Source organism: Sminthopsis crassicaudata, chromosome 1 (assembly GCF_048593235.1).
Source record: "Sminthopsis crassicaudata isolate SCR6 chromosome 1, ASM4859323v1, whole genome shotgun sequence".
Classification (NCBI taxonomy): Eukaryota; Metazoa; Chordata; class Mammalia; order Dasyuromorphia; family Dasyuridae; genus Sminthopsis; species Sminthopsis crassicaudata.
The window spans coordinates 144,104,833-144,246,757 of NC_133617.1; the positions used below are offsets into that span (position 1 = coordinate 144,104,833).

At 35.6% G+C, this 141,925-nt stretch overlaps 1 protein-coding gene across 5 annotated transcripts; it reads right to left on the reverse strand.

The window, feature by feature from the left end:
* Positions 1-30,934: 30,934 nt before the first annotated feature.
* On the reverse strand, positions 30,935-92,957 carry MTDH (metadherin). Of its 5 annotated transcripts, none has more exons than XM_074268861.1 (13): positions 92,326-92,956; positions 72,369-72,569; positions 57,694-57,778; positions 56,739-56,915; positions 55,080-55,145; positions 53,675-53,917; positions 52,049-52,144; positions 51,505-51,600; positions 44,340-44,461; positions 40,492-40,611; positions 38,010-38,150; positions 34,609-34,765; positions 30,935-33,370 (listed from the first exon to the last, which is right to left on the reverse strand). In XM_074268861.1, exons 1-13 carry the CDS (start codon positions 92,722-92,724, stop codon positions 33,300-33,302), a joined length of 1,974 nt encoding a protein of 657 aa, XP_074124962.1. In that variant the 5' UTR covers positions 92,725-92,956; the 3' UTR covers positions 30,935-33,299. The 5 variants fall into 5 exon arrangements, with proteins under 5 accessions (XP_074124962.1, XP_074124977.1, XP_074124987.1 ...); XM_074268876.1 differs by having other exon boundaries at positions 53,840-53,917; positions 92,326-92,955; XM_074268886.1 differs by lacking the exon at positions 56,739-56,915 and having other exon boundaries at positions 92,326-92,957.
* Positions 92,958-141,925: the final 48,968 nt, after the last annotated feature.

Consider the following 141,925-nt stretch of genomic DNA (forward strand, 5'->3'; position numbering starts at 1 on the left):
CAGAGAAGGAACACTGGGAAGTGAATGTAAATTGTTAGCACTACTGTCTATCTACCCAGGTTACTTATACCTTCGGAATCTAATACTTAACGTGCAATGAGAAAATTGGATTTACACACATATTGTATCTAGGTTATACTGTAACACATGTAAAATGTATGGGATTACCTGTCATCTAGGGGAGGGAATAGAAAGAGGGAGGGGAAAATCTGGAAAAATGAATACAAGGGATAATGTTATAAAAAAATTACTCATGCATATATACTGTCAAAAAAATTATAATTATAAATTTAAAAAAATTAAAATAAAATAAAATAAAATGAAATTTCATCATGATTTTCCTAAGTCTTTCTGCCTCTGTTGTTTTTTTTTTAAAGATCTTCTTTTAAGTTTAACAGCCCCAAAGATGTTGATATTTGGTTAACAAGAAATAGACATACATTCAAACTCTCTTTTCTGAATGTCCAAACTATTTCATAGAATTTTCCTTTGAACTCTGATTGTCTTAGAATATTCTGAAAATTCTGTTGAAGAGGGCCTTGGCAAGCTATATATCATTATAGAATGTTATCACTACTACTTTCAGATCTGAACAATAAAAATCTTGTGTTGCCTGAAACACATCAGCTGCTATGGTTTTGCTGGCAAATACCTTCAAGACTTGGCTTCTCAGACTTGACAGCCATAAAAGTCAGTTCATTTCCAATAAGTCCTTTCATTTTCCTTCTTCTCATGGTGTAGCATTGGGAATTCTTTGTTCCTTATTAATTTCAGATTTTTCAAGAATTGGAGTTATATATTTTCTTTTTAGAACACAGACTATGAAACAGGGAAATGTAGTCAACAGTTTCAGAAAATAAAAACTAATTTCAAAAGATCCCTTGGAAAGTGGAGGATGTCCTGTATTACTCTGGGTCCCTGGTTGCCTTAAATCATACAGTGAGGTTGAAAATCATTCCAGATGGTTTGTAAAGGATTTCATTGCATGAGTGCCATCATTTCTTGCTTCCTGACAGAAGCTTCCAGCTGCTGTTCTTTTTGAAGCAGTCTCTCCCATAGTCCTTTCTTTGCTGCTACAATGGTTATTCCTGAAAACCATCACCAGGTAATTCCTCTGTATCTTTCAATGCAATGTGGACATTTCCATTTCCATTTTGTTAAGGGAATAAAAAAATAACAACTGATCAAGTGTTGGTGATTGCACCCACCACAGAATGAATTAACTGGTTTTGAGGCTGCCTCTTGGCACTTGGTAAGGTTGTCATTCATATATTTAATACTCCTAAAAATATTATTTAATACTCATTTGTATCTAAGATAAATTAGTTAACCTAGGTGCCCACTCCTATATGAAGTCTTTCCTGGATTCCCTAATTAATGCTCTCTCATAAAAAAATTTTTAGACATTTGAAAATAATTTACATTACTTATTTATGTTATACTCCCTTTATAAAATGTATTCTCTTTGAGCATAAAGTTCATTTAGTTTTAGTCTTAATAAGCCAAGGCCCTAGCTCAGAGTTTTACATACAGCAGGCATTGAATAAATAATTGGTTGAAGAGAAATTGGATTGAATAATTAGATCAGGGAAGTAGTTTATCCTGATTTTGGCAAAGTATTTGACAGTCTTTCCTATTATTCCTGTGAACAAAAATAAATGTAGAGAGATATGTTATATACAAAAGTATAGCTAAAAGTGGATTTAGAGTTGATTGATTAAACGGCCAGACCAAAAAAGGTTTTATTAAAGTCTCTCTGTCTAATAGAAAGCAGGTCTCTCTATTGAAGTATCTCATGGATCTATTCTTGGACCAGAGATATTTATCAATTTTGTTTATGCTTTAGAAAAAGACATAGATGACATCCTTATGAAATTAGCAGATGACACAAAACCAGCTCTTCCAGACCTGAAGCCCGTCACTTTTTCCACTATGCCATGCTGCCTCTCATGATAAAGGATGAAATTAAAGTCCTGAGGAAAGATTTGAAAGGATAACAAACCACTATGAACAGAAGCTGGAAAAAATTACTAAAGCAGTAGACAAAAAAAAATGGAATTAAAAAACTAAACTTAAAAATTCAATATTATAACAAAGTTGTGTTTTTTAAAGTCAAAAGACAAAAAAAATTGGCAGAATGAGAAGTATCTGCTTTCAAAAACAACAGACCTGGAAACTATGATGAAGAGAAGTAATTTAAAAATCATTGGTCTCCTTTAAAAGCATGATGAAACAACAACAACAAAAAAATCTGGCTACCATTATTTTAAGTAATCACAGAGGCTCACATGACTAAAAAGATGGAGATACTTTTTCTGATCCTCACAAACTTTCAAACTTTCATAAAATAGTAATTATGCAAAAATTATGCAAAAGAGATAGAACAATTGCAGTTCTCTTCATGAATAAGGACACTAAGAACCCTACAAGGCTAAAAAGACAAACAAATAAAAAACAACAACAAAAAAGAAAAAATCTCAATGAATCAGCAATGAAGAAATCTAATCCTTAATTCTTAGCATGCTCATTCAGCACCTACTCCCCAACTACTATCATATTCTAGCACAAAACAGCCATGTAATTCAGGCTTACTGCAGAATTTGACTCTACTCAACATCATCCCAGTATAGATGAAAACCAAAAAGCAAAATCTTGATTTAGCTGGGTACACAGAAAACAGCATGTTATGCTACAATAGAACTCAATCAGAGAACTGAGGGGGTTTGAAAAGGAAAGTAGGGCAAGATTGCAGGATGTTTGTGGATCTTTCAGACCTGCCTGAAACAAAGGCTGAGCATCCAGCTAAAACAAGTTTTATCCCTTCAGAAGTTATTTGGAGACACAAATTAAGGGTAGCAAAAATTGATTTGTCCAGCATAAAAGAAAATAGCTATGAAATCTAGCCAACCTGAAACTACACCCAAAGGGGAAGGAACCAGAAAGTAAGCAATGGGGGAATATAAGAAAAAGTCTGAAATTAGCAAAGATTTTTAGAAGCAAGAAAACTACTAAGGACTTTGAGCATAAAAAGATAAGCCAACAGAGAAAATAATAATAATAGTAATAAAGAGAATATGGCCTTCAGATAAAATTAATGATTCTAGATATATAGGAATAAATATTGGAAGATAAAGGAAAATGAATCAACTGCTCTGGAGGCAAGGGAGTCTGTGGGTTTCCAAGAGGTCATGAAATCACAGTAGGATGCTTCTGAGTGTTTTAAAATGGAAATAAGAATTGTAAAAGCAGAATGTATGGTCTGCATAGCAGAAATACTTGATAAAATAGGAAAAAATACGTCGGCAAATCTTAGAAAATAAATAAAATAGAGGATAACTGATTGAGAATCTAATACACAGGAGTAAAGGACAATCTGGAAGAAGAGACCCAAAAAGCAATGACTTTTTAAAAAAGTGTAATTTTCATATAAACAAATTCATCTTGAAGACAATATGCAAAACCACAAGGATTAAGGATTAAAGACTATAGATGTCCTAGACAAATGTGACGAATCAAAAATCTGAATGCCACAGTGCACAAAATAATACATGAAAATTTCCCAGAACTTCTGGACACAAAAAACCAGAGTACCAATTGAATCTAAAGATCACTTCAAGAAAAGAAAAAACAAAACTCCATTGTAAACTCTAAGATATATATTGGTCAAATTTAAAGATACTAACAACAAATAACAAATCCTGCCAATAAGATCTTCAAATATAATGGAAAGGAAACTTGACTGACAAAAGATTATTTTGTACTTACCTGGTAGTGCAGGAGGAAATAGAATAATAAATAAAGGATCTCAACATATTACCCAAGATGATATATTCTGCCAATCTGAGTCTAATCATAAATGAAAAAAAAATTCAATTAAGAAGAGGTATTCAAAACATTCCTAGAACAAAAACCACACCTGAGAAAATTTATTTCCTTTTCAAATAAACATTTGAGACAAGGATCACAGTAATCAATAAAAATAACAACAGAGAAATAAAAATGAAAGTTAAAGTAAAAAAAAATTGAATTAAAAAACTTTAAATAAAATCTTGTCAAACAGAGTATACTCTTTCATGACCAAGTTGAATTTATATCAGGGATGCAAGGTTAGTTCAACATCAAGGAAACAACAATATTAATCACATTAAAAACAAAACCATTCGAATACTGTAAGAAATGACCAACAGGATGATTTGAGAAAGGCCTGGAGAGACTTACATGAACTGATGCTGAGTGAAATGAGCAGGACCAGGAGATCATTATGCACTTCAACAACAATACTGTATGATAATATATTCTGATGGGCGTGGCCCTCTCCAACAATGAGATGAACCAAATCAGTTCCAATAGAGCAGTAATGAACTGAACCAGCTACACCCAGCGAAAGAACTCTGGGAGATGACTATGAACCACTGCATAGAATTCCCAGTCCCTCTATTTTTGTCCGCCTTCATTTTGGATTTCCTTCACAGGCTAATTGTATACTACTTCAAAGTCTGATTCTTTTTGCCCAGCAAAACAACTGTTTGGACATGTATACACATATTGTATTTAATTTATACTCTAACATATTTAACATGTATTGGTCAACCTGCCATCTGGGGAGGGGGGAAGGAGGGAAAAATTAAAACAAAAGTTTTGGCAATTGTCAATGTTGTAAAATTACCCATGCATATATCTGGTAAATAAAAACTATTAAAATATTAAACAAAAAAAAACATTTAAAACACATAATCATCTCAAGAGATATAGAAAAAACTATTGACAGAGAATAATATTAATTTATGATAGAAATCATACAAAGTATAGGCACAATACTAAATACTTAAAAATATTAAAAGTATTCTCTGAAACCAAAAGCATATCATATGCAATGGGAATACATTAGAAACTTTTTTGATAGAGGAGTCAACCAAAGATGTTTACTCCTACCACTATTTTTTAAATGATGCTGCAAATGCTATCAATAGCATCAAAACAAGAGGAAGAAATATAATGGCATAAAGATAGGTAAAGAAAGAGATAAACTTATCCTTATTTGCTGATAATATGATCTTTTACTTAGAAAATTTTGGGAAATTAGCAAAGAAACAAATTAAGAAAATCAATTGCTTCAGCAGTGTTGTAGTTTACAAAACAAATCCTCCCAAATCAAGAGAATTTCTATATAATAATAACAAAATCTAAATAGTCATAATGTAATGTAATGTTACAGTCCAAATAACTACAAAATGCATAAAATATTTGGGCATCAATCTATCAAAGTGTGCATGATTAAAAAAAAAATAAATTGTAGATGATAACAACTAAATCGATAGAACAAGGAACATGGATTACCATGTTTCCCCCACAGTAATCTATGTCCTTTGTTCTATTGAATTGGAGTAAATCTGGTGTGGTTACTTACTACTTTCATGATCATGGGCAAGTCATTTATTTTTTCTGGGACTAATTTTCCTCATCTGCAAAATGAAGGTGTTAAATAGGTCCAAGGATCTTAACCTTTTTTGGTCATGGACTCCTTTGGCAGAGGGATAAAGTCTGTGGACCCCTTCTCAGAAGAATTTTGTTTTTCTTTTTATTAATTCATAACTGAAGAAAATGCTAAATTTCAGTTAGAAATTAAAGAAAAACAATGTAATATTTCCCCTAGCCAAGTTCATAGAATTTCTGAAATCTATCCATAGGCCCCATGAAGGTCCACTGACCTGAAGCTAATTGTCCTTGGATTAAATGATCTCCAAGTTCCCTTCTAGTTTTAGATTTCATATTGGTGCTATTATACATTAGCTAGAGAATCTCACATGAATGTTGACCTTTTCCCCCAGTGTATGAAATCAATTGATCTCAGTAATATATCACTTACCTTTTAGTGGGAGAGAGGAAAGGGGAAGCCCTTGTTTTCAATCTTTTGCTTTTGTGTGGTATGGCAAATTCAACATATAAATACTCAGATATCTCAAGTGAAGAATAGAAGTGTTTATTTTAGAATTTTTCAAGAAGTGAACATATTTCCACTGGAATTCCACCAGTGGAGAAAGTTTAATTTCCACAGAGATTGAAGTGAGTTATATAGTTGTGACCTCAAGAATCCATGACATCCCTTATGGATCAATTCTCACTTCCCCACTTAGTGGCACAAATTTGCCAAATTCCAGTCAAGCCAATATGGTCAGTTTTACTGTTTGCAGGTGTGTTTTCCTAAGTTTATGGATTTATGGTGGTCAGTTTCACAAGGTTTACAACTGTTTACTTGAGCCAGTATGAGTACCTTATTTCATTTTCCCAAATTCTCTAGATAAACTGAATCTGTTATAAATTCAATCTACCTTAGTAAAAGAAGATTTGTTTAGAGGTAAGTAGTCCATTAAGCTAGAATAACCAAGGAGACTTAATTTACCTCAGGCTTCCTCCATCAACAGAAAGAGATTAGCCAATTTATAGACCTCTTAGAATATCTCCAGGCCATTAAATAGTTAGATTTTTCTCCAAGTAGTTAAGTAAAGGTCCAGGACTTCACCTCAGAAATTTCTACTAGAAGAGCAAGGCTTCTGTTCTCCTTCCCGGAGCCTTAATGATTAACAGACCTTTGAAGTTGGGTCTAGAATTATCAAGTGACTATTCTAAGTCCTCAGTTTCCCGTTACACTCACTTTTATTTAGAGACATCAAAAACAGGTTAAGTTGTTCTGCTGTAATGTGAGATTCTGTCACAAACCAATGAAAAGATTTCACTTGATTTACTGAGAAAAAATCCACATAAAAAGTTTTAGTCCAAGCCTGAGGAAAGGCTATGATTTACTGAGGGGGGAAAAAGTGTCATTAAATAGATCTTACACTGCAAAGAACGGATTCTAGCATTAGTTTTCAGTATGACTCAAATTTTATAGTGAAATTAAAATTTTTTGCCAGATCAGTGATTTTATCCGCATAGGGAACTACTGGTGAGGTACTTGTCTCTTGAATGCTGATTAGTGTTCTTGCAGTTTATTGACTTAGAGGTTAGGGCAGGAGAGGTGAACTTGTTCAAGGTCAATATGTGACAGAGGTGAGTCCAGTTCTTTCTGACAATATGGTCAGCTTTGAATGCTATTCTATCTTTATTCTTAAGGCAACAATAATCAGATAAAAATATCAAATATATCTCCTCTCCCAGCCCACACTCACATTGGCAGATTAGGTCACCAGACAGTGACTGATTATTACTTCCCTCAAGATATCTCCCATATCCCAAGATATCAAGATATTGCCACAATATCCTTCTAATATGCTTCTCCAACATGGATTATCAATTGACCAGCAGATTTAATTTAATTTTTAAAAAGGGATATTTTCTGAACTAAAAAGGTTGGTACAAAAACATCTCCCCCAAAAGTTTGAAATACACTCTCTCAAAGTACCCACAGGGTTTAGGAAAATATGGACTTGAATTTACAATTCCTGGGGAGGGTGGGGAACACTTTCTACTAGGCCCTAAGAGTCAGAGCCCTTGAATAGTGCAGAAGCTATATTTTTCTCCCCAATGTATCTAGTTTGTCCTTTCTCAAATCCCATCTAGATGCATTGGTGCTAATTCAGTCTAAGATGATATAGTCAATGGGAAAAAAGTGAAAATGTGACACTCTCAGCTATTCCCATCCCCTGCACCCCTAAAACTCAATGTCTTCTGGTTACAGGAAAAGGGTCTGACTTTCTCACTTCTCACAACCAAAACATAAGTCTCTAAATCATTGCTGGAATGCTCTTGCTGAAATCTCCTTCCCTGATATTCAGAAACACAGAGATATGTCTAATTCGTTAATTCAATCCCAATCTATTTTGCAATTTGATTTTATCCAATGACTTGAGATGTGCTATTCCTTCCCAATTTGATTAACTAGGTTGTCTGCAGATAGTTTATTTATTTTATTGATCATGATTTTGCAAAGCAATCAAAGGAGTCTTCTCACATGATAAAGGTGTCAAAGATTAAGGGACACTTCTCTCATACACTTTCCCTCCATCTTAATATTTGCAGTATTCAGCAAATCTATTTGTAAAGTCCATTGTATCGTTCTTTATGCTAAAAGTCTGAAGTCATACTTCACACTTGTATGGGATGGGTGCTAGCTAGACCCCTTTCCAAAATTAACTAATCAGAGAAATCTTCAGGTACAAAGAGAAAGCATTTATTTAATCCCTGCAGGGAGAAGCCCAGACACACCTGGGAGCCATCCCAACTTCCTGCCATATGCTCCTGGAACTTGGTGTTATGCCTCAGTTTCCCTGTATTTGTTCCCTTGAATTATAATATTTCAATTTCCCTGAGTTAGTATTATGGGCCCAAAACCTCCTCCTTTCCTGGCTTCTAGGACCAAGAGAATTGAGCCTCAGGATTCTGGCTGCTCTACATTTTAAAGAATCATAAACTCCAGGTGGCTTATCTCAAAATACCCAGATGACCCCTTGTCTTTATAGTCTCAGACATCATGTCTCAAGCATTTTCACTTATTAAATTTTATGATCCTTCCTTCTTACCCCCAACCTGTCAAAAATTGAAGTTCCCATTCATCCAGTGCTCTGTCTCCCTCCCACCCCACCCCCGCCTTGCCTTTGTTTCCCTGATTGCTGGAGCCCTATAAGAATCTCTGGAATCCCTCACTCATTGCTGGATACTTTGAGACAAGAGTCCGATCCAGCCAACTACTCCAAGCTCTCCATTAATAAAATATTAAAAACTTCTAATCTCTATCTTGTCTCAGTTTCTCCACATTACACTGCCAGCTTCCTCCTTGTCCAGGATTTAAAAGGCAAAAGACCTAAGCCTTTTCACTGGATAGACTAAAAGGACATAACCATCCTTGACCAATGTTGTCTGCTTCCTGTGGGTCATGTCACTTCTTAAGAGTCTGACCTTTAAACACTATGTAACACCCTGCAACCCAAGGTCCAAGACCTGGGAATAGGGATCATGTGACTCAGTCTTAATACTGAGAAAGCTTCATCCAATCAGTCCCATTCATACTTCATATGAGAAATCCAACTAATTTGTGGCTTGTGTGGCAACTATGATCCACTGATACCAAGGGAGGTAAAGTCCTTGCCCTCTCCTCCTCCCTCTGAAAGGTATCTCCAATGTGGGATTAGTTATGTAGCAAGTGCTGTAACCAACTGGAACTTGATCCAATGAGAACTGAGGTACTCATTCTCTCCTTTTCCTACTAAGGGGCCTGTCTATTCTAGATCTACACATAAGAGTTTAATGCTGGCTAAATGTAGCGTGCTCTCCTGGCAGTTACAATTACTAGTCTGTCCTAGACCCACCAGAGTACCTTTGACCACTGTCCTTTGCAGTGTGAGCTCTACCCGGCTCGCCTCCTCTGAGGCCTTCTAAGGTCTCTGGCCACAATCTCTTGAATCCATAGCTTAGTAACCGGTAGCGCACTCAAGAACAACCACGTGTAATCTTAAAAGCCTTTATTATACCTACTCACATAATGCCCTAACTGATGCCCTGACTTGTTGGTTCCCTAGTGAACACCTGGTCAGAAGACCCATGTGTTCACTACCAAAATCCTTACCTCTTTCGGCTACCCATCTTGGCTTGGCCACCCAGGCTAGGAGCCAGGGTGAACAGCACGAGGTTAAAGAGGGCGGTTGCTGCCTGCAGTGGGCTTATATAGGGCCTGTGAGGTCACACACACAGCCAATCAGCGAGAGAGTCACCCATTACGAAGCTATCTCAATATGGCCAGGATCCCGCCCAAGGGCAGTCCTAATATTCACAGAAATTACTTCTGGGCCTCAATCCCGATGCACTGTGTCCGCCCATTTAAAGGGCCCTTACAATTCCCTTTCTCTTGTTTTGCGGGAACCGCACATCTCACCAAGCTAAACTTTTAGCACCAGCTGTAGTTCACTTGGTCCATGAGATGACAGAGTGTTATGCCCAAGGAGGAACAAAGCAGCAGATCAGTAAACAGAAGTATGACAATGAGAACCAGGCTCAACAGTGGCCCAAGTGTTCAACCCATTCATCAAAGTCATACTCGAGATAATAAGCCAAAGAGGTTGGATGCCAATGAGGTAGGATGTCAACACTGAGGTGGGAAGTCAACAAGGTAAAACATCACAATTCTAGTTAACAAATATCAGTGAGGTAGGTTGTCACAATTCTAGTTACATTTATCACAGTTCTAGACCAATTCTAGTTTCTTACAATTTTCTGTTGCACTTTTCACACTCCTAGAACAATTCTAGCTTATCATAATTCTCAATTGCACTTGTCACAATCCTAGAACAATTCTAGTTTATCACAATTCTCAATTGCACTTTTCACAATTCTAGAGCAATTCTAGCTTATCACAATTCTCAATTGCACTTGTCACAATCCTAGAACAATTCTAGTTTATCACAATTCTCAATTGCACTTTTCACAATTCTAGAACAATTCTAGCTTATCACAATTCTCTATTGCACTTTTCACAATCCTAGAGCAATTCTAGCTTATCACAATTCTCTATTGCACTTTTCACAATTCTAGAACAATTCTAGTTTCACAGGTGCACATAAGCAGTCATGTCCAGTAACATTGTCTCAATAACAATGGCAGGTGGGTGTGTTGGTTTTTCACCCACTAATTTAAAAGCATAGTCCTTCAATAGAAAGCATAGGGCAAAGCCTCTTCCCAGGCCACCATATGGCAAGTGGCCACGGGAGAAGCAAGCAGGCCCATTGTCCATTTACAGTCTTTATATTGCGTATCACCCAAAACAGTCCATTTCAGCTGCAACACTGGAACTGTGTCTGCTGTCTCTGGTGTCATGGTCAGGAGGGACATTGCTGCCATCAGCGTCTGAAGGGCTGCAGACATCTGGCTGGTCTCTCTGGACTGTTGTCTGGTCCTTCTCTTGGATCCCCAGGTTACAAATGTCTCTGGTGGGGATGAACTCTGCTGCTGGATCTGCACCTAGGAAGGAATGTCCCCGGGGCCCAACTTGGGCCTTTCCAAATGCCATCCAGGCCTTTCCACATCACAGTGGAAACAAAGTTGTTGTCAAAAAGATTAACAAGTCAGACAAAAGTCAGTCTGTCACTTAGCTGCACTTTCTGTGTATGCCCGAAGTGCATTGCTAAGGTAAAATGCAAAGAATTTAAAAATGTAAAACCAAAATAATTTAAAAGTGTAAAACCGAAATAGATTAAAAATATAAAACCAAAATAACTTTAAAATGTAAAATCAAAATACTTTGAAGATGTAAAATCAAAAGTGTTTAAAAATGTAAAATCAAAATTTAAAATTGTAAGCAATCACATATCCCAAAATTCCCTTCTCTTGTTTAGAAGAGATCTTGGGGATAGTCTGTGCAGTAATGACTTTACTAGAACACTCTGGCTATATCCCTGAATTCTTTTGCCTAAAAATCAAAGTTTGAGTTTCTGATACCGAATTGTACTCCAGGAGTGTGAATCAATAAATCTGATATTTTCCTCCTGGGTCAAAGATCACACACTGTCTATTTATTCTAGTGATTAAAACAGCAATTTTCCAACCCATTCTAGACATAAACACTGTTTTATAAGTACCCGTAGGGGGTTGGGAAATCAAGCTCACCTGTGGAAGTGGAAAATCCACGAGGTAAGAAAAGAGGAGTTTCAACTCTCCAAAGACGATCCTAGCAGTTTTACAAGTATAAAACTCCACTCTCTCTAACTGCAAGGCCTTATCCCTGTAAGGTTTCTTAGAAATTAACTGAACTGTATTTTCAAAACTTTTCTGATTATACTCAATACCCCACAATTCCTTTTTGCCTTGGGGCATAAAGCCTACTCCGGTCCTTTGAAATGAAGACACAGGAGTTTTAAATGGATTAATGGGCAGTGCTGATGGTATTATAGCCCTTCCTTTTCCTCCTCCCCCTTCTCCCTTGGCCCAAGAAGGTGAGGCAGAGGGAAGAAGAATTGGAAAATTCCCCAAAGGCTGATTTAAAATCAAACCTGAGCTTTGCACATAAAAAGAACTAAACTTCTTCTCAATGAAAGAGTAATCAATAAATTCCTTAAAACAACAATGCAGGAGGTAAACCAACAAAATGCTAAGAAGAATTTCTACAACTGAAGTCCATGTGGTTCGTTTATTTCCTTCCTTAGTTTCTGCCACTGGTTTGAACTCTTCCTGTTCTATCTGTAGTAACCTAGCTTTTTCTTCTTTCTCTAGCTCAATCTGTAGTTTAACCTGCAATTCCAGCAACTCCTGCTGTGGCATTTTATACTCTATACTGTCATACATACGCACTAGCTCTAGGTTGCTTCCTCTCCGAGCTATATTTACTGGGTGTGGGGATAGCCTTTGTGGAGCTTGATTACAAGCTTCCTGCTGTTCTTCAGTGGTGATCTTTGTTAAAAGATCTTCCATCTGGCTCTTTAACCTCTTGATATAAGCATTATGTTTAGCCTTGAGTCTGATCCCAGATTTAACTGGGTCCATATTGCTTCTCTGTCTTCCCTCTTAAGTGGCGTTTCTACCGGATCTTTCAGAATCTTAATTCTGAATATTAAATATTTTCAAAACCTGATAATTTCTGATGCGTCCACCACGTTGGGCGCCATTTGTAATGTGCTCTCCTGGCAGTTACAATTACTAATCTGTCCTAGACCCACCAGAGTACCTTTGACCACTGTCCTTTGCAGTGTGAGCTCTACCCGGCTCGCCTCCTCTGAGGCCTTCTAAGGTCTCTGGCCACAATCTCTTGAATCCATAGCTTAGTAACCGGTAGCGCACTCAAGAACAACCACGTGTAATCTTAAAAGCCTTTATTATACCTACTCACATAATGCCCTAACTGATGCCCTGACTTGTTGGTTCCCTAGTGAACACCTGGTCAGAAGACCCATGTGTTCACTACCAAAATCCTTACCTCTTTCGGCTACCCATCTTGGCTTGGCCACCCAGGCTAGGAGCCAGGGTGAACAGCACGAGGTTAAAGAGGGCGGTTGCTGCCTGCAGTGGGCTTATATAGGGCCTGTGAGGTCACACACACAGCCAATCAGCGAGAGAGTCACCCATTACGAAGCTATCTCAATATGGCCAGGATCCCGCCCAAGGGCAGTCCTAATATTCACAGAAATTACTTCTGGGCCTCAATCCCGATGCACTGTGTCCGCCCATTTAAAGGGCCCTTACAGCTAAACTTAAAAGAAGAAATAAAGCCTCCATTCTCATAGGAATCCTGGTCTCTACAGGGTTTCTTAGAACATATGGGGATTTCTACCAGATCTGTATCTGGGATTGACTGGAAGTCATCTTTTCACTTTTAACTAAGAAACCAAATTGTCCTTGGTGAAACTATTCCACAATTCTCTCAGTGCTTAAGCTAATTGGGGTCTGGACAAAATAGCTAGGTATTTTTTCCCATGCTGGCTACCCAAATTTTTTCTCTAGGAAAAAAGGAAGGAAGGGAGAAAAAAAAAAAGAAAGAAAGAAAGGCAAACAGAAAAAAAAAAGAGGAAGAAAATGAAAATTCATTACTATCATAGTGGGCCATTGTCAACCTAGCAATAGTATTATTTTCCAGAATAAAAAAAAAAAAGACCATATTTCTCATATCAGCTTCAATACAACAAAAATAAATATTTAGGCATTCAAATAACCAAAAGTAATCACAGAGAAACCAGTCTTATCAGATTGGATCCCCAGGGAATCTAATTCCCTTAAGATTTATAGAGGCAAGTTCTTGGAATTAGGGGTGATTTCTAGTACCATTGTCATGAGTTTCCATTCACTGTGCTTCCCATTATAGGCAGGCTTCAGTCTTCACTACATAACCTTCTCCACTTGTCCCTACCAGACCCCAAGCATCTTGCCATATCCTTGTAAATATTATACAAGAAGACACAAGACAGGCAACTATCTTGTCTCCCTACTCAGTTCCCTGTACCACCCAGGCCTTTGTGTTCGCCAGAGCCTTTCCCAACATTTCAGAGGCTTTCCCTTGTACCAGATTCATTCTACCTGCCTCTCCCACCCTTTTGTCTTCAGCCTTGAATTCCCACAGAGGACCAATAACTCACCTGTTTTTGCTTGTTGTGTAATAGGTTTCTTCAGGTCTCCTAGGATACACTATTATTAATTGACACCGGCTGAACCTTAAGAGAGAAATTTGAATGGTATATTCACCTGCTTCTCTAAGCAGACTTGTCTCCAATCACTGATACTTTCCCTAGTTTCATTCCTCAATGGCTAACATATTTCCAACCTTGTATACTCTCCCCATCAAAGGATCATGAATTCTGGATTGCCAGTGTCAACACTTATTCCCCAATCTCAATTGTTTGCTCCCATTTCCCTCAATACTACCTTCTCACTGAAACCCCATTAGAGATCTATCTGTCCTTTCCACAATGCTTCTGGAAGGCCTACACCATAATTTTTCAATTAAATTTTATTTTTTTAATCAGCAAAAATCTGATGTCTCTTCTTACATTTTCTTCTAACCTATTGAGAATGAAAACAAACCCCACCAAAATCTGTTATAAATATTCATAGTTAAGCAAAACAAATTTTCATATTGGCCATATCCAAAAGAAATATACATATATGTATATATATTATATTATATTATATCATATAAATTTATGTATACACATATCCTATTCTGTATCTCTATCAGGTAGTATGCAGTGTGCTTAACCACTAGGCCTTTGTAATTGTGGTTCATAATTATGTAGACCAGAGTTTTAAGTCTTTTGAAGTTGTTTGTCTTAGCAATATTATTGTTGTATAAATTGTTCTCCTGACTCTTTTTACTATACTCATTATCAGTTTATGCAAATCTTCCCAGGTTTTTCTGAAATTATTCCCCTTATCATTTTTAATAGCAAAATAATGTCATAATGTTGTGCCACAGTTCCCTTCTAATTGTCCTGCCTCAGTTTCCCTTAAATTGTTCTGCCTCAATCTTCCTGGTTGTAACACCACCCTTCCCCCCTGCAACTGATATAATTTAGGGCTGTAAATGCTTAATCTAGATAAGGAGAAAGATATTCTGTCTCAGACATCATGACCCAGACCTTTCCTACTTATCAGAATGTCCAGTGCCTCCCCCCATTCTGTCATTGTTCTTCTTGATCCCAACTTATCAGACTGTCTGGTCCCTCTCCCAACCCTGTCAGAACCGGACTGATAGTCCATTCCTGCTCTCAGTGCTCTGACTCCACCCCTGCCTCAGACTACCCCGGTGGCTTGGAGTCATGTGGACATATATATACTTCATGGGAAACACACATTAGTGGCTGGATTCTTGGAGATGATAATCTCATTCAGTCCTGGATCCATTTGGTATGCATGTATTACCCCACATACCTCACACGTTTACAAAGTAGTAAGCAGAGATGTCTTCTCCTATTATTTCTTTGGGACCATGCTTATTCTTTGCAATTTTGTTCAATTGTTTCATGGTTGGTATTATTTTTATGTACGTTGTTGTAGTCATTGTATTGTGTATATATTACACAAACATAACTAACATCATTCCTTGATAAATGTCATCAAAATATATGAATAAACAGTTCTCAATAATTATTCAAAATCATTAATAAAAGAAATTAATAAATAGAGCATTTATTAAGCACTTATAGAAATAGAAATATAAAACTAAAAGAACTCCTTCTTTCAAGGAACTCATATTCTAATGAAGTAGATAACCCATTAAGGAAAGTTTCAGCTTCAAGTCAGATGGAAGAGTCTCATGATCATTAAGGGAAATAGCAAAACAGATAGTAATGCTTCCTCTTTAATGAAATTTCCACTGATAAAATCAGATCAGTGCCCAATATGGTATCATTTGACACTACACTGAAAGCATTGCTATTTTAAAAGCTCAGGACCTTGGACTCTCCATAAGGTTCTTAGGGAAGGTGTTTGTCAAGGTGATGGTGGTTTTGACATGTCTGGCACATGCTGCCTATAGCCTTTCTTGTGGGGTGACTTGCTGTCCCAGCTAAGCTGCTTTGCCTTCCCTGTAGGTTGCAGTTGGTTGCCAATTGATAGAAATGACTAGCTTTTTGTCCAAAAGAATTACCTCCTAAAACAATGTCTATGAGAGATGTTGCAAATCACTAATAAGAGAAACAAAAATTAGAACCCTGAGGTTTTACTTCACACTCAGTACAGTGGGAAAGATGACAAAAGATAGTATAGTGTTGAAGAATTTGTAGAAAGACAGACATCAAGAATCAGTTTTAAAAAAATTAAAAAATAGAAGACAATGTAAAATACCTCATTGGAAAAACAACTATTCTGGAAAATAGATTCAAGAGAGATAATCTAAGAATTATTGGACTACCCAAAAATCATGATGAAAAAAAGAGCCTGGAAAACATTTTTTTTAACAAATCATCAAGGAAAACTGCTCTAATGTCGTAGTAAAATAGCCTTTGAAAGAATCCACTGATCACCTCCTGAAAGAAACCCTACAATGAAAACACCAAGGAATATTATAGCTAAATTCTAGAATTATCAGATAAAGGAGAAAATTCTGCAAGGCAGCTAAAAAGAAACATCAAGGAGAGAAAATCAGGATTACAGGAACAAGCAGCTTCTACTTTAAAGGGTCAAAGGACCTGGAAAATGATATTCTAGAGGGCAAAGGAGTTTGGATTGAAGCCAAGAATCTACTACCCAGAAAAACTGAGCATTGTCTTTTAGGGGGAAAAAATGGATATTCAATGAAATAGGGAGTTTTCAATTATTTTTGATGAAAAAACCAGAGCTGAACAGAAAATCTGATCTTCAAATACAGAACTCAAGAGAAGCATAAAAAGGTTAAAAAAGGGAAAGAAAAAACCCAGCTTTTTTAAAGGTTAAAATGTTTACATCTTCTATGGATGATTTGTGTAATTCTTGAGAACTGTATCTTTGTTAGGGATATACTTGAAAGATATAGGAATAATTTGACTTTATTATGATGATTTAAAAAAAATTAACTAAGGATGGAAAAGGGATTGTACTGGAAGAAGAGGAAAGAGGAGGTAAAATGGAGTAAATTCATTACATGAAGAGGCAAAAAAAAAAAAAAAACCTTATTATAGTTGAGAGAAAGAAGGGAAGGGAATGAACATTGCTTGAACCTTAATTTCATTGGATCTGGCTCAAAGAGAAAATATCATATATATTTAATTTGATATAGAAACTTGTCTCAATCTATATGGAAGTAGAAAAGGAAAGGGGAAAGAAAAGGGGGAGACTAGTAGAAGGGAGAACAGAAGGAGAAAGGGAAAGTGATAAGAAAGGGGGGTTGGATGGACTGGAAAAAGGAAGGGCAGATTGAAGGAGGTGGTGGTCAAAAGTAAAACACTGGTGAGGAGGGAAGGGAGCAAAAGAGAGAGAAAAGTATAACTTGGGAAAAATAGGATGATGGGAAATACAGAGTTAGTCATTTAAATTATGAATGAAAATGGGATGAACTCTTCTATAAAATGCAGAATGGATTAAAAGCCAGAATCCTACAATATGTTGTTTACAAGAAACACATTTGAAGCAGAGAGATACATACAAAGTAAAGGTAAAAGGCTAGAGCAGAATTTATTGTGTTTTAGCTGAAGTTAAAAAAAAAAAAAAAAAAGCAGGGATAGTGATCTTAATATCAGATAAAGCAAAAGCAAAAATAGATCTAATTAAGAGATATAAGGAAGGAAACTACTTCTTGCTAAAGGATACTATAAATGATGAAGTAATACCAATAAGCATATATGCACTAAGTGGTATAACATCCAAATTCCTAGAGGAGAAGTTAAGTGAGCTGCAAGAAATAGAAAGCAAAGCTACACTAGTGAGGGATCGGAAGCTTGCTCTATCAGAACTAGATAAATCTAATCACAAAATAAACAAGAAAGAAGTTAAGGAGGTAAATAGAATTTTAGAAAAGTTAGGTATGATAGACCTTTGGATAAAATTAAATGGCGAGAGGAAGGAATATACTTTTCCCTCAGTAGTAGTACATGGAACACACACAAAAATTGAGCATATATTAAGACATAAACACTTCAAAATCAAATGCAGAAAGATAGAAGTAGAGAATGCATATTTTTCAGATCATAATGCAACAAAATTAACTGGAAACTAAATAATCTAAATCTAAAAAATGATTGGGTGAAACAACAAATCATAGAAACAACCAATTATTTCGTCTAAGAAAATGACAATAATGAGACAACATATGGAAATTTATGGGATGCAGCCAAAGCAGTTCTTAGGAGAAATTTTATACCTCTAGATGTTTACTTGAATAAAATAGAGAAAGAGAAAATCAATGAATTGGTCATGCAATTTAAAAAGCTAGGGAAAAAAATTAACCTTCCCAATTAAATACTAAATTTGAAATTCTGAAAATAAAAGGAGAGATGAATAAAACTGAAAGTAAGAAAACTATTGAGCTAATAAACAAAGCTAAAAGTGTTTTTTGTTGTATTTTCTTTTTTTTTTTTTTTTTTTTTTTTGAGGCTGGGGTTAAGTGAGTTGCCCAGGGTCACACAGCTAGGAAGTGTTAAGTGTCTGAGACCAGATTTGAACTCTGGTCCTCCTGAATTCAAGGCTGGTGCTCTATCCACTGCGCCACCTAGCTGCCCCTGAAAGTGGGTTTTATGAAAAATATATATATATATAGATCAACCTTTAGTTAATTTGATTAGAAAAATTAAAGAAAATCTTTTTTAAAATGTATTATCATTATTCTGTAAGAATATTCTCTGGATTTCCCCTGGTTTTACTATTTTAAAATGCAAATCTTAGGACATTTCTCACACCTCATAAAAATATTTGACTTAGATTATTGCTTGGCAATAACGTAAATACCTTGAGTTGATGTGATTCAATGAAGTATTTGTTAAGTAGTTTTAGTTTCTGTTTATGCTCTTGGAAACTGGTTTGTGTCCAGATTGTCTCAACTTGGTAATAAGCCTCTGGAGATGCCATCTATTTCCTTCACTTATTGAAACCCACAATTCAGTATTGGCATAAATGAGCACATAATTAATTCTGGTCATCTTTCCCTCTTCATAATATTCTGAAGGTACTGGTGACACATACCATGCTATTAACTGCTGTCTGTTATATTTTCTGTTGTTCTCCCCTCATTACAAAGAAAGACCTTGACAAAAAAATTCAGATACTTAGCTTCTAATAAGAGCACTCTTTCTATATGCCTCCGTGTTCTTACAAAACACTTAAGCCAAGCATATTGTATGAATAAGGCTGTCAGTCCATTGCTCTCCAATAACCAGCTTACTGGATTCTAGTACTATTTTCATTATTGTCTGCTAAATTGTTCCTTAAAAGCTTTAATTTTTAAAAAATATACTATATTTTTATTTTACCCTCTAAATATTTAGAAAAATTCCTTTTTACAAAAAAATAAGGGGAAAAACAGTCTCTCTTCATAACTAACCAACTCATTAGCTGAGTCAGACAGTACATGTAATGCTTGTTTCATTCCCCACTCTCCCAATCCTTTGCCTCTGCAAAGAATCAAGAGACATGCATTTTCATCTTTGGAGTCAACTTTGCTCATTATAATGACACAGTATTCATGGATTTGTTGTTGTTTCCATCCACATCATTGTAGTCAATGTAATCAAATATTATTTCAATTTGTATGAGTTTATATAGAGTTTTCACATTTCCCTAAATTCCTTTTTTTCATGCCTTATGATGCAGTAATATTCCATTATCTTTAGATATAAATTTTATTAGCCATTCTTCAGTAGATAAAATACCTACTTTGTTTCCCATTCTTGAGTTCTGCTATGAAATTTTGATGCATGAGGAGCTTTCCTTTCTTTCTTTGGGGCATATAAATCTAATAGTGGTATACTGGGGTCAAATGGTATGGACATTTGCATCATCTTATCTCTGACATTTCTTTGTGGTGTATGCCAGTAGCAAAAGTAGATGCAAAAGGCTGTATCCCGTCGCTGGAGAGAACTGGCTACTTTGACCTCAGCTAGTTTTATCTTTTACTTTCTGATACACTGTCTGCAGAGAGGATCTTAGCCAGCATTTTAATATGTATCTTTAAGGGAATGAATGGGAAGTGATCCAAAAATCTGATGAATTAGTTGGCAACCTATATCCGTCAGTCTGCTGGGAAATTCTTCCTAACCTAATTCCTTTCTCCTTCCAGTTAAAGCTCATTTCTTTTGTTTGTCCTTAGCAGAAATGTAAGAACCTTCTCAGAATTTAGGTTTCTAATGAAGAAAATTATACCACGTTGACTACTTAAAAAAAAAATTGTTGTATGGTATCTTATTGCTTGCCGTCTCAATGAGTGGGAAGAGGTCAAGGGAACTTGGCACTCAAAAACAAATAATGAAATTATACACTGTTGTAATGAGATTGGGCTCATGCTGTCAGAACAGGGCTCTAACTGTCCAATCCCTTATCTATGTATAGACCTACATCCATCTACTCATCATCCATCTATCTATCTGCTATTTGAGAATTTCTCAAATGTGTCAATACATTTGATAATATCTTGGGTGACAGAATAGGACAAATCCATTATACCATCACTCTTCTAATTAATTCATTTTTAATACACATTGTTTTGTGAATCATGTTGAGAGAGAAAAATCAGAACAAAAGAGAAAAACAGAAAAAAAAGAAGTGAGCATAGCACTGTTGATCTACATTCACTCTTCACAGTTCTTTTTCTGGATATAGATGGCATTTTCTGTTCAAAATCTATCAGGATTGCTTTGGATCACTGAACCACTGTTGATCATCACACATTGTTATTGTGTACAACATATTTCTGATTCTGCTTCAATTCATGTAGATCTTCCCAGGCCTTTCTAAAATCAGCTTGTTCCTTCCCTTTTTTTTTTTTTTAATAGAACAATAATATTGCATTATTTTGATATACCACAGTTTATTCAGCCATTCCCCAACTGATGGGCATCCAGTTAACTTTTAGCTCTTTGCCACTAATATGAGCTGCTACAAACATTTCTGCACATGTGGATTCTGTTCCCTTTTTTATGATCTCTTTGGGTTACAGACTCAGTAGGTACACTGTTGAATTAAAAGATAGGCATAGTTTTGTAGCCTCTTGAGCATAGTTTCAAAGTGCTCTACAGAATGGTTGGATCATTTCACAACTCCACCAATAATACATCAGTGTCCCAAATTTCCTACTCCATCCAACATTCGTCATTATCTTTTCCTGTCATCTTAGCCAATCCAACAGATGTATAATGGTATCTCAGAGTTGTTTTAATTTGCATTTCTCTACAATATGGAAGGTGGTCCAAAAAGCAATTCTGCTTCCCAAGCTGTCATAGCCACCATTTTAGGAGAGGATAGGATGCAGGTGTCTAGCAGAGGCGAATCTTTCATCTTTCTCCTTACCCCAGTTTTGCTTCTATTACCCTTCCCCATTTCCTCCAAAGAGAAAGAGTCCTTCCAAGAAAAGAAGCTTCAATTCTATACCCATAAGGACCAGGTTGTCATGGGAGAGCCTGACTTGAAAGAATCAGGAGGGATTTTCTCCAACTTCTAGCAAGATAGTATGGAAGGAACTGGTATCAGAAGATCTGGACTCAGAAGCCATTTTGATAGTTGGGACACATTTGACTGGGCAGTTTATTCCTTAGACTTCAACTTCCTCATCTATAAAACGAGGGAGTTAAAACTAGATGATGTATAAGGTACCTTGTAGTACCTACAATGAATTATGCTCCCATCTTGGAGTTTTTGAGGAAAATATCTAAAGCAAAATTTAAATATGATTTATATCTAATGTCCCTAAAAAGCACTAATAATTTCTCCTAGAAAACGTTCTCAGTAGACAAAGTAAACCTCAGATGGATAACTATTGATTTATTTTACCACAAGAAAAAAATGTTGGAAACAAAGACTACCACATCATGTCTCCTATGTTCTGTTTTGCCTCCAGGATAATGTATTAAGTCCTCTGTTTGGCAAGCAGAGCTCTTCACAACATTGCCCCTTTCTAGGCAGAAAAACATAAGATTGTTTCAGCCCTCTCCAAATGAGTCTATTGGTTCCTCCTCTAATTTGACCCTCCCTCTCCCATTTCCATGCCTTTTTTACTGACTGTTCTCCATAGCTGGAATGGTCTTGCTCTTCATTTTTGCTATTTCCTGCTTCCTTCAAAACTCATCTCATTTGCCACCTTCTGTAGGAGACCTTCCCATCCTCCGGCCTCCTCAATCCCTGCCCTCCCATCCAGCCACCCGAGCCTTCCCCTCTGCTCTGTTCTTCTGTATCTGCTATACAATTATGCGTTGTCTGTACCATTAGTATGTAAACTCCTTGAGGTCTGGGGATTTTTATGCTTTTGTTTTCTTTCTATCTTCACTGCCCAACATGTAGCAAATTTAGGTTTAATAAATGCTTGTCAGCGACATAAGTACACATTGAAAATATTTAGAACAAAGCCATTTTTTACTACTTTTATTCTTCATATGTTCACAGATGAGTGGATGTATAGACATAAATGATAGGAGCATACATACATGAATAGCTGGATGGATATCTACATGTATACTTAAAGAGCTGATAGGTGGATGAAAGGTGTGCCCATAATGCATAGATGTAGATATGTACATGGATGAATGGGTATGTACATCTGTATTTACACACACATGATGGGTGATGGATGCATAATGCATGCATACATGGGTAGATGGCATACACAGATGGATGTATAAGAAGATATATGCATATATGGTTACATGAGGAATTGAGCTATACAGGATTGACTGGCCCAGGACCATGTGACTAGTGCCTGAGGCCCGAAGTCTTCCTGATTCCAAGCCCAGGGTCCTATCCACCACTGTACCCACTGCCTCGTGATTGAGCATTTATGATGTGCCAAACACCGGGGGTATAAAAACAAGACATCCCTGACTTTCAAGAAACTTAGGTTCTAACGGAGGAAGGCAAGACAGCTGAAAAGGAAGAGGGAGAAAAGAAGGGGACCCATCCTCAGTTAATTTGGCGGTGGCAGCAAAGCCGAGGCTTCTGAGAGCAGGTACAAATGAACATGCAAGTGCTGTGACTGCTCAGTTGGCTGTGGATGAGAAGGGGGAGTCTTTACCTGTGTTGGAAATTAGGACTCAGCTCAGAGATGTTTTTTGTCTTTTGGTGAGTTTTGCATGTCCCAGTGGTTAGGCTACCTCTGTGATCCAAAAATAGGCATTCCCTTGGGCAGGTACTGTGCCCCAGGCACTATCCCCAGCTAAGTGCTAGGGGTTCAGACAGAAAAATCAAGACAGCCCTTTGTGTATTTGCTTCCAAAAAGGTGCCTCAGATTGTTTGTAAGTGCTATTAATAACTCAACATAGACTTTTCTGCAGAAAGAGAAGTGGGGGTTCTGTGGATTTCCTACATGACTTTAGTCACATAGGAATTCTCCTGGGTGCGCACCCTCGGGACTTTAGGCAGAGTACTTTCCTTGTGTGGGATCTGAATGCCCCCTGGTGAGCAGTGGCGAGGACTGCAGCATTGGGAATATACTTGCACCCAGTCACTTAGAGGGTGGCCTGAGGAGAGCAAAATAGACAGGTGGAACGTGGCTGTTCAGTCAGGTGACTCCATTTGAGGTTTTCTTGCAAAGAGATGTTTGTCATTTCCTTTATCAGGTCATTTTGCTGACTGAGGTAACCGGGTGAAGCGATTTGCCCAAGGTCACACAGCCAACAACTTTCTGACTCCCAGCTTGGGGCCCATCTAGATGCCCAGACAGAATGTATTAAACTGCCTAATTAATGGACTGACACTAAGCTGCACGTGTCAGAAACCTAAGGAACAAGCCGCCCGTATTTGAGCACTGCCTTGGCTATCCATGATCTGATTGAAATGACTACACAACACAGCACGGCTTCAGGCCTGCTGTGGAGGTAGGCCAAGCATTCCCACCGCCTCCGGAAGGCTGCTACTGGCCAACTCTTTGTCACGTGGCTGCCCTATTTGTTTTTAAGCATTCATTTCCTGTTTGAAACTAAATACTTACAACTGAGCAGAGGGCTTGGACGTCACTTGTAATGGCCAAGTGATTAATGGAGACTAGGAATGACAGAGTTTCCAAATCCTCTGCTTTGCCTGCTGGGTCTGCTGCCTCCTCCCTCCCCCAAATTAGCTACCTGTGCAGGCCCCCTTCTTTCCCACCTCTCCCTATTCCTTCCCAGCTTCCCTGTTTTGTTCTTCTCCGTAAGAATGCATCAGGACTGTCTTTTGTATTCCCAGTGCTTGACACCTAAATCTGTTAAGTGGCAGCTGGTTAATGCGCACCGTATTGACTGGTGATACTTCACTATACTACACCTTTGGTTGGCTAATATTAAAATGATGGGCTTGGTTTGGAGTTCAGAGACATGAAAATGTCTCCTGGCACTATCCTCTGTCCTCGTCCTTTTTCAATTATCCAGAAATGAATGTTGAGGTGCCTGTTATATAGCAGATAGAGCTGCCCAAACCTGAATTTCAGTGATGTCAGCTGATTATGGACAAGTTACTAACTTCTCAATGCTGTAGGCAGTTGTCTTGAGGAGATATGGGTCTACATTGCTAGTTTTTCCTCATGTCAGAGTCTCCTGTGCAATGACATTGCAGAGCCAGTCTATTCTTATAAAGGATAAGCTTTCTGGGCTGTGAATAGGCACCTTTTGCCCATTAGGTTTTTCCCCCTAAAGGCTAAAGCCAAACTGGAGTTTTCACACATCTCATCCAGGAGCTTTGCAATTTTCAAGAGTGGCCCTATATCACACATTAAGAGCAACATTGGGAGGATATCATCATCTACATAGAATCCCACCTTCCAGATGGACCCTGCACTGAATTTCCTCCACGATTGAAGAAAATGACCTTAGCATGCATATTTCCCCCTCCTTTGCTCATGATTAATGACTAGAGGGTTAAATCTGTTACAGATTTTCACGAAATCTTGAATAATTTTTGAGGTACTATAGGAAATGCTATTTTGGAAGCATACACAGTTTTTTTCATAACTATCTATCAGCAAAGACAATGGGGCCTGCATACTTAGATTCTGATATCAGATATCTTTCTAGAGAAGTTAGAAATTGTATCAAAGGCAGTTGAATTAGGCCTATTGTACCTACAGGTTTGTGCTGCCTCCAAATTGCAATTACAAGTAAACTGTGAATCAATTCACAATCTGAGGAGAAATAGTCAAATTTTGGAAATAGAGTCCTAATGCTGAAAACTAGAGCGGATAGGTGATGTAGTGTTTAGTGTTAGACCTGGAGCCAGGAAGATTCATCTTAAATTACTAAACCAGTTTAGTTTGCCTCATTCCCTCATCTGTAAAATGAGCTTGAGAAAGAAATGGCAAACCACTCCAGTATCTCTGGCAAGAAACTCTCAAATACAGTCATGAAGAGTTGGACACAACTGAACAAAATACTGAAAATGGAGAACATCAATCATTTCCAAATTGTAATATGTGCAATTTTTATCAATATGTACACCAAGAACTGAGTCATTTATGAAACAAGTCATTTCCCAATTGATAAATGAACAAAGATATGACGAGGCTGTTTTCAGCTGAAGGAATTAAAGCTACCTCTTATTTTATAAAAATGCTCTAAGTCACTATTGACTATTGGAAATAAAAACAATCCTGATAGCACCTCTATCAGATTGGCTAATATGACAAAAGGAAAATTATAAATGTGGGAAAACTGGGACACTAAAGCATTGTTGGTTAGTTATGAACTGATCCAACCTTTCTGGAGAGCAATTTGGAACTATGCCCAAAGGACAATGAAACTGTATACCCTTTAAAATCCAGCAAATACTACTACTAGATCTATATCCAAAAGAGATCATAAAAGAGAAAAGAACCTACATGTAAAAATGATCTTTAGCATCTCTTTTGTGGTGGCAAAGTGGAAATTGAGATACCCATTAATTGGGAAATGGCTGACAAGTTGTGATAGGTGAATGTGATGGAATACTATTGTGCTATAAGAAATGATAAGTAAAAAAACTTGAGGACTTGCATGAACTGACGATAAGTGAAGGGAACAGAACCAGGAACAGCTATGCCATGATCAATTTTGCTAAATTAGCTCTTCTCGATAGTATAATGATGTAAGACAATTCCACAAAGTCTCAAGATGGAAAATGCTTCCATCTTTCAGAGAAAAAAAACTATGGAGACTGAATGTAGATCAAAGTGTACCACTTTCCTTTTTTTCCTAATGGCTTTCCCCTTTTGTTGCTTCTTTAATACAAGGAATGTGTAAATGTTTTAAACATGGCTGCATATATATAACCTGAATCAGATTTCTGTCTTAGAAAGGGAGAAATACTGAAAAACATTTTTATATGTAATTAGAAAAAATAACATATTTACAAATGTAAAAAAAAAAAATCTATACAAGCATTGACAGCATCCTCCACATGAGTAGGACTAAGGCCAGTGCCATTCAAAAATGAACATCATTTTATATCTGACAGGCAAGATTCAAATATATTTCTTGACTATTTTAAAAAATGTAATTCAGCACAGCAAAATGCTTCCTTAAAGACTTTTTTTTGGAGAAAGTGTGAGCTAGATGATAATGCTACCAGTTCTGAACTGGTAGACAGTCATCATTGCTCTAAGTTGCGTTGGAAGGAGATTTCTAGCACAGAGGTTCAAGTATCTCTGTGAAATTGAACATTTTAATAAGAAATAATACAGGGGGCAGCTAGGTGGCGCAGTGGATAAGAGCACCAGCCCTAAAGTAAGGAAAACCTGAGTTAAACCCAGCCTCAGACACTTAATGCGCTCTAGCTATGTGATCCTGGGCAAGTCACTTAACCCCAACTGCCTTAGCCAAAAAAAAAAAAAAAAAAAAAGATGATACAAAATAAAATCCAAAAAAGATCAATTCAGGCTAGAAAACCAAGCTGAATGACTGAAATCAATGAAAAATGTATGAAGTGCTATGTACAAAGCACTAGGCTAAGGGCTCTGGATACCAAAACCAAACTAAACACAGTGGCTACTCATTTTGACTTTATTGTGGCCAACACAATGACACCAGGCTAAGAGTCAGTGGTAAATCACTGGAGGCATTCTTTGTGAGTCAATTTCTTTATAAATGAGAAAAGTGCATTCTAATCCTGAAATTAAATAATCGTAGTCTTAAATTTATTATGTTGTGTTCTATTTTGGGGTTTAATGGGAGGAAAATGAAGCAGTAGAACTAGAAAACTGCAAAGATTTTGGAGGTTTTTAACATTACTATGAAGGCTAGAGATTGATTTGAAGAAGAGGAAATTTAGAAGAATTTGGAGAACCTGATAAGGAGGATTTAAAAAAAGGACTTGGGTGAAGTTTGTCAAGACAAAATGACCAGACATGGTGAGGGATAAGAGAAGGAAATGATAGATGGGTATGGCTTTCAAAGTCAGATGCATGGGATATTCACAACTGTTGACATGATAGCACTGTTGCCATTTCCTCTATTAAAAACAGTAAAGTGGAAAATGCTGGTCTCAAGAGACAGGGAAATGAGCTCAAGCCTAGCCCCTAACCTTTTATATCACTAAGGAAACATTTCAAAGATATAGATCTGCACTGGTAGATGGAGTTTCCTAAAATCGATATAATCTAAAGTCAAGTAACATTTTTTTTTCTCAAAGACTATGGTCTTCACACTTAGGAGGACGAAATAAAAAAAATATCCAACGAGTTGATACTCAAGATAGCTAGCTACATCGTAACAATTAAACAGCTGCCTTTAGTCTTCTAGTCACTAGGAACAAGTGAGCTGCAATTAAAAAAAAAAAAAAAAAAAGGGCAGGTGAATCACTGGTTGGTGATCTTTAAGTTCCAATGGAAGACTACAGAAAAACAAATGACCCAATTTTTTTCTCTTGAAGAAAAGTGAATGAGATTGCAAAGTATAGGCCAACTTAACTTCCATCCCTGGCAAAGATCCCCAACACAAAGGATGGTTAGCAATTATCTACAAAGGGAAGCAATGGCTATGAAAAAACGTTCAGATTAATCTAATTTCCTTTGATAGACTTTATAAACTGAATGATTAGTAGAATGTTGTAGAATTTATCATAGTTTTATCAGTGAATTTGATTCTTTTGTGTAATTTTCATGGATAAAATGGGAAAATATAGGATAGATGACAAATAAATTTGTAAATGTCTGAAAGGTCAAACTGAGAACAATCAGCAGTTTGATTTCAATTGAAGGTCTACAGTTGCCCAGGAGATTTTTATTTTGCTCCATGCAACTTAATTTAAAAAATCTGTATAAAAGCCACTGAGATATACTTATCAATGTTGCAAGTAACATAAAGCTGAGAATAGCTTATTTACTGGATTGCAGTCAGAATCAAAAAAAAAAAAAAAAAATCTCTATAAGTAGAAAACTGATTTAATTTTCTAGTAATATGTCTTACACTTGGATTAAAGAAAAAAGTCAACTTTAAAAGTACATGATGATGGGAGATATAAAGTACTTCATTCCAAGCTTCAAGAATGACAGGACAGGGGCAGCTAGGTGGCGCAGTGGATAGAGCACCAGCCTTGAATTCAGGAGGACCAGAGTTCAAATAGGGTCTCAGACACTTAACTTTCTAGCTGTGTGACCCTGGGCAAGTCACTTAACCCCAGCCTCAGGGAGGGAAAAAACAAACAAACAAACAAACAAAACCAGATAGATAAAAATTTTCCCAATTAGTATGGGAAACAAGGATACAAGAACAAAAAAAATGATTAATTAGTAGGGGGAAAATTGTGATGAATTGTTTTTGGTTAACTCAAATTTAAGCAGAAAACTTTCAGCACCTTAATGATTAAATCATGGCAGTGCTTTTTAGTTACCATTATCAAGATTAAGGACTACCAATCACTGTAGATATTGGCTATGTAAATCTGGACTGATCCACCTTTGAAAATTAAAAGTTCTGAATGTATATGTTAGTTGAAATTAACTTAATTAAAGTTAGACTTTAGGGATCTCTTTTGAGCAATTTTCTAGATGGCTCTAAAATCTGTGTATTTCTTATATCCTTTCTGTTTAACAAAAATGATTACATTAATAATGATTACATAATTGAAAAAGAGAAAACTGAAGAAAATAAGAGAAAGAAGGGAAAACCCCTCTTCCCTATGATAATCTACCTTGAAAGAAGAGGATCATAAAGGAAAACCTTCCTTTTTCTCTAATGATGAAAGGATGCTATGTTGTTCTGAATGAAGCCTGGTGCTTGAGACTTTAAGTGCTTGTTTTTAAACTTATTTTTACCTAGTCTTATTTTCAAAGAGATTTTTAAGTCCCTGAAACTTCTAATTAGGGAAAATACAATGGTTATCATTTATTTACTTAAGCTGACATTCAATGTTTTGAGAGTCAACTACCTAGCTCAGAACAATGGAAAACAGATCATGGCGATAAAACCCAAAAGATAAAACAAGACAGAAAGATAAGAGAATAAAGTCTATAAGAATAAACACTGTTCTTAAAAAGTTAGCATTAAATTCAACTGAATGAAAAGGGCCAATTAACTTATCAAAAAGATAACTGTATTTTTATTATATTTTGAACTAAAATTCAGGTCCATCAGCAGATATATCCACTTTTCCTAATTTATGTTGTTGTTAGAAAAAAAAAAAAGTCTTAAATTCAGATAAAAATAACTATTTACTTAAACATTCCATATTTTTAAAAAATTACCCAATATGTAAATTCACTTAAAACTAAACTTTCTTCCTTTTTATTGACATTTTAGGAAGGGAGAGAAGGAAAAGATATACACCATGTCTAATTCATTCTCCTTAAGAGTCCTGATTAAGAATTAATACTAAGAATATTTACTTAAGGTTAAGTCTCCCTGTGGGGGGCACAAATTAATCTGGTGCATAGGCTAATTTAAATCCTCCTGCATAAAAATTGAGGTTTCATTTTATACTTACCATAGAGGATGAAGTCCATACCCCACTGTTGCTCTCAGCAAAAGCTGACAGACATGAAGGCTTTCCTTAGCTTTCCTAGTTTCTGCCGCTGAAAGCAGAGCTGACAGGTGGCAGAAATTCCCCAGCGCCTGTCTATTACCACTGGGAGCTGGGGCATTTCTGCTGCCCATCACCTGCTACTCTGAACAGCAGCCAACTGGCAGGAATGGGGGCTGAGGAGATCTCTGCTGGTCAGCAGTAGCTGGTGTGAGCAGGAGATAGGGGATTTCTGGCACCTGTCAGCAACCAGTGTACCCACTTTGTAAGTTAATTCCTATTTTGAAGATTTTCTTAACCTTACAAGGTCAACTAATGGTGTGTACTTTACAGTGTTTGACAACATTCAGGTATGCTGCTGTGTGATATGATGAAGTTTCCCAAAGGAGGCATGGGAAGTGTAACCTGTCTCACATAAGTACATTCTACCCTTTATGGAGTGGTGGGGCCTTATAAAAAAGTGCCAGCAACTCAAAGAATGTTTTAAATATGTTACATACATCAGACCTGAAGTTTGATCATTAACTGGTTGATCACAAATTTATGGTCTCAGCTATTTTCTTTCTTGACTAACATATTTTAAAGAAAGCATTAGCCTGTGTGGATAATGCAAGCATATGATTAACTTTAGTACTGCCAGATGAATCTTCTTAAATACCGTCACTTTCATCCACTCAATTTCTATTCAAGAACTGTTCTATTGCCTGTAAGATGTTGTACTTAAAATACTTTTAATTTTAATGCTGAAAGGATCCCAAATTAAAAAATGTCCAGGAAAGGAAGCACATACTTATAACTTCCATTCTCATCAATAAAAGCAAAGAAATATATCTGGTAGAAGATGCAATAAATATTACCCAGACCCTGTTAAAAATCATAATATCAAGAATATTTCTGGGTGAAAAGAATTGAGAAAGGTTTTGTTTTGTTTTTAAAAAAAAAAAAAAAAAGAAAAGGGAAAAAGGAGGATGTTTTATTGATAACAAGCAAAACATCTTACATGACAGCATTCTTTAAGTCTCTTTGAAAAGCAGTTCTATGTAGACACTAAATTTACACAAAAACTTCAAAACCATGAAACCATAATGAAACCAAATGGAAATATTGAGTAAAAAAATTTAGATTTTTATCAAAACATTTCACGCTGTATTAACATATTTTTAATTAAGAAAATAAACAATGGACTTAAATATTGCTCTGTAGTATCTACATACAAACACAGATCTAATTAGACTATTAAATAAAATCCATCAGATGAGTGCCTAAAAGAATGACATATTATTACCAGAAATGATACGTTAACATTTCAATAACTGACAATAAGATATTCTTCTAAATGAAGACCTTTTGGCACATTTCTTAATCACACAGATTCTTTTTCTTTCCCCTTCTTCCTCCTGAGGAAGAACTATAAGAAGTTCTGGTAGATAAACCAGGGTCCTTGAGTCTCTGAGGAAATATTAAATTCAAAATTAGCCCCCCCCCCAAAAAAAAAATTAAAAAAAAAAAATCCAGCATCATATTAGCTATTATTTACTCTCATAAAGCAAAATAAAACAAAACAAAGCTATCATTTGCTCAATTTATTTAAACAAATCAACTTAGAAGTGTCACTGAATTAAACAAAACTTTGAACATGTAAACATACTGCCATGTTCCTGAAACAGATGTTAACACCTGTATAAAAGTAAGCAATCACTATTAGGAAAGCAGTTCATTGATAAAGGCCAATCTTCAGCAAAACTAAAGTAATTTTTGTTTCTCTACCCTTTTTAGCATTCTTAAGTTAATACTACCAAACTGCAGTCAAGTAAAATAAGACAATATTGGGTGGTTGGGTCAGTACCATTGGTTACAGCTGTTACAAACAATTTCTCTGAGCACGTAAAAACAACAAAAGCCAATTGCATCAAATAATTCATGGCTTCTTTTTTTTTTCTTGATCACAATTCAATTCACTAAGGGATGTTAATTATGGTCCTTGTCAAACACATTTGGTAAAGGCTATTTACAGTGTACATGGCTGAGCATGCACTATTTATAGATACAAAGATACCTGCCCTTTCATTACAATATAATTACACAGTGCCTGAAAATGAAACATTTCACACATCATTTAACTCAATACAGTTTCAAGTGGGAAATGTTCCTTATTTAACTACAACTGCAATACTTACATGAAAATTCTTATAAAAACACTAATCCCCCCCCTCAAGAAATTTAGATGCATATTCTACACACTACAGGTTAAGGCAGTAAAAAAATGTATTCCTGATAACTGGAGTTCTTGACAATGTCAATTAAAGCTGTCTGATTTTAGTCTTCCATTCTCCACCAAAACTTTGATGTCTTGTATAACTAGTGTGTGAATGATTTAAATTTTAAAGTCAAAAGACATTTTGGCAAAAAGAGAAAGAGCAAAAGAGAGAGTGAGAGAAAGAAAGAAAGGAAAGTTGAAGCTGGTAAAAATAATTGCTTGGGAAAGGGAAAAGGTGAATTAAGAGTTTGACTAAAAGAGTTCACATCATTAAAAATGAGCAATTAAACATGAGCATGAACTTTTAAAAGGAAACAACAGAAACAAGACCATATACACATAGTTGAGTTTTTGTAATATAATTAAAAATATACTGCACTTTGAAGAATTCAAGTAATATAAGACTATCAAAAATAACTTCATGAACCATACTCAAGTGTCAATTGCATTTCTGATCTTTTAATTGAAAGCATTTTTTTAACTGTCAACTAAACCATAAAGGTTCAGCTAAATAAATGACAATAAATGATTTTATACTTGCACTTGTGTCTCCTTAATACACACACTGCTACCAAAAATATGCAAAACGTGGAAGATAATGCAATTAATCAAAGCACTTTGATTTACATGTGAAGCAAATTCAAATGGCAGACAATCTGAATCAAAGATGCAAGAAATACCCACTATTTTATAGCCAACCCTTTCTCTAAACACTCCTCTAGGTTCTCAGCTGCAGATGAGACAGAACACAATCTGTTGTAAACAGGGCACTGTTGTAAAACCAGGAGATCTATATTCTTAAATTAACACAGTTCATAAAATTGAAAAAGAGACTCCTAAGCATCTTCCAGCAATGTTGCATGTTCTGCTGAACTCTTAATTTTGCAAATTAACTTTCCTTTGATTCCATTTTAATGATGGTTGCATTCACAGCAGTTTTGTCTTTAAAAATCAGTTGAAATTTATATAAAATTCTGTACATGTTCACAAATTATTGCATAAACAGCATAATCTTCAAGACAGTGTCTGCACAACACATGTCCAATTCAGGATAAAACATTCACGTTTCTCGTCTAGCTTTTTTCTTCTTTTTTACTTGTTTGGGAGATTCCCAGCTAGCTTCAGACTTGGCTAAAAGAATAGCAAAACATAAAAGAAAAAGCTTAGATAAGGTACTCTCCATATGTTACAAGTTACAACAATGAAAAAAAAATTACAATAAAATCATCTTTTTAAAAAATTTTCTTTTGTGACAATTTTACTTTACTACTATATGTTTTTGCTATTAAAAAGATTTTTGTAGTAGCTTTTTTAAAAGAAAAAGTATAGTAACTAATTCCAGCCCAGGAGAAATAAGCAGTGTTAATTCTGATACTGAAACCATTTTGAAGAATTCATTATTTGCTGAACTAAGAACATTGTGCATACCTACCTGTTCATGAACATGCAAAAAAATTATGAACAAATGTTCATCTCTATAAATCTTACTTTAATAGTCTTACCCTGACCTCTGTTCTAACCTAGAATTGCCCCAAATAATCATCTACCTTTTGGGACTACTGGGCATTCACTCAAGAATTCTTAATACTGGGTTCTTACTAATAAGTTGAACAGAACATTAAACTGAGATGCAATTTTTAAAAACAGTGATAAAGCAATATTTATTCACACAATGAAATATGAAAAAAATTACTAATATTTATTATAATAATTTCATTTCTGCAAGTGTAACTCTTACAAATATTTATCTGACATATAAAAAGGGAAATGATTATACATATAAAATTTATGTAGATGATCATTACATATACAATGCAATCTTGATAGGAGTGACGCAGCTTTCACTCCTCTCTATGGGAATAAGTTCATTCACTGTATGGTATTTCACAAAGACACAATGGAAGCTGGTATGCAATTAGAATAGTCATATATTGGCACATGTTACATATATGGAAATTTGGTATTCTTGGGAATTAAAAGAGGCATCTGGATTCTATTACAAGGAAGAGAAGACTTCTGGTCAGATTTAGTTAAGACTTGAAGGTTGGCTCTGAGTTCCAATTCTTATGTCTAAAAGACCAAAATGTGATGTGACTTATTGAATCAAATGGCACCAGGGTTCCCAATAAGGATCTCATAAACTTGGTCAATTCTTGTCTACTAAAATACGAACAATGTATAAGCCAGTGTTGATATGTTTTGAATCTGATTGACAATTTAACCCTTCCTACTTAGTTCCCAAAACAGCAAATACTTGTAAAAGTTACTGAAGTCCTGGCAGTACAAAGGAGCTGCATAAATTACACCTCCAAAGGCTCATTACTGTTCCCCTGCCCCCCCCCCCTTGCTTCATTAAGATTGTTACTTACTCTGGGAAAGAGGCACACTATTCTGTTTAAGATTAGGCTTGGAAACAGCTGTCTCTTGTAGCGTCTGGGGCACTTGGGAAGGGATCTTGTCAGATTCATTTTGTGATAAAATTACAGATGGCTCGGTAGAAACAGCAAGTGGAAGAGTTTTAACAGGCTATTTGGAAATAAAGTTTAAAAAAAAAAAAGATCTCTTATGTAATACAATATTAAACACTCAATTTTGTTCAGATGACTTTCTTAGAAATGCATACTGGCAACTGATCTTAAACAAAGGTGCAGTAATTATAGAAACACAAAGCAAACGTCTTGTCCTTTAAGTGACATAAACAAAAATTATTTCTTATTCAAAGGTCCAATTGGCTGAATTGGCTTTAAGGAAGGTGTTTATGACATTCAAATATAACTGGTTTAAACAAGAACAGAAATTTCCCTTTATTTTCATAATTTTTAACTTCGTTAATTTACTACTGGGCTTATATCCAAAGAGATCTTAAAGAAGGGAAAGGGATCCACATGTACAAAAATGTTTGTGGCAGCCATTTTTTGTAGTGGCAAGAAACTGGAAACTGTGTGGATGCTCATCAATGTGGTATATGAATGTTATGGAATATTATTGTTCTGTAAGAAATGACCAACAGGATGATTCTAGAGAGGTCTGGAAAGACTTACATGAACTGATGCTGAGTGAAATAAACAGAACCAGAAGAGCATTATACATGGCAACAACAAGATACATGTGGCTCTCTTCAACAATGAGATGATTTAAACTAGTTCCAATTGTTCAGTAAAGAAAATAATCCACTACACCCAGAGAGCAAACTATGGGAAATGAGTGTGGATCACAACCTAGCATTTCCATTCTTTATGTTAATGTTTGCTTGCATTTTTGTTTTTCTTCTCAGGTTTTTTCTTTCTTTCCAGATCTGATTTTTCTTATGCAGCAAAATAATTGTATAAATGTTTACATATATTGGATTTAACATATTTAACATGTATTGGACTACCTGCCATCTATGGGAGAGGGTTGGGGGAAAGAGGGGAAAAGTTGGAACAGAAGGTTTTGCAAAGGTCAATGATGAAAAATTACCCATGCATATGTTTTGTAAATAAAAAGCTATAATAATAAAATAAAATTAAAAAAAATTATATAGGATTTGATTTTTTTTTGTCCTCTCCCACTGGCACACTGTTGCATAGGTACAAACTGGCAAATAATTCACAGCTCCATTAACATACCTGGTTTTGATAATAGTTACTTCCAGATTAACTCTCCCTCCCTTATTTTAACAAATTCATCAAAAAGTTCATCAAAATCTCCTTTCTGTGTTTGGGTCAGAGCCCCTCTTAAGTGAAAGGAGTAAGATGTATTTCAGTGTCTTGTTCCTAAAGAACTAGATCGGTTATTGTAGTTAAAGAGTTCAACTTAATTTCAGTGGAGTTTTTTATATTACTTTTTAATAATAATTTTGTTTATAATATTATGTATAATGTCTCTTGGTTTTATTTCATTCTACATGTGTTCACAAAAACCTTCCTATTTCCCTACCTTCTTCCAATTCATCATTTAAGTATACTCAATCCCCAAACAATGGGAGAATATTATTTCCTGGACTTTACAATCACAGTAAGTACTGATACTACAAGCACATTCTCTCTTTAACTCCTTCCATTCTTTTCCAGTTTTTTACTTCTAATCATGTCTTTTGGATGGAAGGGGAGAAGAAGATATCTGGTCTGTGATAGCAGTTCTTGTAATTTACTGACTGAGAAAACCCACCTATAAAGACAGACTGTTTTGCCTCTAGCTCTTTAGCAAGCTTACAATCATATGCAAAACTCAATTAGGGAAAATCCTGACCATTGACTACGTGTACAGTCTGGCATTGTGCCCAACAGGCACAGCAAAGAGATTATGAGCTCTACCATCTTCCCTTCATACATGGGGACTTGATAAGCAAGAAAGGAAGTTGATTTGCTTGGTTGCTCTGTGGAGATGTCAACCAGGGGTGAAGTTAGAGGAATAGAATTATCTGTTACCCTTTTCTGCTAACATTTGACAGGATTCTAAAGAAATGAAAAGCATAAACATAGGCATAAGAGGAGGAAAAATACCATTCCTATTTGCTTATAGTATGGTGTTTGTAGAGAAAACAGGAAATCCCATGTGTCAGTCAAATAGCAAGATAGAAAATAAACTCATGAAACATTTTTATACATCAATAATAGAGTCAAAGAAAAAAAATTAAAATTTAATTTAAGTTAACTCAAGTGATATTAAGTAAAAAATTAAAATAACAAAATAATTACAAAACACACAAAATATTTGGGAATCAATCTACTGAAGACTTGTATGAAAACATTCCATAATGAAATAAGGAATTTATAATATAATATATAATTAGTTTTAAATCAGTCTTTACTCTGAAAGGAGCACTGTCCCTCTAAGGTTCTTGTAAAGGGCTGAAACTCTTGAGTTAATGCACTGAGGTCAGACAATCAAGTACTTAAGGCTAATTATCGATTGGACAATACTCTATAAGAATATGCTTGGAAAATGGCCCTTCCCACTCTCCTGTGCTGGCTCAATCGTTTGGTATATGCAAAGAATTGTAGGAGGGACCAGGGGGTGGAATAAGACTAGCCAGAGTCACTTCTTGGCGGCACACTAAGATCCTACACATCCATTCTCTTCACTTCTACCGCTAAAGACCAAGGACTTTTGCTAATCCTGACTCTGGCTGATTCTAAGGTATCCAGGGTGCTAACACGGGTCATCACAGGTTCTCCCTCAGTTTTGCAAATAGAATAACATTTTAAATCATCATTTTAAAAAAGGAGGGAGGGAAGGAGAGAAGGAGGGAAGGAGGGAAGGAGGAAAGGAGGGAAGGAGGAAGGAAAGGAAGAAAGGAAGGGAGGGAGGGAGGAAAGGAAGAAAGGAAGGGAGGGAGGGAGGAAGGAAGGAAGGAAGGAAAAGAAAAAAAAAAAAAAAAAGATTTATCCAACAAAATTTAAATAAAAAACATTATTGGGTGCTGATAGAAACCAAAGGTCTAACTAACAAAGACAGGATGTATGTAAAGAACCACATATGGCCCAAGTACTATTGAAATGCCTATTTTGCTCCTACTTTCTCACAAAACCATTAGCTAATTATCAGTATCTTCCATTAAATTTATATCTCTAAATGCTAATTTAAAATGTGATGCTTCCCTCAAAAATAAATAAATAAAAATAAATTGCTACCCAGATAATACGTGATATGTGTATTGGCCATGCTAACCAAACATTTGCATTCTTACAGAGATTAGGGATATGACTGTCTCTGAGCCACCACAGCTCATTTCTTACTTCAGCTGTTGAATGTGCAAGGCTCTGGTTCATAAATAACAAAAAATTACCTGGCTACTTTTGATGAGTACTTCAGGTGGATCACTAGTGCTCATGGTCTTCAAAGAAAGAGCTTTTTTCTGTTTTGTATGGATTTTAGATGTGTCCATTGGGAAATCGTCTCTAAACTCTTTCTCCAATTCTTCTGTATCCTATAGAGGAAAAATATCCAAATGGCTTAAATGGAATGTTGATAGTATTAACAAAATTATTAAGATTATTAATAATAAAATAATTGGTCTCTATATATCACTTTAAGGTTTACAAAGTGCTATACACATTTAATTCTGACAACCAACATGGGGGATGGATATTATTATTACACTGCTTTACAGATAAAGAAACTGAGGCAGAGATAAATGATTTGCCTAGGAAGCTTTTGATTATGAGTTTGAACTTAGATCATTCTAATCCCAAGCCCAGTGTATGTAACCAGTGTGCCACCAGGCTGCCTGGAGTCTACCATTGACAGGTTAGCAGATAATTGTTGCTTTAGGGAAGAGTTAATCTAAGTTTATACATAATAACTTCTTCTTACACCATTTTAGTTGTTCTAGACAATTAAGATTGTTAGAGGTATGACCTAAAAAAAGTGCTTCCCCAAATTATTTAATGGAAATAAAACTGAAATATCAAGTTTTTTATATTTGACATTTCATTCAGTCCAAGGCCCTAATTAATTATACTATCCTAAGTACTAATCATTGCTTTCCTATTACTGGAAAATTATATTTTGTGACTACTTTGAAGTCTCATAAAATTTTCATTGTAATCACCCTATACTAAATTGCTCCAACACATAGTACTTGAAGTAGTAGATGGATGAGAAGAGGGGAAGACATGAGAAGAGAGAATTAAGGAGAAATTATTTTGCTGACATAGGTAATCATGAATATCCTGATCTTTCTTATTCCAAAGTAAGTTCCTTAGTTACTACCCCATGCTGCTTTTCCAGTGCATGCATATATTTAAGTACTTGTTTGTCAAAAACAATATATTTACAAACAATAACAGATGGTTGGCTCTGATACTGGCAATAAATTATAATGTGCTTACAAATACTTAAGTATAGATATGAACAAAAAAACACCACAGCAAGAAAACAAAACCCAAAGAAGGTATTATAGTTTGCCATTTTGCTTTTCCAAATTCTTTTACTTCTAAGCTACTTACTTCTACTAACTAAAAGAAATAGTTATAATGTTATATAGAAATGAGTACCATACCAACTATGTTTTGAGGAATTAATTTTTTTTTTAAAATAGAAGAAATAACTATTGAGGTCAGTGGTAGCTATAAAGCAAAAAGACTAAAAGGAGAGGACTATTTTATTTTTGCTCTGTGAATTCGTGTTATCCAAAATAGAATCTGGATCAGAAAGCAATGCCCAACACCTTAGGATATGTGATTACCTTGTAAAGTCTGAGATGCCAACTTAAAACCACTTGCTTTTTGAATCCTTAGTTCAGTACATTAATTTTACATTCTCTAGCAAGTCAGATGTCAACTAATAAGAACTTTAATAAAACAAATAAAGCAAATGCTTAAATATTATCAACACTTTTCAATATGTGACTTGCACAAGGTCATCCAGATCTTCCTTAACTGATGGTCAAGCCTCTATCCTGCCCAGCTATGTTAACCACCTCTGAGGTATTGATGTGGGTTAAGATTTCTTTCTGATTCCCAACTCCCATGAATTCCTATGGGAGATACCTGAGCTTTTCCAGCCCCCATTCTAATGATCTGTTCAGGTTTCCCAATCCCCACCCCAGGCACAAATAGTTCCTTATCTAAAAATGCATTGAATTCTATTCAAATTCTAACCCTGGCTGAAACCCAACCAGGAGCCAACCTGGGACTCCACCCATGATCCTCTTCAAGATTACCAAATGCCCCCCATTATAAAAGGGGGAAACTGGAGTCCATTCTTTGCAGAAGTCCCCAAACATGCCATCCTTACGCTGGCCATGTCAAGGGTTTCTGCCCACCGGTGCCAGCCCTGGCCCTGATGTCTTTCTACCTTTCAACCTTACTTGCAAAACCCACAATAAACCTCTTTTATCAATCTAGGTTTTCTGGTCTGTAAATTCCTTTACAGAGGACTCTTGCACTGCTACTAAACCTCATTTAACTCTGTATCCTTGTGCTGAATCCAAAGGGGGTTGCAGGGGAGCTCTATTTTACTTCCTGTACCCCGAACCTGCCACTAGACCTCAATTAAACCTAATTTCATTTAGATACTCCTTATCTAATTCTCATCACTATCACTTCATGTTATAAATGCATGTGAAGCAGGTGCTAGGTTTAGAGCTTGCTCAGACAATCAAAGACACCAAAGTCTCCAGAGTCTCACCAGTTGTCTTTCCTGATTCTGTCCTAGCATTGGACAGCGATGACTCTGGAAGAGAGAGTGAGGCCTAGGACTTGGTACAACTCCGCCTCACTCAAATCCAATTTACACAAGAATTAAAAGACATCATTATGCTATACCTGTGCAGGAGTGTTAATCTCTTCACCTTGCTTCTTCTTTTTCTTTTTCTTCTTTTTAGATTTACCAGATGCAGAACTTTGAAGAGGCACATCTTCCTTTTCTTTATCATCATCTGAAAACTAATGTTGAAAATATAAAAAATTAAAGAGAGCCAATAAGATTAAATATAATATTTAATTCAAAAGAAAAACCAACAAGAGATAATTAAAAAAATATAACAAGGGATAAATTATATACTAAAGATGAATCCACTTCAGTTATCTCCATGGTTTAGGACAGGAGTCTACTTGGGACCCTTTTTCACCCAAGAACTTTTATATAACCGTGTCTTGAATCTGAGTTGGGTTCTTTCTGGCAGTGTCCATACATGCACAGTTCAAAGTGTGTATGTTGAATGTTCAGAACCAAGGGTTCAGTGAAGTTGTGTGATGCAATTGGCCAAGTGCTGCTAGAAACACCTTGGATTTATTACATATTTGATTCGGAATTTATTTTTGGTTATTCAACAGTCAGAAAGTGAATAGGAGAAAACCCAATATGGGGAAAAAAAAAAAAAAAGACTGAAATTACTAAGCATCTCAGGAAGAAGAAAAAAAATCCTTGAATATAAGCAGATAAATCAACAGGGAAAAACATTAAGAAGAGGACATATTGCCTCTGGATCTAGAAACAAATACTGCCAAACAAAGGAAAATTTGATGAGACAGACAAGCTTGTGGAGTACAAAGAAAGCGTGGAACCACAACACACTATTCCTGAATGAAACAAAAGAGAAATGAGAATACATTGAAGTCCCCAAATTTATATTTTTGCTGTCTATATGCTAAGATTTCTGAAAATTACTCAATAAGGACAAAAAAAAAAGAATGATGTGCACTGCATCTTAAGTATTACACATCTTTAAAAAACCACAACACAATAAAAATAAAACTCAGTAATGTGCTTTTAAAAAAAGTTTAAAAATTAAATCGAAACTAATAATAATCCTAAAGAACTGATGGGTCCAAAAAAAAAATAATAATAATAATAAAGTAACAATTGATAATTTTTGGGGGAAAAAAAGTAACAATTATATATGCCAAAAACTTTGGTATCATGGAACTGTTCCCTTCATCCCCATCTTTGGTAGTCTGGTAAAAAAAATCCATTGCTTTTCAGAATAACATTTTAAAATATTTGATATAAAAAATACAGGGGTCCAAGATAAAGATTATATACAAAATTATCAAAGTGAAAATAAGTTCACATATAACAATTTTAAGAATTGCTTTAAACAATTTCATCATCAACAATAATAAAAACCAGGTTGATAAAATGGACATGTAAATTAAAACAAAACAAAATCTTAGAAACTCACCCAAATAGAAATTCTGAAAATCAAGAGATTAATCACAAATTTTAATAGCAAATACTTCCAGCCTAATATTCTCAACCATCATCCAGGGAAGCAACCCCTGTGGTGTGCCTGGACAAAAACAAATACAAATTCCAGACATGGAGGAATAGCCAGTGAAAATGCCTGAAGTCAGAAAATGGAATACTGCCATCATCTCTAAAAAATATGTAAGATAAGGCAAAGGAGAGATAGATGTATGACAGGAGTATAGGTAATAGTACACTCTCAATGAAGATGTGCTGAGAAGTGGCATAAAAGATATCATCTATGTTTATCATCATGTCTAACCAGAAATGCTTATAGAGCAGGCATACAGCAAGAGCAAAGGATAATATACGGACCACCTGGGTGTAACATTTAGACCCATGAAATGTTAAAAGACCTAATAGAAAGTCTATAGTGATCAGGGAAATACACGAGATACACAAGACACAATAGTCAGTGACTATAGTAATCCATTACTTCAAGTTCTGGCAGAACTAGGCACTGGCCAACATCCCACACCCCATACCAAGATAGAGTGAAAATGCGTTTATGATTTAGACATAAAGAATGATACAATAAGCAAATTAGGAAAGCAAGAGACAGTTAACCTATCAGGTTTTTGGAAAAGAGAGGAATTTAAGAGCAAACAAGAAATTCCTACATTTGAAAATTGTCTGTTCACATCCAAATTAAAGTTTTTGAGCAAAAAAAATCAATACTGCCAAGATTAGAAGGAAAATATAAAGCTGTAAGTATTATTTACAGCCAATGTTTCCTATAAAAGCCTCATTCCTCAAATATACAGTGAACTGACAAAATATTTCCCAAACGATATGAACAATTTTCCGTTTTCTCCCAGAGATTACAACTTAAGCTGTATACTTAAACATGGTACAGAATTCAGAAAAATAATTGAATAAAGACCAGCATTCTAATTAAGCTTTTCAAAAAATAAAATTATGTCAAAGAAATATTTTCTTATATAGCAATCTTTTGGGGTGTTTAGGTCATAAAGATCATACAGGTCTACTCAATTGGAATCATAAATTCAATGGTTCCTCCAATATTATTTGGTTAAAGCAACTGAGTTGGATAGATCTAGCAAACAAACAGATTTTAATCCTGTTTGCAAAAATATACATCATAAAGGTACTAAAGTCACACTTAAAGAATTTACATTCTTTACAAGAGAGAGATTTATAAAACAATTTTTCAGATGAAATGAAAGCCATCTACAGTCATATAAAAAGTACTCCAAATCACTACAGATTAGAAAAATGCAAATTAAAACAATTCCAAGGTACCACCTTACATCTATCAGATTAGTTAACATGACAGGAAAAGATAGATAAATGTTGAAGGAAACTAATACATTGTTGGTAGACTAGTGAACTGATTCAGCCATTCTAGAGAGCAGTTGGAACCCTGTCCAAAGGGCTGTAAGATGTGTATACCCTTTGATCCAGCCATGTCTCTACTGGGCCTGTATCCCAAAGAGATCATAAAGCAGGGAAAAGGACTTACATGTGCAAAAATGTTTGTAGCAGCCCTTTTTATAGTGACTAGACACTGGAAGCTGAGTGGATAACAATCAATCTGGGAAGTGACTGAACATGAATGTACATAAACGTAACAGAATATTATTGTTGTTTAAGAAATGATGAGCAAGCTGATTTTAGAAAAGTATGGACTTACATGAACTAATGCCAAGTGAAGTGATCAGAACAAGGAGAACATTTTACACAGTAAGCAAGATTGTTTGATGATCAACTATAATAGATTTGGCTCTTCTCAATAATAGTGATTCATAATTCCAAAACACTTGGATTTGAAACTACTATTCTTGTCCAAAGAGAATTACAGATAATGAATATAGATCAAAGAATATTTTCACTTTTTATTGCTGTTGTTTTTTTCTTTCTCACGGTTTCCCCCCTTTGTTCTGATTTTTCTTTCACAACATGTTTAAGACAACTATACGTGGATATGTAACCTACGTCAGACTGCTTGCTGTCTTGGGAAAGTAAAAGTGGAAAAAAAAAATACTACTAAGTTAGGGGGGAAAGTCTATAGAGTGTTGGATAAATATTCTGGTATATATAAACAAGAATTAGATAGAATGACCAAGTGTGGATAGTCTACAAATCTAGCATTGAGAGGAACACAAACTCATCAATGAATCACGGAATGGCAGAGCAATCTTCTGGTCCATTTCCTGTATTTATTTAAAAATTGACACCTAACTCAAGTTGGCACATTAAAGTAAAGTCTTCTACTATGGCATCTATCCCTATTTTCCCCAAAATTAAGGATAGAAAAGACTGAAAATGTGGATTGATGCAACAATATCCTACTAGATTGTTAAACTGTAAACAACATTCTAATAAGCCATTTTTCTTGGTAAATATTAAGTTTAACTAGTTAAAGGAACAAAAAAAAAAAAAAATAAACTTTTGTTTTACTTACTTTGTCATCATGAACTAACTCTTGGGATTTCAGAAATGAAGCCTTCTCTTCATCTACCCAGTTCCCCCACTCTTCAGCTGGAGCATTCCAATCAGAACTGGGATCAGCAGAAGAAAGTCCATCTATAAATTGAAAGCACCATATAAATGTCTATTCTTACTCTTATAAAAGTAAAAGCAAAAAAGTAAAAGTTTTTTACTGTGCGTCAGATCCTTCAGTTACAATGATTGTTTAGCAATAACTTTATGAGGTAAAAATCTCCTATCCCTCTGCTCCCACACATCCCTTATACTTTTGTAAAACAACAGAAGGAATTAGTTAAATATTATTTCACTGGGACATAGGACTCTCAGTGAGAAAACTACCATTACTAAAGCAGAGGACCAACTATTTTGTAATTTAAGATCTTAGGAAGTTTCTTGAAATGTTTGTGGCAGCCCTCTTTGTAGTGGCCAGAAACTGGAAATTAAGTGGATGTCCATCAATTGGAGAATGGCTGAATAAATTGTGGTATATGAATGTTATGGAATATCACTGTTCTGTAAGAAATGGCCTGCAGGATGATTTCAGAGAGGCCTGGAGAGACTTACATGAACTGATGCTGAGTGAAATGAGCAGGACCAGGAGATCATTGTATACTTCAACAACAATACTATATGATGATCAATTCTGATGGATGTGGCCCTCTTCAACAATGAGATGAACCAAATCAGTTTCAATAGAGCAGTAATGAACATCCAGCGAAAGAACTTTGGGAGATGACTATGAATTATTACATAGAATTCCTAATCCCTCTATTTTGGTCCGCCTGAATTTCTGATTTCCTTCACAGGCTAATTGTACACTATTTCAAAGCCCAATTCGTTTTCTACAGCAAAATAACTGTATGGACAAGTATACATATATTGTATTTAACTTATACTTTAACACATTTAACAAGTATTGGTCAACCTGCTATTAGGGGGGAAGGGGTCGGGGAAAGAGGGGAAAAATTGGAACAAAAGGTTTTGCAATTGTCAATGCTGAAAAATTACCCATGCATATATCTTGTAAATAAAAAGCTATTAAAAAAAGAAGAAGAAGAAGAAGAAAGTTTCTTGAGACATTGAAAGCCTAAGTAGCCAGGGGCAGCAAAGCCCAGGTGTGTGTCAGAGATGAGACTTGGTTCCTGGTTCCAACGTCAATTCTAATTCTATACCATGGTACCTTTCTAAACAGCCTGGTAAGCCTTTTTTCCTTCTTCTCACAGAATCCACTGAACTGGTTTTCTAAGCATATAACTTTAAACAAACTATTCCACTATTTTGTGCTTATTCTTATTATTTAGTTTTCCCTGTATTTCCTGAATTTGCACCTTTCTGTTATCACAGGTTCTAGGGCTTAGTGATTTCTTGCATTAATTATTCCAACCAACTCTTTTTTTTTTTTTTTTGGGGGGGGGAAGGAAAATGAGGGGAGGGAGTTAGGGGCCTTTTTCTTCTTTTTCTAAATCAGTTTTACATGGAATCCTTAAAAGCACTGTCATTTCAACTACTTCAACTTTCTTCTAAAAGTTCTCCTGTGAAGTAAACATATCTTCTTTCCTGTCTATTCTATCTAGCCTTTTCTAATACCTCACCCACTCAAAGTTATTAAAATTCTATACTCATGGTGCCATTACTAGTTAACCTGAAAAAAAAAATCACAAATAAGCAACTTTCTTTAAGCAATACTCCAAGACAAACAATTAATTAAGTACTATTTGCTAACGGAAAACACAAAAAGGGTAAAAACAATTCCTGCCTTCAAAAAATTTAACACTATAATATGGGAAACAGCAAGAATATAAGTTGGTAAACCAATAATCATATATGAACAAGATAGAAAAGAAGCTCCTAGAAATACAACTAGTGGTACTAGTAAAGAAGGTAACTTTCAAGCTGAATTAAAATATAAAAACAAACAAATGACAACCACAAAATTACCTCCTCCAATAGTAGGAAGAAGCCCCATGTTTTTGTTTTTGGGTTGGGTTTTTTTTTTTTTTTTTTGATTGATAAAAAAAGGTTTATTGTAGGGGTTTGGAAGCAAGGTTAAGTCTGGTTAGTAAAAGGTATTAAATAGAGAAAAGAATACACCAAAAGTGGCAGACAGAGAGTCTATGATACAAAGCATGGTGCTTGCATGTTTCAACCCTCTGCCAAAGCCCCATGGTTTTTTTAAGGTCAAATGTCTTTGTGAAGGATGGTTTGGAGTTGGGAAAGACTTGGAAGTAAACATAATTCCTTGCTTATAAATGAATGGTTCTGGAAACCCCATTCAGGATATTTACCGTTTTCTATATTCTACCTACTTATCAGATTTTATGAAAATTTAAAGAAAGTTTATAAATAGCAATTTGAGAATGTTTTGAACAATTATCATTTAGTTTCAAGATGGCACTGACTTCTCAATCCCCAAATCAGACTTCGGGTATATCTTGATTCCCATTAGTAATATATCATTTTTAGTCTAAGGCAACTCTTTTAAAAACAGAAAATTTCTTTTGAAAAATCCTCACTATGGGTCATATAATCCAATGACTTCTATTTTACAGATGGAGAAACCCAAGCCTTAGAGAATTTAAGCGACTTTGTATAATATAAGCCTGTAGCTAGTAAATAAAGGTGAGCAACCTAACTAAATCCAGTGCTCTTCTCTAATATTACAGTTGAAACAAAATAAGAAATCAGGTGAGCACTATCTCTACAATTAAATACAATCTACATAGTTGTGAAGTTACTTCTTTTCAAATGTCAACAGGAAAGCATATTTATAGTTACCTTTGTAGTACTAAAATAACAGGTTTCTATAATGTTAACAAGAACAAATGATGACTAGGAATAAGTAAATGAGGGAAAAGGAAAGTTTGAGGTGAAAAGGCACCAATAGCTTACTTGGAAGACCTTAAAATAAGTTCTCATGATTATTCTATAAGAAACTAAAAAGCTTTGGGCTCTATATCTATACATGAAATACAGATGATGACAATAACTCTGCTTCTTAGCTTTCTCTCTTATATCCTTCCCTATTCCCCATAGATCCAAAAAGAGGAACCTCAGAAATCAGGAATTAAAAAACCTGGGAAAACCCTGAAGCCCAGGACTGAAAATTTTCAATGACTGGCCTTCATAAGGGTACAGTAAAAATATAGTTATCTTTAGAGAGTAAAATCACTGGGTAATGCTCATCCTATGTATTAGGAGATTGCCTGAGTCCTTGTCCCACTTCAACCCTCAATCACTGCCCAGGCAAAGTTACAAGTTTAGTCTTAAGAAAATGAGATCTGAGCCTGAGAGTACAGCTACTAGGACTGTCTTGTTCTGTTTTAAAGAAGCTTAGAGCCTAAGAATCTCCTATTGGAGTTGGTCAGTCAGTTCAACTCATTTGGATTTTTCTTGATAATGATACTGGAGTGGTTTTTTTCCTCTAGGTCAATTTTTCTTTTTAATTGACGCAATTGGGGTTAAGTGACTTGCCTAGGGTTACACAGCTAAGTGTCTGAGGCCAGATTTGAACTCAGGTCCTCCTGACTCGAGGGCTTGTACTCTATCCACTACACCACCTAGCTGCCCCCCTCTAGGTAATTTTACAATGAGAGTTAAGTGACTTGCACATGGTCACACAGCTTAGTGTCTGGGACAGATTTGAATTTGAATTTAGAAGATGAGTCTTCTTGATTCCAAGTCCACTGCTCTATCCACTTTATCACCTAGCTGAACTCTTACTGGAGACTAGGGAATTAATAAGACAGCTCACTACACAAAAATCAAAAGGTTCTCTCCCTGCCTCTATTTGTGTTGTTTGATGGTCCCTTCTAGGGTAGCTATTTTCTTTTTCTTTTGACTTTTACACTAAAGAAAAGGCTAGGCAAAGACATAAGTGAGGCTCAAAGTAGCAGATTAGTGTTCAGTTGTAGACTATAGAGTTAGTAGAACAGAATCTGGGGGGAACAGAACCAATGCGAAGCTTAATGACCTCTTTTGCAGAATAAATTAAGCAGCTTTACACCTTAAGTATAATCTGCCCTTCTAATCTTATTTCTTAGCCATTTACATCCTTGTGGAAGTGTGCTCTTGCACTACTGTGTCTTGGCCACATGAGTTTCCTCATTGGTACCTGCATTTGTAGGAAAATTTCCCCAATTTTAAGGATGAAATGCTTTATTGTGACTTTTCTTATCATGCTACTTCATTAAAAGACTTTGTTTCTTCTGGTAGGCCAATAAAGAGAAATACATCACTGGAGGTTCAATAGCTAGGGGTTTTGTGGATGCAATCTCAGGGCACCTTGAACTTTGGGGTAGCTGTGTCTAGGAGACCTGTGATTTGGGAGATGCCTGCAAGGGATACATACACAAATAATACACAGAATACATTTCCAATGGACATTTATGAATTCCAAATTTCTGATAGTTTCTATTATACAAAAAAAAAAAAAAAAAAATCCTTTTACACGTATTTTAACATGTATAACATAAACTGGATTGCTTGACACCTAGGGGAGGGGATGGAGGAAGAAGGGAAAAACTGAAACACAAAGCTATGTGCATGTTTTGAAAATAAAAAGATTTAATAAAAAAGAAAAGAAAAAATTACTTATTCATCTAAAAGTTCAATACCTTTTAGATCTAGATCTAAAAATGGAAGGGATACTCCCTCATCCTCTACAAGTCAAGTATGCTACAATGTCTTTGAAAAACATTTTATTTTCAAAAGCCCTATTCAACCCAATTTTATTTTATTCATTTAAAATAAAAAAACACCAAGTATAACTGCCTTCCTAAAATATTTTTGTAGACCATAACTTAGGCATAATATTAAAATTCCATACCATAAAAGTTAAAAGTAATATTCTTAAAAAAGGTTCTTTCCTCAGTTTCTTCTTACATGAATTTTAAAAGGACATTCAATGTGACTAAATTACTGCAAAAATACTGCAGAAAAATATCGCAAACATTGTTGGTTAATGTGACTATAGAACATAATTGTGCATAATTTTATACTACAAAATTACACTGAAAAATGGACACGAGACTTAACATGGAATTCAATATTCAATTATCTACTTGCCTCTACTGGAGCCATAGAAGCCAGTCTGTAGGACAAACCAGTTAGTGAAAACCACAACCTTGAGAGATTGCAGCACGATTCTCACAAAACTCTCTTTCTTTGTTGTACCATAAGGCAAGGAATGCTAACATGAAAAGTCTAGAAATTCTGGAAAAGGAATTCTATGTAACTTGATCTTTTGCTTAAGGCAAACATCTTAGCTTTAGGGACTAGGCATCTGGCCATGGATTACAAAGGAAAAGAGAAATTTTTTTATTCTTAACAAGTATGTCCATATTCAAAGGTTATGAGAGCTTTTTACTCATAAGGTTGCATTTTGGTAACTATAAGGAGTAGGAGATCAATTCATTCTTGGGAACTGGAATGATTTTTAAAAGTTTCAAATAAAGTACACAAAATTAAATGAAGAAAAACTTATTGAGCTCTTCTCAGGCAAAGAGAGTTAAAAATGGCATGGCCTTAGAATCAGTAAGAACATGAATATCTCAAGGTTTTAAAACTAGGACTTCATAGATCTGAAGAATCATGGATTCTATTATGGACTTTATCTAGACAGTCGAAATAATGTGATAGGTTAAATAAAACCTATTGAGAAGACTGAGTAAGGACCTAGTCCACTACCTAGACAGTCTTCCAGCTTGTCTTAGCTCAGCTAAAGCTCATCATCAACAAGATGGCCATCAAGTGACATAAGTTTTGGCTATAGCAAATATGTTTATTATTAAAAGCTAGAAATGGGGGCAGCTAGGTGGCGCAGTGGATAGAGCACCAACTCTGAATTCAGGAGGACCCGAGTTCAAATCTGGTCTCAGACACTTAATACTTCCTAGCTGTGTGACCCTGGGCAAGTCACTTAACCCCAGCCTCAGGAAAAAAAAAAAAAAGCTAGAAATGTTGAGATCTGTACCTAATATGGAAAGAATCTACAATGATGAAACCATTGAGTTGGTGAAGTAGAAGGATAAAGAAGATTGCTTCACCCAGTATGCTTACCTTTATAACTATATATTATTTAGTTCTGTGAATTAACCTTGTAAAAAGTGCACTTGTGGGTACAGTACATATTAAAAGACCCAAAAAGAAGAACAAGTAGGAGTTGGAAGCAGTGATAATTATTTTGAGCTTGTGTGGTCAAAGGACACAAATAATCAACATCTGGAATATGGCAGATTCTGAACCTAAGGACTTTCCAAATAACAGATGGGCTATATCTGAAGTTAGAGTTCTAGATGCTATTATTTCTGTTAATGTGGCCACAGGGTTTGTTTCTGCTGTGTCACACTGTTGAGTCACCTGACTGATTCACTTATCATTCTCCCAAATAAACTATGACCCTCACATATCTGCTATATAGCAGGCAGAGGCCAAAAATTCAAAGGGAACATAAGATGTATAAATGAGATAGAGAATAACTGCTAATATGAAGAAAAAAGTAGCAAAAGTTCTTCATGTTTTTTGGGTCTCTTCTAACATTCTTGATTTTTAATGTGACCTGGTTCTCCACATTGAAAAATCCATTTCACACCTAGCTTTGACAAATTATAAGAGTTTGTTCAAGTTACTTAAGCATCTGCAAGATTGATTTCTCAACTTCAAAAGAGTGTAGCTATAGGATTGTTTGTAAGAAAAATACTTTGTAAAACAAAATGCTACATAAAATTGAATTGTTATTCAATTAATTGTTGTTATTAATAATTTCCTTCATTGGGTGCAAAAACTTGCTGACTCCAGAGTCTAAAAATTCAATGCCACTCCATGTTTTGTGTCCTTAATCTTCTGTGTGCTATACTAAGATTTAATTGTAGAACTATAAGGCAAGCATTTTGCCCTTGAATTCCCAGAGCAGCTTCAGAATAGAAACAGCAATTTTGTGTTTAAATATGATTTCAAGTATGGAGATAGTTTAAGTATGATATTACATTAATCAGTTTCAAGTAGGGCATTTGACAAAGTCTTTTAAACTAAAGTTGAAAAGAAGGTGTAAAATTAGAGGCAAAAACACAAAATAGTAGTTAAAGTTATTTAAAAGCAAGTTGCTGAGAAAAAGCTTTGTTGTAATTTTTAAAAGGACATACTTAACCCAGACCATTCATCATCGATATGGGGCTGATTACGGCTTACATCCCACTGAAAATCAGAAGCAGTAGACTGAGAAACCTCAGTGGTAGACCCTTAAGTAAAAAAATGAACGCAAAAAAATTAAAAAACAATTTTATAATGAAGTTTCTTCACAATAATTTCTTCCTTTCTTTTTATGGGGGGTGGGGAAGGGAGGTGGGCTTTCTACTTAATTGGTATGATTTCTTTCAAAGAAAAAGAAAGGTTTAATTCCTGGTGGCAGTGGGGGATGAGTTAGGAGAAAAGCTTATCAGATGGAAGCATCTGCATTGGTTGCTAAGTACACCTAGGAAGCGTCTCTCTTATAAGGGAAAAGAAAGGGGCCAGATCTTACTGTTCTGAAATGTTAGTATCACCTTCAGAGTGACTTCATGTTGATTTGTATTTGAAAATTTTGCTTCCAAAATTCCCAAGAAATTTAAAAAACAATTTAAAATGAAATATATTTATAAAAAAGATAGTTTAATTTTGTTTCAAACAGTTTAAATTTATTTTACATACCAGAAACCGCAGTGGTGAGTGCCAGAGATGGAAAAGGAGCAGAATTCTGCTCAGCCGAATTATTTACCCTTCTGTCCACGTTACCAGACCAAGAAGCTGTCAAAACAAAGGTTACTTAGAACTTTTCAATTCATAATGACAATATTACCAGGAAAGCTTTGAAATGACAATATTTTTAAAAGACACTTTTTCAAGCCATAAACATATACTCCAACATTCTGAGAAAAACCTAATGACTGAGGAACATTTTAAAATTAAAATCCACCATGTTCTGAATTTCTCCTCTTTCCCCATCTTAGCACAGCACCTGGCACAGTAGGCACTTAATAAATACTGACTGATTATTGATAATCCCATGCCACTTTGAAGAATAAGAAACTGGCATTCTTCTGTGAAGAATGAAGAAAATGAAAAAGTGGGATGTCAAGAATACCTATGTGGGTATTTTAAGAACATTCAGGTTCCCTAATACTAGATAAAAATTAAAAGAAATTCTAATAGAACATTATTTTAATTAAAAAACAAAAACAAAAACACTAAAGGCTATTTATTCTGTGTCAAGTCCCCACCTCTCTACCATATTGGTAAATGAATGAGATCTTTGATACTATGGGCTTCTTTTGGACCCTGTCCTTGTCCCTTTCCTTTCTTTTATCCTCAATCTCAAATGCCATACTATAGGTCATCATGCTAGAAAAGCTCAAAGATTAGAAGACTAGCTCTTCCACAGACCAATTTAAATAGCTCTAAGGAGTTTCATAACCAAATAATTTTCTACTAAGAATATTAATCTGAGTTCTAGAGGGAGCATCCAGACAGCTGAAATAATGAATCCTATGAGTACTGGATTTAACAAATAGCTTTAAACCCCTTACTTTTGCTTTTAATTTGGTGTGTACCTTTTTTTTTTTTTTTTTTTTTTTTTAGGAGGGTAAGGGTGCAAGGCAATTGGGGCTAAGTGACTTGCCCAGAATCACATAGCTAGTAAGTGTTAAATGTCTAAGGTAGGATTTGAGCTCAGATCCTCCTGGCTGCAGGGTCAGTACTCTATCCATCTAGATACTCTTTTTAGAAAGAATAAAAAGTAAATAAACTTCTAAGTGAATCTGAAAATGTTCCATAGGTCTGTCGAATGAAGATTTTTTTGTTGCTATTGTTGGAACTCAGAAAAAAAGCTTCTCACTACTTTATCTTTAAAAAATAAAGAATGTACCAACCCTGAAGTCAGGAAGACTTCAATCTGAAGTTCAAATCTGGACTCAAACACTTAACACCTCCTAGCTGTGTGAACCTGGGCAAGTCACTTTACCTCAAATGCCTCAGGAAAAAAATTAATGGCAAAATGGTGCTTTGATGAAATTATTAAATACTGACACTTAGATATTAATTCTACTTTCCTTATACATTACATATATTAATTTCTATATTATATACACTGACTTTCTATTATAAGCTATTACACTATAGGAATTTTCTGAAAATCTTCACACACAATTCCTTAGGTGAGACTTTACTGTTATATAGTATTATTTTACTTCCTGAGGATTTTTCAAAGGCTGGAAAATCCGAAATTTTCCAGTTATACAAAGTTAGTAAATTGAATTAACATGATTTAGTAGCTCTTACCAATGCCAGGGAATAATGAACGTTCACCCCAGGTCCTTCCCACCAGGGACACACCCCAGTCTTTTCCATTTGCACTAGTATCTCCAGTATCCTGACCCCAAATAGATGGCTCAATCTTCCTCTTTCCAGCTGAAGCAGATGACACAGATGTCCATTTCTCCTCACCTGCACTGATCTGTGAAGGGATTTTTATGGACTTTTCATTCCAGCTGCCTCCATTTACAGTAGGGTTTTCATTCAATCCTGAAGAAATAGAGCAATGGGTAAAAATTATGGAGAAATAAATTTAAGGCAACATTACCTAACAATTACATCTATCCCAAAGTGGAAGATGAAGAGGATTCTTTAAGAACAAGTTAAACCACAGAGCATCTGAGGTCCCTTTGGTTTTCAGATTCTGTGCATTCTCATATGGAATTGGAGATACCCTGTCAAACTAATGTAATCTGATTCTTCATTAGTATTACGACATTAAAGGAAGTATTACATACCATTTATACCGATACATTTAGATATGATAAATCTGGATGACAACGTGAGAGTCCTTACAATCAATTAATCAACAAACCTATAAGCATTTATTAATTGACAACTATGCTGGCAGAAAAGTAACAGAGTAGACAAAGTGCTGGACTTGGAGTTCAAAAGACCCAAGTTCCTCCTGCCTTACATAAGTACTAGTTGTATGACTTTGGGCAAGTCATTTAACCTCCTTCAGCTTTAGTTTGCTCATCTATGAGATGGATTGATAGCATCAACCTCACTAGAACTGTTGTGCAAACCAAATGAGATAAGAGATATAAAGTACAAATTTTAAAGCTACTATTGTTGCTGTTGTTTTGCTTATGCCAGGTGCTAGGGATATACATACAAAACCTGCCTAAGAAAATTACAATCTAAAGGAGTACTGAACTTCTCTCCTTTGCTAATATATTCATGCTTATGAATGTCAGATGATGATAGATATGAAGATGACACCTGAAAATGCTGTCTCATTAAGTTTTATATAGTGTAATAAATTCAATCTTTTTAGAGATAGAATAATATAACATGTAGAGCATCAGATTTGGAGGTCAAGAAGATCTAAGTTCAAAATCCTGCTGCTGATATTTAGATATTTAAATATATGATGACTGGCAAGGCCCTTTAATTTCTTTAGGCTTTATTTTCCTCCTCTGTAACAGCTGTAGTAGCTGTCTCACAAGGCTGAAATGAGAATGTATGCAAAGAATACTGCAAACCTGAAAGCACAAATGTCAGTTGTACAAAACTAAAAATATGTGCCTACTTATAAAGTTAAAGAGTACTTGTATTATTTACTTTTTCATCAATATTGTGGGATGGAAAGTATCAACCCAAAATGCTTTTGGGACTCATTAAAATGCTTGATTGCCTAACTCCTTACCCTGAAGGGTGAGATCTCCTTTTCCAGATTTAAAGTTGCTACCTTGAACATTGAGAAGAGAATCACCTGGTTGAAACAGAAATAAATTTCACATAACATTAAGAAGGGAACTATATAGGTCAAATTCACTTAGAAACAACATGATTTCAATTCTACTGAACAGCTGTGATTATTTAGATTTGGTATCAGAACGGGAAGGAAGGTGTACACCAAAAATTTTCATGTCTACTTTTAGGAAATGGAGCTTTTTAAATTATTACACCATCAATTAACAAATAATCAATAAAAGGTTTAATAAGTCCTTAAATGCCTAAACAGAATATGTTTTGAAAGTAAATTCTTAACAGTTTAACTCAAGATTTGTGAAATTTATAAGCAAAATTTTATAAAATTAGAAACTTATGCCTGATTTCTTTCTTTTTGACGCTTCTCTCCTTTTTCTATTATTCATGATACCAGAGTTAATCCTTGTTAAATAGGATGATGACAGAAGTAAATCACTGAAAAGTACTAATGGGATTCAGAGTTTAGAGACCTGGCTCTTTCACTAATTTAGCTATGTGATCTTAAAGAGTGTAAAAGCTCTTAGTATTAGTTTTTTTATCTGTAAAATGAATTATATAATCTCTAAAGTCTAAGATCTCCAAGTTTAAAAATTTGGTTATATTTTGGGCTATGCCAGATATCTTTTCAACAATCCCAGCAGAAGCAACACTGTGACTTTGGAAAAGACTATACTATACTACATTTAAGAAGAGAGAGACAATTTGGAGTCCCTAAAAATTTGCTCTTTGATGCCTAAGAACATAGTAGTCACAATGTATTCTCTAAAACAGCATTTACAGGATTGTTACCAAAGAGGCTGGCAAAAAGGGCATGCATATGACAGTGAAAAAGAGATACAAACTAAAAATTACTAGGGAGTGAAACTGGAAAAATTCAACAAAAATGAGTCACTGCTGCATGATGCTGATAAATCCCATCAGGCATTCAGGCAGCAGAGGAAAGAAGCAAGTAAAGACGATGAGCCCAAGGAAAAGACAACTCAAAGACTAAAGCAAACTCAACATGATCACGCTAAACCTCCTAGGATGAAAGTGATGGTAATGGGTAAAGCTCCAGGACAACTGGACAATCTGAGCATTAAAATGCTCAGGGGCACAGAACTAGTCCAAATGACTGTTCAAGGCTCCTTTGAGCACTATCACTTTAATATCTGCAAAATACTCAAATGTCTATGTTGTAAACACTCTTTTACAGAGGATTCAAGGACTTCAGGACCTATTCTTCCCCAAAAATGCTTGCTTCAGAATGTTCAAGGAAGACACTAAAGACGCAAGCTGTTGACAAAAGCTCCAATGTAGTAAATATCTACATCATGATGACAAATGAGGATGACAGAAAGTATACTTTATTTTTAGGGGCAAAGGAAATACAGATGAGGGAAGCAGGCTGTTTCTTTTTCTCCTCTTAGGCTATGAGTTTTTGGTTAAGGCTATCCAGTTTTTGCTTTGCTGGGCCTTAATTTTGAAGGTATTGCATATAACAAGCAATGCTGCTAGTATTGGCTAAATCATGGGTTCTGAACTCATGATACTATGTTGTAGCTCAGAATACGAGTTCGTCTTTGATGTGTCCCTCTTATGCTCCACTAAGTACCTTTATTCTTCCTGGAACCAACGGGAAACGAAGTTGTAATAAGCTGCTCAGTGGTTACTGTATAGGCACTTTCTATCCCCGAGACAGCTGGATCCAAGGGACCAGTATCAGGCTGCACCTTGTCACGCTTACGCTGCTGCCGTTTCTCTCTGTTACTGACTTTAGTTTCCCAGGCTCCTGACATAGCCCCAGGGAGAAAAAAAAAGGTATTTAGTAAGGACAAACCAAAAGGGTGGCGTTGAAAAAAAAAAACAACAACAACAAAACAAACAAACAAACAAACAAAAAAAAAACCAGAAACAAAACAAATGGAACAGGGCATCATGACAAATTTAGATCTTAGAATAAAAATCAGAACAAAGCTGGTTACATGAAAGAGTCTGATCTACCATTTTCTCTGGCAATGAAGTACCAACGGTGATACCAACTATCCCTGTGCTTTCCTCCAGATACCCTGTCAAACTTATCACCAATGTCTCATAGAAGCTGAGGGATAAGGGAACATATTTTGTGCCTTTACCTTCTTGGGGACAATACCTAACAGTGTCATGTAAAAACATATTGGAGCATTTTTTTTTAGATGACAACAAAATGGGCTCCTAAATAAGGACACTCATTGTCCTCTAATGAACTGGAAGATATTTAGGGAAAAACAATGACCTTTAAGAAGCAAAGACTAAGTAGGTAAATCTAGTTATTTAATGTATTCAGTTAAACCTTTGAAATTTAAAGAACATCCCCCTGCCCGCCCCAAGAAATATGACAGATTTTTTTCACTGAGAAATCATTGCAAGATTTCATGGTTTCATAAATTCAAATTACAAAAATATGTATTAGTAAAGTCACAGATTTGTATGAGATACAAAGTTATGAAAAGAGGAGTTAAGATGATACATCATTAAACAAATACAACTCAGAAATAGAGATGACTGCATTCCCTTCCCTGCTCAGGTACCTTCATCAACTTCCTTTCCATCATGGCGTGAACTGTTCTGCACTGCTTTAACCTCTGACTTTGATTTCTTCTTATTTTTCTTTAACTGAAAGGAAAATAAAGTGTTAACTTATTCCTAGGTAACTGAAATTGGATAGAGATATAATCTCTAGGCATATTAAAACTACTTCACCAGGATTTTATGGCTGTAAAAAGTTAGAAATCTATGACACTGATATATCTATATCTATATGTATAATTAGGTATAGACTTTTTTTTAACAAATGTGACTACATCAATCATTATGTCATATCGCAACATCAACAAGAAGATGTTTACTTATCTCTTTTTTAGTTCACATAAGGTAAATGTAATACAGTGTATATCAGGAAATTATAAACTGCTGGAGTAGGGGGACAGTTTGTTGGTTTCAGTTTCCACTTGTTTCCTTTCTTATAATTATATTTGAACTTTAAAATACTGTTTATGAAATGTGACATCTTAAAAATTGATTTGGCTTTCTTAGCATTCCTAACTTGGACCAACTCTAAGCAATAGACTGCTTGCTCCTGAGGTAGATTCAAAAAACTGAGTTGCTGTTAACCTGCTAATGTTTATTAGAATGGTAGCTGTGATTTCACTGGTGTGAAATCTTCCACCAATGCAATACCTCAACATTCTTTGGATTAGGAATTCCCCTATCATAGATAAGAAGGCAATACGTAGACCAGTAATTTTGTTTAATTTTCAGGAAAAGGATTCCTTTTTTTCTACTTTCTAATCCAAAATGTGCTGCAAAAAGATGCCTTTCTCTTGTAATGAAAAGTACTGGGCCTGGAGTCAAGACTAAGTACAAGTCTACCTTCAAACACTTAAAATTTGCCTCTGGACAAATCACTTAACCTTTCTATGCCTCAGTTTCCTCAATTATAAAAAGGGGATAATAAATATTAGCACTCACTTCCCAAGGTTCTTGTTGAGGATCAGGTAATTAACAATGCCTGGCACATGAATGCTTAATACCTTTTTATTTCCCCTTCCCCTCTCCAAATTGGAATCCTCCAAGCGTCTATCCCATCACTCATTTCCATTCTATTGAACCCTAACAGCTCTTACCCTAATGTACAAATCAGTCTTTAATACTTTCCCATTTACTACCACTTCAAGGTTTAAGATCTTTATCCAAACTTGCTTGTTAGCTTTCAATTATCCTATAGTTCCTCCCTCCATGTTCTTACCACTTGATGCTACTGTATTACAAAGAATTATAAAATTCTAAAATTATAGGAACTCAGTCTTAGACCCTATCATTGGAATTTGATTTCTCAGAAAAGCCAGCAACAAAAATGACCACATACTAATTATAAAAAATAAAGACCACAAAATATCAGCAGATAAACATATTGCACAAAATACAAATTTTTAAAAACTCTCCAAAAACATTTACTATATTAAAATGAGGCATGAAGGCATAGTGGAAAGAAAAATAATCTAAGATCAGGAAGACCGGGATTCAGGTTTTAGCCTTACTATATATTACATGTGCAACTCTGACCAAATCTCCTCAGTGTCTAGGTAACTTTCTACAATTATAAATTGCAAAAAAAAAGTGTCAACTTCCACTGGTAAAGGAAGTTTCTAAAGTTCTGGTATCTATCAAGGACTCAGGTGATCAAGTTCTTAGTTGAGAAATGGAAATATCATTGATCAAAATAACATCCTATCTATAATAGTATTACAATCTATATAATATAATATAATATGCTATATGTACTTTTAATACCCAAGTATTTGTCTTCTCATAAGAATGGCAGCTAAGTGATTCATTGGATAGAGTATGGCTCTGGAGTCAGAAGGATCTGAGGTCAAATCTGGCCTCAGACCACTTAACTCTGTGATTCTGGGTTAAGTCACTTAACTCTGATTGCCTCAGTTTCCTCATCTGTAAAATGAGCTGGAGAAGGAAAATGGTAAATCACTGCATTATCTTTGCCAAGAAAACTCCCAAAAAAGGTCAAAGAAAGTCAGAAAAGACAGAAAAATGACTTCAAAATTAAAACATGAATGGCAAACTATAGTACATTTGTATAATTCATTATAAGCAATAAACATTTACCATAAATGTCTCTATGTTCCAAGTTTCTTATAAATAAAAACAATCCACCATCATACCATGCTATTACTATCCTACAACCCAATAACAAATTGGCATCTATTGCACTCCCCCCCCCCCCAAATCAACCCACTTTCATGGCTAACCAGATTCTCATATACACAGAAGATACAAGAAATTGTGCAGGGGATACACTACAACCTGAATTCTACACTGGTAAGTACCTCTCAACTTAAAAACTTACTAAATCTCACCGGTACTAAAAAAACACCCAATCTCCTCTTTTTGAAGCATTTTGTTGGGGACGCAGTCTAAATGTATTATTTCCCCACACAATTTCAGCACAGTAAAGTGGAGACATTTTAAAATTGCTTTTTGCATTGATCCAACTGCCTGAAAAGTTGCTTCTTTGTAACTTCAGCCAGTGAACTTTGAAAAACTGGGACTTAAACATGATGACTTCTTAAACATTCAAGTCCAAAGAATCAGTAATAATTTTAAACTTCAACATCAGAAGCCTTTCCTGGTTCTCTAGCAGGCCGGCAATAAACTTTGGTGTAATAACTCAGTCAATAAACCAGAGTGGATCACTCTTGTGTTTTCTGAAATTAAGGCAGTCGGGTCCAAGATCTAGTCTCACCATAGATTAGCCACATGTTGTTTACTGTTAATTATCTCACTCTTCCCTGTTCTGTTATTTGCAAAACGGAATGCTATCTGCTTTTTAGCATTGTTCATGAAGAAAAACACTTGTCAAGTGTCATACAAGTATGTGCTATTATATTTTATCAAATGAATAAATGCTAAGCTTTGCAGTAAATATATGTAGTGAGACTGCACAAGCTTAGAATTGTGAATATGAAATGAGCATTGAGAACAATAAATAACTGTCATACATGGTTGGTAATTTCTTTATAGAATACATAATTCATTGCAAAAATTCTGTTTCCCAAACATGCTAGGGAACCAAATTTAGATACTTAAAATTATATTCCTTTACTTAATAAGTGTGTCTAAGATTTTACTTCTAAAGCTAGAAGCAAGTTGACCTCATTTCCCCTCAGAATAGAAAGCATCCAGACATAAGTAGTTTGTTATAATGATATATTTAATATTTCCTCTTTCTTCTCTTATTCAGGAGCTAAGGCTAACAAAAAGTTTGTATCACAATAAGTGACATCACTGAATAGAGTGGCAGGAGGTACAAGCTGACAGTATAAATAGAAGCTCTCTGCCTTTACAAAAGGCCCTTTTCATTCTAAATGACTGTAGTTCAAATCAGAGAAGGTCTTGGCAGATCTTACCTTTGAAGCTAGCAGAAAGATTTAGTAAGCATACTAAGTCTGTCAACTAAGGACTCTCAATATGGAAGGAAAAAAGATTCTTTAGATCTCTTTTCTAACTCTGGCACTGCCTAATTCATGCATAAAATACCAGTTACCTCAAGACTATGCAACTACCAAATGATTAAAATAATTTTATGCAAAATGTGTGTATATGGGGAGGGGGGGGGTTTACCAGAGTAAGGAATTCAATTACTTATTAGTGGTAAAGCTTCTTCAACTATTTGTAAGAAAAATACTACAAATCACTAAAAAAATTAACTAGAGCAGAATTTAGCTTTGCAATTAGCAACTCACTATCAGGAGAAGTATAAATATATGCCAATGAAGGTCTCAATAAGGATCCAAATGCCATACTAGTATTGCCCCCCCATACCCACAAAAACAAACAAAAAAATGTTGACAGGCTGAATTCTTCAGTATGTGGCCTCACTGACAGATAAAGATCACATTAATATCAGGAATGCAAGTTAAAGGGTGTCTGAAAGGATACTGTTTTGTATCAAGAATGACTACTGTGACTCCAAGTAAGTTTAGGGAGTTTTCCCTTTATAAAGTTTGCCTCTCTGTTAATTAATTGTCCAAATATTACTAATGGCTGACATCTGGTCATTTGAAAATTTCTACCAATATCTCCACAAGGAAAATACCAAATAAATTAACCATCTGTAGTCAGAATCAGGTTTTGAGCAGAACTGATTTAAGATTCAATCTCTGGGAATATAGTTCCTTTAAAAGACTATATTTTTATATATTAACCTGAATTAACATATGTAACTTGAATTTTATTTCAAACATATCAAAAAATGAAATGAAAAAATGTTATTTCAAATTGGCTAGAACCTGGTAGTCACCTGTCAATCAATGAATAGTTGACACTTTATACATCAAAAACCATTCTGGGTCCAAGGTAAGATGTCACAATGGAGCCTGACTACAGAATACTGCTTTCTCTTATCTAGTGAGGTTCTTTAAAAAGTACCATCTTATATACCATATACTACATGAAAGATAAATCAGTAATAAAAGAAAATCTTGCATAAACAAACAAAAAAAAAGACAATAAAGAAATCAGATACAAAAGTACAAGTAAAAAAGACAAAATTATCCCTATTTATTGATGACATGATGGATAGCAAAGAAAACAAAACAAAGGAAAGAAACTAATGGAAATAATGAAGAACTTCAATAAAGTAGCAGGACACAATATAAATCCTTACATAAAATCAACAGATTTCTATACATTTCAGTAACAAAATCCAGAAGCAAATAATAAAAATAAGTCCAATTTAAACCTTACAGATTTACATAAACAGAATTACAAAGAACTACACCAAGGGGTTACTTAATATATCTACATAATATGTAACAAAACTGATTTGGAGGATTAAAAGGTCTAGAAGTTCAAGTAAAGTAAGTAAGGCCAAGAATTTAATGGAGGAGGGGCAGCTGGATAGAGCACCAACCCTGAAATCAGGAAGACCTGAGTTCAAATCTATCCTCATTCACTCATTACTTTCTAGCTGTGTGACCTTGGGCAAGTCATTAACCCCAACTGCGGTGGGGGGGGGGGGGGGGGGAGAGAGAATTTAAAGGAGGAAAAAAAAAAGGAAAACACAAAACAGATTAGGTAAGAAAGAATGAGCATTATATTTAAAGCTTAACATTCCATAAAAATAGGGATGTGAATTGAGGGAAAACTCGCTATTTGATAAGGAAGATGAGAAAACTGCACAGTTGTTTTGAGGAAAAATGAATCTACAACCTGAATGCTTGTCACATCATTAAAAAATATATATATACAAGAGAAACGGTAGTGTTCACAATTATGGTTATAGGGAAAGTTTTTAACCAAACAAGGAATAGAAGCAATCACAAAAGATAAAAAAAAATTTGTAACGTGCTCTCTTGGCAGTTACAATTACTAGTCTGTCCTAGACCCACCAGAGTACCTTTGACCACTGTCCTTTGCAGTGTGAACTCTACCCGGCTCGCCTCCTCTGAGGCCTTCAAAGGTCTCTGGCCACAATCTCTTGAATCTATAGCTTAATAACCGGTAGCGCACTCAAGAACAGAAACGTGTAATCTTAAAAGCCTTTATTATACCTACTCACATAATGCTCTGACTGATGCTCTGACTTGTTGGTTCCCGAGTGAACACCTGGTCAGAAGACCCACGTGTTCACTACCAAAATCCTTACCTCTTTTGGCTATCCATCTCGGCTTGGCCACCCAGACTAGGAAGCCAGGGTGAAGAGCGCCAGGTTAAAGAGAGCGACTGCTGCCTGCAGTGGGCTTATAAAGGGCCTGTGAGGTCACACACACAGCCAATCAGCGAGAGAGTCACCCATTACGAAGCTATCTCAAAATGGACAGGATCCCACCTGCATACATGCATACATGAAACTGAAAGGCCTTTGTACATCAATGCAGAAGAAGGAAGAGGAATGTAGGTCAAATATCCAAAATAAAGGTCTGACATGCAACATATATAAGAAATGAATGTAAGACTAAGACTAATTTACTAATGTGGTAACTACAACCTAATAATGAAAGATTACTCCAAGTTACTAATAATAAAATATGAAAATCCAAGTCAAATAACTCTTGAGGTTTTTCTTCACATCCAGCAAAGTGGCAAAGGTGACAGTCAATGTTTGGGTGGGGAAAAATGAGCACAATAATGCATTATTGGAGATGTGAATTAGTAACATCATTCTATAATATAAAACAATCTCAATATACTTTTAGAGAAGTGACTAAAATATCCCTACTCCTTAGATTCCATTGATAGTTATATTACCAAAGAATATCAAAGATAGAAAGGTTCCACATACATCAAAACATTCATGGCCATATTTGATATAACACCCACAGTGGTACTTTTTTGTAAAGCAAAGAATTGGAAACTTCTTTGGAAACTATCCAAAGATTGAGGAATGGCTAAACAAATTGTGGTATAGGAACCTAAGAAAGCTCTAAGAAATATTCAATTATGAAGAACTCAGAGAAACAATGGTGTACATATATATATGAACTGGATAGCAAAGAAAACAAAACAAAGAAAAGAAATTAATGGAAACAATGAAGAACTTCACAGTGAAATGACATGCTCATTGAACATTATGTAAACAGAAAGACCAATAAAATTAAAGTGAACTCTATGTAATTATAATAATCAACTTGGCCACAAAAAAAGGCCAAGAAAATGTACCCTTCCTCCCACTATCTATAGAAGTTAAGGGTCTACAGATATGAAATATGGTATTTAGCAATCAATCAATAACCATTTGCTAAATACTTATTATTCGGGGAAAGAGGAGAGGGGGGCAAAAGGGAGGGCAGCTGTGATAGCCCCTGTGGACACAAATACAATGAATGAAGCAATTTTTAATTGTAAAGTCAGACATGTTCTCTTAGCCATTAGTTTACTGGGTTGCTCCCCTCCCCCATTTATGAGGCACTGTACCTAGACAAATGGAATGTAAATCCTGTTTCAAGTCACTTACCTGCTATATTACCTTGGGCAAGCCAAATTACCTCTCAGTCTCATCTATAACAACACCTATTTCACAAGGTTGTTATACAGATAAAATGAAATAAAATGTAAATGATGTATTAACCTTTGCTATGAGATGGTTTGCCAAGAAGGCACATTCAATAATGAATGTGATTTATAGATAAAAAAATGTTTTAGTAAAAATAAAATTGTAAGGAAAAGTGTCAAGAATATTAATGTCCAGAGTAAGTTGAAGCTGGCATTAAACTGGTTGAAAAATGTTATTTTTTTCCTTTGGGCTATAATTAGATATCGATTACTAATAATCAATAAGGATTCAGAGCTAAGCTAAGCTACCAAACTCATTGGAGGATGGGGTGTTATGGGCCAGAGCTCTGAAACAAGGATTTTTACAAGATGTTGTCAGTGGAATTGATGAGACAAGGGTTATCTAGTTTAGCATGGTGCTTAATAGTTCTCTAAGTTCAGTATGATTGATCTATACTCAGTGTAGAGCATATAAACTGAGACAAATTTAGACAAAGGAGGTAAGGACAGATTCATTCCATTGTCCACCTTTGTAGTGGCAGGAGGCTGAAGCACAAGCACTGGGACGAAGAGAGATTCATTCCATCTTCAGTTAGGCTCCTGGTGACTCTCTTGGGGGAAATGCAAGACAATTCATCCATGCCATCTCACACCCTGTGGTGGCAGGCTCTCCTTCTTAGCTTCTCCAGTGAAACCAGGACTCGGGAAGGACTTTAAGAAAGCTAACTGGTCCCAAGGAAAGGAGGCAAGACTTTGAAAGAGATAATAAAGGATTCGGATTTTAACACCTGCCTATTTTTGTAGTGATTAATCTTCTGAAACAGGTTGCTCCAAAGACCTCCAGAAAACCAAACAAAGAACATTACAATGGGGGGGAGGGTGAAAAGGGGGAGGAGGATTAAGATAAGTAGAGTAGATGAGGGAAATGTGGTAATTATTGTATAATTAGCATTTAGCAAAAAAGTTGACCTGTCATCCTATACTTAAGAAAAAATGGAAAGACATGGTAAAATCAAAGACAGCAAAGTGAGTTGGAATATTCCAAGCTCTCCAAATTTCCCACATTAAGACAGAACATTATAGATTACCAACAACGTCCAGCAACAAGATACACAAAGAGAAAAATCCATTTAAAATAACTATAGATAATATAAAATATAAAACATGAGAGTCTACCTGCCAAGGAAATGTCAGAAACTACATGAACACAATTACAAAACACATTCACCACACAAATAAAGTCAAATCTAATCAACTGGAAAAATATCAAATGCTCATGGGTAAGCTGAGCTAATATAATAAAATGACAATATTCCCTAAATTAATCTACTTATTTAGTACCATACCCAATCAAACTCTTCAAGAAATTACTTCACAGAGCTAGAAAAAATGATAACAAAATTCATCTGGAAGAACAAAAGGTCAAGAATTTCAAGAGAATTAATGAAAAAAAGAAAAAAGCAAATGAAGTGTGCCAGATCTAAAACTATATAATAAAGCAACAATCATTAAAACCATTTGGTACTGGCTTAAGAAAAGAGTAATTGATCAGTGGAATAGGTTCACAGGACAAAATAGTCAATGGCTATAGTAATCTAGTGTTTGACAAACCCAAAGACTACAGCTTTTGGGATAAAAACTCACTCTTTGACAAAAATTGCTGGGAAAATTGGAAACTAGTATAGCAGAAATTAGGCAATGACTTACACCTAACACACTATACCAAGATAAGGTGAAGATGGTTTCATGATTTAGACATAAAGAGTGATATTATAAGCAAATTAGAAGAAAAAAGCATAGTTTACCTCTCAGGTCTGTGGAAATGGAGTTTGTGACCAAAAAAGAACAAGTATATTACTTAATGCAAAATATGTAATTTCAATTATATTAAGTTAAAAAGTTTTTTTAACAACCAAAGCCAATGCAGACAAGATTAGAAGGGAAACAACAAATTGGGGGGAAAATTTTTACATTCAAGAATCTTGATAAAGGCCTCATTTCTAAAATATATAAAGAACTGACTCAAATGTATAAGAATTCAAGCCATTTTCTAATTAATAAATGGTCAAAGGATATGAATAGACAATTTTCAGACAAAGAAATTAAAGCCATTTCTAGTCATATGAAAAAATGCTCTAAATCACTATTGATCAGAAAAATGCAAATTAAAACAACTCTGGAGTACCACTACACGCCTCTCAAGATAATTTAAGATGACAGGAAAAGATAATGATAAATGTTGGAGATGATGTGGGAAAACTAGGGGACTAATACATTGTTGAAGTTGTGAACTGATCCAACCATTCTAGAGAACAATCTGGAACTGTGCCTAAAGGGCTACCAAACTGTGCATATCCTTTGACCCATCAATGTCTCTACTGGACTTATATCCCAAAGAGAGCTTAAAGGATGGAAAGGGACCCACATGTGCAAAAATGTAATAGCCCTTTATTGTGGTAAGAAAATGGAAACGAGTGGATGCCCATCAGTTAGAGAATGGCTGAATCAGTTATAGCATATGAATGTTATGTAAGAAATGATCAGCAGGATAACTTCAGAAAAGCCTGGAAAGACTTACATGAACTGATGCTAAGTGCAATAAGCAGAACCAGGAGATCATTATATACGGCAACAACAACATTATATGATGATCAACTCTGATGGTCATGGCTCTTTTCCACAATGAGATGATTGAGGCTAGTTCCAATGATCTTGTTGTGTGGAGTAAGTGTGGAGTAAGATTTGGTGAAGAACTTACAAGAATGTTAAATTCCTTTTCTGTATTCTATCTTCTCTAGGTCTCTGTGACCTGCATAAGTATGTTGAGTATTAGCCAAAATTTACTTAAGATTTTAGATATATGTATTTAACCCAGAATGATGACATTTATCGCTGTTCAAGTTATCAATGTTTAGACAACTAGTTGCCTGATGTATGGTTCCTCCCATAACCAGGGAATCTGCTGTTTTGGGCACGAATAACATCCAATTAAGGAGGGTTAGTGGGGATCACCTATCCCTTAATCCTTTGTAATTAAAACCTATAAAAACTGTATATCTTCTCCTAGTTCTTTAGCCCTTCTACCGTGAGCTTTCTGTCTTTCCCTCCTCATGGTGGAATTGCTCATTCTCATGAGAATTTATTAAACAACTTTTCTGCTTTATTTTGAGAGGTCTCTGAGTAGTCATTTTGGGATAGGATTTTACTATCTCTCACATTGTGATGAAGAGAATCATCTGCATCCAGAGACTGAACTGTGGGAACTGAATGTGGACAACAGTATTTTCACGATCTCTTTTTATTTGCTTACATTTTGTTCTTTCTCATTTTTTTTTTTCTTTTTGATCTGACTTTTCTTGTGCAGCATATTTGTTGAAAAGAAGTCCATGTTTAACACATATTGGATCACTTGCAGGCAGTTGGATGGGGGAGACAAATCTGCCTCAGGAGCTTTTACTTCACCAACTTTCACCTCAGGAAAAGGGTGTAGATTAGGGGAAGATTTAAAGCACCTTCCTTATCAGAGGACTCAGTCCCAGAAGGAAATAGTACATGCACATGTGGGGTAGAACAGCAGAAGGGAATAGACATATACTACAAAGCAGTAAAGGATGACAGTTAAAAGATGCCTCACAAATGTTAAAGATTTAAATTTGGGAGATAAAAATTCATTATTTGATAAAAACTAGTGGGGAAAGTTTGAAAGCAGTTTGGCAGAAATAAGGCATAGAGCAATATCATAAACCATGTAACAAGATATGGCTCAAAATGAATACATGGCCTAAATTCAAAAGGAGGTATCACAAGAAAATTAGAAGAACATGGAACATATTACCCATCAGATTGATGAATAGGAAAACAATTTGAGAATAAGCAAAAGCACTGTGTGTGTAAAATGGATAGTCTTGATTATATTAAACTGAAAAACTTTTATACAAATAAAACCAACACAGCCAAGATTAGAAGGAAAGGAAAAATTTGGGGAAAAAATTCAATTTCAAAGACTCTTTTAAAAGTTTCTCAAATATATAAAGATCTTTGTCAGATTTATAAGAACCCGAGTCATTCTCCAACTGATAGATGGTCAAAAGTTATGAACTCAGCTTTTTGATGAAGAAATCAAAACTCCTTTGACACATCATCTTACACCTAAAATTGGTTAAAATGATAGAGGCCTTTCAATTAGGGAATGACTAAACAAGTTATAGTATAATATTATGATGGAATACTATTTATTGTGCTATAGAAAATGATGATAGAAAAACATGGAAAGACTTGGACTTATGAAAGAAGAGGCTATCTACTTCCAGAGAAAGAGCCATAATTCAAAGTATATACATATATTTATGTTTAATTGTAGCTTTCTCTAGGATAGTGTAGAAAAGGAAAGGAGGGAGAACAAAAAAGCTTGGGTGGCTTTGAAAACTCTGTGTAGTATTTATTACATAGTTTTTAAAGTTTTTTTAAGTAATCAAATACAAATTTATGGTTTTATGTTGAATTCTTTATGATATTTTGTATATACAGAAATATTTAAAATGAATAATAAAAAAACCAGAAAGACAAAATTCAAATAACCATTAATAGACTGATGTCAAAATAACCTCTTAATATCTTGTCTAAAACCCAACATCTCTCCCTTCAAATAATCCTACTGCTTTTCACCCCTCAGAACACAGCATTTATGTCAGTCCTCTGCTTAGATTAGCATTCCAAGTTTAATCTACTTTTCTAGCTGTATCTTGTATCTCCTCCAAACCTTTTATACTCCAGTCACATTGGAATACATCTGTCTCCAGAGATCTCCTGCCTCAATACTTCTGACCAATTTCCTATAGCAAGAATAATTATAATAGCATTATGTAACATTAGCATTTTAAAGTTTTTAAAGCATCTTATTCTCACAGCAACCTGATAGTTGCTATTGTCAGCCTTATTTTACAGAAGATGAAACTGAGGCAGATAAGAAGTTAAATGACTTATTCAGAAATCAGAATAACCCTAAGGTTTTATCTCACTCTGCAAGTTGACAAAGATGACCAAAATATAGCACCAAAATTAGAGAAGTTGTGGAATGTTAGCACATTAATGATGTTGACCTTTCCTTTTTGAAGAGGAACGATGTCATCATGATGCAATAGGGGATGACTCGCCCACAAATTCTATTTAAGTGAGGTAAAATCCCCACAATGCAGTCTGCCTCAATCACATGCAGCCTCACTGAGGCTACTAGTAGATTGGTGATAGCCTGGTAGCAAAAGATGACATCTGAGCAAATCTTTAGCACTCCACAGCACCTCTTTCAGTCAGCTTCATGCCATTGGTTCAATTGTCCTCACCTACTTGTTCTGCTGGGAGGAAGTCTTCATATGCTTAGAGTAGACATCCCTCTAACTCACTGACAGGTCTTCAAACTGATTTACCCATTTGCCAAGAGTTTTACCAGAGTGTGGCCACTGTGCATGCTAGTTTCTTGAAGTCAGAGGTGAAAGAGCCAGATCATAAATGGACATTAAAAGCAGATGAGCAGCGCTGTTCTGTACATTTTGATTATAGATGGAACTGTGAAGTGATATGACTATTTTGGAAAGCAATTTGGAATTATGCAAATAAAATTACTATAATGTCCATATCCTTTGAAACTCAAATTACAATACTAGGTTATGCCCTGAGAACAGTCCCCACATACTCCAAATTATTTATAGTGGCACTTTTTTGTGACACATAAGAACAGGAAGCAAAATAGATGCCCATCAACTGAGAAATGGATAAACAAATTGTGATACAAGAATATAATGGATTATAACTGCTTTAAGAAATGTTTTGTGTGGCGAATATAGAAGCAAGAAAGACCTATATAAACTAATGCAGAGTGAAGTAAGCAGAACCAATAAAACAATAAGCACAATAACCATAATAAAGTAAATGAAAAGAACACACCAAAAATTAAAATGTAACAAAATTATAAAGATCAGGTTGGATATGAGTGAAATGAGAAAACATTTCTGTGAGAGGATACTTATGCATTGCATGTTCAGATAGTTTCAATGTACTGATTCTTTTTTACTTAAAAAAAAAAAATACTATTTGTCATATGTGATGGCACTCTGGGAGAGATAGGAGAGGGATGCTTAGGATAACTATGGTTATGTAAAAAATAGAAAATAAAAATAAAAACTTATTTTAAAAAATGACTTGCCCACAGTCACATTACTACTAAGTGTCTGAGGCTATATTTGAACTCAGGTCTTCCTGACTCCAGAGCCAATGAGTTTCCAAAACACTATATACTTGCACTAAAGCAAAAATCTAAGCAGTACAATGTTGTCAGGTCAATCACCAATATTTGTGAAGAGTACATGAAAAGAATCTATGAAAGGCAAATGAAATACTTCAAAGTATCACTGCAGGGAGACAAGTTGACTTAGGTATAGTTCCTTTGGATTCTCTTTTTACATCTTGCAAAGTTCCTCACACATAACAGATGTTCATTAATATTTTTAACAGATTAGAAACTGGAAAAACTTATCAATCAAGTAAATGGAGCTACTTGAACTCTACCAGACAGTTTGGTATTGACAAAGCATTGAGGATTTTTGCCTACAGCAGTTCCACACTTTCCATTTAATGGCTCCAAAAGCTACAATTCATATCATATACAGAATTCTTTCTATGAAGTATATAATGTAAAGTTTATATCAAATAACTCCAGTAACAACTGTGTGGGTATCAAAAGCCATGTTTCTCAATAATCCTATAGTGAAAATGAAGGGGTTGGATTAGATCTCTTAAGATACCTTTAGTAACTATGAAAACAAACTATTCAAATGTTAACCTTAATAGATTTGTCCTCTTTTACTGTGACCTGATTCCAAATACCAAGCATAATTAACAAGACTTTTACAATTACAAAGTCCAAAGTAATAATACCAATGCCACACTTTTAAAAAGTAGAGGCAAAGATGTAGAACCAAAATAGTTTTGTTCCATGTGAATCAGAATGTCTCAGGATATAAAGCATAAATCAAGAGGCAGAATGACCAAAGTAATTATAAGTAGTTGCAAGTGTCATTAACTAATAATACTCATGTCAAATGTGTGCCCAGAACACAGGTGACTTGTGGGACAATGTGGCCCCTTCATTAAAAAAAAAAAAAAAAAAATTTAGGTTTACCATGATATAGCAAATATCAGAGTGTATTAAATAAGTGCTTTGGTTGGTATCTTACACTGTAGAGAAATCCAAGAAACAGTGATGAGAAATTGAAGATGTGGCAATTGCTTTCAACACATTTATTGTGCTGAAAAGAAATGAAGAAAAATAATTAAAAGCTGACTATTTACAAATTGTTCTAGCTACAAATCTGAGAGTTAATTTTGGAATACCACAAGGGAAATAAATTGTTTACTAAAAGTAAACCTTGTCAAACAAATTATGCCTTAATTACAATAAAATTCAATGAATCATGGATCATAAAATTAACATTCTAAAGGACCTTAGAGATTATCTAGTCCAGACCCCTAATTTAAAAAATGACAAAACTAAAGAAGGTTTTATTAATTCTAAAATGCAGGTACCTGGGATGCTCACATTTTGTACTGGACAATAGGGATACCATCCCTCCCAAAAAAATATGTTCATTTATGAAGGCATAAGCTATTAACTAAATGGAGAGGAAATTCTTCAACTAACCTTTTCATTTTTCTTTTCTCCATCTAGCAGCTGCTGCTGTTGTGGCTGCTGCTGCTGCTGCTGCTGTTGCTGCTGCTGCTGCTGTTGTTGTTGTTGCTGGTGCTGTTGCTGGTGCTGCTGCTGGTGCTGCTTTACAATTTCTCTTCGAGGAGCTGTAATCACTTCTTCCTCTGGCACCTCAAGTACAGTTCGTCCATTCGGCTGCACATAGGTTGGAAAAATGTTTATGGTTATAAAATGGTCAGGATAAATCATATTAAGACAAATACATCAAGTAATCCATATTATAACAAAATGTCACAAGGTTTTATGTATCAAACTTATTTAAGAACAAGTGCCCACCAAATTTTATTTGTAACAGTATAAATATTCAAACAAATTATTGTAGGACTAAAAAACAACAACAATAACAACAACAACAAACCCTCCAGCATTTTAGATTTAGAACTGGAAGAAAGATGTGGCTCTTCTCAACAATTAGATGATTCAAACTGAAGCGGGTTGTGGTCCCTTTAAGAAATTAGTCCTTTCAGATTGATTTATTCCTTTCTGATTAAGATTATTCCCAGCCCCTCCTAGCTGATGCATTATCAATTCAAGAAGCTAGGACCTTTGGTTCACAAATCCTGGTCAAAAGCACCCCTTTGAATTCCAATAGGAGAAGTGGGCTTGTCCCAGCCTCCATTCTAATGATCTGCTCAGGTTTCCCAACCATCAAGAAGCTAACTTGGGACTCTACTCATGGGCCCCTTTAGCTAAATCTCTCATTATAAAAGACTAAAATCCTCTGAATTTGACCGCCCCCCAGAGGGTCAAAACATGCCAGCCATATCATGCTTGGCACTCCAAGGACTCTCTGCCAACCTCTCTTTACCTAACACCTTTTAGTAACTAGACTTAAACCTTACTTCCAACTGCCATAATAAACCTCTTATCAATCTAGATTTTTGAGCCTGTAAATTCCTTTACAGGGGACTCTTGTGCCTCCACTAGACCTCATTTAACTCCCTATCCTGAGGTGTTGCAGAGGAGCTCCATTTGATTCCCTGAACCCCCGAACCTGCCACTAGACCTCAATTTCATTTAGGTACCCCAAATCTAAATTTCATTATTTTGTTCCCTCTATACCTCATCAAAACCAGTTCCATTGATCTTGTGATGAAGAGAGCCGTCAACATTCTGAGAGAGGGCTGGGGGAATTAAGTATGTTTCACAACATAGCATTTTAACTTTTTGTTGTTTGCATTTTTTTTCTTTCTCATTTTTTCCTGTTAGATTTGATTTTTCTTGGTACCAAGATAATTGTATGTGTGTGTGTGTGTGTGTGTGTGTGTGTGTGTGTGTGTGTGTGTGTGTGTGTGTGTATATATATATATATATATGCATATATTGGATTTAACATATATTTCTATCATGTTTAACATATATTGGATTACTTGCCATCTAGGGGAAAGGATAGGGAAAAGGGGTAACAACAAAGAAAAAAGGAAAAAAAAAAAAAAGGATCACCTAAGATAAAATGCATAATTTCAATTATGTAAGATATAAAGGTTTTATACAATCAAACTCAATAAAGTTAAGAATAAAAAGGAAAACAGTAAACTAGGAGGAAAAATCTATGCAAAAAATTTCTGTCATAAAGATCTCATTTCTAAGATATATAAAGAACCAATTAAAATTTATCAGAAAAAGCCATTCCACAGTTGATAAATGGTTTAAGAAATCAGTCTTATCTAAAGTCATACGAAAAAATGTTTCAAATCACTGGGACTTAAGAGAACTACGAATTAGAGAAATACAAATTAAAGCAATTTTAATATTTTGCTTTTTACCTCTCAAATTGACAAAAAAGAAAAATGATAGATATTGGAGTTGTGGGAAAGTAGATATTATTACACATGGCTGGCAGAACTATGAATGGATACAATTATTTTGAAAGACAATTTGGTAATATAATCAAAGTTACTATACAATGCTTAGCATATCCAGTTATACCTCTGTAAGGTCTATGCCACAAGCTGATTAAAAAACAAAAGTAGGTGTCTATCTACCCAGGTTACTTATACCTTTGGAATCCAACACTTAACGTGCAACAAGAAAATTGGATTTACACACATATATTATATCTAGGTTATACTATAACACATGTAAAATGTATGAGATTGCCTGTCATCTAGGGGAGAGAGCAGAGGGAGGGAGGGGAAACTCTGGAAAAATGAATACAAGGGATAATGTTATAAAAAAAAAAAAACTCATGCATTATATATATACTGTTTAAATATATATATAATTATAAAATTAATTAAAAAACCAAACCAAAGCAAAACAAAAAAACAAAAATAGGAAAAGGTTCTAAACTGTAAAGGTTCTAAAACTAGAAACACTATTAGTTGAGGACTTGTTGATTAAGTTATGCTAAAAGATGTGATAGAATACTATTAGACTCTAAGAAATGAGGAAACTGATGAACTCAAAGAGATATGGAAATTTCACTTTATGTGAACTGCTGTAAAGTAACCAAAAGCAGATTAACAATTTATACAGTAAAATTAGTATTATAAAAACAATCTTGAGATCTTAAGAATTCTGAAAGTAGGGGCAGCTAGGTGGCTCAGTGGTTAGAGCACCAACCTTGAATTCAGGAGTTCAAATCTGATCTCAGACACCTAGTTGTGTGACCCTGGGCAAGTCACTTAAACCCAGACTCAGGGGGAAAAAAAAGAATTCTGAAAGTTGTATATACTAAAATCAATGCAATGATCATCCAAGATTTCAAAAGAACAATGATGATAAATATTATGCAACTCTAAATAGGAATTTAGGAAGCAGAATGAGATGTGTGCACTTGTAGACAACAATGAGGGAATTAGTTTTGTTTGACTATGCATATTTGTTATAAGGAATTTATATTTCATTTTATTCTCATGAGATAGGGAGAAAAAATAGATTTCTATTAACCCCCGCAAAAAAATTTAAAATATAGAGGGACAATTGACTAGTAAAAAAATTTTGAGAGATACTACAGTTGTGGAATTTTGTATTCACTATTATTGATTTTGCTTGATTGTTTTATATTGTTTCACGAAATTTCTGGAAAAATTGAGAGTAATTTGTAAAAATTTATAATGTAAAAAAAAAAAAAAAAAAAATCAATAAAACTTTTAAAAATCCACCTAAGCTATTCAGTTGTTTCATTGATGTTTGCCTCTTCATGATCTTTCTCTCTCTTTCTCTTCTTTTTTTTTTTTTTTTGCAGAGACACTGGAGTGATTTGCCATTTTTTTTCTCCCTGTTTTACAAATGAGGAAAGTGAAGCAAATAGGGTTAAGTGTTTTGCCCAAGGCAAACCTATTAAGTGTCTAAGGTCAAATTTGTATTCAGGAAAATCCCAATCTTCAGGAAGATTTCAGACCTAGCATTCTATTTATGCTGCCTTCTGCCACCTCACTGCACTACTGCTACTACTGCCAGCTAGCAGAATCAATCAACAATAAGTACTATGTTTCTGACACTATGCTAAGGAGTTAGAATAGACTAGAAAGAGACAAAAATCAAAGTCTCTACTCTCAAAGAGCTAAATTTTTTAAAAGCTTTTTTAATTTATGAAATAAAACAAGCATTTCCTTAATATATAATAACAAAAAACAATGCTTATACATGAAACCACAAATTTATTATGTAACTTGCTATTCCTTTTAAATATGTAATAAAATTCCCATAAATTTTTGTGTTTTCTCCTCCCCCTCTGTCCTAGAGATGGTTGCAATTGTAAAACAGCTTGAAAAGTTCAGATTATCTTCCAGATTCATTTAATATTCCATAATGCTATTACACAAATTCCTTCCAAACCCCCTAACATCTAGACTTCTGAAAAATTCTTTAATACAATTTGATGAGATCAAACTGATAACCACTTAGAGTATATGCAAAAAAAAAAAAAAAAAGTCACTACTAGCAAGGAATTTAATTTATGCTATCATTCATGGATAATATCACTTCTGTCTATACCTCACTGAATTATGCACTTATTTATTTTAATGCAAGATTTATCTATAATAAAGATAACAGGTTATGAGAACAAAACTGTTGGTGAACACCTTAAAAATATGTAAATTTATGTATTAATTCAATATATTTCTCAAGGACTTTGGGGATATATATATGTCGCTGAATACACACCACCCCCTCCATAGAGATTGCAGTCTCTACTTCTGGCTATTTCTTTGTAACATTTTTTGATCAATAGAGCCTGGGTACACTTTTCAGAAGTACAAGGACAGCTCAGTATTTCCTTCCTCTTTGAACATCAATCTGGTATTCATATATAGAATGACTAAAGGAGGAAAACAGAGACTATAGATCAAGTCCCTCTACACCTTAGCAGACATACCATTTTAGAAATAATTTTTGGCCACATTAGCCTCAGAATTTCATTTGGCTAGTCCTCATAACAGTGTTAGTCTGCCAGAGAGCTGGTACTGAAAGTCTTTTCAGACAGGTGATACCTGCCAGAGATAGCACTCTATTACCTGTGAGATGCTCAGGTCAAGAAATTCATCATTGTCTATAGCCGACTGTAATGAGTCTTTCTAAATCATATGCTAAATTAGACCTCTAACAACAGACATACAACCTATATCACTACACTGGCTCTATCCTTCAAGACTTGCTAGCTTGCTAAAACCTGCCAGATCTTGTACCAAAGCTTTTGAGAATAGATCTCCCTGCCATGAGTTGACATCAGAGGAGAACTTTAGTGGAGTAACTTTAATTATTTATATTGAAAAAATATTCATCTCGCACATTTCATCAAACATCAGATGATGTTTTGATTGGTTTTCTTGAACTGCTTTTAAAACTTTTTTTCAGGGGGATCACTCCCTGTCTAGTGAAGGAAGAAGCGATGTTCAGAAATGAATGAAACAGTGAAATTAAAAAAACTTCGTATTTAAGGCCAAAGGATTTAGACCTGGAAGTAACCTTGGATATCATCTAGTCCAGGAGTTCTTAAACCTTGGTGTTAATAGTTATTTTTGGTAGTCTGACGAAGATTATGGACCCCTTCCTAAAATAAAGTTTTTAAATGCATAAAAAAAAAATCACACAGGATTAAAAAGAAAATCAAATATAATAAGTTATCAAAATATTTTAAAAGTTTACTGACACACAATTTGTGAGTTACACCTAAATCTGACATCTGACTCAAACACAATTACTCTCCTTTTTTCCAAGTTTTAGTCCAATGTAACAAATCTATAAGGAAGTTTCTTCTGCTTCATGCTAAAATAGCCATTTAAAACCCACATGATTCAAAAATTTCCTTAAAAGTACAACCACTTAAAATAAATGCCTTTCATTTTTATAAATTACTAGACTTCTAGAGCACGATAGTGTTTGTCATTCCCTTTCTCCAAAGTTTGTCTACTGAATTTTCTTCTAACACTGCTTTCTTGTACCTCCTGATCTGAGGATTTTTCATCCAAATGAAGTCTCCGGTAATTGTGTACTGCAATGCTCCCTTCTGTTCAATCAATACATTTTCTCACTTGACCTCTCAGCCCCCATGGATTTTTTTCATCTCCATATAGATGATTCCTATTTCTACATATGGCCCTAATATCTCCAGGATTCTAATCTCATATCACCAACTGACTACTGGACATTTTAAACCAGGCTTTGGTTTGTTTTTCTTTTATCTTGTAGTCATCTAAAGTAAATATCCAAAAGAAAACTTAATATTTTCCAACCCCTCAAAATCATCCATTTTTCCATTCCCTCAGTTTCAGAGGTATCCCTCTTACTTAATCCCACACACATAAGTAGACATTTTTTTTTTCATTTCTATGTCTACAACAGCTCCAACCTACCCACCCAAAATACCTTATTTCAGTCCTTCATAACTTTTCCCTTGTAATACTGAAATAGCTTCCTAATAAGTCTGTCTCAAATCTTGACTCCCTACATGTCATTCTCCACATGGACTCAAGTAATAGCATGCTGTTATGCCACCGTCTCCTTGTACTATCCTACCTCAGTTTCCCTGTATTAGTTTCCCTAAATTGTTCTGTCTGGGTTTCCCTGGGTTGTTCTGCCTCAGTTTCCTTAACTGTTCTGCCTCAATCCCCTTAGTTGCAAAATCCCACTCTGGTTCATTAAGAATGAGGGCCACTCAGCCCTTTTCATAGTGGCTAGAAGCTGAATGGATGGATGTCCATCAATTGGAGAATGGTTGGGTAAATTATGGTATATGAATGTTATGGAATATTATTGTTCTGTAAGAAATGACCAACAGGAGGCTTGGAGAGACTTACATCAACTGATGCTGAGTGAAACGAGCAAAACTAGGGGATCATTATACATTTCAACAATGATTATATATGAGGATGTATTCTGATGGAAGTGGATATCTTCAACATAGAGAAGAGCTAATCCAATTCCAATTGATCAATGATAGACAGAATCAGCTACATCCAGAAAAGGAACACTGGGAAATGAGTGTAAACTGTGAGCATTTTTTTTTTGTTGTTGTTTTTGTTTTGTTTCTCTTCCCAGATTATTTTTACCTTGTGAATACAATCCTTCCTTTGCAACAACAACAACAAAATTTGGTTCTGCACATATATATTGTACTTAAGATATACTATAAGGTATATAATATGTATGGCAATGCCCGCCATCCAGGGGAGGGGGTGGAAGGAAGGAGGGGAAAAACTCGGAACAGAAGGGAGTACAAGGGATAATGTTGTAAGTAAGTAAGTAAGTAAGTAAGTAAGTAAATAAATAAATAAATAAATAAATAAATAATTTGAGTTACCTATGCATATGTACTGCTAAAGAAAATTATATAATTATAAAAATTAATTTTTAAAAATGCTTAAAAAAAAAAAAGAATGAGGGCCACTTACTCTAAGGTTATAAACTGTTAATGTAAGACTCTAGCTGAGGGGGAGTTTAGACTTTCTGACTCCTAACTCCTTTTGTCCTCAAGAATTTGGCACTACCTCTTCTAAATATTCCAAAAGATAAAACTATCTCGGATACCACATTGATATCTATACTTCTATTTATTCAGATATTCTGACTCTGGCTCCCAAATTTATGGCCCAGAAACTTCCTGCTCTTTTCTTTCTTTGTTTCAAAGTCCTATAAAAAAGCCTGAGATTCTCACATTTGCCACTGAATACTTTGAGAGGAGAGTTCTGTCCAGCCAATCATACTCTCCAACTAATAAAATATTAAAAACTCTTTAATCTCTATCTTGCCTCAGCTTCTCTGGCATTACAATGCAAGAATTAAGAGTCCTGAAAACCCTGATTTGAATCTTGTGTTGGACATTTGCTAATTGTGCGACTGTGGCATGTGATGGAATCTCTCATCTCGAGTGTCCTCATTTGCAAAATGAGTATAACATCATTTACCTTATAAGGTTCTATGAGAATTGAATGAAATAATGCACAAGGAGCCCTGCAAAAAAAATAGCACTTTGTGTAGCTATTAACTTAGAAAGGATTCTAGCTTACAATGTTTAAATTGCAGGGCTCTTCCAAGTCCTCACTACACTGACTGGGTTTTTTCCTACTCTATGATTTAGGGAGGCTCAATTTAGCTCAGTTTAAAGATCACCGCCAGATACTAGAGAATAAACTAAAGAACTACTAGAAACAATTAACAACTTTAGTAAAGTTTCAGGATACAAAATAAATCCACATAAATCATCAGCATTTCTATGTTACCAAATTAGGAGAACAAAGGATAGTCTAACTTTCAGATTTGTGGAAAAGGAAAGAATTTGTGGCCAAAAAAGAACTCAAGTACATTACTAAATTTAGGATTATATTAAGTTAAAAAGTGTGTACAAACAAAGCCAATGCAGGCAAGATTCTGATAAAGGCCTCATTTCTAAACTAGAGAACTGATTCAAAATTTATAAAAATACAAGCCATTCTCCAATTGACAAATGGTCAAAGGATATGAACAGACAATTTTCAGACAAATTAAAGCTATTTCTAGTCATATGAAAAAATGCTCCAAATCACTGTTGATCAAAGAATGCAAATTAAGACAACTCTGAGGTACTACTACACACTCTCAAAATAATTTAAGGTGATAGGGAAAAGATAATGATGAATGTTGGAGGGGATGTGGGAAAACTGGGGCACTACTAATACATTGTTGGTGGAGTTGTGAAATGATCCAGTTATTCTGGAGAACAATCTGGAACTATGACCAAAGGGCTATCAAACTGTGTAAAACCTTTGACCCAGCAATCTCTCTCCTAGACTTATATCCCCAAGAGATCTTAAAGGAGGGAAAGGGACCCACATGAGCCTCATGTAACAACAGTGAGGTGATTCAGGCGAGTTCCAATGATCTTAGAATGAAGAAAGTTATTTGCACCCAGAGAGAGGACTGTGGGAACTGAGTGAGAATCACAAGGTAGTATTTTTGCCTTTTTTGTTATTCTTTGCTTGTTTTCTTTCTTTTTTAATTTGATTTTTCTTATGCAGCATAATTGTAGAAATATATATACAATAAGTGTACATATTTAATGTATATTAGATTACTTGCTGTCTAAGGGAAAGAGAAAAAATTTGGAACACAAGGTTTTGCAAGGATGAATGTTGAAAACTATATATGATACAAACATAACTAACACAAACAAGATTAGAAAGGAAGTAACAAATTGGGAAAATATTTTTACAGTTAAAAGGTTCTGATAAAGGCCTCATTTCCAAAATATATAGAGAACTGACTCTAATTTATAAGAAATCAAACCATTCTCCAATTGATAAATGGTCAAAGGATATGAACAGACAATTTTCAGATGATGAAATTGAAACTATATCTACTTATATGAGTGTTCCAAATCACTACTGATCAGAGAAATGCAAATTAAGACAACACTGAGATACCACTACATACTAGTCAGATTGGCTAAGATGATAGGAAAAGATAATGATGAATGCTGGAGGGGATGTGGGAAAACTGGGACACTGATGTATTGTGGGTGGAGTTGTGAAAGAATCCAGCCATTCTGGAGAGCAATCTGGAATTATGCCCCAAAAGTTATCAAACTGTGCATACCCTTTGATCCAGCAGTGCTACTATTGGGCTTATATCCCAAAGAAATATTAAAGATGGGAAAGGAACCTGTATGTGCCAAAATGTTTGTGGCAGCCCTTTTTGTAGTGGCTAGAAACTGGAAAATGAATGGATGCCCATCAATTGGAGAATGGTTAGGTAAATTATGGTATATGAATGTTATGGAATATTATTGTTCTATAAGAAATGACCAGCAGGATGAATACAGAGAGGCTTGGAGAAACTCACATCAACTAATGCTGAGTGAAATAAGCAGAACTAGGAGATCATTATACACTTCAACAATACTATATGAGGATGTATTCTGATGGAAGTGGATATCTTCAACATCGAGAAGATTTAATCCAATTCCAATTGATCAATTATGGACAGAATCAGCTACATCCAGAGAAGGAATACTGGGAAATGAGTGTAAACTGTTTTCATTTTTTGCTTTTCTTCCCAGGTTATTTTTACCTTCCGAATCCAATTCTTCCTTTGCAACAACAACAACAAAATTTGGTTCTGCACATATATATTGTATCTAGGATATACTATAACATATTTAATATGTATGGGAATGCTTGCCATCTAGGGGTGGAGGGAAGGAGAGGAAAATCCAGAACAGAAGGGAGTACAAGGGATAATATTGTAAAAAATTGCCTATGCATATGTACTGTCAAAAATGTTATAATTGTAAAATTAATTTTAAAAATATATACTTTTCACAAATGTATTCCAAATGGTTACAACATATTCATGGGAATAAAGACAAAGGAAACAATCATTTGAAAGTTTCAGTCCTCCATTCCTCTCATCTGATAGTAGCTGCAATTAGCTAGAAGACTGGGCAAAAACCTTAGCTAATAAACAAATGGTGTAAAGAATGCCATTATTGTTTTATGAATACTGTTTTATGTAACTGAGAACTATAAGCTTTGGTTCTACTTATTCAAATGCTGTGCTTGAATAAAATTACATTATAGTTGGGCAATCTAAGTCACAGCACCAATAGCATTCATCCTAAGAATCTAGCAATATAGATTACATACAATATTAGGTATGCATAGAATTTAACAGTTGATGTCTAGAGTAATTTAGGGTCCCATTTGCAGTTAAATTGCAAACAAGAAATTGAAAAATCTTGACTTCAAATTATGTTAAAATTTATCAAATACAGAAATCAGAAAGTCTAATTTTTCTAGCAAAACAATTTAAACACTATCATCTATCTACCAGAGTGACCAGCAGGCTGTACAGTGGAAAGAGTGTTGGATTTACAAGGAGTTTTGAGTTTAAATCCTATTGGCATGACCTTAGTACCCATATGGACCAGTTTCCTCACATTTAAAAAAGAGATCTTGGTGGGGCTCTTCTAGCTTCTAAATTTATCATTCTTTTCCTGTAATAACATGTTAAGTTTCTATTACTTGGAGCTATGGCTTAGAGATGGGCAAGAAACTCAATGTGCATTCTTGCATGACTAAGGATAGTCACTTTCCCACTTTTCAAGGGGCAAAAAGATAAATAAACCAGATCTAAGATAACATAATGCTATATATATACTTATACCAATTTTTAGTGTTAGCACATCTCTTAGATTCAACATTACAACATTCGGTCATTAACTGGTTTCTGATAATGTAATCTAAGACCTTGAACTAGATTTTACATTTCCTAGGACTTCTAAAGCATAATTCCTGTCCTTGTGAAGCTTATCATTTAAATGATAGGTTAAAAAAAAAAATTATGATACATGGGAAATGAGTGTAAACTGTTATTTTTACCTTCTGAATCCAATTTTTCCTGTGCAACAAGAAATTTGGTTCTACACACATATACTGTATCTAGAATATATTGTAATATATTTAACATGTATAAGACTGCCTGCCATCTGGGGGAGGGGGTTGGGGGAGGAAGGGAAAAAATCTGAACAGAAGTTAGTGCAAGGGATGTTATAAAAAATTACCCATGCATATGTACTGTCAAAAAAAAAAAGTTATAATTATAAAATAAAATAAAAATTAAATTAAAGAAAAAAAAATTATGATACAAAGAAGTATGTGATGAATGTCAAAAGTGAGAAAAGTGCTATGAAAGACCAAAAAAGTTATATAAATAGGAGGGGGATAAGCATAGTCCTGAACAAGGCATTGGTTTAAAATGTCATGAGTATCTGTTTAATTTATTTTTTTTGCCCAATAGAATTATTTTTCAAAATACATCTAATAGTTTTCCACATTCTTTTTTCTTTTTTTTTTTTGGCTAAGGCAATTGGGGTTTATTTGCCCAGGGTCATACAGCGAGGAAGTGTCCACGTTTGAACTCAGGTCCTCCTGACTTCAGGGCTGGTGGTCTTATCCACTATACCACCTAGCTGCTCCACGTTCATTTTTATAACTTTGTGTTATAAATTTTTCTCCCTCCCTCCTTTATCTCCCTCTAACTCAAGATAGCAAGCCATCTGATATAGATTACCAAGTATCAAAGTACAATTCTTTTAAACACATTTCCATTTTTGTCATGTTGTGCAAGAAAAATCAGACCCAAAGGGGGAAAAAAAAAACTATGAGAAAGTAAAACAAGCAAAAAAAAAGGTAGGTAAAAATATTATGCTTTGATTCACCTTCAGTCTCCACCTTCTGGATGCTACTGACATTTTCCAACCCAAATCTATTGAAATTGCCTTGAATCTACGTCATTGTTAAGAAGAGCCAAGCCCATCACAGTTGACCATCACACATTCTTATTGTTACCATGTACAACATTGCCCCTGTTTTCACTCTGCTTCAATTAATGTTAAGTCTTTTCCAGGCTTTTCTGAAATCAGCCTGCTCATTTCTTATAGAACAATAATATTCTATTACCTTCATATACCATTCTCAAATTGATGGGCATTCACTCAATTTTCAGTTCTTTATCATAAAACACAAGAGAGGTACTACAAACAATTTTTTGCATATATGGGACCTTTTCTTTTTTTAATTATCTGTTTGGGATATAAACTCAGTTGTGAGACTGCTAGGTCACAGGATATGCAGTTTTATAGCCCTTTGGGCATAGTTTCAAATTGTTCTCTAGGATTAATGGATCATTTCACAATTTTTATCAACAGTACATTAGTGTTCCAGTTTTCCCATTCTCTTCAACATTCATCATTATCTTTTACCTTAGCTAATCTGAGAGGTAAGATGGTACCTAAAAGTTGTCTTAATTTGCACCTCTAATCAATAGACTATTAAATTCTAATCAAAAGCTATGTTCACAGAACAATTTCTTTAGTCAACATAACTTGTGCTTTTACTCCCCAAACAATTCTACATATTATAATTTCTGAAGCAGTAACTGACAGCATTAACATTACAATCCAAATGTTACCTATAAATTTCTCACATCACCCAGTATTCTTTCCTTTTTTTTTTTTTCTGGCTGAGGCAATTGGAGTTAAGTGACTTGTCCAGGATCACACACTGCGGAAGTGTTAAATGTCTGAGACTAGCTTTGAACTCAGGTCCTCCTGACTTCAGGGCTGGTGCTCTATCCACTGCATCACTTAACTAAAGTACAATGGATAACTATGTAAAAGTTAAGATATATATATATATAAAGCACCTAGAAAAAACATTAGAAAAGTTACTTAAAATTTTATTTAATCTTAAATTCTTACTTATATACCAATAGTACCTTTGGTGCTTACCACTTTCTACGAGAGAACTAGCTTACATCACTTATTCAAGACTTGAAACTAGAAGAAGCCTTAGATCAAATCAAATTCCTTCATTGTATATATTAGGAAATTGAAGCTCAGAAAAATTCAATGGAACTTGAATTTCGTTTGGGGTTGTGAACTAGCTTGTTTGACCCTTTTAGAGCAGAGAGGATAATCTCTTTCATGTATAGCAGATAAGGAATACTTGGTGAACTGAATTCATAGGAGTTGGGAATCAAGGTGATCACTACTCATTAGTTCTTTATTGACACCTGATATGTGGTTGATGCATAGTATGGAAAAAGCACTGTCCTAGAAGAGACTTGCATCTGAATAATGACTATTGGCAGCACTTAATTTTTCTGCTCTCAATTACTTTCTATATTTAAAAAAAGAAGTTAATCATATTTAATATGAATGGGAATGCTTGCCATCTAGAGGAGGGGGTGGAGGGAAGGAGAGGAAAATTCGGAACAGAAGGGAGTACAAGGGATAAATGCATATGTACTGTCAAAAAATGTTATAATTATAAAATTAATAAAAAAAATTTTAAATTAAAAAAAAATAATAAAAATAAAAAAGAAGCTAATAAAAGTATCAACTTATGCCCAAATGATATGAATAGTTGATTCCTATTCAAATAGATAGCTTATACCAGCATTGCTTTTTTGAAATTAATTTTGATGTATCTTGCTTTATCATTAGCCATTTCTGAAATATTCTCCCTCTTACTTTCAACTCTATCCTACAAAAAAGAAAAAGAGCTAGAGCTAAGAAAAAACACTCATCATGGTGCCCTCAACTTTGATTGTATACAGTTTACATATTGTGATCCTCCAAGTCCCTTGGCCTTCTGCTGAAAGAGGGTGCTTCAATTTCTGTACTCCAGGATGATCACTCTGGTTCAATTTTCCTTTTAGTTTCAATTTACATTGAAACCAATTAGGTGACTTCTTGGTCACAGAGATGGCTGGGCTTGCAAATCAGTAAGACCCAGGTTCAAATTTAGCTGTAGATACTTCCAGCCCTGTAACTATAGGCAAATCACCTAATCACTGTTAACAAATAATATATTTGTAAAGCACTTAATGAGCACAATGCCTGGCATTCAATAAATACTTGTTTCCTCTCTGATTGGCTATATTTTCATTTGTAGTGTATAAGATATGTTTATAGTTTTTCTGGTTTTGCTGATTTCATTCTTCATGAGCTGCTAAAACTTTTCCCATCTTTTAGAGAGCCAATTTTCAAGTTGTAGAATTCTTATGAATATTCCATGTCCTAGATGATTGCAAAGGTACTAAGATGCAGGCCCACAATTAAGGACAAAAAAATACATGGACTATACAAGCTAGCACCATACTATGTGTGGAATCCTAAGTTATAGCAAATAGAAATTTTGAATACTCAAAGTTCGCTTACCTTGGCAGTATACATTCCAGGATTGTACACACTGCCAGAGCTAGTTCAATGTTTGAGAAGCTCCAAAATAGGGGAGGAAAGAGTAATATTTGACTACCAAACTGAAGGCCTACAGAACCATTGTGCTAACCTCATTTTTGTATGCCTATGAAACCTGGACAGTTTATCAGCATCATGATAGAAAACAAGGCTTCTATATGAGTATTCTAAGGAAAATTCTGAAGATCACCTGGCAAGATAAGATACCAGACACTGAGGACCTTTCTTAAATTAAGCTGCCAAGCATTTAAACTCTACTACACTCTGATGGTCTGGCTGCACTGTTTGAATGCCAAATGTAGCCTGTCTAAAAAAACTATTTTACAGAGACTTACAAGACAAGTGCTCACGTTGTAATTAGGAAAAAAAAAAAAAAAAAAAGATACAAGTACATTCTCTCAAAGTCTCTTTTAAAACTTTGGAATTGCTTGCATGACACGGGACACACTGGCACAGGACTGCCAAGCATGACATGCTTCAGAGAAGGTGCTGTGCTCTATGGGCAAAACAGAATTGAGTTAGATAAAAAGAAACACGAAATGCACAAGTTTAGAAAATGTACTCCAAATGTTCACATGGCCTAATTGTGCCCAACTTGTGGTAGAGCATTCTGAGCTCATGTTGGTCTGATCAGCCACACTGTAACTTGACTAACATAATGATGTCATTTTGGTCCTTTTGAGAAAGAACAACCACCTTATCTCATTTGATCCACAGAACACAATCCTGTAAGGTATAAAGTAAGCAATCTTCTGCTTTGCTAACTCCCATTTTACATAATGGGAAATTGATGCTGAAAAAGGTTAAATGACTTGCCACAGAACAAATTTCTCTCTGAGGCAGAATATTAAACTCAGGTCTTCTTATCTCAAAGTTTAATACTCTATCCACTAAGCCACATGTCCTCCTAAAAATTGATAAATGCCAAATAATATTCACATTTACATAGCACTTCTGAGGTTTACAAAGTAGTTTCCTCCCCCAAACTCTAAAAGTACACTGTATGAGTACCACCCATTCTAGAGCTGAGAAACTAAGCTCAGGCAGTTAAGTGACTTGCTATGCACAAAGATATGAATTGATAATGGTCTGACCCCAAGTCCAGGGATTTTCCAACAACCAGGTCTCTCTCTCCTGGAAAACATTTTTAAGACATCAACTGCTCTCAAGAAATATCCTAATGGTTCGATAAGAGGTTTTAGAAGATGTACTTACAAATCTATTGTCATACTAAGATGAGTGAAACCATTACAACATTCTCTTCTAAATGAGATGAGGAAGAAGTTATCAAATACAACCAAAGGCACTACAGGCTGATGGAAAGTTTTTGGCAAAGGGCCTAGTGTAACTTCTTGCAAATGGATAATAGTAAGAAAATGCTTTTATGTTAAGAAATTTTAAGTTTGTTATTTCATATGAAATTCAAAATATTTATATACAAAAGTCCAAAGTATTTGGATCGTGGTGTGCAAAAAACGAACAAAAATGAAAAACCATCTTGGTAAATAAAGTTAAAACAAGAATTTATTTAGTAATTATTATATTCCTAACAAAGTAAATATGCCAAGTAAGTTAGGAAGAACAGGATTAAAATTCCATTTATGAAACATTAATGACCCTAACAAAAGACAATCAAATTTCTAGTAGCAAAACAGATTCCTAGAGACTACATCGGTAGAGAAGTTTCATTTCTTGGGAGTCCTCTATGCAAATTACTCAGGACCTCCATTTTGAAAAAGACTCTATCCTTCCTCATACCAGCTACACTTCACTCGATGGCCTTTGTCATCATCCTTCAGCTGCCTTCTTTTCCCACTAGTTTGTTCTTCCTAAAGCCTCCATTTTGAGGACAATGCTTCACTTGGATGTCCCTCACCAAGCTCCTAAATAATCCTCCACACATTTCAACTGTTTTGTTATCTTCCTTCATAAGAATGTAAGCTCCTAGAAGGTAGAAGCTGTCTTTCTTTTTTAATTATGTTTGTAATTCAAGTATTTTAGTAGTTATCTGGCACATAAGAAAGAAGTCCTTAATAAATGCTTCTTGATTTTACTACTAGACATCACAAGTCTAGATCAACAAAAAAAAGTATATGTACATGACATATTGTCTCCTAACTGCATACATACACAGATGTATCTATTTCCCCTCCTAGCACTAAAGATGAGAGTAAAGGGAGAGACAGCATATAGTGATAGAGACCCATTAGATACTTGTCATCTTTGAGAAGATATATATATATCTATATGTAGATATAGATATATAGATATAGATATATATATCTATAGATATATATATATATCTCAAATACATGACACAATTCTACACTAAACTATTCTAAAGATGGTATGAGCAACTCAACATATCCAGAACAGAACTCAATTTTTTTTTTCCTTTAGATCCACCCATTTTCCCTATTTCTGTAAAGGGTACTATCATCAAGGTAAGATGATATATTGCTGAGGATGCCTGAGGATATATTACTGATCGATCGATAGGACAGATTCTCCCACACCCCAAAATCAATCACCAAACTTGTCACACATCTCCAGAAGACTTCCCACATTGTCCTTTCTCTCCACTTTCATCACACCTGCTCATTTACTCCTTTCTCCAGATAATAGTTTATTAGGTAGTCTTACTTCTAATTTATCTATAGTGGCCAAAGTAATATTCTCAATCTGCCTTATGTTGCTAAATAAACTCCAATGGTTCCTATTTGCTTCTAAGATGAAATATAAACTCTTGTTTCTTACGTAAAGGAATTTGCAACCTGGATTCAGTGGACCTACTATTCATATCATAAATTACTCTCCTTCATGCAATCTTTGTTCTTAGTAAACTGACTTACTTGTCCTTTATATGCAACATTCTGTCCTTTCCCCTGTGCTCCACATTTGCCTGGAATGAATTTCCTTTGTACCTCTGTGAATTCCTAGTTTCCCTCGAAGTATGAGATCTTTTTAGATATTTTTCTAACACTAAGGCTTCCCTCCAAAACTACCCTGTATTTATTTTGTATGTCTACACTTATATTCATTGAAGATAAAGCATCTTGAAGGTAGGGTTGTTTATTTCTTGTCTTTCTAGCAATGTCCATCACATATTAGGCACTCTTCAATGGCTGTCTCCTCCCCCATACCTGTCTACTGCTTCTACAACCAAAGTTATTGAAGATCACCCAAAATGTCCTCCTCACCAAATTTGTCTGGCATTGTTAAATGACAACATCAGAAATGAATATTGTTTTATAAGGGGGGGAAAACATTAAAGATAAAGATGTATTATTTTCTGCTTGGCAGCTGAAGCCCAAGAACCATGAGGCCTCTCCATCTGCCTTCCAGAAGAAACCTATAGGAGCTATTTCTCCAACAGAAAGTAAGTTCCTTGAGAGCAGACTGTCTAGAACTCAACATATTACTTTTTGTACATAAGAAGCACTAAATAAATACTTTTTCATTAATATATTCATCAGTCTGGAAGAATTCATCTCATTTGAATGATGAGGTTTTGTGTTTTTGTTTTTTTTTTCCCCATGAGGCAATTGGGGTTAAGTGACTTGCCTAGGGTCACACAGCCAGGAAGTGTTAAGTGTCTGAGGCCGAATTTGAACTCAGATCCCCCTGACTTCAGGGTTAATGCTCTATCCACTGTGCCACCTAGCTGCCCCTGCTACACAATCTGAAATTGCAATATCTTTACTGACTTGATAAAAATCCAAGCGTAGAATATTTCAAACTATGAATTCTTGTAGGTTTTCCTCTACTTAAAAAATGTTGGTGTGATGACACCAAGTTGGGGACCTTTATTCCAAATTCAAACACAGCTTGGCATTTGGGGAAATTACCAATTTATACCACTTTATTATAAACCAATAATCAAATCTGAACATATTATTGTAAGAATTTTCAATTTTTTCATTTTCTAGCAGCATGCCCAGATAATGTACATAAATTTGAAAAGTTGTAGCTGATCTGATGTGCTAATACATAAATGAAAATGAGACGTTATAGACAATTAAAAAAAAAAATACTTTGGCCAAGTAATTTAAGCCAGTTTCCTTATTTGTAAAATGAAGGGATTGAACACTCACTCTTAAGTTTCCTTGTACTTTATCTACATATATGAATACTACACTCATTCATCAAACAGCCAAGGTCAATCCATGGGAATGACTAACTGAGGTGACAGCTAGATGGCGTAATAGATGGAGGGCCAGTTCTGAAGTCTCATTTCAAATAAGGTTCCAGACACAAGTTGTGAGACCCTGGGCAAGTCATTCAATCCCGATTGCTTCAGTTTCCTCACCTGTAAAATGAGCTAACATAGGAAAAGGCAAACCACTTCAGGATCTGGGCTCAACGGGGTCAGTGTGAACGACAAGAAACCATTGAGGAAAAACCACATTATTCCTCCTTGCTTTATTCTCTATCATAAACTCTTTGAAAGCAGGGATCTCTGCTATACATGAACACACATCTCATTAATGATAACATCAAAATTTTATTTTCATTCATCTTTAGCAACTTTTAAAAAACCAAGCTCCAGGTGAAAAATTCTTTACATGTTTCAATAATAACAAAAAAATAGAATTCACTAGTGGCCAACTTAGTACTTTTCCCCTAACACTTTGTATCTCTATCACAACACTCATATTCTAAATACGACAGGTACTTTTCTACTTAAAAGTCTATCTACAGCATTATTAGGTTCATATTGATAGGCAGAGAATACATCCCATTATTGTTATATTATTATATATATAATTATGTGTATATATAAAATATATAATTATATTAATATATTCTGAAGGACAAAATTTTATCTTTCCCTCGCCCTTGTATGTAATCTCTAACCAACTGGCTGCAAGTCCACAACTAGGGAAGCAATCTTTTTAAATACATAGGAGAATGTGGAAGTACACAACTATTGCCACATAAAAACATAATAAAAGAGTTTATGTTCATGGTCGGCCCGGGGAGTGCCCGCATCTTCCAGTGTTTTGCTCTGTCATTCCACTTTTACTTGAGTCCATGAAACACAACTTCCCAAAGTTGGGGGACACACAGTTTAGAACAAGGCATGAGGGATCGCTATCCTGACCTCCGATGGGCCCATTTGGGCCAAGGTGTTGGGCCTAAGTCCCCGTCCTCTCTGCGGTGGGCACAGCTCTATGCCCAGTGCCAGAGTACTCATCCTGGGAGAGCATCCATTTCCCTTCCAACATGGAAGGCTGGCGGGGTGGGCACGGCTAGCTAGCTCAGACGCTTAGCGTGTCCTCCACGTGTCTTCCTCCTCAGGAGGCACCTTCTAAATATACACACTGAAACTGCACCTCTCCTGGCTTCTGCTCGCCCAAGCCAGAATTCGTCTTCACACAACTTCCTCCTACTACCATGACGTCCCATTCCAGTGTCAGTGCCTGCACATGTCAGCTAGGCCTAGGAAGAGGCTCAGGGGTCACAGGGGCCCATAAAACCGGCAGTGGCCTGCCTCGGCGGCTCTCTTTGTCCACTCCCCGCCACTGGCCTCACCGGTCCGAGTGTCAGCTCCACCTCTGGCCCAAGTTCACGTCCACGTCCAATTCCACCCCACGATATCCCCGTTTGGGAAAGTCTGCGCTTCCTCTCCCGGGCCCCGGCGCACAGGATCTGCTAGGGTCGGGGTCCCCAGCTCCCACCCTTGCTCATTGCCCCGGGTCTCACCTTGGGCTTCTCGGCCAGTCTCTTCCGGTTCTTCTTCCTCGAATCCTCGCTCTTGAGGCTCTTCAGAAGGGTTCCGTCCTCCGGGGCCGGGGCCGGGGCCGGGGCCGAGGCCGTCGCCTCCTCCCGCCGGCGGGGCGGGCTCCTCCGCCTCTGGCGGGCCCCGGCGCACGCCGCGGCCCATCCCAATCCAAGCAGGAGCAGCAGCAGCAGCCCGAGCGCGGCCGTACCCAGCAGGATCACCCAAGCCGGATAGCTGTACGGCTCCAGTCCCAGGTCAAGGCCCAGCTCGGTGCGCAGCAGGTAGAGGCCGGCCGACAGCAGCTCCCGCAGCGGGGCCGACCCCTCCTCGGCCTGCTGGGCCAGCGCGTCCAGCCAGCTCCGCGCCGCTTCCGCGGCCATCTTCCCTTGGGGGTCCGGGGCCCGGCGCGAGGAGCCGCCGGGGAGCGAGGACGCACGAGGTGGCCGAGGGGCCGAGGGCAGCGAGGGCAACAGAGAGGGAGCAAGAGGCGGCTGGCGGGCGCTCCGCTCAGGCCGACCTCATCGCGGCCACAGCCGCCGGGGGGAACAGGACTGCTCCCGGGTCCCCCAGGCAGCCTCACTCACTCGCCGCCAAGAGGAGGAGGAGGAGGAGGAGGAGGAGGAGGAGGAGAAGGAGGAGGAGGAGGGAGAAGAGGAGGAGGGAGAAGAGGAGGAGAAGGAGGAGGAGCAGAGGGGAGAGCAGGCAGCCTCTCCAGGGGCCACCGCTAAGCGGCGTGTCGGCGCCGGCGCCAGGGACCAGGCCTCCTCCCGCGGCTAAACAATGGCGGCTCGAGAGAGCGGCGGGGTGCGCCGCGTAGGGCTAGGGGCGGGGCGAGGCCGGCGGAGTGGGGAGGGGAAAGGGAAAGGCGGGTCGAGACGGACTGGGTGGAGTCACGTGGGACTGGGTGGAGGGCGGAGCTAAGCGTCTGCGCGCGAGTCCAAGTTCCGGTTGCTGAATGGCCTTGCCTTTTGCTTTGATCCTCTAGGCTTGGGGGGATTGGGGAGTGCGCAGGTGAAAGGGGATTTTTTGGGAGAGGGACAGATTTCGCCAAATTGGGGGCCGCAGTGCAGCATGGGGCGGCCCTGCTTTTGTTGGATCCTGGGAAAGGTGTTAGTGAGAGACTGGGAAAGCACCGAGGGAAGCCCCAAACCCGGGTAGCGGTGGAGGGGGCGGGGCCTAAATCCAGTTTGGAGGTGTTCTTATTAAAAATGACTTTTAATTCTCTTCCGGCCCCCAAACTACACCATCAACCCCTTCCTCCCCAGCCCAGCCCTAGGTCGGAGACTCACGTTTTACAAACTCGAAAATTGGGCAAAAACTCATTTTAAGTCGAATTTATTTTAAAGTTATTTCTCTGCTGTCATTACTTAGGGCTATCCTGAAATCGGACTGTTTGTTCTTCTGCAACTTCATTCAATTCCTGAAATCCAGAAATGCGAAGAAGACACGTGATTTCACTGATTACCAAGAAAAAAGGCTTCAACGTCCCGACCTTCGACGGTCCTTTATGAATAAATTAGTCTGTCCCCCTCCCCCTACTTTGTTCTATAGATCAAGAAATTGCAGAATATAGATAGAAGATCTGTTCAAGGTCACAAAGAATTGTCTTCGTAAAAATAATGCAGTCACTTACTAAAAAAATTCTTAACTAAAGGTCACAACCTTTGACCCAAGGTTTCTTTTTTTTTTTTACGAGAAAGTTGGACAAGAAAGCCTCTGAGCACTCTTACAGTTTGATCTATGATCCGATAATACAGAACCAACATAGAGAGGCAATTGAAGAATCAGCAAGATCTAGGTTAAAATTCTGCCCCTGACTATTAGCTACTTTTCCCCTAATGATCCAGGCAACTTGGGAAACTTGACCTGTCAAACGGTAAACATTAAGTGCCTACTAAGTGCTAGGCTTTGTGCTCAGTGCGGTGGATATAATTTTTTCCTTAAAAGTGCCTTTCTCTCTAGAAGCTTACTATCTAAGGAAAGAAGATAACACACAAAAAGGAAATGGGTCTGGGAAGTGGCAGTTTGCAGTTCTCCAAATCAATGAAAATACAGATCCTCCCCCCAAAAAAAACCAAAACCCTTCTATAAAATGAGTTTCAAATGATTTTCATGTATGAGTATAATTTGAGAGGTAATTTTGAGATAGAAATTAATTACTCCATCACTATTTACTATAAAATATATGAAACATTTTCATCATTCTCATCAGCATGAGAGCTAGCATGAATTCAATGAATGAAATCAATAATCACTAGGTGCAAAGCCATGTATTAGAGAGGGGATGTACTCTTATGAGGGAACCCATTCTAATAGAGATAATGCCTATGGAAGGCTTTAACTGCAAGTCGGATAGAAAAGTCTGGTCCTTAGGGCACAGTTTCTTTAATGTTATGATTTTAATGTCACTATTCCCAGAACGCTTGGATTCAGGGTCCTGGACTGTGCCTGCCAAAGTCTGGTTAGACTTAATATTTAACCCGCATGGTATATGCGAAGTGGATTAAGTGCAGGATCATTTTAGGCTTGAATAATGGGAATGATATTAATAAACATTGAGTAGCAAGTGTTTAGGGATATATTGACCTACTTTACAGAAATGTTCTGATGGATGTTTGTGATTAAATAAATGGAAGGGAGTAGGACGAAATGATAAATAATAAAAACAGTTTTGCTAGGCTTATAATTAAGGACAACAAATTTCAAGGAAAAAAAAAAGATTAGATATTATTGAAGATTGCTTCTCCAATTCTAATTTCTCTAATTCTAAAATATTGTCAGTTCTATAAACTTTACCTTTGTACTCTGGAAATATAGGGCATTTTGGCACTAGAGCTAGCATTTCTACTTGCAGTCTTTACCCTTTGGGTCCATCTAGTCTGAAAATAATGTTCCAAATGCACCAATCATAGGTTCTTATATCTGAGTCTAACCTCCTCATTTTACGGTTAAAGGTTAAATCACTTGTCCATGGCCAATAGGTAATAAGTGGCAAAAACAAGATTTGAACTCAGATTCTTTTCCTCAAGGGGAAGAGGTTAGGTGTTAGTGTCCCCATTTTACAGTTGAGGAAACAAAGAGAGGTGATTAAGACTTGAACTAGGGTAGCATTTATATGCCTGAAAAGGAAACTGAGTAAGATTGTGGAAATAGAAATAAGATTTTGCAACTAATGTTTGTATGTGGCATAAATGAAGAATTTAGGACAACCCTGAGGTTGCAAACATGGGAGACTGGAGCTATAGTTATAGTTTGGAAGGAATACCGAGAGAGCAGTTTCAATTGAAAGATAAATTCAAAAGCTACGTTGAAGGGATGGTGGGTATTAAAGTGAGATCCTATCCGGGATTCTCTAACTACAGCCCGCAGCCAGATGCAGCCGCTGAGGACGTTTATGCGACCCACCAGTTATGGCAAATGGACTGAGGGGTGGAGACAGAGTGTGAGGTTTTGTTTTTACTCTAGTCCGGCCTCCCACAGTCTGAGGGACAGTGAACTGGCCCCCTATTTAAAAAGTTTGAGGACCACTGTCTAGATTGAACTCCACAATATCTCCATTATTAAAACTAAAGGTCCAACTGAATATCCTGTCTTTTCCTTGAAGCCTGCCCTTATCCCTCAGGTTTAATAGTAACTTTCGTTTACATAGCTTTTTAAGGATATAAAAATACTTTCCTCACAATAGCCTCATGAGGTAGGTAGTTGAATGAGTAATTAAGCCCATGGTCATACTTCTAAGAAGAGATGGTTTGATGATGAACTGGAAAGATTTGGTATTCTTCAGGAATTGAATTTAATTCAAAAAACTGCTGCTATTTTCTGTGTGATGGGAAACCAGGTAAAAACCCAAATCTTCTGTCTCCACATTCAGCATTGTTTCTGCTATACTGTGCTACCACTTAAAATGATCCTTCTCTGACTGATGTGAGACTGAATAAGATATTGAATGTGAAGCCATTTGCAAACTTTAAAGGCCCATATGTCAATACTCATCTACTTTATTAAAAATAACTTTTTAAACACCTCCCTCCACTTCTTTGCAGAGATAGGAGGTCCACAGATGTGGAACATTTCATATATTTTCTTGTTTTTTCAATGAGTCTAGTTTCATATTTTTAATATTAAATGGATAAATGATGAATATTGATAGTATTAAGGGGATAATTGACTGGAAAAGTAACAAATTCTGTTAACTACACCTGACTGTATTATCATCCAACCCATCTCTCTTGTTTACAGGGATAGTCCAAAAAAAATTTGTTAAATGCCTTGCTGAAATCCAGATATATAAGCAGGCATTCCTGTGATTTCCCAAGAAATGGAGTTAATCTGGCATGCCTTGTTTTTAAAGAACCTAGTTCACTGTGTTTAAATTTCTTTCTTTTCTAAGCATTCACAAATAAGCATTTCTAGAATTTAACCAGAAATTGAAACCAAAGCTTATCATAAAAATATGAAGACTTTACCTTATTCCATTTTTAGACTATCAAGGCCATATTTGTCTGACTCATCCTGTGGTACCTCTTCTGTTTGCTACAATTCTGGTAGAAGATTCAGCATTTGCTGTTTGCTTCATTACTTTCATATGAAATCATTCTTATTTCATAGACTACTTACTATCATAGATTAACATTGAGATCATTGGTTTTCAATATTTTCTGTGGAAAGATTCTCTGATGAACTTTACAAAGCTATCATTGAAACTACCAGTCTAGGTAGTTCTGGAGGTGACCTGCATCCTATTCTCTTACCACCCTGCTCCATTGTCAGCACAGCAAGCAGCCCAAGCCCGCTGGAGATGGCAGAGATAGGGAGAAGACTTCAGCCTGAGCTCAGTGATAACTTGGCACCAGTAGAATGTTCTCAGTAGGGAGGGGAGGGTAATAGTTAATGTTTTCCTTTGGCTGCTGTTATTGGGCTTTAGAAACAGAGTTGCTGCTATTTGAGTCTGTGATTCTGGAACATACTTACTAGACTTCAGAGGAATAGCAAGCCATGTGCTGGATGTTATTTGAGGGGCACATGGAAGCACTGCAAGCCTCAGAATATCTCTTGCACTATTCTCATAATACCTATGCCCTTGTCAAGAATATGAACTATTGCAGCTGAAAAAAAAAAAAGGAAATGCTTTGAGGCTTTTAGACACAGATGCCCCACAGTAACGAAAGCTAGCTACGTTTGGCAGTTAACTGCCATGTCATTCCAGGCATCTGAGCTGCTGGTACTGAGTAGAGCCCAGCCAGAGGGCTCCTGGAGCACATTCTCATTAGCACACCTGTCAGCTTGGGCCTATAAATACCAGCATCAGGAGCTTCTCTGGTGCTGTTCCTTTTTTTCCAGTCTTGCTGAGGGAGGTTCTTACAAAAGTCAGAATTCCATGTCCCCCAGACAACTCCCTACATGAAGTGTCTGGGATCTCTCCTCCAAGTGACAGTCGTTATGATACATTGGAAATAATACTGGCTGTTGCCAAAGGACCTGAGTTTAAAAAAAAAAAAAAAAAAAAAAAAAAAAAAAAAAAAAAAGGACCTGATACTTGCCACTTGTGTGACTGGGCCAATTGCTTAACTTCCTGGAAGTTGACCTTGTTTCTTCAGTTAAAAAAATGAGTGGGTTGGACAAGATGTCCTCTGACATCCCCATCAGCTCAAGATCTATGTGCCTATCAGAAGGTTTGAATTAGAATGTTACTATCTACTATGATTTTGGAAAGTGTCAACTGAGTACCCTGGACCTATCTCTTCATTTGAAAATAAGTGAGGTAGACTAGTATCTGAAGGGTTGTCATTAGGAAACTTCTTGGACACCGAGGCTAAACAAGAAGCAATAGATAGAATTTACAAGAAGACAATTTTATGTTTTGATGTCAGAAAAAAACTTTCAGATAATTGGAGCTATTCCTAAGGTAGATGGGTTACCTTGAGAAATGGTGCCTTCTTCTATCTTGGAGATTCGTGAGCAAAGGCAGGTTAAAAATTTGTTGGATATGTTATACCGAAGATTCCTTTTGTGTATAGGTTGGACTAGAGGAACAATGAGGGAGAATTTTCAATTCTTAACTCCTGTAATCATGTGACTAAATTAAACTTAACATTTCTTCCAGTCCTGAATCTATAATCCTACAGACACATGTTTTTCTGTCAATTTGAGGGACTTTCTCTGGATCGGTCCATTCAGAATTGGTATAGAGAAAAGGTGAACTTTGTCAAAGATAACATCCACTGATATAGATCTTGAGATGTCAGAAGCAGGATTTGTACCCAGGTCTTCCTGTTTGTGACCCCAGAAATTTATCTGCCCTACCATGGTTGCCTCCAGAGGAAAAGACCTAGAGAAGGCAAAAGAGTCAAAGGCAGATGTGGGGGATACCCACTTCAAACAACAGAAGGAAGGAAATAATTATTTAAGTGCCTAAGAAGATGAAGATCCTGGAAAAGAGAAACAAAAAAGGTAAGCTGAAAAGATAGGCAGAGAACCAGGATAATGTGATCTCTGGGTGAAACTAAGAGAAAAGATCCAGGAAGAAGCGATGAAGTGGCAAATGCTTAAAAGAGGTCCCAGAGGATGAGACCTAAAAGGGGACCATTGAGTTTGTTGATTACCAGTTCTCTGAAAGAATAGTTTTAGTAGGATGGTGGTAGGGAGAATCCAGAGCAGAAAGGTTTGGGGAGACTCAGGAGAGGACATAGAAACAATAAATGAGAACTTTTCCCAAGAAGCTTCACTCAAAAGGAGAAGAGAGATGGAATGGTAGCTGATGGGACAGAAAAGGAAAATTGAGGAAATCTGAACATATCTGTAGAAATATGCTAAAGAATCAAGAGAGAAGGAGTGAGTGGAGAGGAAGAGGGAAAGGGAGAGATTTCTAAGAAAAAGGAAATGGAATCAAGAGCATAGGTACAAGGATTATCTTGGAACTCTAGCTTTTTAGAATTGGGGGATATAATTTCAGAAATGAATAGAGAATAGATTTTCAACTTTTCCTGTAAATAATAAAACAAAGCAGTAATAAGATTTTATAGAAGAATTTGGAGATCTTGTTGAGGTCATACCCCATAAATTCTGTAGTGTGAAAAAATTTAACATGAAAACAATGCTCCTTATAACAGTTTTAGAAGTCAATTAATATATTAAATCTTTTCCTTTCTAAAGATTCTGCTGTATGCATGAGGGGATTTTACCTTAAATGTGTTATGTAATGGCACATATTATGATTTTTAAATTTAGTTCTTATTTGTAATAATAGTAGAAATGGATAATGGCAGACCTTTAATGAACCAGATACTGGAGACCTACATTTATAAAGTCAAGCTCATTTTTAATGATGCTACTTTATCTCACCAAAAAAAAAAAAAAAGATACTTTAAAGCTTGGGCAAAGGTTTCATTGCCTATTTATCTTTACATAACCTTTCTATGGACTTAATCATAATTCCTACTAAAAGTTTCTATATTAATATGCTTTTATAGAACTATGAGGCAATTAAAAAAAAAAGGAGGGGGAGGGTCTTGATTTCACAAAGATTTTTCTACTAATTAGCTATGTAACCTGGGGCAAGTCATTTAATTTCCTGAGGATTATTTCCTATTATATATCCTAAATTATATGTTTCTGTTTCATAAGACACAATGGTCAAAAATTACAGACTGTCTACAAGCATTAGACTGTACAAGATTGTAGTTAGTATTAATAGGCAAGGCTTGTTCAAATCATATATTATGTGAGGAGCTGATTCACATCTATATCTACATTCTCACCATAAGGCAGAGCCCAGAGCTGAGAGGTAAGATTTGAGATGCCCTAGTTTACTATCACAAAAATATTCATCTGGGAGGAGAAAGACTTCAGAGTTTCTGGTCAAAACAGAAAACAACTGTTGTTTACACTCATTTTAAGCATCATAAGCTAAACAACAAGCAACATTAGTCTGGGGACTATTATTGGCCATTCAATGAAAACCAGAGTGATTTCAGTTTCAAGGCTTAGTTTAGTATTAACGACAAGGGGAACCCCAAAACTCTTTCTCTCTCTCTCTCTCTCTCTGATTTTGGGGGTGAGCCATGAGGTAAAGCACTTGAAAAGCTCCTTGAAGGAGAGATTCTCCTTGAACTCTGCCTCTGAGAAAGACCCACCTCTGGGAATCAAGATAAAGTGGTTTCATTCTGTTATCTAGGTGGGACCTGTTGAGTACCACTCCTACTTAGCCAGAGCTGGAGATTCCATTTGAGTGCCCAGCGACACTCATTCAGTTTCAAGATTTTCTATTCTAATTCCAGCTCAAACTGCTTCCAGCTCCCATCAAGAGCAACCCCCCAGCTTCTAGCCAAGGTTTCAATTATTAAAAGAGCCAATTTAGGGCTCAGTCTTTGCAGAGAACCTAATATGCCATGCCAAGGAACCTTTCTCTCCCTTTGGCATAAGCTGCAACCCTTTGCCCATTGAAATGATATTCTCCTTCAGTGTTACTCCCTCTTTATCTCTCTCTATTTCCCTAAAAAGACCTTATTCACTTTCTCTGCTAAGATAGGATTTTTCTGCTAAAAACTTTCTCTCTCTCTGTTGGGACTTTGCCACCAAGGAATTCAATCTTTCTAGTAAAGGCTGACTTCCCAATGCCAATAATAATAAACTTCTTTTGCCAATCTAGCTTTTTGGATTCGTAAATTCCTTTACAAAGAACTTCTGCACCACCAGAAAGAGGTTCCCACAACTCCCTTCCCTGTGCTTCGGCATCAACTCTCATCAACTACTAAACTTCATCAGTAGCTCCATTTGAATACCAACGGTCTTTTTTAAAAGCTTGTTTTTTCAAAATTGCATTTTAAGAAATCATAAAAACTCTTTAGGACAAAAAATAAATTGTCTCAGCTTTTTAAAAATAAAAATAATAAGTTAATTAAGATTTTTAAAAATCTATTTCCTAAACCCCAAATAGTTTATAAAATATAAACACTCTAAAATTATATTCCAATGTGGAGACGAAACACATGTGTCAAGGGAGGAAGAGGAAAAGGAGATTCGGTCCCCAGAGTACAGTTACTATTACTCATAGATAATATGATAAAGACATTATTATCAAAATGGAATGGTTAATCACTTTACAAATAACCTTGACTTTTACCAGCTCCTTTATTGGTGACTGCCAGACTTACCTGGGAATTAGAACTGATATGAATTCTAAGCAAATATCATTGTCAACCTTATCCCACACAAAGAGAGGCCACTTTCTTGGGAACTGTTTTATTTTGATTAGATTTAATGTACATGTGAGTTTGTTCTTAACTAGGACCCTTTCTACCTTTTCTCTAACTCTCTTACTTCCCCTTTCCCTTTTCTCCTCTGATTTTTAAATGTCTCCCTTCACTCATAACTGTTGTGTCCTGCTTTCTAGAGCCCCCATATTGGGGTGACAAAACATACCATGCTCTCTAGAGTGTCCACCATCAGGGTGATTAAGATATACCTTCCTAATGGAGAAGTGATGAAGCAGGACTCCCGAGGATGGTGGGGAAATGAAGTCTGTTTATTTCAAGGGCTTTCCCCTTTTTATAATGCAACAACACTGAGCATGTGGGACCACATAAACAACTTGCTATTATATGTAGTTTGCCACTCTTTCACCTGGTATCACTCTGCCTCAATCTCGACACTGGTTTGTCACCACCCCCTGACTTCTCAGAAATGCCGAGAGCCCTTAGGGGAGATGAGGAGCCGAATCAGATGTCAGCAGGTTCCCTCTGGGCTGAAGGGTCTTATACTTCACCCAGAGTTCCCCCACTGTGACCCTCTACACATAGGCAGAAGCTAAATCAACTTGATCAGCCCATTGTGCCCTTTTCTACAAAAACAAAAGGACTCCTTGTGGTTTTGATTATGCCTTTTGTGAGTTTTTCACATTCTAAACTGCTCTCCCAGAATCTGTTGCTTCATCAGAACCAGCCCAGCAAGAGATAATACTGAATATTCCTTAACCTGGACATATCAGAAGTCCTTTGCAGTACTGGTATATTGAACCCAGAACTCTCTCTTCTATGCCAGATAGCCAACTCAAACCGATTCATGTCAACTCCCGTTCTGAAATACAACCCAGCCCAGAGATGAACTGATAAGATAACTATGTTGAACTCAATTCTGTGCTCCTATGTATACATGTCTGCCTATTTAGGAGGAATAAATTCACAGACATAATTGTTTTGTCTTTCTTAGACTAAACTGGGAGGAAACAAAAGCATTGACATTAAAAAATATTCTCCTAAAAATCTTTACCACAGTCCTTACCACAAATACACAAAACATCCATGAAAGGAGTAAGCTTAAACTTAGGCCATAAAAGTAGTAAGACATGTAAAAAATGTGTGACCAAAGTTTAATTTATAACACTCATTCTGGAAATCCTTCTTTCTTTGTAGATACCATATATAGAACCTTTGTTATTATTTTTGTGGTTGTTTATCCTTCATTCTCAAAAAGGCCAAAGATATCACTAGGCTGATGTCTGGACTTGGAGTTATGTGAGGCAAAGCTACACAATGTGGTCAATCTCACTCTGCCCTCCAGATTTATCAGAGTCCAATGGAAAGACAAAAAGAAAAGACAAATGGTGATGGCCCAAGATACCAGACCAATATTTCATACCTTGTACAAAGATAAAGTCAAGATGGGTACATGATTTAGATATAAAGAACAATACCACAAACAAGTTGGGGGAATCTTGGGGAAAAATTATGTGTTGGATCTTTGGTTAAGGGAAGATTCTATGATAAAATAAGAGATTGAGAGTATCATAGGAAGTAAAAAGCATAATTTGGGTTATATGAAATTAAAAAGCATACAAATAAAAGCAATATTGCCAATATTTAAAGGAAAACAAAAATAGCACAAAAAAATTACCATAGATCTCTCTATTAAAGGCTTTGTTTCTCAAATTTATAGATACTTGAGCCAAATTTGGAAAAAAAATAAGAACCATTTCCCACTGATAAATGATCAAAGGATATGAACTGGCAGTTTTCAGAAGAAATCAAAGCTATCAATAGTCATATGGAAAAATGTTCTAAATCACTAATAATTTAAAAATTCAAATTTATGTAACTCTGAAGTAAACTTTATACCTATCAGATTCGTTAACATAACAGAAGAAGAAAATTACAAATGCTAGTGGGCATGTAGAAAAATAAATATATTAATGCATAGTAGATAGAGTTGTGAACTTATCTAATTATTCTAGAGAACAATTTGGAATTATGTCCCAAGAGTTATAAAACTATATACTCTTTAATCTAACATTATCACTACTAGGTTTGTATCCCAAAGAGATCAAAGGAAAAGGACCTATATGTACAAAATTATTTATAGTAGTTCTTTTACTGGTGGCAAAAAAATGGCAATTCAGGGGATGCACATTAAGGAATTTCAGCTGTTCAAATTGTGGTATATGGATATGATGGAATACTATTGAGCTATAAGAAATCCTGAGCAGCCTGATTTCAGAAAAGCCTGGAAAGGAACTTATGCTGAGTGAAGTGGGCAGAACCAAGAAAATATTGATCACAGTAACAAAATTATGTGATGATCAATTGTGATGGACTTGACTCTTCTCAACAATACAGTGATTTAAGGCAATTCCAATAGCCTTGGGGATGGAAAATGCCAATCACTAGAGAACTATGGAGGCTAAATGGATTGAAGCTTAGTATTTTCACCTTTTTGTTTATTTTTTTCTTCTTTTGGTCTGATTTTTCTTGCACAACATGACAAATAAGGAAATATATTTTAAAAGATTGCACATATTTAATCTATATCAAATTGCTTGCTGTATTAAGAAGGGATATAAGAAAGGGAGAAAATTTTAGAACACAAAGTCTTACAAAAATGAATATTGAAAATTATCTTTATATGAATTTGGAAAAATAAAATCCTATTTAAAAAATAATGTGCCAACAACTAACCCATATACCTATCTTTTATCTCTATTGGATCTTCATAACACTAATTCACATATTAATTAAAGGGATCCTGGATTAAAATTGAAAAGGCAACAAGTATATTTATTTCCAATAGCAAAACACATCTGTATAATCACATAATTTACTGAGAGATAGTGAGCATAGTATGCTACTATCATTTGTTATATTGCAAAAATAATGAGATTTGAGAGGGCAGACTTAAAAGATTTTTCATCTACAATGTATTTCCCATATAAATATATATATATATATATATATATATATATATATATAAGATTTCATGACTCATGTGGTCATGGATATGTTTCAATCCCAATTTGTAGCATCTTTTTTTTTTTTTTTTTCTCCTGAGGCTGGGATTAAGTGACTTGCCCAGGGCCACACAGCTAGGAAGTAGTAAGTGTCTGAGACCAGACTTAAACTGGGGTCCTCCTGACTTCAAGGCTGGTGCTCTATCCACTGCGCCACCTAACTGCCCCCAATTTGTAGCATCTAATGATGTTATAAATTACAAAACAGTATTAGAAGAATCACAATTGTAAATGACTCAAAGAGTAATGGAAAAGCCCCACGCTAGGCAAGAGTAAAGAACATAGATGGAAAACTAGTGTTGCACTGGTATGTTCACAATATTAAAAGAGCTAGCAAAAGGCCTCCAATGTATTTGGTGGGCCCTCTGTGCTGATTTTATAGAAATAGAAGAACAAAACAAGGATCATGTGGATTGAAAAGGTGTGAATGTGTTAACATCTGCCCTATTCCATGGTGATCATGTCACAGATCGCGTCAAGGTTTGAAGCATTTAACTGGTAATGCTATATTGTGTTGTAGCATGGTAATCTACAATTTCAGGATAATCAAAATGGAAATGGAAAAAACAAATGGTGAGTAAAAATACTGTTGCACATGACTCGTGCAAAAAGTGGTATCAAAAATATCATCAGAGACATTTAGATCCAGAAAGGGAAGTGGACTGAACATACAGGAAAAAAGGCCTGACAGATGGACAGCCAAAATGCTGCATTACCTTCTATGAAAGGTAAAACAATGCAAAACTAGACCGAGACCTCTAGTACAGTGGGTGGATTATCACTTGAGAATTTACTGAAAGACATAGTGGAAAATGTATATAATGAGAAGGTGTAGAAAGGTCATGGTCTGCACTGTTAGTAGGAGTATTTATATAGATATAATTAGTTTCAAAATTTGATTCACAAACATTCCTTTGAAAAAAGTTGTACATAGATGTAGTTATTCTTGCTCAGTCATGTCTAACTCTTCATGACCCTGAAGACCATACTATCTATAGGGTTTTCTTGGCAAAGATAGTGGAGTGATTTGCTAATTCCTTCTCTAGTTCATAGATGTAATAATAATGTTAAAAGCAACTAGTGGGTAGAGCTCCATCCTAGTATTAGGGCAGCCTGAGCTCAAATCTAACCTCAGACACTAACTGTATTACCTTTTGGCAAATGACATCCCTATTTGCCTCTAAAATGAACTGGAGAAAGACATGACAAACTATTTCATTATCTCTGTCAGGAAAATCCTAAATAAGATCACAAAGAGTGACATGACTGAAACTGAACAAGAATGTTAGGGGGTAAAGCTTAACTTGGAGAATGGATCCTCTCAGATTAAACTACCATGCATATAAAGCACTCTAGGTTTTTCACCACCCAAAATCATCTTATGAGTCCCTACCAGTGAGTTTGCTTTAATGAATCAGCCAGAGGACAAAATTAATTCAAAGCAATTACTTTTAATGAAATAATGTAGTAAGAATAGGTTTAATAATAGCTAATAAATAATCTTAAGGGTTTACAAAGCACTTTACCTGTCTTGACTCATTCAGTCTTCAAAACATCTCTGAGAAGTAGTTGATATTATCCCCCATTTTACAGATGAGGAAACTGAGGCACAAAGATGTTATATAACCTACCCTGATACAAAGCTAATAAATATCAGAAACAGGATTTGAACTCTTCTCTACCTGATTCCAAGCCTTGAGCTCTATGTTCTGTGCCACCCAGGACTAATGATTGATTTCACTAGTAGCACGAACTCCCCAGATGAGGAAACTTCCTTTAACCATTTTAGTAACCTCCTCTGTAACTTAAGCTCTTTGAAAACTCTGAAACATTGAGAGGTTAAGTAATTTACCCAAGTCACACAGATAATATTTATCAGACAGAGGAATTCAACCCATCTCTTCTGACTTCAGGGCCAGCTGTACCACTATACCACACTATCATTTTTAGTAAGAAAGCATTTTCCCCATAAAGTTAGGGCACACTTTCCCACAAATAAATATGCCATAAGTGAGCAAAGGGGGCACATGCAGAGAATGTTCATGGAGAGGCACACACATAGGAGGAAATATGAATGACCTAGCACCTGTGCAGGAGGACAATTCACACCTCAGATGCTATAGGGCCAATGATGTCTTCATTGATGTCATTTTGCCATTCCCACTCTGGTGCCATATTTGCTGCTGGCCTAGGCCTAGTCTATAGTCTCCATCAGCCCTGAGGTCAGTGTTGGTCACTGCTAGACTGGTGGTTGTCCATCTTCTCTCTGATCGCCTCTTGTGACTTTGACTGGAATTCTTGGCGAAAATACTCTCCTTTTCTCCTTTCAGAAGGGGTGCCCCCAAACTCTTATATTTTAAAGCAAAGCAGCTTTCTAGAGCTCCTTTAGGAAAAAAACAGTAACACTTATCAACTCAACCATTTGACTATAGTTGTCTTTTTTTCCTTAAGAAATGATTAATTTCTCAGAGCCTTGGCTAGAAGAGGCTTTTTATCTCTTCAGAGTGACTATTTTTTTTTTTCTAAATATGAAATTCTTTAGAATACTTCCTCCTAAAAAGTGCCACCAGCCTCCAATCTATCTCCTGGAATGGAATTTCCTACTTACCAGGATTTGTTTTCCATTGAAGATGTCTCTGTAGCTTACATGGGCATTCTTCCCTGTTTAACAGTCTTTCCAGTTAGATTATCAGTAAATATTTATTAAGTGCCTTTTATGTGCCAGGCACTGTAATCAGCATTGGGAGACAAAAAGAGGTCTGGGGTCTCCCTTTTTCTAAATCCCCAAATCTTTTCTACTTCCCCCTCCCCAGAAGATAAGGGAAGGAGAAGAAAAGAGGAAAGACAGGGAGTGGAGAGATTAAAATAAACTCTGGTAAGACCAAAGTCTTTATCTTCCCCAATCCAAGCCACATAATCTTTTTTGATCTCTCTCTCTCTCTCTCTCTCTCTCTCTCTCTCTCTCTCTCTCTCTCTCTCTCTCTCTCTCTCTCTCTCTCTCTCTCTCACACACACACACACACACACACACACACACACACACACACACACACGTCAGCCGAAAAAAAAAACTAAACTTTTTATGCATATATATCTAAACACCCCTTTCCTGAATTCCAGATCCTTTACTTGGATGAGTTACAGCCTAGAGTTTGGTACATGAAGGTGAGGGATTTGTGGGGAAAGAAATAAAATACATAGATACTGTAATTATATCTCTAACTTGAGTAAAATGTGGAGTAATTTCTAGCTAACCTGAGGAACAAAGTGATTCCAAGTTCTCTGAGCATTTAACCAGCAAATACTTATTAAGCATATTATTATTGTGTACCAGGCACTGTGCAAAACCCTGCGGATATAAAAACAAGCAAGCCTTCAAGTCAAGAGTATTCAGTTCTCCATAGTTCCCTAGATTCCTCTTTGGTTTATTAGAGAAAGTTACTGATCATAATTTTTTAATTATTTGCTAGCCATAATTAATAAATTGAATATTAATTTTCCATAAATTATGTCTCTCAGATTTTTCATTAGTCACAATGCTATGGCTGATAGGCACATCTAAGCACCATAGACATCCCTAGAAAATAGAGCTTACAAACTTGTTTATTAGAGGCACATTCCAGGGAACCTGCTCCTGCCTACAGTGCCATACTCTATTTAAAGGCCTAGGGGCTGGAGCTTTTGCTACCAGTCAGCTGTTTCTTGTTGCCTGCCATCCTCTAAAAGGAGTAAGGTCTTGTAGACTTGTAGACTGAGCCAAGAGAAACAGCTGACAGGCTGTAAGGGATCTCCTGGTAGCTCTGGCAGCAGAAGTGATTTCCAAAAGCAGTTCTAGCAGCATGGGCATCTTTGGTAATAATGCCGATGGATTAAAAAGGGGAACAGTTGATTGACAGTGAAAGGATTATTACTACAGCAGAAACTTATAGATGAAAGAATCAGGCACTGCAAAAGGAATAATCACAGAAACACTCTAGGTTTCATAAACTTTATTTTTAGATTACAAACTTAAAATTCACAGCAAATGCCAATAATTGAATTTAAGATAAGCCACCCACAAAGACACTGAACTAAATTTAACTACATACATTTTGAATAAGCAAAAAACTAATAAAATATAGTAACACTTGATGCATATATTTTAAGAAAATCAAACAAAAATATGCATATATTTACATATATGTACCTAATTGCATAATAAAGACTATATATATATACTTGTAGCCTTGTTGATACTGTTTCTATAGCACATTTTGCATTGTCCCTTTTTCTACTTACCTATGACTGTAGTTCTTGACTACTCATCTGAATTATTTCAATTGATTCCTAATTGATCTGACCTACCTTTACATTTTCCCGATAGCTGCCAAAGTGATTTTACCAAAGCAGAAATCTGTTTTACTTCCCTACTTAATAAACTCCAGTGACTCCTTATTACTTCCCTACTTAATAAACTCCAGTGACTCCTTATTACTTTGTATTAAAATTGACATAACATTAAATTTACAACCTTTCTCTAATTTACCTTCCCTGTGTAGTATTTTTCCTAATAAACTTCTTTCATTTTTATTTTAGATATTTTTGTCATTTGAAACCCTTTTATCTTTGTAAAAATTAATCTCAATGCTTTTCTCTCCAGTGCTTCTATTTATTTAATATTTTCTTTCTCTTCTTGAAATATATCATTCCATTTCCTTTCAATTTAAAAATAATTCTTTAAACATTTAGATAAATTATTTAGTTAGATCTCCTAATAGTAAGTAGTATAAGGAATCTATCATTTTCACCATATCACTAGCCATATTTCCCAGAAGTTTTTTTACATAATGATTTCTAACCCTAGTGTTTTTTAGACATTGGTTTGTGAAGCAGCAACCACTTATAAACATTGGATTCTTTGGGAGATTTCTTTATTCTTTTTCACTGATCTCTTTCCCTAATTTTTTTTCATATTGGGAAGTTTTAAAAATCTAGTGAGACACGAATCTTTTTATTTGTTTCTTTATGAGAATTTCATTATGTGACCAGCAGGATGAATTCAGAAAGGCTTGGAGAGACTTGCATGAACTGATGCTGAGTGAAATGAACACAACCAGAAGATCATTATACACTTCAACAATGATACTGTATGAGGATGTATTCTGATGGAAGTGGATATCTTCAATATAAAGAAGATCCAACTCACTTCCAGCTGATCAATGATGGACAGAAACAACTACACCCAGAGAAGGAACACTGGGAAGTGAATGTAAAATATTAGCACTACTGTCTATCTACCCAGGTTACTTATACCTTCGGAATCCAATACTTAATGTGCAACAAGAAAATTGGATTTACACACATATATTATATCTAGGTTATACTGTAACATGTGTAAAATGTATGAGATTGCTGTCATCTAGGGAAGGGAGTAGAGGGAGGGAGGGGAAAATCTGGAAAAATGAATACAAGGGACAATGTTATAAAAAAATTACTCATGCATATATACTGTCAAAAAATTTATAATTATAAAATTAATAAAACACACACACACAAAGAGAATTTCATTATGACTATCTAACTCTATGTGGTATTAGAATTGCATTGGTATTTCACTCAACAGTCATTATAGGTCTTTATCAAAAGGAAAAACTTTCTTCTATGGCAACAAACAACCCCCATAATTCTGTGAAAATGTATATCTCAAAGAGTTTTTCTTAAGGGCAAAAATCTATATTAGTATTTGCCTTTATTATTAGCTAATAATAATGATGATGGTTACTGATATAGTGCTTTAAGGTTTTCAAAGCACTTTAAAAATATTTCATTTGATATCATAATCTTATGTTATTAAATGTTATAATGATTACACTTCTGAACCCACCAATCTACTGAATTTAAAGTCAGTGGTGATTTCATCAGCCAAACTAAGATCTGTTGAAGGCCTTAGCTAAAAAAGGCCAAAACTGGGGCAGTTAGGTGGCATAGTGGATAGAGCTTCACAATCATATACAACTACTTATTCAGCCATTTTTTTTTTTGAGGTGGGGGAGACAATGAGGTTAAATGACTTGCTTAGGGTCACAGTAAATATTGTATCTAAGGTCAAATTTGAACTCACGCCCTCCTGACTCTAGAGCTAATGCTCTAGCTACTGCATTATCTAGCTGTCTTTCAATGTAGATATTCCCTTTTTGAATCAATTCCAGTGAAAGTTAGGTTCATGTGTTTTCCTCTCTACTTTCCCCATTTCCCTTTCCACTGTAAATTCTCAGGCCTCTTTTATGTCAGATAATTTATTCTACTCTACCTCTCCCTTTCTCCCATTCTTCCAGTGTATTTTTCTTTCTCATCCTTTAATTTTTTTTTCTAGGTAACCATACTATCACATTCAACTCTATAGCTATATTTTTTGTCCATGTATACTCCTAATTGCTCTAATAGTGAGAAAGCTTTTAGGTGTTATAAACACATTTTTTCCATGTAGGAATATGAACAGTTTACCTTTTTTCTTTCCTTTTCACCTTTTTATACTTCTTTTGCATCTTATATTGAAAGTCAGATTTTCTATTCAGCTTTGGTCTTTTCATCAGGAATTCTTGAAAGTGTTCTATTTCATTGAATATCCATTTCTCCCCTTGAAAGATTGTGCTGAATGCACTTCTCTCTTACCTTGATACAACAGAGCTTTCCTTCCAGCCTTCTAAGTTATCTTGGTCTGGGAAATTGTTTCACTTATTTTTTTGAAAGTTCTGTTGCTCTTGAATTTGTTTGGAGTCATTATTTAAAGGTATATGGAGGGTTTGGGGAGAGAGCTCAGGTGAATCCCTACTTTGACTCTGCTTTCCCCTCCTATATTTTAATTAATTTTCCCCAGCTACATGTAAAACAAATTTTCTACATGTTTTTTGTTTTTAAAATTTTGACTTCCAGATTCTTTCCCTTCCTCTCTATACCTAATCCTTCATTAATAAGACATATGTGAAGTTATTTCAAAACATTCCCATAAAAGTCATCTTGAGAAAGAAAACAGATTTCCTCTTTCCCCCCCAAAAAAAATGCCTTCAAGAAAAATGAAGTAAAAAAAAAAAGAGTGTGCTTTAATTTGTATTCAGACACAGACAGTTTTTCTTCTAAATATGAGTAACATTTTTCATCATAAGTCCTTTAGAGTAGTTGTGAATCATTGTGTTGCTGAGTATAGCAAAGTCATTCAAAACTGATTATCCCACAAACATGGCTATTACTTTGCACACAGTAGATTTCACTTTGCTTGAGATCATGGAGGACTTTCCAGGGCTTTCTGAGAGCATCCTGCTCATTATTTCCAGTAGAATAATAATAACCCATCATAATCACATACCACAATTTATTCAGCCATTCCTCAATTGATGAGCATTCCCTTAATTTCCAATTCTTTACCCTGAAAAGAGAGCTGCCATAAATAGATAGATAGATAGATAGATAGATAGATAGATAGATAGATAGATAGTCTTTTTCCTTAATTCAAAAAACAAAACAAAACAAAACAAAACTCTTTTGAGATTCATGTCTAGTAGTGGCATTATTAGGTCAAAGAATATGTATGATTTTGTAGCTCTTTGGGCATAATTCATTTCTTTTGATTATTTATCAATTGGGAATGGCTTTTTAAAAAAATAAATTTGGTTAGTTATCTATACTTTTGAGAAATGAGGCCTTCATTTGAAAAATTTACTTCAAAATTCTTTCCCCAAGTACTACTATTAACTGTATTTCCCCATTTATTCTATTTTCTCTCTTCTTTTGTCCTAATCTTCCTCAAAAACATTTTGCTACTGACCATTTCCTCCCCCAATATGTCTTTTCTTCTCCCTTCCCATATTCCTTTCCATTTTCTACTTTCTTGCAAAGATTTCTATACCCATATTGAGCATGTATGTTATTTCCTGTTTGAGGAAATTCTGATGAGAATAAGGTTCAATCACACCCCTTTCCCCTCCCCCTCTTCCTCTCTATTATAAAAGCTTTTCCTTGCCTGTTTTATGGTAGATAATTTGTGTCATTCCATCTCTCCCTTTCCCATTCTCCAAGTACATTTTTCTCTTACCCTTCAATTTTGTTTTTTTTTTTTGTAGATATTATCCCTTCATATTCAACTTACACTATATTCTCTGTCTATATATACTCCTTCTAACTGCCCTAATAATAAGAAAGTTCTTATAAGTTACAAGTATCCTCCTCTTTAAGAATATAAACAGATAAACCTTTTTAAGTCCCTTATGATATCCTTTCCTAATTACCTCTCTGTGCTTCTCCTGATCCTGTATTGAAAATCAAATTTTCAATTCAACTCTGATCTTTTCATCAGCAATGTTTGAAAGTTTTCTATTTTATTGAATTTCCACATTTTCCCCTAAAATATTTTACTCAGTTTTTCTGGGTATGTGATTCCATTATGCCCATGATGTCTGGTCCTAAGTCTTTTGTAAATTTTTAAAAGTACAAATGATTTGCAAACATCAATCTCTTGCCTTAAAAAAGCATATTTATTTTTTTTGATTAGATAATGCTAAGTTGACTGTCCATGCTTCTTTATTTTGCCTATGTCATAGTTTAATGTCTCCAATTGTTCTTAATATCCCTAAAGTAATTGTGATTTCTTTATTTCTTTTATATTCAAGTAATTTCTCTTGATAATTCATTTTTCTGATTATAGTCTGTAAGATTCTTTGTCAATGTTGGGCTGGAAATGAACAATAATATATTTAGGAAAGTTGAATCTTAAGATTTTTCTCATCAATCTTATGAATCTTAAAAAAAAAATTGTGTACTTCCATTCCCTCTAATAAATTTCTGAAATAAGATGTTTAGCTGTTTTTTTCCTTGTCATTTTCAGTATGTCTATATCCCTGAAGTTTCCATATTATAATTTCTTCTCCAGATTTTTTACTTATAGAGGTCTTATGTATTTGCATGGTTTCCAGTTCTTATAATATATTTCCTCTTCTTCAACTATGCTGTCTGCTGTTTTGTTTTTAGCTCCAATAAATCTGGGTTTGGTGACTTCTACTGATATTTTTGAGTTCTATTTTATCCATATTGTATGTCTTATCTGTGCTTCAGTTTCAATGAGTTGGAATTTGTTATTTACTACCCCAAACTCCTTCTTCCTCCTGGTTTCCTTTTCTGTATACAGATATTTTCTCTAGTACAATCAGTTCTGCTATAATACTTGTTTCAAAAAAAAAAAAAATGAATTTGTTAAGTGAAAAAAAAGTGAATTTGATATGTAGATAACATTTTGAACATAACTTGAATTTCAAGTTTGTTTCTTCCCTGAAAAACATTGAAAAAAACACAGAAGATTTTATTACTTCACAATGATATAAACTATAGTCCTTCCAATGCCTATTCCATAAACAAAGCAGATATTTTTCAAAGCAAAATATTGTATTTATTATATATTTGGTGCAGTAGGAGCTGTGGTCTGAGGGCTATTCCATTCCTCTCCTATTTCCATGATTTTTCCATGTTTTCAACCATGTTTCAGCTCTTTGAAGTTCTATTCTTTAGCACAGCCTGTGGGAACCAGAGTCCAGGACAAGTGTTATGGATTTCTTACTATTTAATATTATAAAACTGCACTACTGTCTTTAGTAGAATTTTACATTTGTTTATGTGTCACTTATAAAATGTTTGAGCATTATGTCTATAAGCCAATTTTTTCCCTCCAATCCTTATGGGTTTTGTTGTTTGTTTTTTGCAGAATGATGTGTTTTTTGAGAGTGTATGTCATTATAGAAGACATAGTATATACATAGTATATATGTAGTGTAATGCCTCAGTTTCCCTGCCTCAGTTTCCCTGAATTGTTTTGTCTCAATTTCCCTGGTGGCAAGCCCCCCTCCCCCTTCCTTGCATTGGGACTTCCTTGCATTGGGACTGATTGCATAGGGGCCTCTGGCTACTCTCACATTCCAGTGAGCTATAAAACTCCAGGTGGCTTATCTCAAATACTTGAGTATCTCCTGGTCTCCTGCTTTGGACCTCCAACCTGTCAGAATTAAAAAGTTATAGTTGGGACAGCTAGGTGGTGCAGTGGATAGAGCACCAGTCCTGAAGTCAGGAGGACCTGAGTTCAAATGTGGCCTCAGACACTTAACACTTCCTAGCTGTGTGACCCTGTGTCACATATCAGGCAAGTTACCTGATCCCAGTTGCCTCAGCAAAAAATAAAAATAAAAAGTTATGGTCCTTTCCTGGAATTTCCACTCACCCAGTGCTCTGCCTCCCATTGCCTTTGTTTCACTTATAGCTGGCGCCCTATAAAATCTCTGAAATTACTTGCTGATTGCTGGGTGCACTGAGACAAGAGTCCCATCCAACTAGCTAGTATGAAGCCATACTAGCTAGTTGGATGGGACTCTTGTCTCAGTGCAAATTCTCCACTATTAAGATATTAAAAGCCCTAATCCCTGTCTTGGCTCAGTTTCTCCAGCATTACAGTAACAGTCATTCTAAAACAAAAACAAAAAAAAATATTTTGTGCTAAAACTGCAGAAAAGAAAGTAGAACAGAATTTTAGCTCATTTTCTCTGTTCAATTTCAATTAATATTCTCTTTTATCCACATGTCCCTACATCAAATAGAGCAAACAGTACCCACTCAAGAAGATCTAGCAGTATAAGTAAAAAAGGAATAGGAAGAAAAATATACATCTGAAGTTTTCCCCCCACTTTTTTTTTGTTTAATAGAGATTATAAAACTTCATTCTGAGGGGCAGCTAGGTGGCACAGTGGATAGAACACCAGCCTTGAATTCAGGAGGACTGGAGTTCAAATTTAGTCTCAGACACTTAACACTTCCTAGCTGTGTGACCCTGGGCAAGTCACTTAATCCCAGCCTCAGGAAAAACAAAACAAAACAAAACAAAACTTCATTCTGTCTTCTCTAGCCTCCAGACATTTGAAGTTTTAGAGCCTTCTCTAAGCCACTAAGGAACATAAAAGGACTTTTGTTACAAGGCTAATTATTCAAACAGGACTAAATCAGGCTTCTTTTCAGACTAGTTTATTTTCAGACTACTTTATCTAATTGATGATTTTGGGGTCTCTATCCTCTTCAAAAAATGTCTTATTTGCTGATGCCTGAAATTCCTTTAACAAGACTGATAGATTGATTGCCTTATATGGCAGAAAAGGAAATTGATAAATATTGGAGATGTGGGAAAATCGAGATATTAATGCATTGTTGGTGGAGTTGTGAATTATCCAACCATTCTGGAGAGACCATATTACTTAATGTGTATCCCAGAGAGTTTTTTTTTTTTGTTTGTTTGTTTTTTTAAGAGGGGGAGAAAAACCTACATGTACAAAAATATTTAGAGCAACTCTTTTTGTGGTGACAAAGAAATTAAGGGGATGCTTATCAACTGGGGGATGATTAAACAAGTTGTGACATATGAATATGATGGAATACTATTGTGCTATAAGAAATGACAAGTAGGCAGATATCAGAAAAATCTGGGAAAACTTAATGAACTGTTTCAAAAGTGAAGAACTAGAACACTATACACGATGACAGCAGTATTATAGGATGATCAACTATGAAAGAGTTAGCTATTTTCAGCAATACACAAGACAATTCCAAAGGATTCATGAAGAAAAATGCTATTCACATGCAGAGAAAGCACTAATGGTATCTGAATACAAATTGAAGCATTTAATAGTATTTTCACTTTCTTTTTATTTTTTATTTTTCTTATGGTCTGTCTCATCTTTTACAACATGACTAATAAGGAACTAGTTTTTACATGATTGCACAAATATAACCTATATCAAATTACTTATCATCTTAAGGAGAGAGTAAGAACATTTTGAACTTAAAAGAAAAATGAATATTTAAAATTGCCTTTACATATAATTGGGAAAATATTATTTAAAAATAAGATTGATAGATTTTCATTCTCTAGTTATAATTAAAAAGTTGATTCAGAAGTCTTGAGGTTAAAGACTTGGATTCAACTATTAATTCTTCCACTTACTACTTGTGTGACCTTTGACAGGTAATTTTATCTTTATGGGTTTTAGCTTCTTATCTAGACAATTCTAGAATTACACTATATGATCTTTATTAGACTATATAATCTCCTAGTTCTAAATGTTATGAGCTTAAGTGTGGCACCTGGGATATCCTCATAAGTCAGCATTTAAATATTACCACATCTTCAAAATACATTATGTGAACCAGGATTCATAAGCCCTCCTTGATATGTTTCTTTTATTTATCTAGCCATATGATATATTAGTTTAAAAAAAAAAAAAGCTATTTATTTAAATAGTATAGTAAAAGAAGGGACAAGAAAATTCCATTCCTATACACAATAGAGTATAATCTTCCACAAATCAATAAATCAACAGTGGTAGAGGAATGCATACAAGGAAAATGTTTGGCCACTATAATTCTTCTAGAATTACAGAAAAACAAATGTGAAATATCAAGATAAATTAATCAGGATCAGAATGCTTCTAAAATGTCTCTCTTTTAGAACCATCAAAGACCTCTGGTGATATTTTTGTCACAAGCTGGAATCTTCTGCCCCTTTCCCCCTCCTACTGCTCTGCCCCATCTGCAATCTAATATTTTCTTTTCTCCTGGAATCCCCTTTGAGATATGGTTCTCTTTTCTTAGGAAATTTTCAGCTCTTTTAGCACAGAGCCTTAAGAGCTATCTCCATCTTTAGTTACTTAGCCCCAAAGGCAAGTTAGCCTGCCAATAGGTTGGTCCAGATTTAACCTCTCTGCTGATCTCCAGTTGCACAACTGATTGTTAGACAAGCAGAGCTAGATGTCTTGTAAACATCTTATATTCAACATGCTTAAAACTGAACTCATTACATGTTCCCCAAAATTCACTCATCTTCCTAAAGTTCCTATTACTTTTAAGGGTTATTATGACCCTCCCTGTAGCACAGCTGAGTAGTCCTCCTCAACTTTTTACTCTCTCTCTCTCATTCCATATATAATCTGTTGTCAAATCTTGATTCTACCTTCACATGTCTCATATACATGCTCACCACCTGAACTAGTATAATAGTTTTCTGGTTGGTATCTCTGTCTCAAGTCCCACTTAACCTCAGTGCATCCTGTAGCCAGGTTTTGTGATGAATGAAATAAAATAGCTGATGAAACAAATGTTCAAGCTTCTAAGCAAATTGATTTATCAAGCAACACATGCTAATTACCGAACCAATTGGGAATAAGAAATGCCCCTCAGGTTCAGAGCAAATTTATGTTTTGAATGTAATTGCTCTGCTGACACTAAGATTCTCTGTCCAAACTCTTATTTGAAATATGGTAAGAGAATCCTTCTATCTCTAATTATCTTCCTGATTACTAGCCTCAGTAATCATCCCAGGGGCAAGAGAGAAAGGGGTTAGGATAGAGCAGGTAAATTTAATGAATTTTGCCTTACTTCTTTGATCTCCCTTCCTCCCTCAGAAGGAATTTATGATCTTTGTCTAACTTTAACCCAGGAGCTAGGAAGCAAATCAAGGTATTCTCTACTTAGGTAACCAGAACTAAAATTCACTCATAATGAAGTATTGTCATTCTTTCAGATTACAAGTGTAAGTGAATGTCTGGTTTAGTACTCTGAAGTTTGCCAAATTCACATTTCAAATTATATTTAGCCTTGTTCATTTTTGATTATATATGGAACCATTTTCGTAGTCCCAGGGTTCTACCTCAATACCCTCCTACCCTCTCCTCTCCTACCCCAACCCTCATGTTGTCCCTGAGTGAAACTCAAGACAAATCTCATATAAATGGGACTGTTGACTGAGAAGAAATCATGATACTAAATGAGTTCTCTTCTGCTTTGGGGAATAGAATGGGTTGCAGTTGAGATCCACAAAACACGTCTCAACAAGTCAAGATCAGGAATCAAAAAGAAAGATATTGGAACTGAAAAGGTCAAAGGCCATACATAGTTGGTATCTGGAGCAAAATCAAAAATTATAAAAAAGTTTGGGGTTAGAGTGCTAATGAGATAAAAGAGTTCAAGCTGCAGTAGTTTGGAAAGGAACTGAATGCTAAGTTAGATAATCATCTATTAAGTCCTAAAATAAATCAAAACCATGAGTTGAAGAATAAAGCATCTTTAACTGAAATGACAAGGTAGTAAGTCAGCTACCCTGAGGGGGTAGCTAATGGATTTCCTAACCAAAGGAATCCATGAAAAAGTTTTTATAGTTTTAGAAGGAAAGCGAGAGAAGATAGGTGAGGTAGCAAGGCCTGGTCATGAGATCCCAGGGGCCCTTGGAAATCCAGGCAAGGAAAGTAATTCCTTTCTGGTTGTTTTGCTATTCATGCCATAAATCTTAAGGAAAGGGGCTAGGACATCAGAGGTCTAGATCCAGTTTGAACCAGGTCCTCTAGAAAGTAAGATTTAGGATAGACGGAATGTCTTAAGAGTAGGAATGGAAAAGCATTACTTAAACACTGACTTTGCAATGAACTTTTAAAGGTATGGCATATTATTGTTTCTTTTGTGCTTGATATTGATCCTACTGTTTTATATTTTGTATTAATTATTTCTGTCATATTAACAATTTTGTCACATTTGAATTTACTATATACTCAATTAAACTATAGTTATCTTTTACATCTCAGCTCATTATCCTAAATCCCACTTACATTGGTATGCTGATCCTCCCCCTCTGAGGGGGACTTCTTTTCTCATTAAGATTCTATCTGAGGAGTTGGGGATTCCAATATCATTGCTCATGAGAATCCTCATCTAATGACTCTTCTCAATACCTATTAACCAGTTGATATCTCTCTAATATTAATCAACCAGCTGATATTAAATAATTTTTAAAAGAAACTAAAAGAGAAATTAACTATGAAAACATAGCAAGAACAAAATGCAAATTCCCCCCTCCCCCCCAGGAAGCTTACTCTTTTTCCATGAAGAGAGGGGTCTAAAGCTTAAAGTAGTTGATAAAAACTTTTTTTTTTTTTTAATTTTTCCCCATATCATAGCTTGTATCTTATGATCCTTGAAGCCTTTTTCTCTCCCTTCATGAAGTACCAACCAATTTTATTTCTGAGTATGGCCTAGCAAATGTTTGAACTACTTCCTTGTTTGTAGAACAACTTATCTCAATTTTTGTGTCAATTTATCACTGGGTTGAATCAAACAGGTTGCTCCTCAGGACTATCTCTACATTGGATTCAGTTTTTGTAGCTACCTCTGACTCCAGTTACTAAACCTTTAAGACCCTTGTGACCTTTCAGTGATCATAAGGTTGTATACTTGTTCATTTTATCTTATCTCAATATACTTATTCACCTAAAAACAGAGTAGGATAAATATGAAGAACAAAAGAAACAAAAGTATAGAAACATGACATCCCAGTGGAGAGATAAGCTGTGGCCTTTTCCATCTCTGAAGCCCACTATAAAACTTTTCATTATTCTAAAGAACTGGGCCCTCAGTTACTGTAGGCTCTGAACTGATTCACTAAAGCTCCCCAGAGGCAGTAGGAAGAGAAAATTTGACTGGCTATGTCAGTCGCCTATTAGAGCTGCCTTACATTTCTTCTTTTGGCCCTTGATGACCAAATTAGGAATGTTGTGCTCAAGAGGCATCTTCTAAGTAATCAGAACTGTTGATAAGTGGAATACATTGTTTTAAGAGATAAAGGGTTCTCTAGCCTGTTAAGTTCTTTGGGATTTCTATTCTTTCTTTATGATAGTTCTAAGGAAGAGAGGATTTATTTTTGTGAAAAATTAAAATTGATTAATATTTCTCTATGGAATTATAGTGAAAATCATGTAGTAAGCAGCAAAAGAGAAAAAAATGAGGCTGATGGATTATAGGAATCCTATAAAATGTTAGTCAAATCCTATAAAAAACCAGTCAAGCAAATAAGTTTTATAAAGGCATTTATAATCTAGGATTGATTCTATTTTATGACTTCATGACTATTTGATAATCTATTGTATGTATATGTATATACTTATATATACATACAACACACACACACACACACACACAATAATTTTGGTTTTGGATATGTCCAAAAAATTATTGATGTTCTTTTCCTCCTTTTGTATTTTATAAAAAATGAGGTAGAAACTTTTTGACATTTTTTTCCTTACATGGAATAAAAGAACAGATATATAGCATAAAGACACAATGAATTAACTAAGTACTTCATTTGTTTCTTTTGGCAGTTATTTAAAAACTCAAGACTCAATATTGCTTGAATTTTGCTTCTGGTGGTTTTAAATAATATTAAAAATGGAATTTAGCTTTTTAAATAGTCTTTAATTATAGGAGGTAATGTAAATTACTGTGTTACCTTGCTTTGGGTCATCTGTGAATGGGTTGAAGTCCAACCTCTGGCGCTCACTGGCTATATGACCTTCAGCAATTCAGTTTCTCTCCCAGATCCCTCTCTAAGAATAGAAGTTCACTGATTTTATTGGTCAAAAAAGTTTTCTTATTGGGAGATCTCTATAGCAAAGAAATAATAGATTTAATTAGAAAAGGGGGGGGGGAAGCTACCCTATGCCTCCATCCAAGAACATTGATCAAAATGTTGAACAAAAACATCTTCAAGATGCTCATATATAGACCTCCCATGAGGTTAACAATGATCCATTTCTTTATAGAGACCACAAACTCAAAAAAAAAAAAAAAAAAAAAAAAAGTTTCCTTTGGAAAACAAGACTCATGGACCTAAAGATTCAGCTAGTCTTGAGTCTATATAACCATACTGTTATTTAGCCCACATCTTGTCCACAAAGAATATCATGAAAGACTTCAAATATCTTACTAAATCCAGTTACAGTTTGACTATAACATATTTTTGAAGTGCCCTAACAAAAACAGAAAGTATTTGACAGAAAATGTCTGGTCTTTCATGCTTGCTGCTTTACTGGCTAGATTTTTTCCAAGAACCATGCCTTAAACTCAAATTACTCTGTCACTGATTGGCCCCACAAAAGGCACCAGGCCAAACCCCAATTGATCGGTTTTATTTTTTGTTGTTTTTTTTTTTTAGGGGCCCTGATTGACTTAGAGAAAATGTAAATAGAACTTGTTTCTTCTGTTTAAGCCTGAAACCTTGAGGGTCTTCACCTCCTAGATTAGATTTTTTTTTTTTGGGGGGGGGGGAGACTACATAAAAAGAGGCCATTCTTTGTCTCAATTCTTATCTAGGCTTATTCACAGGTGGGCATTGCCTCAGTCAAACTAAGGCCTGCATTTTTTTTAATGATAATTTTAAAATGTAATGTAACATAGATTATTACTTTTTCATTTGTTTTGCTAAATATCTATCAATTACATTTTAAAAAGCTTTTTATTTACAAAACATAGGCATGGGTAATTTTTCAACATTGACCCTTGCAAAACCTTTTGTTCCAAATTTTTCCCTCCTTTTCCCCACCCCCGCCCCAGCTGGCAGGTTAAACTAAGACCAGTTAAAAGACCTTAGCTAAGGTCTCCCACTGCATCTAGGGCCATTTTCAGTTGTCAAGATCTCTATCTTGCCATTGGACCCAGATAGCACTTCGGGACAAAATGAGTCAGGTGACTTTGAACAGACCTCCCTCACTTAAATACAACTCACTTGCATTTCATGATATCACTTTGATGATATCAAGGTCCTCTTAAAATGAAAAACAAGCAACCTCTTTTCTAAATACTAATAAAGCATCTCTTTAAAATGTTCTAGAAATTTTCTAATAAAGCCCATTTTGCTTTCTCATGATTTGAAAAACCTGCTTTCATCCCTTCTCTGAAAATTTGGACAATATTTTCTCATCTCCAGGCCTGCAGCACCATCCCTATTCTAAATGATTTTTCGAAGATCACCGATGGAAATTGAACAATCATATCTTTCAGTGTTCCAGAACCCTAGAATTCCTCCTAGACCATGTGACTTGAGCTTATTAAGAAAATCTAGGCATTCTCTTACCAGTTTCTCACTGGTTATCACTTTCAGTTTCATATGAAACATTTTTGCACTCAACTTTTCAGCATAAAGAACACACGATTATATACAAATTATATAGAGAGAATAAATTGGAGATGGGAGAAGATTTTAGCAATAAGAGGGACTGGTAAAAACTTCTTGAATTTAGCTGAACTTGAAGGAAGTTGGGGGAGGAGAGGAGAAAGAACATTCTAGCCATAGAGGATATCCAGTGATAAATCTCAGAATAAGATATGGATCTTATGAGAGAAACAACAGAGGTCAGTATAACTGGATCTCATGGATATGTGGATGGGGAATAGAACAGAAAAGAAAGGAAAGGTAGGAAGGGATTATGTTAAGAAAGTTTTTAGAAGCCAAACTGGATTTTATATTTGAACCTGGAGGCAATAGCAAGCCACTGGAATTTATTGAAAAGAGGAGTGACCTGGTCAGATTAGATTTTTAATATCCTTGTGATAAGTGAGGGGATTATGGAGATTAAGATAATAAGTGGCTAATTGTGGTAATTGAACAGAGTCCATTTTGTGACTCAAGTCTATACCTAGTTCAATTCCCTTTCTATTCAATTATGGATCTAGTTCAATTTCTGTCTTTTGAGAAAACATTATTCACTTGTGGGAATTGGGAAAAGACCTTATTGTATTTTTTGAACCTAGCCCTACGTAGTTGGAAAGCTGGACCATCTGTACTTGCTGCTTAGAGACCCTTAGGGTCTTACCAGAAACCCAGTCAGATCCAAAGATTGATGCAAGTTTTTCTCACAGTTATACATCTCAAGCAACACATCTATCTTACCTGAAAAGTGGCTCTAAACTGATCAATCAGTTGTTTTCAAATTCCTTTGATTGTGCACAGCCACTTGAGGAGAGTACGATTCACGATGCCTCTTTTTCTAAATTCAGGGAAATTATATCTCTTCACTTCCCCCTCCCAACTTGGAAATTCCCTAATCTTTCCTTCAATTAGAAATCAGGTTTCCTAATATTGTATACTGGTAAATTTTTTCCTCTTAATTAATTGCTCTTATTTGATTAATTCCTCTTAATGTATAAAAATCTGTCTCTCCTTGTATTTGGAGAACAGTGCCAAAGTGAGAAAAGCTACTGGTCCCAATTTGTTAGGCAATTAGTCTGTGTTACTTCATAAATCAATTTGTTTGGAAACTTGAACATTTGTTTCATCAGCCTTTTCATTTTTCACCCACTACAATAGCTGGTTGGATGATGAAGGATGGGCTGGGGTTAAGAAAGACTTGAGGCAGGGAGACCAACCAAAAGCTATTACAATAGTTCAAATGTAAGGTGGTGGTGGCCTGCACTGTGGCAAATATGTATATGAGAAATGTTGTGAAAGTAGAATCAAGATTTGTCAACAAATTGTTTATGGACTGAGAGAGGGACTAAAAAATTGAGGACGACTCAGTTGAGGGCCTGTGTGATAGGGAGGGTGATAATCACACTTAAAAATAATAGAAACATGAAGAAAATGGGTGAGTTTTGGGGAACAGATGAGTTCAGTTTTATATATGTTGAATATAAGATGTTTACAAGACATTTAGTTCTGTTTGTTTAACAATCAGATGTGCAATTGGAAGTCAGCAGAGAGGTTAAATCCGAACCAATAAATCTGAGAATCATCTGCATGGAGATGATAATTTAATCCATGAAAGCTGATGAGATCACCAAACAAAATAATATAGAAGGAGAAGAAAAAAGGGCTCAGCAGAGAGCTTTCATGAATACCTATAATTAGTGGGCGAGGCATGGATGAACATCCCCATTAAGGCAGGAGAACAGGAAGGAGAATTGTTCACTTGGTTGTTAAATCCAATGGATTTTTCTCAGACTTCATTTATCTATACTTCTCTATAGCATTTAACACCACTGACTGTTCTATCTTTTGGGATACTCTTTCTTCCCTGTCTTTTTATGATATTATTTCTTCTTTGTTCTCCTATTTTCTGACTACTTTCTCAGTCTCTTTAGTAGATAATCATTCATATGTCACTCCATATGTATGAGAGTATTCCTCTTGAGTATTCCTTTTCTTTCCTCTTTCCTCTCTGCTCTATTGATGATCTCATCAGTGTCCATAGATTCAGCACCTCCATTTGTTGTTCAGCCTTCATTCTTGAAGGGGACAGTGACATTGGCTTGTGAGTGAATTAAATTTAACTGAAGCAGAGTTGAATAATCTTCAGTCACTCTCTCCTCCAGTCATCTGAGCCCAGAGGCAAATCACAAGCTAAAACGGCTGGTGATGGTCCAGGATGCGGGAGAAGAAGACCTTGGTGTCTTTGGTGTCTGGAAGGGGACTAAGTTCTCAGCCACCTTCATGGCTATACAAATTGTTCTCATCCTCCCATTCCTCTAGGAGTCCTCACTTGTTTGAGATAGACATTTCCTGACACCAATAAGTGTGAAGAGCATTGGTTACCTTCAATCTGGTTTAACCTGCCTGCCAAGATGGTTTTACTGTGGTGTGGCTGATTCCTCCAGCTTCTTGGAGTCACTGGTGAGAGCTGGGTGAATCAGGTGGACACTAAAGGTAGATGAGCAGCCCTCACCCCAGAGCTGCTAGTCCTTCCTGAACACTCCATACACCTTAGTGATCTCAGTGGTAATTTCTAATTTCTCCTTCCACTAGTGCAATTCTCAACCAACTGATAACTTTTCATTTTATTTGATTCTTGTTTTTGTCTACACATATGCTTCAGTGAGGGTATACCTAATGTATGAGAGATTTCCCTCTGGATCTATTAACAGAATCAGGTTAAAAAAACCCTTTACCCAAATCAGTCATCAGTGCTTCACTTTCTTAATGGAAAAAAAAAAAAAAAGGTAAATCTTTTCTCAGGAATTGTACCTTAATGCATAAGATTTATACAGTCCTAGTTCTCCTAAAAGAATACCATTCATCTTTTTCCCCCCTTTTTTTACAAAAACTGAAGTTATAGTAAGCATATTTACAATCATTATTATTTGTGCTCCTCATATCTGTGCATACTCATATCATAAACACTTTAGCACAGCAGCAACTGAGGGATTGTATTCTTGCTTGTTTCTCATGAGAGAAGATAGAAATCATTTCAATGTACCCTCTAATTTTCTCAGAAGATACATCAAGTAAGATTTAGTAATCTTTGCAAAATTATATCTTTGCATTTATGTATGTAGAATTCCAAGTCTTGAGATAGAAGTATTGTTATTGATAATTTGAAGTTGACAGAGCTAGGGATACTAAGAAGCTTGGTTAAAGAGCGAACACATTTTAGGCATGCTAAATAATCTGTATGTTGGGCTGGAATATAGAGGGTGTGAAAGGGAGTAATTTTATATCTATTATTATCCTCTAAATTTCTATTATCCTCTAAAATCCATATTCCTCTTAACTTCCCCATTTCTGTCAAGGATATCACCATCTTGCCAATCAGCCACATGTCTAACCTCAGGGTCATTCTTCACTTTACTTTCACCTATACCCCATAGCCAATCAGTTGCCAAGTTTTTAGATTCTACCTCCAAAGCATCTGTGTAATCTATCCCTAGTTTTGGCTCCATCACCTTTTACCTGGACTATTGCAACAATTTCCTAATAATTTTCCTTGCCTTGGATCTTTTATCTTCCTAATCCATCCTTAATGCTGCTTTCCAAGGTGACATTGCTAAAGGTCTGACCATGTCATCATCATCTTCTTTCCTCTCAACCTCAATAAGCCTCCATGGCTCCCTTTTGCCTCTAGGAAAAAATGAAAAATACGCTAGCATTTAAAGCCTTTTACAATCTGACTTCAAATTAACTTTCTAAACTGATTTTTGTGGTTATTTCTCCACCCCTCACCTAAACACTCCACAATCCAGTCAAACTAATTGGCCTATTTGCTTTTCCTCATGCATAGCATTTTATTTACTATCCCTATGCCTTTTCATTGTTCTGGAATGCTCTCCCTCTTGTCTTCTGCCTTTTGGAATCCCTACTTATCCTCAGGGTTCCAATCAACTGCCACTTCGTTTAAGAATGTTTTCCTGATTCTCTTCATTTTTATCACCTCCCCCTCTTCCTAGACTTTATTTTGTATTTATTTTCTATATATGTTGAGTTGTGTACATGTTGTCAATCCCCACTTCCCCATCTCCTGTAGAATATAAACTCCTTGTGCTATTAATAATAACTAGCATTTATATAGAACTTTAAGATTTACAAAGCATTTTACAAATGTTATTATTATATGTGATCCTCACAACAACCCTGGGAGGTAGATGTTATTATTATCCTCATTTTATAGCTGAGGAAACTTCAGCAAAGAGACTTAAGTGACTTGTGGCAAGGTCACATGATAAGGACAGATCTGAGGTTAGATTTGAGATAGAATCAGAGCTCTACCCACTGTACCATTTAGCTGTCTATTGCTTAGCTGAATATCACTTTGGTAGTTATGTGCAGGATGGGGAAAAGGAAGAGGAAGGGATTAACAGTTTATATAGTGCCTACTATATGCCAGATTTTGTGCTAAGTACCTTTTTTTTTTTATTTTTTATTTTTTTCTTGCCCTAGCACACAGCTGGGAAATGTTAAGTGTCTGAGACCAAATTTGAACTCAGGTCCTCCTGAATTCAAGGCTGGTGCTCTATCCACTGAGCCACCTAGCTGCCCCCTACTAAATACCTTTTACAAATATTATATTGCCACATTTGGAATGGTGATGGACGAGATTAGAAGAAGGAAAAAAATAAGGAGGTTACTGAGATATATTAGGTGAAAGGTGTGAGGACTTGAACTTGGATGGTTGGCCATGTGAGTGGAGAAGATATAGTTGTATGGAATCTAGAGCAAATAATTGACTATAGAGGGTGAAGGAGAGAGAAAAATCATATTCACTTTTTAGTTTTCAGTAAAATCAATTAGTATATCAATTAAATGCCTACTATGTGCTACTGTGCTAGATGCTCAAGATATAAAGGACAAAATAATCCCTACTCTCAATGAAATTTTGTCAGCAGAAACAGCATATATGTATCTAAGCTTTCTTTCTTTTCTTTTCTTTTTTTGGTGTGGTAATTGGGGCAATTTTGGGTGAGGCAAGTGACTTGCCTAGGGCCACATGGCTAGTAAGTGTTAAATGTCTGAGGATTTGAACTCAAGTCCTCCTAATTTCTGGGCTGGTGCTCTATCCACTGCACCATCTAGCTGCCCCTCATATCTAAGCTTAATAAGGGGACTGGGTCAGTGATGGCCTTTCTGGACTCTAATTTTTTTATTTTGTGGCACAGATCATGGCCCATAAATTCTTTGCCTGTTTCCAATCCAGCACATGATACTGTACAGTGATGAAAAACCTTCTAATTGGCTTTGGAGCCAGGTGTGCTGATGACTCAGGAAAGTCTGGGCTAGAACCCAGCTGATCTTTCACTTTCTTCGGGTGGAAGCTCTTGAGGGAAGAAAATTGCTTTGGGTCACTGGGGATGAGCACCTAGCTGATCATACATCTATTTCTCTTGTGTTTTTCTTTCCTGATCTTAGGTGAACTAAATATACTGAGTTGGGCATGTCCAAGTAACTGGTGAATTGGGGAGACCCATCAGAAGCAGCTGGAATATTACCTCCTCCATGTTTCTCCAATCTTTATTGTTTTTTCCCCACTTTGACTTACAAAGAATTTATATATTTATTTCCCAAAATATGACAATTTTTATTGGATTTTTCTCAAAATGTCATCCTATTTCTTTACCATAAAGAGCTTTTATATTTTAGACTCTCTTAAAAAGCTCCAATGCTATTTAAAAAACACAGCACAGCTGTGACAGGTTCTTTCTCTCTGTGTGTTTATTACTAAGAGTATTTGCATGAAAATAGAATCTTCATTTCTAGAAATTTCTTTTTTTCTTCCCATTTGATTACATTGAAGCATTTATTACTATGTGACTCAGATAAAATGCAATACATGTCTGTGACAAGATAACTTCCTTTTTATAATCCTTACCTAAGAGGGAGATGAGGTCGAATATTTGCTCTGCTTTTATCTTCTTGGGGAAAAGATCAGAAGATTTAAGAACCACCTTTCTTCAATAAAATCCTTAATCTATGGCCTTTGCAGAATCCTTCTAAACATGTGTTTCTGTTTCTTTGGAACCTTTTGAGGGAAAGAATCAAGCGGTCTCTTGCTACAATAAGGTATTGTTTCCCTCCTTAGACTGAACGTTTGTCTTAGAACTGTTTCTGATCTCACAACTATGTATCATACACTTAATGGCTAGGCCATTAAACTCAAACAAGATGATAAAGCTAACATTTCTAGAATTCGGAGAGGCAACAAGATAATCTTGTCTTTAAATAGGACTAGTGATGGCTCTACAACTATTTTCTAAGCCCTTTGTTATGAATCATTCTCAACTTGCTTCTTTATACATCAGAAAATTTCTCTTGTTTATCTTTATCTTTTCTTTATATTTTCCTTTCTTCTTATTCAGGGATGCTTTTGATAACAATATAATTTCAGAATCTCATCCACTTACTTTAACTCCCCTCATCACAGGTACCGTAACAATGAATAAAACTGGATAATGCTTGTAGCTATTGTGCAATGGGTACTTCCTTCTCCCCCCACATGGTCTCACACAGGGGCCAATTGGATCATTGCCAGTGTCTTCTGATTATTTTTGAAAAATACCAATCTTTATACACCAGGGGAATCTAAGTAGCATACTGTTATCATTGTTCAGCTTTTCTAATTCAAATTCACACTCCCTTTGGGATAAAATGTCTTTTTGCCTGTCTGCTAATATCATACTCTCCTTTTCCATTATTTAAAAGACTCAACAATTTTTTTTTTTTTTTTTTTTGCCTTTGTCTAAGTAGGTTTCAGGTAATGCATAGACTCAATGACACATTTCCCTTTTAATAACTTGAATAATTAGACATTATTACACTCTTCATTATTTTAATTACATGGGCTTTATGGATGGGTTGGGTGAGGGGGGAGGATGGGAATTTGTGTTCCAATTACTAATATGTAGCTAGATAATCGGTAGAGAAGAAATACATACAACCTTTTGTATCCAGCCCTTGGGAATTTCTTCCTTTAGAAAAACCTGGGGGAAATGTATGAATGGTACTCCCAATTTATTCAAATAAAATCTTTATTTGCAGGAGAAGGATTTATAAAAGTGGTTTTTTTTTTTTTTTTTTTTTTTAAGGAGGAAGCAAATAGATAGATAGATAGATAAATGGATAGATAGATGGGGATGAATATGTAGATAGATAATATGATGTAAAAGGCTAGGTTAGGAGAGATGGATAAAACATTTACTAATCACTCATATACTGTGCTAACTTTTGGAGATAAGCAAATAAGCTTATAAGCAAATAAGATTCAAATAAGCAAGACAGTCCCTATCCTCAGGGAGCTTATATTCTAATGAACAAATATCTATAGGGGAGCTGAGAAAAGGGAATGGAGTGTGTATGATGGCATATTTTGAAGCTGATTGTCAAGTAAAGTATAAGTCTCCAGATAAAAGGGGCAAGCTAAGATAAAAATATTTCTTATCAGAGCCCAGAGTAGTTCCAGTCAGAGTCCAAGATTCACCATTAATTCCAAAGATGTATACATGAAGAATACTCTTGTGGAAACTCTTCAGTATGTATCTTGTCTTTTCTGGCTATTTTTTGGTTGTGCTCTGCTATTTGAGGAAGGAGAATAAGTGTTCTCTCTCCTCTTTCTCCAGTGTCTCTCTTTGCCTCCTTTTCTCTCTCTGTCTTTGTCTCAGTTCTAGTGTGAACCTTCATTCTCCCAGATTTAAAGTCAGATCTTGCTCATTTCCTATGGAGACCCTCAATCTGTCAGTGCTGTCTCTCCTCTGATTTCAGAATGTGCTTCTCCAGGTTCTTCCCTTTTCCTCTGATTGTCACAGTGCTCTCACTTTAGGTCAGTGGACTTCATGGCTTTACACCCCCCCCATACATATACATACATATACACACATGTATATGTTTATGTGTATGTCTTAAATTAAATATATACATATACATACATTATCATATACATATATATATATATGTGTATCTTTATATGTATATCTTTAATATATACATTTACTCCCACATTCACACACGCACACTATATATATATAAATATAATACATATATACCCATATTTCCAGAGAGAGGGAAAGACTAAGATGGCAATTAAGTGGGGCAGAGGATAGAGCTGGAGTCAGGAAGACTTTCCTGAATTCAAATCTGTCCTCAAATACTAGCTGTGTGAGCTGGGTAAGCCACTTACCCTTGTCTGGTTTAGTAATATGAGCCAGAGAAGGAAATGGCAATCTCTCCAGTATCTCTGCCAAGAAAATGACTGAAAACGAATGGGAGAAAACTTATTTGTGTGTGTGTATTTCACAGTATTTCAAAATAATAGATTTTCTTTTTTGTCCTATTTTATTTTATACATTTAAAAATATTATTCTGAGATAAGCTCCAGCAGAAGACTTCCATAGCCTTTACCAGACTGACAAAGAGGCACAGCACAAAAATGGTTAAGAATAATTTCTGTCCTTCACCCCTTTTCCTTACCAGTCTTTGCCAATTACCACCTCATTCATTTTTGGGCAGAGCTGTATTGGTTAGGTGGAAATTACCACAGGCTCAGAACAAAAAGAATCAATCCTAGGCCTATTTCTCATAAAGAGAGAGAAAGCAAGAGTAGAAAACTATTCTTCCTACTCATTCTGTTCATAGTGACAGGTTTTTGAATAAAGTGTGATCTTCACACTCTGGAAACAACATGAAAAAGTGACTGCCTTAATCTGGTCGGTTTTAAAGATGCTGCCTTTCAAGTTACATAGCCCATCAACCAAAGGAGCTATTCTCACTCATGTACTAAGGGAAATAGAGTGCTTCTATATTAGACAATTTAAGCATGCCTATGACAAGCCTTTTTACATAAGAAATTACTTCCTATATAGCTGTGTGATCCTGGTCAATCATTTAACTTTTGAAGTTCTTAGCTTCTTAATAAAATGATGGATTTAGAGTTTATGATCTCCAAGGATCCTTCCAGATATAAGATCAAATTTCCTGTGGTTCTAGGCAAAGCCTAATTGATTGAGAAGTTTCATGTTTATAAATATACAGTAAGAAAAATATACTTAATTTCTTATCTCCTGAAATTTCTTTGAGAATGGTTTCTATAGGTACCAGAGGTATCCTTAATGATAGCATGAGGCAGAAAAAGGCAATGTTTTCTAGATGATTTTTCACAGAAGACCATTTATTCCATAGTTATTTGACTGACCAAAAGCTAAAGAGAAAATGAGATTCTGCTATGTCTATTTATTGATTTGAAAAAAATTATTTGGTAGGAGGAGGAGAGAGAGAAATATAGCTTTGAAGATTCCTCCAACAAAGTGTTTGAAAAAACAAATTATGCTATTTCTTAGTACATAAAGAGGGTCAACATAATTTTCATTATGGAAAAGTGTTTTAATCAAAAGAAATTTTTAAAAATGAAATCAGAAGCTTTATCATTCTATTCAGGTGACTTCATGATTTCCCATGATTACAACAAAAGAATGGGGACTTTTTTCCAAATTAAAAAACTAATGCTTAAAACATGGCATTAGAAGTTATAGCAGTATGTGGTCTTTATGAGAATATCATATTTAGTTTATAGGATAAAAAGAAAAGCCATCAGAAGTGAGAATTTGGGGGAATAGGAATAATTAATAGGCAGTCGTGAATAAGGAGTAAGAAACTCTTAAAAGAGGTATATTTGATAAATGCTGGTCTTTTTGTTTGTTTGTTTGCTTATTTTGTTTCCTTACTAAAGCTATTTTAAAATTTATTGCATCAATAGTCAAAACATGTAAAATTCTCCAATTAGAATGCTGTGAACAGTAGCAAATGTTTAAAAATGAGATAAAAGGGATGCCTCCCACATTCCAATCTATTCTTCATTCAGCCACTAAAGGGATTTTTCTAAAGCTCAAGTCTGATCCTGTCATCCCTATCCAATAAACTCTATTGCCTCCAGGAACAAACCCAAAATGCTCAGTTGACATTCAAAACCTTTTATAATCCAGATCCTTCCTACCTTTCCAGTCCTCTTATACCTTACTTTCCAACACATTATCTTCAGTCTAATGACACTGGCTTTCCTGGCTGTTCCATAAATAAGACACTCAATTTTTTAGCTCCTGGCATTCTCTCTTGCTGTCCCCCATCCTTAGAATGATCTTCTTCCACTCCAGGTCTGGAACTCTAACTCTTACAGGAAACCTTCCTTAAACCCTCTTAATTCCCATGCCTTCCCTTTGCTAATTATTTCTTATTTATTCTCGGCGTAACTTGGGGTGTGCGTGTGTGTGTTATCTACCATTTTTCTGTTAATGATTTTGTTAATTTTTGTATCTCCAGAGTTTAGCATAGTGACTGAAACACTGTAGACTCTCAATTAATGTTTATTGAATCAAATAGAAGGAGGAGACATTCCAGCCTTTGGCATTTACTGAATTGGGGGTAGAGGACAGTGATATCATTGTACTTGCACTTTATGAAAATCATTTTGAAAGATGGATTCTTTGACTTAGTCTATGATCAGAGATCTGAAGCTGAAAGTTACCTCAGAACGCATGGAGTCCATCCTCCTCTTTTATAGATGCAGAAATTAAGACTTGTTCAATGGCACACAGGTAAAAATATCAAAACTCAAGATCTCAGACTCCAGAATCCAAGTTCTTTCCAGTGATTCTACTGGGCATGGGACCTGAACAGTAAGCCAGAGCCATTCCAGGAAACTGAATCACTTCCATTTTTCTGATTCCCCAGATTCATAACATTAAAATTCTCTTCCTTGCTCTCCCAAATCTACTCAGTCACTAAGACTTATTGATAATACTCTGGCAGCATCTCTCCCATTGAACCTCTTCTTTCTGCTCACATACCACTGTTCTAGTTTGTACCCTTCTTATCATTCACCTGGACTAAGGTAATTGGTATCCATACTTCTAGGCTCCTCTGCCTAGAGGATTCAATTCCTCCTTCACAAAGCTGCCAAAATCATCTTTCTGGTCCAGGTTTGACCATGTCCCTTAAAGTCAGCAACCATCTTTTCTTAATTACTTTAAAAGTCCCTACTAAAATTCAATTTAAAAAAATGTATTAAGTGCCTATTATATAAAACATTTTGCACAGAAGTAAATACTTGGGTTATGTTTATTAGACTCCAGCCATTATTAGCTGTGTGATCTTGGAAAAGTCATTTAACTCTTCTAATTCTGCATTTCCTTAGCTATAAAATGGAGATGATAACATTTATAATATCTACCTCAGTAATGCTGTGAGGAGAGTGTTTGCTTGTAAACCCTAAAAAATTCTCTGTATATTGCACCCATTCATCTTCTTGCACTTGCAGAAACTTGGTTTGCTCAGGCCTGAAGTCACTGTATCCTTGGCCACCTTCTCCAGTGCTGACTGCTCTTTCTCTCCTGTCTCCTGAAGCATTTGGCCAGAAGGACAAACAGGCATACTCTTCATGCTTCACTCCCATTCTCAGACTATCCCTTCAGCACTTTACTCATCAGCCTCTTTTAAATTTCATTCCATACATCTTTACTGCTTAGTACAACTTGTTATCACAATCATTTTCTATCTCCAACATGTTTGTGGCTTTTTCTTATGGAATGTAGTGCCTGGCTCACAGATATCCTTTTCACCCCAACTACTCTCATATTTTCAGATTTTAACATATATCATGAATTTTCCTCAATCACTCATCTCCTAGTTCCTTTAGCACTTAAACTCCTATAACCTTCATTTTAATTCCACCTCAGCCACACATAGGGACAGTTGTCTCTTTGATAAATTCATTCCTCATAATTGCTCCACCTTCAGACTCAGAACTCTGAACTCTCTTTCAACACAAATTCTTGTCCTTCAGTTTCTCCTTATTCACTCCATTTAAATCAACTCTTTATTCTAATGTCCTTTGGTCCCCACATCCCTTCCAATTCTCCTAGCCCACTATCTGCAACTTCTACTTCTTTTCATACTTGTAGCTCAATGATTGACCAGTTTAACCATATATCATTAGTTACCCTTGAATTCTTTGTTCCCTCTCCTATTTCTGCTCCTATTTTTTTAGACATTGTACAGATTACTGAGCCTAGAATTAGGAAAGATTCATCATTCTGAGTTCAAGTCTGACCTCAGACCCTGACCTCAGAGCCTGGACAAGTCACTTAGTCCTTGTTGTCTTAGTTTCCTCATGTGTAAAATTATCTGGAGAAGGAAATGTCAAACAACTTTAGGATATTTGCAAAGAAAACCCTTAAATGGGGCCCAAAGAGTCAAACACAAGACTGAACAGCAACAAAATTTGATGTTCTCCATATATACCTTCTTTTGGAACCCATACTGCTTTCAAGGCTTAGTTGCCACATTATAGAAAAAGTCTTTACCATTAGGCTGAGTTATACATTCTCTTTCCCTGTGGAAATTACTTTGTCTATATTTTATATTACTCTCTCTCTTTCTCTCTTTCTTTGTGTTATTTTCTCCTACTAAGATGTATTTGAGGACAGTGACTTTTATTTTGACTTTGTATTTCCTGCAAGTAGTACAGAGTCTGGCACTTATTAGGTATTTAATGAAGGTTTGTTGAATTGTTGCATATAAATATATATTATTATTGTATTTTCTTAATTCTTTGTACATACAGTAGGCATTTAGTAAATATTGATTTGAAAAATGTTCATAAGGTTTTAAATCTAGGAGAAAAATTAGAAATCACCTACTCCAATCCAGTTATGTGGATGAAGAGTGAGCCCATCTATCAAATGTGTCCTCAAAACTTTTTAAATAAAACCACAAAACCTCAATATATCTACATTTTTTTTTCAGGTGAATGATTCCATTTTTAAAGTCTCTTCAATTTAGTCAAATTTAAGTCTTTATCATTTGCTTCCATATTTTGTTTTTGAACTTTTAAAATTGCATTATTATTTAATCAGGAAATTAATTTCCCATTAAAGAGTCAAGTAACTAACACTAGTAAACAGTATGACAAATTGACATGTCAAAATCTATGGAGTTTAAAGAATATAGCATTATTAAAGAATTATAGTATTATTCAAAGCCTTGATTTCAGCAGCAGAGGGCGCTAATTTCTACTTCTCCATAACCCTAAATTCTGAACTGCCTGGTTAAAATTGCCATAGTGTTTAAAATAAGATTGAAAACAGTTTGCCTGAATTTATCTTTGGAACTAAGTGTGTAGGGAAAACATAATTAAAATAGCAGACATACAGGACATGTGAACAATTTAGTGGGCATATAAACTGCAACTAATATCTTGAATTGTTTGCTGTAAGAAGTGAGTTTAATGTGTAGTTAATTTTCTGCTTAGAATGCTTGAGTATAAATTTGGGTTTTGAAAATTTGGACTCTTTTTGTAATAGTTTCTGAAGGAAGTGGTGAATGTGCATGCAGCTTGTTAAAGAGAAATTAGGGCAAAACATTCTAAGAAGTTGCTAATTTGTAAATTTAGCACTGAATGCAAATCAAAGGGGAAGGCCCATATGTGTTCATTGAAATTAATTAAAATGTAAATAACTACAAAACAAGCATAATTATGTTGGTACTTAAAGTCAATTTCTAATGAGACATTTAACTATAAAAGAAATCAAGAAAAGAGATGGTATGTGTATATGAAAGTGGTTCTGTTCTTTTTATAAAAAGGGAAATATAGAGAGGTAATGTGGGAAATTAGAAAGGGTGACTATAACTGTCTTGGAGATAATGTTTTTCTAGCAAAGAAATATTAATGGGGAAAAACAAAAACAAAAAGAAGACAGAGCAGGAAGAAACTCTATGACTGACTGGAAGATTTAGAAAAGGAAACTTTGATTATATTTAGTAGCCCAAATAAATCAAGTCAAGTCAAGTGATCAACATGCATTGAATACACATATACTATGGCCCAGGAACCAAGGTTTTGAAGTCACAAGAAAGATAAAACTGTCCCTTTCTTTAAGTAACTCAGTGTAATGGGGAAGACAAAAATGCAAACAACTATGTATAAAGATATTTAGAAGATAAATTGGAAATGATGTCAGAGGGAGGGTACTTGTATTTTCTTCATTTGAGAGGAGGGAAATATGACATATATATATATATATATTTTTTTTCTTTTTTTCTTTTTTTCTTTTTGCTGAGGCAATTGGGGTTAAGTGATTTGCCCAGGGTTACAAAGCTAGGAAGTGTTAAGTGTCTGAGATCAGTCCTGACTTCAGAGCTAATTATCTATCCACTGCCCCACCTAGCTGCCCTTTGATATGCTTTTTAATACTAAGATTAGCAAGGCACTGAGATATAGTCAAAGATCTGTTTGAATTTTGGTTCAAATACTTAATACTTTTTTGACACTGGGGTAGTCCTCAGTATTCTCACCAATAAAACAGGATGAGTCTGTAAGTTATATTAGTTATTATATTAGTTATATAGTTATTATAAAGATGGAATGAAGTTTTCTATTTATATGTATTACATATATACATATATAGGCAGAGATGAAAAGTAAATTTGTATACATATAATTATACAAAGGATCTCCTAGATGTAAGGATCAAATGAAGTTTTAACTATATACATATATATAGCAATTACATATTTATAATTATACAAATTATCTCTTAGTTATTGTGAGGATCAAATGAAGATGTATGCATGTATGGATATGAAGACCATAAAGTCCTATGTAAATGTGATTTATTGAAGAACATTCTAATCGAGGTCAATATATAATTATATTAAGAATAAATGAATAGGGGCAGTAGGTCGTACAGTGGATAGAGCACCAGCCCTGAAGTCAGGAGGACCAGAGTTCAAATCTGGCCTTAGACACTTAACACGTCCTAGCTGTGTGACCCTGGGCAAGTCACTTAATCCCAACTGCCTCAGCAAAAACCAAAAAAAAAAAAAAAAAAAAAAGAATAAATGAATAAAAGGAAATGATTACTAGAATATGCCCATATAGATTAACCATTTCTTTCCTTCTTTAAAAATATTATATGATCCCTTCATGTCTAGAATATATTAGTATTGTGAGGTGGGGGAAGGCACTGACCAATGAGGACCAGTTCTAGAACTATATGCAGATATTTCCCTATTTAGTTCTAGTTCATACTGATGTGGGTTAAGATTTCTTTCTGATTCCCAACCCCCATGAATTCCAATGGGAGATATCTGGGCTCTCCCAGCCCCCATCAGATCTGAGCCAACTTGGGCTGTTCCAGACCCCATTCTAAGGATCTGCTCAGGTTTCCCAACCCCCAGCCCAAACACAAACAGCTTTCTCCTTATCTAAAAACTCATTGAATTCTATTCAAATTGTAGCCCTGGCTGAAGCTCAAGCCAGAGGCCAACCTGGGACTCCACCCACAAGCCCCTTCAGATTACCAAAAGCCCCCTTAGTATAAAAGGGCAAAACTGGAGTCCACTCTTTGCAGAAGTCACAAACATGGCATCCTTACGCTGGCCATGTCAAGGATTTCTGCCCACCGGATCTGTAGCTCCAGTGCCCTCTTATCTCTACCTTCAACTTTACTAACTAAGCTTTACTTCCAAATCCCACAATAAACCTCTTTTATCAATCCAGGTTTTCGGGCCTGTAAATTCTTTTACAGAGGACTCTGAACTGCCACTAGACCTCATTTAACTCTGTATCCTTGTGCCGAATCCAAAGGGGTTGCAGGGGAGCTCTATTTGATTCCCTATACCCTGAACCTGCCACTAGAGCTCAATTTAACCTAATTTCATTTAGATATTCCTTATCTAATTCTCATCAATATCACCATGTGGAAACTTTGGGGATATCCTAAATATTATTAATCTAGTGAAAATTATTTTTTAAGGTTCATCCTACTTCCTAGTTGTTACTTCTTGAAGAGGAAGAGGTGTAGACTATTTAAATGCTTGGCTTTGCTTTCCACCAAATGGTAGTTAAATAAAAAATGATCATAAATAGTGAATGACAAATTTATTCATCAAATAGAAATCAGAGAAGTTTTATAGATCAGAATAGGCTAGAAAATAAAGTGACTAACTCTACTATTGGAATGAGCTATTTGAGTTCAGCTAAGAATCCATAATCTTACCCCACAGGGAAATTTTCCAAGTCTTCTAAGGAAACAGTTTGGAAATCCAAAACATTTGAGATACTGGTTCCTTTATGTGTTTGTTCCTTCCCAAAGTCTTTTTTAGCTCTCTAGGGATAGCTCCCTGAAGAGTGCTTGGGATCATTTGTGATCTCTCAAAGATAGAACCAAGAAGGTCTCTTTGCTCCTAGGCTCTTGTGCCAACTCTTTCCTTTACAGCATATAATAACCATTGTTTTGATCAATGAGGGGATTCTTATACAATGAAGCAGGCTTAAACTCGGTTACATTAATCATATATGAAATTGTTTCTTTTTGCATCTTTTTTTATTCTTTAAAATTTTTTGTATCTCTTCAATTGACTTCTGTTGAACTTTAGCCTATTATAGAATATGATATCATATTCTACCTCTCTTTTCTCGAACCCCTTTTTGATCTGTTTTTCCCCAAATTTGGGGTAAATGTTATATTTGCCTAGCTATCCTTTTTTTCTATCACAAACTCCAAGATGGAGTGCTCACTTTTAAGTTTCATTGAGAGTTATCATTTTGTAGGAGCTTAAAATAATTATGAGCAAAATTCTGAAAGGCAAAATTCTGAGCACAATCCATTTATTAGTGAGGTTGAAATTGCAAATAAATGGGGTCAGTGACCGAAGACCCTGAGTGAAGACTGACAGGGCCTTTTATAGTAATTAATAAAATGACAGAGCAAAATCTTGAATAGCATAGGTATGTTTTCTTTTGATTGGCTAATAAGTAAAAACTTTTCATATCAGTTTGACATTACAACATTTAGACCTTTCCTTCTGAAAGCTTCTTAATCATAAACAAGTCATGTGATTTAGGGAATTTGGGAGTTTCATAGCAATTTAGATTGAATCAGCTTGATCTTTAGGCTAAGAAAGTTTCTCAGAAATGTAGGTGAGGAGTGAGGTTACAAGAGTAGAGCTTCAAGTCAAAAGACAAAGATAGAGGTATAAGGCAAGAAGAGAATCATGACCCAAGTGACCTGAAGTCATTTGAATAAACTTGCAATGGCTGGGAATAGTGAGGAGAGATATAAGTTTCACTTGATTAAGTCTTAACCAAAATAGAATTAAAAATCAGTTGTCACTTTTGTAGAATATTGAACTTAGAATTAGGAAGATGTGGATTTGAATCCTACCTACATCTTATATTTATTACTTTTATGAACCTGTGCCGATCACTTAGCCTCTCCAGCCCGAAATCTTTCATATAAAAAAATGAGCCAATTATTCTTGAAAATTGCTAAAGTTCTTTCTATTCTAAATCTACAAAGAAAAAAGGGAGGGAGAGAGGGATGGAAGGAGGGAGGGAAGGAAGGAGGGAGGGAAGGAAGGAGGGAGGGAAGGAAGGAGGGAGGGAGAAAGAGAGAAAGAAAAAGAGAAAGAGAGAGAGAGAGAGAGAGAGAGAGAGAGAGAGAGAGAGAGAGAGAGAGAGAGAGAGAGTCCAATAAATGTCCATTTAATTGAAATCCTCTATCATAGAATCTCAGATTTTGAGCATTAGAAAGGACATGAGCAATCATTTAATCCAAACTATATCTGAAGAGAATCTCTGCTGCAGCATACTTGTTTATATCATGCCCCCATATTAGAATTTGTGATCTAGTTTTCCAACTCATCTATTCCTTCATTCTTTTCAGACTATCTATAGTATTATTTGATAACAATATTGCTTCTTCCTCTGTTTTCATTGATCATCTTCTAAGTATTCTCAACCTTGTATCTCCTATCTGGTTCCTGGATTTCCTCATGTGTTTAGAGGGAAAAGGACAGCATCAGTAATTTTATCAGTACAGGAAGCTACTAACTAGACAAGGAAGTTCTTTCCACCAATGCAGGTTTTCACTTGCTCAATAATTTGTAATCTTAGAGAGTTGCTGAGATCCCTGTGAGACAAATGACTGCCCAAAGTTGCAGAGCTAGTATTTCTAGGATATGCCTTTTTTTTTTTTTTACTTTGACTTTGGCTTTCTAACCACTATGCAATATTGCCTTTTTGTTATTTCTAAGATTACTTCCAAATTTAACATTCTATAATTCTTTTTAATGTTGGAATTTTATGCCTATTGTCCTGTGTCATCTTCAGTATAGAATTAGTATCTGAATTTTAAGCAAAAAACATTCATTTTAGTTTGGACCCCAGAATTTTGATTCCTTATTGACCAATAAGCATATCTATCTTGTAGACCCCAAATAACTATATTTTCTTAATATACAATGCTATTCACCTATTCTCTAGCCCCATTCTTCTCTGATTTATTTTATTCCTTTAATAATGATGACAATAAGTTTTTATATAATACTTTAAGGCTTGCAAAATGCTTTAAAATGTCACATTTGATCCTCACAGCAACTTTTTGGAATTAGGTGTTATTATCCTTATATTACAGATGAGGTGGATAAAGGCTAAATGATTTGCCCAGAATCACACAAGTGGTAAGCTTCTGAGGGTAGATTTGAATTATTCTTCCTTCAAGTCCAATGCTCTATTTACTGTGCTTCTTAGCAGCCTTCTTTTGAATAAGAATCCTCCAGAGTTGTGGCAATCAAGGACAGCATCCCACCATGGCTCAATTCTATCTTTGTGATGAAATTTGTCTTCTTGTAATAGTATCTCTAGCTAATCTAGGCTGGTTACCCATATTTGTTTTTTGAAAAAAAAATTATTTAAAAAAAAAAAAAAACTGAGGCATGAAAAAAAAAAATTACTCCCCTTCCCTTCCCTTCCCTTCCCTTCCCTTCCCTTCCCTTCCCTTCCCTTCCCTTCCCTTCCCTTCCCTTCCCTTCCCTTCCCTTCACTTCCCTTCCCTTCACTTCCCTTCCCTTCCCTTCCCTTCCCTTCCCTTCCCTTCCCTTCCCTTCCCTTCCCTTCACTTCCCTTCCCTTCCCTTCCCTTCCCTTCCCTTCCCTTCCCTTCCCTTCCCTTCCCTTCCCTTCCCTTCCCTTCCCTTCCCTTCCCTTCCCTTCCCTTCCCTTTTCCCCTTTTCCCCTTTTCCCCTTTTCCCCTTTTCCCCTTTTCCCCTTTTCCCCCTTTTCCCCTTTTCCCCTTTTCCCCTTTTCCCCTTTTCCCCTTTTCCCCTTTTCCCCTTTTCCCCTTTTCCCCTTTTCCCCTTTTCCCCTTTTCCCCCTTTTCCCCTTTTCCCCCTTTTCC

What these genes read in the sequence shown, in the direction of transcription:
- MTDH (XM_074268861.1), bottom strand. Translation starts at nt 92,724, where the DNA reads ATGGCCGCGGAAGCGGCGCGGAGCTGGCTGGACGCGCTGGCCCAGCAG. An exon ending in AGGAGATCTCACCCTTCAGG is followed by an intron (nt 53,918 to 55,079) that starts GTAAGGAGTTAG and finishes CTATTTCTTCAG; the next exon opens with GATTGAATGAAAACCCTACT. An exon ending in TAGTGTGCCTCTTTCCCAGA is followed by an intron (nt 33,371 to 34,608) that starts GTAAGTAACAAT and finishes CTATTCTTTTAG; the next exon opens with CCAAGTCTGAAGCTAGCTGG.